The sequence below is a fragment of the Amborella trichopoda genome, chromosome 6 (assembly GCF_054954075.1).
Source record: "Amborella trichopoda isolate Santa Cruz 75 chromosome 6, AtrichopodaSantaCruz75HAP2 v2.0, whole genome shotgun sequence".
NCBI lineage: Eukaryota > Viridiplantae > Streptophyta > Magnoliopsida > Amborellales > Amborellaceae > Amborella > Amborella trichopoda.
In genome coordinates, this window is record NC_142341.1 from 10,417,593 (window position 1) to 10,523,418 (window position 105,826).

A 105,826-nucleotide genomic window follows, 5' to 3' on the forward strand; every position below is an offset into this window, starting at 1 on the left:
TGAATTTTTTTATATATATATATTTTTTGTTAGTGCGAGTTTGATAGAAGAATGGACGTCCAAAATTTGGTGTCAAAACAATTTATATAAAAAAAACTTAAAATAAAATAATGTAGGGACGTGACATTGTGATTGGGGCAATCTTAGCCCTCCATTAAAAAATGGACAGTTGGATAAGGGGGAGGATAGAACTTCTATGTTGTAGGGGGAATATAGAAAGTTTTTCCTTATCTTTTGGGATAAGGAGGTCCCAATTATTTATAACTATTTGATTTCAAATCTGACACCTTTGGTGTGTCACAAAATTCAAAAAAATTTCTTCTGAACTTTGTGTTTAGTCAATGTAATAAATGCAACTGCCCAATTTCACATCTAATCAAGATTAGTTGTGACATCCACGTACCAAACATAAATTGTCTCATTATACACTTTTCCTTTCTAGGACTACTGTAGATTATTTGATTTTAATTATTCAAAAATTATAAGATCTGTACTATTTTTGAAATTCCAAATTCATTGATTTGAGATAAAAAAGTAGTTGCAAACATGTTAGGTTGAATTTTAAGTGTCATAGGAAATAAAAACACACTTTTCTAGAGCACTTTGATTGTTCCCTCCTTTGTTCACCAACAATGCTCATTCTAAAACTAGACTTCCTGAATTTGAGAGTTGTTCATCTTTAATGGACATGTACACGTATTCTTCTAGCCTAATTGGGAGAATTCTTATTTTTCCCTTTTGAAATAATAATATAGGAAATCATCATTCAAAATTATGAAGTTGCGTTAAATGGAGGACTCCGATGTCATGATTATCCAACATGAGGGTACTTTGCTCCCAAAGATATATAGGAACATATCCCAAGCCTCTTGAACTATGAAGAGCACAGTAATTGAGAATATATTTTGAAAGGGGAGAAGTTTATATAGAGCCTAGGCTCTAAACAATCAAATTAGAGCCTATCTCAAACATTTCATTAGAAGAGGTTGTTTTGATGCCCAAATATTATCAAATTGATCATCTTGACATCAAGATGAATGGACATGAGAAAAAAAATGGATTTCAAGTTTTGGAAATAGTGCATATTCTAACATATATTTTTACCATCAATTTTTTCAAGATTTTCAAGTTTTCATAGATCTGCCCGATGTACACTATTTTTTAATCTTGAAATTTTTTATAATTAAAGATGAAAATGTATTTCAAAGCTATTACAAAAATGTCTAGTATTGAAACCATATTTCTCAACATTATTTGAAAGGGGGCTCTAATTTGATTGTTTAGAGCCTCAACTCTCCGCACCGTTTGAAAAATTACCCATTTTAGGACATTTGTTTTGGGGAAGTTTATTGTCTGTTTCTAGTTTTTTTTATGGATAACTGCACCCTAGTTTTTTTATGGATTTGGGGTATGAAACACTTCCTAAACCACTGTACATGCTTTTCCACTTTGGATCCATGCATTTGTTGCTATAAATATAGTGCAAATCTGAAGATATGTAAAGAGTTAAAGTGAAGTATTAGGTTGGCGCCTAACGATTCCGTTCCAAAAAAAGAATTAAAATGAAGTATTAAGAAAAATTTCAAAAGGAGGTAGAGGAAGGTGAAATAGTAGAAGATGGAAGGGGAATTGTGTCTTCCTTTCTAACATTGTCTATTAATCATTCTGAGATTAATGTCTATTAGCTAAGTCTAAATTCTGTGTTGTTGGTTCCTTTTCACCCCCTTCATATAATTCTTTTGATTTAGCAGACTGTGCTAAACATGGTTGGGGATTAGCATACGTATCAGAGGTGAAAGTGCTCAACTGGAACCAAGTGGTGTTCATTCTTCGTTCGAATGAGGATGTGGTAAAAGCCTTTTGTCGTCGTAGGTTCTACAAAGTTACGAGCATGCTCTTATCTTTGGACTCTTTGAGACCTTCTTTGCATGAAACCTTCATTCAAAGAGAAGCCTTATGGACTAGGCTTTGAGGCATTCTGCTCCATGCCTGGAAGCCTACTGTCATTCAGAAATTGCTTACCTTTGTGGTGATTACTGTGATATTGATTGGGATTCTTTCCTTGGCAAGGATTATAAGTTTGAGCGAGTGAAGATTTGGAGGCTTCAAAATCTTTCTTTACAAAAAAAAATTCATCTTCAGGTAAATAAGGCCTCTTTTAATGTTGATATTATTACCGAATGACCTAAGGTGATAGTCTCTGATGTGGGGAAAAAAGATAAAGGCAAAGGTATTCAGGCAGATCTGGAAGGATGGCAGCATGTTTCTAAGTGGCTTAGCCATGTCCTGGTTACCCCTCCGGTGAAAGCTGGTGTTGTAAATTCCAGCAAGTCTTGTCGGAAACGGAAGAAGTGCAAGTTAAGGGGTAACGCCTGTCATATGCATGGTTTTCAAATTTTGAAAATTTAAAAAGATTGGATTCCAATTGGTAGGTTTCCTAATCCAGTGTCTGATAATTCGATTGAGATTTGACTAATTCTATTTCCACAAGGAAGATTTCAGGGGATTTTCGTAACTTCCCTTTTTTCCAAAAAAGTCCAATGTTTCGTGCATAGTGGGTGCACATCTTTTGGATAATCCTGTGCGTCCACTAAGATTAGTGGAAAAGGCAAAGTCCGAGGTTTTGTGCATCAGGGGCGTACGTGCCGTGGATTTATTTGCGGGATCACCTAGACCTTTCTATAAAAGATAACTCGACGGAACCTTCCGGATCTCCTAAAGAAATGGTCAATTCCAGACAAAGTTCAAGTACTTATTTGGCTAGCCGCTCAAGACAAGATCTTAATTATTGATAATCTAGTTAGGAGAAGGACGATTTTACCGAATGTTTGTTAAATGTGTAAAGAGGATGCAAAAATTGGAGATCACCTTTTCCTCCAATGTAGGTTTGCTTTTGGAATTTGGACTTGGTTTATCTCCCTGTTGGGTGTTAGGCTACTCTTATCGCATTCAGTATTGGCATTTATCACTCATCTATCTATAAATGATCTTCCCAAAATTGGTAAAATAATTTAGAGGATCACAAGATGAGTGATTATGTAGGAGATTTGGAAGGAACGTAATCGTAGAACTTTTGAAAGAGAAAGCTTAACCTTTGAAGGTATTCTAACCAAGATTAAGCATATGATTTGGTATTGGCTGGCTGCTACAAATGAGGGATGGGGCATTTCTGAAGTAGATGTTATGATCAATCTACAATCGTTGATGTTTCTTAATAGGCCTAGTTTGCGCCCTAGATATGTGTGGACACCTCCTGCTAGTGGGGTGTTGAAGTTGAACTTCGACGGCAGCTCGATGGGTAGTCAAGGTGTTGCTGGTGTAGGAGTTCTGCGAGATGAAATGGTTGGACCATCTTCTCGTTTGCTGGACCTATTGGATATGCTACCTCAAATCATGCTGAGCTGGCTGCTATTCTCCATGGACTGCGGATTTTTCGCACTAAAAATCTAGCCTGTTGTTTTGTGTTTGAGGGAGATTCCCTAAATGCTATCCAATGATGTAGCTTGAAGCAAAGAGTCCCATTGAAACTGAAATTTGTCTAGCTTCATATTATAGATCTTGCTAATAGCATGTATGTTTTTTTCCAGCATGTGTATAGGGAAGTCAATTCCTTGGTAGACTCTTTGGCTAAAGGGGGTGTTTTTTTGCCCTCTCTTTTATTTCTAATGATGTAATCGGGTAACCCCTTTATTTAATAAAAGTTGTTAACATTTGTCAAAAAAAAAAACTAATTCAAAATAGCCTATTTCAACGTCTAAATATACGGTTTTTATGATTCATGGTCATCGTAGTCGAGTTTATCTGTCTATAAAATCCCACATCCAAAATCTATCCCTAAAAGAGATTTAGGTGCATTTGAATTGGATCAAAATGATGGATGTTGGAATGTGGGTGAATTTGAATGGGTGCTGATGCACCCAAACGCAACACTTTATTTGTACTCTTTCGATTAACATTTAAAATCAAACATCACTAATATAAAAATATACATAAGTGCCCAAAAATTGTTGAGTGCAGTTATAAAATATACTCTATAGTGTGGGCACCCTAACATAACCAAAAAATACAAAATACAAAAAATTTATAATATAAATATACGAAGCAATCACCAAGTATGAGTGCTTCAAGAACTAAACTCAAATATGCTAAAATTTATGTATTAGGAGGTAGATTTCGCTATGTTCTACTGTTCAATATTTTGATGTCGATTGTTGTGATATTCTACTCTCGAGATTGTATAAAGAAGGGTGAATTATTGAGATTTAATTTAACCCTCTTAAAAATAAGATTTTTATATTCATATTCCCTAGATATCGTTTTTTTGTCCTCCAAATTTGTGTATTCATATATATATTTTTTAATCTTTTTGTTTCATTTTTAATAAAATAACCCTACTTTGGACGTTGACAACGACTTTGGATTTAACTTCAAACCTCAAATATATGAAGTCAATATTTTACTTCCGATCTTCAATATCCGAAATCAATTTTTTATTTACCACATTGGATCTTCAAGGTCCGAAGTGGCAAATAAATTCTTGATTTTCAATCTTTCGTGATAGAAAGCCACCTTGAGGATCCAAAGTAAAAAATTTCTATAACGCTATACACAGTTCAAATTAAGGGCATTTTGGAAAAAAATTAAGAAAAGTAGATATAAATGTAAAATACAAAATTTACCCAAGACACATGTAATAATAGATAATTGGGGGGTACGAGAATAAATATATGTAAGACAAAAGGGTACAGTTGGCATACAGATGCATCGGTAGGTATAGAGATAAGGTGCACTTTCAAATTTGTCATGGTATATTATTTTGATGTAAAATCTTCTTAGGATTATCTCAAAATCTATTTTTATATTTAATTATAAAATTTTAAATATAAAAAATGGTTAAAATCAAGTAGATCTATAAACATATGAAAATCTTGAAAATGGATGGTGTAGATAATATGTTATAAAATGCTGAGACTTGAAATCTTTTTATTTTTCATAATCATACGTCTCGATATCGAGATGATCAATCAAAAGGTTTTTCAACATTAAACCTACCTTGTCCAATGGATTTTTGTGGGACATCTTTAGTTCTACATTATAAAGTAGCATCCTTATATAAACTTTTCCCAAAACAAAAACATAAGGCATAAGTCATCCGACCCTAGTGGATTTGAAATGAATGGTTGATAGTCGGCCACGCTCATTAGGCCAACTAGAAAAGGAAGCAAGAGTAGAGAGAGAGAAGGAGAGTAGAGAGGCAGAGGCTGTATCATTTAAGAGAGAGAGAGAGGGTGTATCATGTAAGAGAGAGAGAGAGAGGGGGTGTATGAGAGAGAGGGTGTATCATTTAAGAGGGAGAGAGAGACAGGGGGTGTACGAGAGAGACAGGGGTTGTATGAGAGAGACAGGGTGTATCATTTAAGAGAGAGAGTAGAGAGAGAGAGGGTGTGTCATTTAAGGGAGGGTGCATATTGTGGTGTCGGTGCATCGTCCTTGTGTTCGATCCAAGAAGCGAGGAAGCCGTAAAAAAAGCTGCAAATAATAATTGCATCGACCTTTTAAGTAAAAAGTGAGCGGTAGGTTTTAATGCCTCCTTTCATGCTATGGCCCTCCGGATTTATTATGAATTTGGAAGGTTTTAATGGGACGTACTAGGAATGGTTCTTTTTTTTTGGGGCAAAATAGATAATGAGTTTGATTACTATGGGCGATTCAGCTCGGATTCAGTCAAGAAACTCGGGCTAGATCGTTGGGTGTCTAATTTGGAGATGTTAAAAAGAATTTAAAAAAATATAAAAAATATTAGTAATATGTTTTTTTTTTTTTAATGTTTTCTAACTTTTATTGGAAGGTATTTTGGGCATGCATGCATGTTTTACATTTTTCCTTCGTTTTGGATTTTTTTTAAGATACCCCCTTCACAAATTGATTTTTCAAATTCATTTTTTCACTACCTTTTAATCTCATTTAGGTGTGTTTTGTTTGATTTTAAATTTAAAGATTATTTTCTCTTTTTTTGGATTTTTTAATATTTTTTATTTTTAACACTTTTTGGCCTTGGTTGGAACTTAACTCGGCTCAACTTGGACCGTGTTACTTGGACTCGGGTCAAGTACTCGGCTCAGTCTGAGCCAAGCATCCGGCCTGAGTTGCTCTTTCCAACACTGCTGAAATACATTAGGAAAAAAATTCGATCAGCTCAAGGGCAGGAAAAAATATCATGAAAAAAACTCCAAGGTAAAATTTTAAGAAATAGCGTTCCTAAGAGAGATAAACATGCCGCAAGTACAAAAGTCTATTTTAAGGAAGAAGAAATGGTGTTTAGATTGAGGCCCCAGAGCTGGAAGGATTTGTTCTAACCCAAATTCTGTAAATTTCAGGTTCATCACTAAGTGAACAATCTTTTTCCAAAAAATTCGGCTTTGGAGTGGACTAAATCTTGTGTAACATGGAGATGATAATACTAAGGCTGATATGTTAGTTAAAGGAGGAGTGCATCAATCGTCGTTGGTGATCTCATCTTTCTTGTATTTTCCTTTGAGACAATGAAATTCGTCGTTAACTTAAAACAAAATATTTTATTTATTTTTTCCAAAAACTTTATCACATTTTCCAAATATTTGTTTTTCATTAGTTTGGAAGGCTATAGTAACAATTCGCAAAGCCTTAATGGAAATAGTTGAGTACCCCAAGATGAGTTATGAGGAGCCACAATACTCTCTCTCAATTGCCTTTTTTTTCATGTGCATATGTTTTCTATTCTTATAAATATTAACAGGTAGAAATAGAATTCAAAACATCATGTTGTGATATTTGTTTATCTTTACCGATCAAAGCTTTGAGCCGGTTTCTGCACATGTAATTAATAAGGCCAATACCACCTTAAAAGATGTACAAGATTTAGCTTATGCAGCCGGTCTATTTCCATTATAAAATCCCCGCAATATAAAAGTGGGGCTTTTTAATTTAGGGTTAAAATACCTTCTCTTTTTCTTTTGTATACAAAATGACATAAGAAATAGGGCACATATTCTGTCACTTAAAAAATCACCAAAAACGGAGGCACCAGGCATTCTGGGGCTCAGAGCCCGTGCCTAGCCAAACCATTTAGATATAAACCGACTGTTATTCACTCTCTAACCTAAGGCCTCATAGTTATCACAAATCCAAGGTGTGAGTCGAGGGAAAAAATGGGGCAAAAATTAATTATAAATGAAACAAAAGAAGTTCTAAAATTTGAGGTAAGAATGTTCGATTTCTCAAGGTAATATTTACCCATTACTGATAAGAGTCCATGTGTATCTTGTTGGGAACGGAAACTCGCTCAATTATCCCTTGTTGCGGTGAACTCCTCACTACAACAAATCCAATAACACGAAACCAACTCACCTATTACCAGCAAATCAATTCCAATAAATCAATACACCCAAATAACCAGAACCTGGTACAGTAAATTTTGGGAAAATACAAGGACTTCAAGCTAAGCAAAAATAGGAAACCTAAAATCACATCAACGTACTACAAATTACAATTCAAGCACCATCAATATAAATATGCATGGTTCACCCAAAATCAAGCTATATCTATGGGCAACTAGCAAGGAAGATTTCACTATCAATGAAAAAATTACAAATGTTATAGGTATGTAGAGATTAAAATTTTTTCTCTATTATTACCTTATAATAATAGAGAAAAATTGAAAATGAATTTTTCATACTACAAAAAAACCATCAATCGATTTTTTTCTTTATTACACTGCAAAGAAATGTCATTGAAATCTGACCTAATACAATGGTATACACAAAGTTAGGGTTTGTGCAAAACCCCCAATCTCTATCTTCTCTAAAACTTTATTTTTTTTCTCCCAAGAGCTTACCTTACAAAACACTTGCATGCTTCTCTGTAAATTGGTTATAAGGGCTCCATCAAAAGGTGCTTTTCACAATGATTATAAATGCCCTTGTGATGAGAAAAATACCACAAGTTAAATGAGAGGTGATTTTGCATCACCATCCTAACACATTTAAGTTTCAAACAAATTTGTTATCGGGATATAAGGGAGAAGAAGGTTTTGAGAACTATCTCACCAATACAAATGCACAAATAATACGTGATGTAGAACACTAAACTTGCCTCCTTTTAGATAAAAGTAAGTTATCCTTTGGAAAAATAAAAAAACTTCAAGCATATACAAACTAGAGGAAACAAGTCCCTATATAAACAAACTCCATTTTTAACTACTCCACATGAATGTTCAAATACACATTGAGTAAAGAAATGCGTCTTTTAAAATCTCAACCGTCGTAATGGTACATCTGCTGCAATTGACATACAACAAGATACATTTCTACCTCGGCACATGATCAATTGGAAGGCTTTTTGACGTCAAAACTACCCATTCTAATAGATTTTTGGAGGCGTGCCTTACTTCTACAGTGTACAGTGGAGACCTTATATAAAGGTGCGTTTTTTAATAAGTAGTTGAAATAAATATTTCCACCCAACTTACCTCCCACGAGCTATAAAATCAATATTTCCAACCTCTCTCTGTACGAAACATTTGCAACCATTCTCCAGAAACCACACTACCTTACAAATATGGGGCCTTTCCTCGAAATGTCATTTACATTAAGCGAGTTCATGCACTTATATGTGCAAACACCTAGGAAAATAAACGAGGAACGTCGCAACTGGGGTTCTGTACTTTTATACTCATCGTACTCAACTCGATGCAAGACTGAGCATGCAATCCGACCAATACAGAAAATCACACAAAAAATGGACACCATTAAAAATGAGCAAGGAAAAGGTGCCTAACTTTGACCCAGTGTTTGAAAAATTGAACCGGCCTCGAAAACCAGTCATCAGGTCTGGGTAACCAGTAAACGGGCCTGTTCAACTAGCCTAACAGCGCAGGTCCAGCTTGTCAAAAAAGAGTCAAAAAAATAAAAAAAAATCCAAAAAGTATAAAAGGTATATTTAAAGAATAAATAAACAAAACACATCCTAATGAGGTTGAAAAGTATTAAAAAATGAATTCTAAAGAATCGATTTGTACCCAATTGTATTTTTGAATTTTTTTAAAAATGATGAAAAAATATAAAAAATAAGTATTTATAGTCAAAATGCTTTCCAATAGACCAAAATGAAATACAATACAAACAAATTTCTCATTTTTTGGAATTTTAATATTTTTATTGAATATTTTTAAAATACCCAGCCAGACACTATAACCGAATAGGCAATTTTGGTTTGACTGGCCAGTTCGGAGTTGGACCGGCCAAGTTTGCAAAGACCTTGAGATCCAATCGCTCCCATTTGACTGGTCGAGGAAGGTAAAGCGTTGAACTTTGACTCACTGATTTTTGGTTTTTGGCCTAGCAACAGGTTATGACCATCCAATTGGCGGTTGGATAGTGATGGAAAGATGACTGCCCGGTACAGCAAACATTTTATGCTAAGGTCTCACTTTCTCTCCGTTTCCGAGTCGTTGAAGACTTTATAATTAAGACCCAGTTAGCATGCGGCCAAGCCTCCAAATGTACAAATGCGAGCTTTGCAATAAATATATTTTTTAAATATAATTTGAACTTTTAATTTTTAGAATATATAATTTTTAATATAAAAATTATGAATATAAAAAAATAAATAATTTTAGAGAATTAAATATAATAACTATACTAAAAAAACGTCTAGACCGTTTGCATCTATTTTTAAAATAAACGTTTTATCCCTGTGGACCGTGTATTGTACAAATGCAGTCCAACCCACAAAACAACTGTTCTTGTAATTAAGGGTACTTATCGAAAAATATTTACTAGGCCAGCCGTGGGCCTAGCCTGACCCTTATCCCAACAAGGCTAGGCTGGGCCAAGCCAAAGAAAATGAGAAAAAACTAAGAAAAAAAACAAGAAAAAGGGAGAGGAAGTCCGGGCCACACTACCCCTAAGCTGGCCCTAGGGGGACAGTTTGTGGCCCAAGCCCTACTTTTTTAAAGTCGGTTGTGCCAGGCCAGCCAATTGCTCGCTTTAATTTTAAAGGCCCATAGACCATGAAAGCATGAGGAAGAGATTATATTTACCAAACCAATCTAATAGCTCCTTAAAATACCAAAAAAAGTTGATTTAATAAATGAGTGCACCTTTTTACAAAAAGTTGCTTTTACATTAGCTTGATTATTAAAAAAAGATACTATGTACTTATCACTAACAAGAGGGCTTTTATCATTTCATAAAGAAAAACGATGTAGGTATCTTTACTATTTAAATTCTTGAATGCTTATTTTAATGTGCCCTTCGTCAATGATTAAGCTACCTATTGAAATTATTTTTTTACCCAATAAAAAGCAGCCTATCAAGTGAGCTGATTAAACCTTTGCATTTTCTTGAATTAATATATAAATGAGTGGGGAAAAGTACAGAAAATATGGAATTACAATGAATCATTTTAAAAAGTTTACCTAAAAACAAGAATAATTTTTTAAATAAAATGAAAACCTTATTTGGGCGTAAGAATAATTTTTTAAAATGAAAACCTTATTTGGGTGTAAGACTCACAACATCAACTAAGAGTTTGTTAAAATAAAAAGCATAAAGCTTAGTTAATGAATCAGATGGATGGTTACTTCAGAACTTACAGATCACATCATAAAATGGAGAAAAAATGTATAAATGGAATACCTTTAGGCTCCCTCAAGATGACAAACTTCTAATAAAACACCTTCTCTAAGCAAAGGTTGACTGGTTAAGAATTCCCACAAGAAAATAAGACATATATTAAATTTAATTTACAATTGATCTAATCAAACATATTAAAAGTCTCAACTCTTCTGGTAATTCTCACCCAAATCCACAACATGAAACTCTTAACTGAGGGTCACTACTAGCATACCTGAATAAATGGCTTTCCCGGTCAGCAACTCTTCATTCAGCCGCTTGACTCTGTTAAAATAAATACAAGCAAAAGTTACAACAAAATATTAGAGAGAGAGAGAGAGAGAGAGAGAGAGAAAGATTGTAATCTGGACCCTTTGTTGTAGGATCTTTTGACTTTCAGTGAAGTATTGGTTTGGATGGTTAATGCCAGCATCACACGAGCAGGAATGGATTGCCTCAAATGTCAATGTGCATGCTAGCTGCAAAATCTCTCAGCAAAATCAGTTAAGACAGGAGAAACCCAAAACCCGAATTTGGGTTTTACCTAAAAATTTTCCATTGCCTAATCAAAAAGAACGAGATGAAAATGTATGCACCTGATAATGACGGTGCCGGACCTTGTCCATTACATCATCAGCTGTACGAGAACTGACTCCCATTTTGGAAAGAGCAGCTCTTAAATTCTCCTCACTTTCATTACAAAACAAACAAGGACACACACAATATCATCATAGACAGCAGTGATTGTTTGCTAAAGGAAACTACGGGAAGGAAACAAATCATGAAGTCAGAATGTCAGTGCATAATACATGAACTCTTAATGCAGATGCATTGGGAAGGCAAAAACCAATGGATTATGGCCTTCTATAGTTCAATGAAGGCATTCCCATCAGATGAAATAAATGGTGAAGTGAGCAAGACGTGACATGTCATGTCCTGTTCTGGAAGAGTCCCACTCTTAAACACCGCCATTCCTTTATTGGATGAACACAGGGGGGTATGGTTTTTTGTGATCAATTGGATTAATAATACACTACTTATGAGCACAGTTCCTGGCATAAGTACTAGTAATAGCCAACATCAGTTTCCAGGGAAACATCAAAATTTTCCTAAAGAATGCAAATCATTAAAATTACTGATCTGAGGCTCTTCAAATGGGAAGTTAGAGTCAGGAATAGCTATGTTGAATCACCAAGAATACCCCTGACCTCCCATGATACTCTTATTCACCAACATTTGGTATATCCAAAACATGGCTCTCCACATAGACATGGAAACTACAGATGAAAAGAGGTGAGTCCTTTGAGAATAGTACAATAACATGGGCAACATAGAGGAAACTAACAGATCAAAAGCCTGCCGAAAAGTAAAGGGAAGGGTGCTAGGTCTAAAGGCGATTAGTGGAAAAAGCCAGAGGGAGGTTGCTCTAAGCAGCTTTGGTTGGAAAAGATTATCATGTTGAAAACATTGTTCAGTAGAACTATGGCCACATGCATTGTAATACTTACTATCCACTACATTCATTTTCTTAGTGGGCATCAGATATTTTTGCTACTTGTGCAGGGGGAAAAAAGAACCTGGAATTGCTTCACAATTATTAAGACAAATTTGATGTGAACATTTTCTTACTAGGGTAAGTAGAATATGCCAAATATTCCACAAAATAAAGACGATAAAACCTTTGCAATTGCAAGTAGAAGAAATGTAATGTTTCATCATTATGAAGATATAACAAGAAATCTCACAATGGTAGAAATCTCAACTGTTTAATCAGAACTAGGGAAATTCAGTATCCTTCATGAAATACAGCCCATAAATTACATTTCATTCTTCATGTTTCAACATACATTATGGCCATTTTGTACTCTATGCATGTTTTTGAGTGTGTGAAGAGAACAAGAGAGTGAGAGAGAGAGAGAAAAGCATAGTATGGCATTCCCATATTCTGTATATTGCTACAGGACTAATCAATAACTATGATTTGATAACAAGAATTGAATGCAAACCCTATTCCACATCTATGAGCATATCATGCACATAAGCAAGGTAATATCTGTTGTCACACTTTTGTGTGTCTGCATGATAGAAATTATATCAGACCTGAAATGGCGATAAGGGCAACCATGATGGTCTCCAACACCAGGAGTGGATGTAATGATCCTTTGACAAGAGTAAGGCGTGTAATCCTGTATGCACCAAAAAGTATAATTGTTCAATAGCTGTAGCTTTTTTAGACCATTCAAACAAGTTTCAGTAGATGATTATCTTTCGTCATGGTCGGAGGAGAAATTACCAAACGTCTAGCAATCCCTCACACTTGGCACCAATGAGTTTGTACTTATATTATTCATATTTTTCTACGTAATGGAAAGATGAAAGATATGGGTCGAAATATCTCTTGAGACAACGAGTATTTTATTGAAAAATCAAGCTATTACTAAACAACAGATAATTGGTAAAGGATAAGATAGATTTAGAAGCACCCCTATTCAAACAAGTTTCAGTGGATGATTACCGTTCTCTTCCCTTCCTTGCCATAATTATGGCGTATGTTGTATGAATATTCCTTGTCGAATTTTTCAGTACCAACCTATGGAAGACACAGGCAAAAGGCATTGTACATCAGATAAGTTCAATGAAAAGATCTTTTTATTGGTCGAGTGCTCTACCAAGCTTTTCTAGCAAAAAGCTATTGAAGTTACTATTTGAGTTACCTTTACGTGAATTCCTAATCCCTAAAACATGTAGAGCTGGAAAATGTCTCATTTTATCCACCATATCTCACCCTAAATCTATAGAGTCAATTTAGAGTAAATTATCATTTGGCGTGCCAATGGAAGAATACACTATACACATTTCAGTTATAGTATTTATAGATACAAACTCGAACAAATTTTGTCCTCTTCATATTTTAAAAAAAATTGATTAAGTATACATATAAATTTCACAAAATTTTGTCTCACCCATTACTTTTAAATGTTAGCCACACATGCTTAATCCAATATAAGTTTTCTAAGAAAAACCTCAAGTACAACAACATGCTGACCTTCTTCGAGAATTCTACTCTCCAAAATGCAAGAGCATCATCTAGCTTTAAGCCAACTCCCTGCAACATGAAAACATGGCTCAAAGTGAAATGCTATTAATATCATTTACAACATGATAAACTTTTACTGCAAGAATGAAGCTTCGATTTAGTAAATTCGAACAATAATACCTTATTGCATACAATATCCAAAATTATCACCAAGTCAAATGAAATAATATTCATAATGTCATTTGCCAAATGTTAGACAACAATTTTCAAGGTTCTATAGCTCGCCAGCCATAACGTATCGTAGCTTGTCAAGAAAGAAAGGTCACATCAAGCCTTGCAATTGCACATAAAACAGCAGGTAGGACTTGATACCGTAAGATGCTGAATATAGCCACACCCAACTTCCTCATGGCAGATCAGATTATAATACATAATACTTGATTAATTCAGGGATGACTAAATAGATTTACTCGTTCTGCATGTGCACCACAGCATATAAAGCTGTCTCTATCACATGGTAAGGTGGAGAAAACCAATAGCCTATGTGGGTATATCTCATATCTTGATGAAGTTATGGTTAAGCAAACATAACAGCTGCCACCTGAGTCGACACCTAAATTCAGCTTATGCCATTCCCTCATTGTTCGAAGATCAAAGAAATGTGAAATTCTGAATCACAACATGATAAATGTAAACAGCAACAAAAACCATTTATAAAATTTTATTAAAAACACCCTTATACCCGAGCATGGCATCGGAGGTGAGTTAGAGATGTTCCACCTAGCAATGAATATTTTCTCGGAAGATTTCCCAATTTCTTGGGGTAATGAAAAACAACAGTCACTAATTTCAGGGCATAAGCAGAGTTATGTCTCATATAACCAGTAGGGTAATTTAGTTTTAGTGGTTTTGGATGATTTGGGCATGCACCAATTTACAGTCCCATAAGTCACTAGAGCAGACACATGAAAGCATTTCATTCCATTGTCATTGCCTTAAGTTTGAAGAGGGCCCGCGAAGGAGTGTGTTGCACATGCCGCAGTAAGGGTCATATTCATTTTCCTCATGATTTAATTTGAATAACCCAAAAGGCAACCAAGTAATCTTGTAAGCTTTTCTTTTACAACTTTCCCTCAAGGGCAGTTCAGTCAGTTGCCTATATATTGCATTACCCATTTTGGATAGGCTAATACCCAAACTATCACCAAACCAATCAGCATACATATTCATAAATAACATATCCAGGAATGCTGCATGAAGATTACAACTTTTAATGATTGAGTTTATAAAAGGGAGGTCCAAGCATGTTCAAGGACTCAATCCTCAGGAAAGTTCATTTTTTCACAAAAATTATGTATGTCATTGCCTATAGCACAGCACCTTAAGCTATCTTGAACTCAAGCACACATGGCATTCAAGTAATGCAAATTGCATGACATGCATATTATCATATTATCTGCAGTTTAATTTAAGTTTCCTCCCAAAACTAAAATATTCATCAACAACCCAGCTTTTCAAAGTCTATTCTGAATGCCCAGAAAAGAGTTCACGTTTTTATATCCACAGAATATGGCTTGAATCAAGAGAAACTTAACCCTTTTTTAATCTTTAGAAAAAGTTGCATCATTCTGGACCCCAATAAATGGCAGATATTGAAGAATGGAAATGCCTTATGAAAAAGATCGGCAGAAGATGAACATAAATGCTAATAATACCAAACAGAACACAAAAACTTAAGTACCTTAAGAAAGAGACCCAATTGCATCCTTCCCCCATGTTTCAAGTGGTGCTCCTCTCTTAGCTTCTCATAGAAAAGACACATTACAAGATATATCAGGAGAGAAACAGGATCTGAAGGAGCTATCTTGGGGGTGGTTATGAAGCTTGAATCTCATAAAAGATACTAGATATTTCTTTCATTAGATGTAGCATCTGAATACTTATTAAAACTATTACCTTATCAAACAAGTGGCGCATACATAGAGGAAATGAACTATTAGCCACTCGATCAATGTCCTTAATGGATATCTCTGCATACTCTTTCGGCTATAGCAAAAGTTTCAAAATTCTCATAAATCATTGATGTTTCGGACATGAGAACAACATTTTATAATGTGCATCAAACTGAATCTAAGATACCTGAGAGTAGTCAGGACCCAGATAACTTGAGCTTAATGCTTCCACAATCTACATAAAGAGTGCAATGATAGTCAATACGAGAAGTTTGATACCAAATTCTATCTACATATGGTCCAAATGTATAAAAAACAAAGAGGCTTTAGTTGCTTACTGGAGTCAAACGATCTTTTTCTTGCTCTTGAATCATTGAGGTCCATTTTCTGACAGAGAACTAAAGTTAGATACAAACCCTGACATAATTGTACTCAGAAAATGGCAAAGAATAAATAATATTTATTGCCAACATAACATCAAGTGAAATCCGTGTAATGAGAAAATGCATACAGAGAAGAATACGTGGCTCAAATTCATCGAGCTTAAAGACAAATAGATGAATTTTTTTTTTATGTAAGAGTTCCATAATTCATGCTCCTCCATTAACAGCACATTTGACAATTACAGTCTCCAACCAGTTTTTGGCACAAATTATCATAGATCCAAACTTTTTTATTTCAGTTGAAGAATCACATTCTGAGCCTTTAACCATATCACCAATCAGAATAATCATTTCACTTCAAGAACAACATATCTGAAAAGTATGCAGTCCAATAATGGTAGTTAATTTCCATTTTATTTAGTTGTACACCCAGAATCCAAGAATGAAATGATTCATCTAGACAAGGAAGTTACAAGGAAACAAAAGACCATCTTATACTAGGAAAATGAAACCATCAAGATCCAGAAAGATGTCTTTGTCCATAAAAAAGGAAGTTCTATAATAGACCAACTGAAAATTAATGCCAAAAGTTAAGGAAAGTGTCCAAAATGACTCTTAAGACTTCTCATTTCCCATTGTTTGAGTTTGAATTCATTCAGATCCCAAGGCAACAAGCAAAAGTGTTCTTTTCCTGATTTAATATGCATTGTCAACAGGGACAAATCACATCTAGGGTAGAATTATGCTGCTTCCTTTTCTTACTCACCATAACTTTTCATTTAAAATGGATAGAATTGATGCTGTTTGAGCTTCATTATCATACTGGTGACTCAATAACAAATTGGATGACACAAATTCAGTTCAGTTAATCATCGTCTTCACGTGCAAAACTTTGTCGTTGAAACTGATATATCACGTGTCCACTTTGTAAATAAAATGTTTCGGTGGTCATTTCCAAGAGGAAAGCTTTTTGCAGTTGTACCTCTTTTCAAAGTCATATCATTACGCTAACGAATCAAATTATAGATTTGACGAACAAGAAGGTCACCTTTCCAAATGAAAATCCAAGGGACATAGTTTACAACTCAGTCTCTCATAACATAAAGCCCAAAAGAAAAGAATAAGATGGAGAAGGTAAGGTCTCATGTACTAGTATGAAAACCTGTTTGTCAATACAAGTGCCTTGGAGAGATGGCTACGGAACTGTGTGACAACAAGGGATGCAACCTGAAGCAACCAAACCACCTTCACTTTGTAATGCATGCTCAAAATTCAAATTATAAGAAAGAAATTTACAAACTAAAGGAGGTGAAACAGTTTACCTGATTCATAGCAACATACGCATCTCCTTTAAGCATATAAACTCTACGGCCAGCCACAAGTTCTGGTACTTCTTCAAAAGGAACCTTCACAAAGATGCAAAAGGCCACAAATTACTTATGTTGGACAACCTTGGGACCAGTTAAGCCAAAGGAACATGCAGCCAAACACATAAGAATGCTGCAATGAGACAAAAAATTCAACTTACCTTGAAGATGGTGCTGTCCACTGCAAAAGAAAAGAAAGATTGAGTTTATTTTTGGGAATAAAACAACTCATATACATTTAAGTCACATGAAAAGTACAACTGTACATAAATAAGCATAAAAGTGACATTAAAACTCAAGTATCTATCGATTACGTTGGCAATAATATATGGTACAGAGTCTCCTTATCTATATCATTTCAGATCAAGCAAAAACAACCCAGAGGTCACATTCACTTGTGTAATTAACCATAGAAGACAATGCATGATTCAGGACAATGGTGAGTGTTGCTTCATATGAGCCCAAGTATCAAGGCGATGTTACATTATTCACAATTTGCGCAAAAAAGTACAAGCAACTACTACCTTAACCCACAAAAAAATATCGCATACATAATAATGATTGTACAAGGTGAAAGAGATGAAACACTCCATACAACAATACGATGTAACAACTTACAAAATTTTCCACATACAATGTAAACATCTTCCAAACTACCAATATACAATAAAAACAATGACTTAACTGCCTAAAGCCAGAAATAGATGCTCACAATACAGCATCTTGCACCTATTATATAAATGGATGAAAGATAGAAGCACTGGAGTCCACATTGACTACAACTACAAGCTTAGTCTGTAGTCTGCACTCCAAGTTAAGCTCAAGCATGTTACATTTTGGTAATGGATAATTCCAACATGACAAATGTATGTGACCTTAAAATGAACGTCTTTCTCGTTCAAAAAAGAAAAAGAAAATATGCCATGATGCATTGTAGTTTACAAATGGTCAATTGCTCAACCATCCTTGTCCGAATGGACTCCTGAGGAGGCATGAAATTTAATGTTTGTAACTAGATGCATCATCGTGTGCAACCAAATAAAGAAATCCAGACAAAACAAAAAAGATTCCAATAAGTTTCAAACTTCAATGTTTTTGGTCTAAAACATGCAAGATATCCATGGAAGCATATGTTGACAATAGTAAGCATAGCAAACTGCATTACTTTATGGAAGTGGATTCAATCAGCTTTTAGCATCTGAACGGCTCATACCAGTGGGTAAAGGCTGGTTGATGGAGCGTGCAACTTGGCCTAATTTTTCCTTCACAGCCTGACAAAAAACAAAAGAGAGGACCAAAATTGAAGAGGAAAATGCAAATGGATATTATCCAAAACAAAACCATCACAGAATAGATTATAAGGACATAAGAAAATTGGGCTTGGGCCGTTACAATGAAGATTAGCCCAATTTGACATGACATAAGTGCAGAATTTTCCTACTATTCTCTATTAATTATCGCCTCCTTAATTGCAGGCTATACCTGAGGCTTTGGAAAGTATCAAATGGAGTTTAAGAGATGAAAACAGTTCACTGCATCCAAGATGATTTTCCACTGCCTTGGACGAAAAACACTTGATGCTAAACAAACAAGGTGAAAGTTTTCTGGAGTTATCAATGTAACCAACTGTTCTAAGAAGCAACCAAAAATTTCCAAGAATTATTCTTTTTCTTTCCTAGCATTGCCTATAGCAGCCAAAAAAATACCTTTCAATGTAACACCAAATCCAGGGAAAAAACTTTCCCCACTTAGTCGCATATAAAAACTCTTACATGGGGTATAGATCATTCACAGCAGGTAAGGCCTTTTTTTCTTCAGGAGAATTGTATAGAAATTTAAAACTGATGAAATGGAAAAGCCACAACAACAGAAACGGAAAATACTTAAGAAAAGGACATGGAATTCAAGGTCTTAGTTTGGCAGTAAGGAGGCAAAAGGCCAACAGCATGACATCCAAAGATTGAATCCTCACTAGCCTATCGAAATGGGGCATGCTCGAAACAATAGTGATTTATTACGCAGACTGTTGTTAGCCATCAAACAAATTTGTAGTTTCCAGTGATCAACAAGGATAGTGATGTGAGTTGTTATAGCAAATTAGAAATGCAATCAAGTTGAGGGATTATGTCAACAGTATGCATGAACAGGAATCACAAATAAGCTCTAGCCATAAACATCAAAAGCATGCATCCTTGGGACAATACCCAGAAAAAAGCAAGACAAATTAAGACATGTACCCAAAACAAGAAAGACAAGTTGTGGAATGTAAGTTGCCATAAAGGACTTCAAAAACAGAACTCCAAGACTGTCAAAAAATCTGTGGATATTGATTCAGGTAAAATACAAAATTCCAAAACTTCAAATTGAAAGCGCTTGAACTTTCGCCTGAAAGTTTGATAGACACATTGTAGTATTTTGTACTGGGTTCATCTGAGTTTAGTAACTCACTATTCCAAAGCACAAAGTTATTCATAGGGGCACTCTAAATGATGGCACAAATAAGTAACAACTTTTGGAAAGCCCAAAAATCAACAAAAGTTTGGTCAAATTCAATATGTCCCAAGTTGGATGTTGCTAAATGCCACACCCCACTAAACACGAAGTGAGATAAAACCCAACAATTGCATCAATATGTTTCAAAATGGCTTTTGATTTGATAGAGAATATATGAAGCCACAGAATAAAAGACTAGCAGAAAATACGGGGCCAAACTAGATAAACAATTTTCAAATCACAATCCACAAGTAAATCATGAATGCAAATCAATTGCACATAAAGTTCAAGTGACCAAGTGGAGCACCTGTAGACAGAGAATGCATTTGGGTTGCAGTCAATCTAAGAAAGCGGATCCAATAGGTCTTGTTTTTTTTCTAATCAATATACAATCCAATAGTATAAGCTACCTTTCAGACCGAGTCCTCCATACCTCAAATTCTGAATTGCTGAGAGCTTTAAAAGGCAGCTTGAATTCACTCATAAGCATCCTCTATAAAACAGCAGAAGCATCCATTCAGAATTTATGCACATCAAGACCAAAACAATTTCAATTGTTGTTCAATTGAACTACTCCAACCTGAACTTCTAAGGATTCAAGTCGAAAGCGATGCCGAAACAGGGTCGTCTCCATGGAAAGAAACCATTTGCGAAGATCTTCCCTGTAACAACAAAGCAATCGAATAATTGTAAAGCCAATAAATTGTGAAGAAAGACTATTGAGATACCAAAAAACTAGATCCTTAGAAAAAAGCATTATAAAGAAATGAGTCCCATCTTACGTTCTGCAGTAGACCAGGCGTAACACAAAGTGAGAGATTATATCCTTGTTCATGACGTCAGACGGGTTTGGATGCTGCATGTGCTCCTTCCAAAGCTCAGTGACCTAAACCAGAGTTACATTAAATCAATTCTCCCAGACACATACACATGCGCATGCACACATACACACACACAACAGAGAGAGAGAGAGAGAGCAAAAAAACACAGGCAAGATATTCCAAACCCAAAACATACCAAGGCCCCAATCTCGTCCGGTTTCTTGCCCCGAGACAACCCATCAGACATTGCTTTCAATACTGCAAAAGCCCTTGAACCTCAATCACAATCCAAACCCTAAAACAACTAAGCATCACGCTTTCTACAGCTGACAAAGGAACCACAAAATGCAGTCTATGACGCATATAAAGCCTTTATCGGAAACTGAAAACCAAAAGGACCAAATGAATCCTAAAATCCACCAAAATATGAACAATTGTAAAAAGAAAACGGCCAACACGAAGCAAAAGTGGGGAAAAATTGTTCTCCGTGAATTCAATCAAGCCTCTCTCATAACTCTAAACCTGAAACGAACAAAATGAAAACCAATAATCTACAGCTAGAATCACCAAAATGCATCAAAAGGGCGCCAAATCAACCATAACTCGCCACAAAGATCCTTTTAGAGGGAGAGAAGTAGAGAGAGAAAAAGAGAGATTGAACAAATAGATCGCAGGAAAAAAAATAAAATGATAATCGAAAATCATTAATTCATGGATAGAAACCCTAGAAGGTTGATCAAGTGGGAGGATGGGTACCTCTAAGGCGATCTATGGCGTAGAGTTCAAAGTCATCGAGACTGACCTCGAGCTCAGGAGCAGAGCGGTAGAGAGGGAGAGAGGGAGAAGGCTCCGATGCGGTCGTCTTCCTCTTCTGAGCACTCACGGTCTCCATTGCCACACACACGAATTCAGATTTCACGCTCGCAGCCTTTGAATCTTCTCATGGACTTCACACTGCATTGCCGTGATTTGGAGAAGGCGGGAAACTCCTTTTCCCTCGAAAGTCGAAACCCTTTTGCCAAAGGACCCGGTTTCTAGGCGGCCAAGCCAGCATATGTAGAAATGCGGGCCGATTAATTGGTCTACTTTTTAGATGGATTTTTTAACTTAATTTTTAGGGACATGTAATCTCTAAGTTAACTTCTATTGTTTTTTGATGGAGCATATACTTGCATTCATCTTTAAGATGGGTGCTTTATACTTTTTGGACCGCATATGTAGTAATGCGGTCCTCCCCTTGAGACAATTTTTTTTTACGAAAACTTTTAAGTTTTAACAGGGTTGCAATATTATTATAAGGGTGTGGTTTCTAAAAGGTTGCAAACTTAAACAATCCAATTAAGGTGCACCTCCAAATTTTATCTTCACATGAAATTTTGGTGTAAAACTTTTTTAGGATTATCCGAAAGAAAAAGCTTATATAAGGATACAACCTTATAATGCAGAACTACATACACCTCAAAAATCCATCGGAAAAGATAGTTTTAATGTTAAAAAACCCTTTGATTGATCATCTCGAAAAGATAGTTTTAATGTTAAAAAACCCTTTGATTGATCATCTCGACTTCGAGATGTATGACTAGGAAAAATAAAAGGATTTTAAGTCTCAAAAATAGTGTATTTTACAACATATTATCTACACCATCCATTTTCAAGATTTTTATATGTTTATAGATCTACTTAATTTTAACCAATTTTTAAATTTAAAATTTTATAATTAGATATAAAAATAGATTTTGAGATAATCCTAAGAACATTTTACATCAAAATTATATACCGCGATAAAATTTGAAGGTGCACCTTCCCTCTACAGCTACGGATGCATCCGTATGCCAACTGCACCCTTCTCTGAAAATCTATTTTCATATCTAATTATAAACTTTTAAACACCAAAAATTGTTAAAATCAAGTAGATCTATAAACATATGAAAATCTTAAAAATGGACGGTCTAGATAATGTGTTGCAAGATGCACTATTTTTGGGACTCAAAATCTTTTTTTCTTATATATATATATACACACACACATCTCGATGTCGAGATAATCAATTAGAAGGTTTTACAACATTGCAAAAAAGCTTTTTCGATGGATTTTTGAGGTGTATCCTTAATTCTACATTTTAAGGTTACAACCTTATATAAACTTTTTTCTTATCGTAATTAATATGCGATGAAGGATAAGAGCCTTCACCCATATACAATCGCCAGTGATAAAAGCCTTACTAAGAAAAAGAAATTTTTCTTATTATTTTGCCTCCACCTTTATTTATAGGGAAGTTTACGTAAATATCCTGCACACCTTTTTGAATTGAAAAGGTTTATATAAGTGCGAGGCTCTAAACAATCAAATTAGGGCACACCTCATAATTTTATTAAAAGATATTATTTTAAAGCTAAAAAATCCTTAAATTGATCATCTCAACCTCAAGATGTATGGACATGACAAAAAAATGGATGTAAATATTGGAAATAGTGAATCTCGTAATGCATTTTTGGATTGTCAATTTTCAAGATTTTCAAATGTTCATAGATTTGCTCAATCGACACTATTTTTTAAACTTTAAATTTTATAGTTAAATATGAAAATAAATTTTCAAGCTATCACAAAGATTTCCAATATTAAAACCACATTTCTCGACATTATTTGAAGGTGCGCTTTATTTTGATTGTTTAGAGACTTAGTCCTATACGAACCGCATCCATTAAAATAACAAGTTTTTTATTTTATTTTTTACCCTAAAATATTCAAGTTGTTTTTTAAGCGCTCTCTTTTTTGGCCCAATCAGAGAATCTGGAAGTTTGTTTGGCGCTTAACAAGGATCTTGTATATATTTTTTTGGAATTGTATATAATGAGACCATTTACATTTGATACGAGGTAGTCACAATTCCTTACAACCATTTGATGTGAAATTTGATAGTTTGGATGTGTCACAAAGTTTGAGAAAATTTCTTTTTGAAGTTTGACCTTGGTCAATGGAATAATTACAACCACCCAATTTGACATCCAATAGTCAAGATTAATGTGACCACCTTGTATAAAAGGTAAATGGTCTCATTCTATATTTTCTCTTTTTTGAATTAAAAAAGTAGTGTCAACACCTTCATGCACTTAAGTATTCACAAATCTAAAAGTCATGAGGGGTTTAGAAGGGTCCAAACCTTGTAGTAATAGGGGAAAAAAAAAACTACAGGAATAATAACTGAGCTAAGATGGTGATGGTAATGGAAGTAAGATGGTGATGGTGGCGATACGTAGTGAGGTTTGTGTAGGGTTTTTTCCCTTTGCTATTTTTTATAGGGACGCATTGGTGAAACTTGACACTAAGTCAGAGTTTTTTGTTACTAAGTCTTTTCTCCTCCCATCAAGGATCTTTTTCGGGCTGGCTGATTGGGGGAGACGATGATGAAATTTGGATTGTTTGCGATATAAAGCGATTTGGGGTTGTAAGGTGGTATTCAAATTGAGGTCTCAAGTTGATGTTTCCAGTGCATTGCAAAATCGCTTTTGCAGGTTTAGAGGCTCTTTGTTGTCTTTAGACTATTGGAAACCTTCAGACCACGGTTCTTTTGCTTGCAAGAACCCAGTTTGGATCTGTTTATGGGGTATTACATTGCATGCTTAGAAACTCACAATCATCAAAAAGTTAGCCTCTTGTTGTGGGGTTTACTGTGATGTCGATTAGAATTCTTTGCTAGGTTTGGGCTGTAGATACGTCCGTGTCAAAATTTGACAAAACTTGGCTTCTTCATTACCAAATTATGTTCAATCTTCAAGTTGATAAGGACTTCTTTACTATCAATGTTTCTTTGGATAGTGATGGCAATGAAGGGGTTATTATGGTTAACGATGTTGCATCAAAGGAGAAGGTTAAGAATGATTGGAATGTTGTGTCTCATCGTAAAATGCCAAAGCTCACACTGGAAACGATCCCGGAGACTGCAGAGTTGGTTGCTTAGCATTTATCGAGACAGAGAAAAAGATAAAAACGGCCAATACAAAAATCTCGGAGAAATGGTTATTCATGTCAAATTCGCTTCTGTATTGGAATCGGCTAAAAAATGGGTCCCTATTGGAAGGTTCCCGAAGTGGATAAAGGGTTTTTCGTCACATGCTCTACCCCAGTTGGATAGGCATTACCACGACTTTTCGGTGTTTCATGTTGACTCCTCTAATGCTAGTCTACATGAGGTTAGTAATCTCGTAAGTCCTTTGTCTCAGCCAGGCGGCACTTCTACTGACCTTGAAGAATCGAATATTGCAGCTATGGATTTTGATTTGGGTATGGACTTCAAGGTCCCAATTGGGGTCTTTTTCAATGAGATGAAGCATATCAAGGCTAGAATGACTGTGGAATCAGGGGCGGTGATTGCTTTGAACAATGAGGGGAGGACAGAGGCCCATGGCATCATCAAGAGTATTGCGAAGCCGAAAGTGCCTCTAGGTAAGGAACCATAATTTATTGATCTCTCGGAGGTCTCCTTTGCTTATGCTACTTCAGACTCATTAGAGTATTCAGATTCTGCTAATTACAACGAAGCCTTGATACTGGAGGAACTTTACTTTGGTGCAGGTCTTGATGGGCCAAGTTCCACCTCTAAACCTCCTTGTTTATGAACATTCTATCTTGGAACGTTAGGAGTCTGGGTGAAGCGTAAGAGGGATGTGTCTTATTTTTTGTTTCTAAATTTAAGCCCTGGATTTTGAATCTTCAAGAGACAAAACTCCCTAGTCCTAGTGTTTTTGGGGCTAGAGAGATTTTGGCTCAGGGGCTGTCTCTTTTTGTGGCATTGATGTTGTTGGAGCATCTGGTGGTTTGTGGGTTTTGTGAGACCCTCTTGTTCTTCATCATTTTAAGATTGTTCTTCGAGATAAATTGTTACTTCTTGGCATTCATAATTCTATCTCAGGGTTTTCTTGGGGTATTATGAATGTATATGGTCTTAAGGAAGATTTTATCAATGATAAGGATAGTGTGATTCAACAATTTCAATTTCCTGTGTATAGGGGGAGACTTTAATCTGATTAGGTCGTCAGATAAATGTTCGGCAGGTTATCCTACTAACTTGTCTATGAGGCTGTTCAATAGATTCATAGAAAATCATTCTTCTTTGATCTACTGATTGTTGGGACCAAATTTACTTAATCGAATAATAGTACTAGTCTTTCAATGTCTAAATTGGATAGATTTTTGGTATCTACAAATTGAGTAGATGATTTCCCTCTTATATTTGTTAGAGTTCTTCCACGTTTTTTTTCTGATCATGTCCCCATTTTTTCATATACTAGCATGGATAGAGGTGGGCCGAATCTTTTTAGGCTTGATATTGAAGAGAACACGATGGTAGATGCCATTAAACCTACCTGGTAGAATACAATTTTTATTGGTTCCTTGGATTTTCAATTACACAAAAAACTGATCAACATTAACCATAAACTCATCACCTGGAAGAAAGATAATAAGTACAATGTTCAGTCTAAAATTGATGAGGTCTTATGTGAAATTAAAACCTTGGACCAGCATGGGCAATCTACAGGTGTTTTGACTGAGGAGTTGAACGGTGAAAGGAACTCGAGGTTGAAATCTCTTCATGGTCTTCTTAAAGTTGAGGAGTTATATTGGAAGCAAGGGTCAAGGATTAAGTGGTTAAAAGAGGGAGATTTGAACACCAAGTTCTTTCATTCCATTACAAGTGCGAGGAGGAGGCAAAACGATATTTCTAATTTGTCTATCCCTAGTGTTGAGGCAGAGGATAATGTTGTTATGGAATGGGCTATTATTGACTATTTTAATAAGACTTTCACGACAGGTGAAATTCACTCGTATTTTGTAAAAAGTAACCTTTAAAGTTCTGTCAGGAGAGATGAATTATAACTTGGAGTGTAACATTTCTATGGAAAAACTAAAAGGGGTTGTTTTTGCTTGTTTTACTTGGTGGTAAGGCTCCAAACCCAAATGGCTTTCTTCTATCTTTCTTCCATAGATTTTATAACCTGATCAAGTCTGAATTATTGGAGATTATTAGAGCTTTTGTGACCAGGAGGGAGTAACGTTTTCAAAGGGGTTAATACCACTTATATTGTTCTTATCCTTAAAAAATTAGTTATTACATAGCTTTCATATATTAGGCGTATAAGTCTTCTAATCAGAGTCTTTATCAGATTGTGGTTAAGGACTTGGCTAAAAGATTGAAGTATGTGTTACTTTTTCTCATCTCTACCACGCAACCTGTTTTCATTTAGAATCCTTAAATCACTATTTATTCTAGAGTAAGAAGTCAAGCTCCTGTAGTCATTATTAAATTGTATTTGGAGAAAGCATATGAAAGAGTTGAATGGGGGGTGCTTATGAAAATCATTAAAGATATGGGTTTTGGGGCTAAATGGAGAAGTTGGATTTTTGGATATTTATCCTCTGCCCATTTCTCAGTGCTTGTTAAGGGAAGTCCTATTGGTTTTTTTAAGGCTTACAGGGGTCTTTGCCAAGGGGACCCCATGTCACCATTCATTTTTTCCATCAGTGCATAATGCTTTAGTATAATGATTTGTAATGTGGAAGGTTCTGGGTATTTCTATGTTTTTAAGGTGGCTGAGATGAGTCCAAGAGTTTCTCATTTGTAATATGCAGATGATACGACTATTTTTGTGAAGCATATGAGACGCAAGTGATAAGCATTGCACGTTTTTTAGACTACTGTGAGGTGGTTTTAGGTTCAAAGGTTAACTTCCATAAGACCTCTTTGATAGGAATTAACTGCCATTCAGTGGTGATTTTATCTTTAGCAAATTGTTTGGGTTGCTCGATGGGCTCTTTCCCCTTTACTTATTTGAGAATGCCACTTTATTATTCTCGGCATTCTATTGTAGTTTGGATTAAGGTGCTAGAGAGAGTCTAAGTGAAGTTGGATCTGTGGAAGCCAAAATACTTGTCTACTGGTGGGATGGTTAATTTGCTAAGTTCTTGTTTAGCTAATTTACGAATATATTTGATGTCTCTTATTCAGATGCCAATATCAGTCATTAAGGAAGTTGAAAGAATGATGCGTAATATTTTGTGGGGGTCTTTTGAGGAAGAAATGAAGTATCATCTTCTAAGTTGGGATCGTGTTTGTACCGTTAAGAGTGAAGGTGGTCTTGATATCAAAAAGATTAAATATATGAATGTAGTATTTCTTTGTAAATGGTGGTGGAGAAGTTTGCAATTTACAGATCAGCTTTGGTATCAGGTTTTGTCTTCGAAATATGGTTTGGATAGGCAGGGTATGTGGATAGGAGGGGGTAGAAATACATACTTGTCTTCTCTATGGAAGTCCATTTACAAGCACAGGCCCATGATTGCGAGCTATTTTTGTTGAAATGTGGGATGTAGTGATAATATTTCGTTCTAGCATCATAAGTGGATAGGTGACGCCCCTTTTAAGCTTACTTATCTGGAACTTTTTGCTAAGGTCTCATAACCTAATGCTAAGATTTTTGATATGGTTGAAGTGAGATGTAATCGTGCTGCTTGGAGTATTAATTTTCCATATGATAGGTTGAGTAAATATGTTTATCTTTAATGGAATGATTTGAAGGATATTTTGGACTCGACTTATAATTTATAGGGGGCATTGGATGAAAAGATTTGGGAAGTTGAATGCGACGGGGTTTTCTCAATCAAGTTTTGTTATTGGCTTTTTTTCCATGATTGTTGGAAATGGTCTTTACATGTTGTTGCCAAAGTGTGGAAATGACCTATTTCCCATAAGTGCAGGTTTTTTTGTGGTTAGCTATCCAAAATAAAATTCTGATGGTGGACAATTTGATTAAGAGGGATAAAATCTTACCTAACATTTCTTTGATGTATAAAGTGGATGAGGAATCTGTTTATCCACTGACACGTTGCTTATAGAATTTGGTATTGGTTTTTTGGGCTTCTTGGGGTTCACCCTTCACTTCCCCGATCCGTGTTGGGCTTAGTGTCTCATTTAGCCTTTAATCATTTACCTTCTGTGGGGTTTTGGATTGGCAAATAGTGAGAGGGACTACTCTTTGGGAACTTTGGAAAGAAAAAAAATAGGCAGACGTTCGAAGGTAAGAGTCTCTCATTTGACATATTGCTTAGTAATGTCAAACTGTTTATTTGGTCTTGGTTCTTGGTTACTAAGGAGGATTGAGGGGATTTCATAACCTGATGTTCTGTTGAACTTGCCAAACTTGTTTTTGTTGGGTAGCTTTAAGATGAGATCAATGAGTATTTGGGTAACACTCTTGGGTAGAGTTAAGATGAGACCCATGAGTATTTGGGTAGTATCAGAGTTTGGGAGTTTTAAGTTAAATTTTGAGGGGAGCTCTCTGGGTATCCAGGTTCGGCTGGTGTTGGGGGAGTGGTGCGTGATTGTTTCAGCTGGTGTTGGGGGAGTGGTCCGTGACTGTTTTGAAGATGTTATCTTCTCATATACTGGCCCTATTGGTGTAGCCACCGCTAACCAAGCAGAGTTATTGACACTATTGCAAGGAATAAAAATTTTTATCTCTAGAAATCTGGGGGGTAATTGCATTATTGAAGGAGACTGTTGGAATGTTATTAAATGGTGCAAGAAGGAACAAGGTATTCCTTGGAAGCTGAGGTCCTCTTGGTTGCATATTATGGACCTGGTGGCTCCAATTTCTGTCTCGTTTTTTCATGTCTATCATGACGTGAATTCCTTAGCCGACTCTCTTGCTACAGAAGGGGCTTCCTTATATGCTCTTGATATGTCCTTTTATGTAATTTTCGTTGAGCAAATTCTTTAAATAAAGTAAGGAACATTTGTCAAAAAAAAAAAAAAACACTGTCATGCACTTCGAGGCCAAACATTTTTTGTTTGACTCGTTTTTTGGTCCTATTTTTTTTTTTCTGAAGTCAACTCAGCACTTACCAACTTATCGCTAAATAAAAATAAAAAATAAAAAATAACGTAGAAATTGATTTTTTTTTTTCCTTTTTTTTTTTTTGCAAAAAATCATTTACTGTTGAACCGATTTATATTTTGCAGATTTGGCTGGAAAAAAAAAATACACAAGGGCCACTTTGTGTGCTTCTTTATTATCGTGCAACCTAAGGTTAGTGTATTCATTTAATTTTATTATATTCGATTTTATCCTTAAGCTTAAAATTTGGAAATGGGCAATTGGCCGACAGCTGCATCTCATTTCCATGCATTGATGTTTTATTCATTACGTCACATTTGGTTGGTGCATAAATATTTTTCCAGAAAAAATATTTATATATGTAAATATTTTGCAGGAAAATTTTTTGTAAACTTTATTTTTATGTTTAAAAAAAACTTTTACAAACTTTATTTTCACCATGTTTGTTAACACATTTAAGCATGTGGCCCCCAATCCCGTTCCCAAATCCCCACCTCCAAAATACTTTGTAAACTATACTGGCTATACTTCTGAGAGTAAAAACATAGTTCCTTTTTAAGGATGAAAATCCCTCCCCATAACGCGTTTCTCTCACCTGCTCTTGATATCGATCTAGCAGTGCGATAATTGGCATCATCTTGAACTATGTGCCAATTCGACAAATATATACTCGACTGGCTTCATTTAAAACAATCTGCTGGTCTGACACAAATAATGTGGATTCAATCTTCTTGAGCATGTGTGGATGACTATGTTACATAGAAACGAATATTTGTGACACGAATGTAACTGAAATGCTAATCCAAAAAAATGTCACCTAAATATGCCACTTATGTATAGTATATATAGTTTTTAACCTTTTTTTTTTTTAACTCTCTCACACAAACACACACACACACACACATATATATAGGAAAGTATAGAATGAAATAATTTACCTTTGGTAGAAGGTGGTCACATTAATATTGAACATTGGATGCAAAATTGAGTGGATACAATTTATTCAATTGATCAAGCTATCAAATTTTACATCGGATGGTTGTAAGTAATTGTGACTACCTTGTATCAAAGGCATATATATATATATATATATATATATATATATATATATATATATATATGGGAATAGTGCTTGAATTTTATTTATTTTTCTACAAATTCAAATCATTTGAAATTTAGGTGTGTATTCTTCTCATCAAGACGCACTTAATAAAAATATTAAAAAAAATTGTTCGTGAAAAAGCAAATGACCAAAATACTCCCCGAAGTATTTCGGGGGTATTTCGATCAATTTGTTTCATGTAAAATATTTTTTTGATATTTCTCGAATATTCAACTATATTTTATAAACACACGCCTAAACTTTCAAGTTATTTGGATTTGTAGAAAAAAAACTAAAATTCAAACACTACCGAACATCCGTGATCGTCAGATCGACCCAGATGTCCGATAGAGTTTGAGTTTTATTTCATTTTATATAAATCCAAATCATTTTAAATTTTAGGTGTGTGTTCATCAAAAACAGGTAAATCTTCGAAAAATATCAAAAAAATATTTTATATGAAATAAATTGACCAAAATACCTCTAAACATTTTGGGGGTATTTTGATCATTTGCTTTGCGACTAATTTTTTTTATATTTTTATTAAGTTATCCTTGATGCGAAGAACACACGACTAAAATTTCAAGTGATTTGAGTTTTTTAAAAAATAAATAAAATTTAAGTACTACCGTACATCTGTGAACGTCAGATCCGTCCAGATTCAATATGGGCTGTTGAGCTCATATGTTCATATGAGCTAGTGGGCTAACCCCAGCTTTTTCCTATATATATATATATATATATATATATATATATATATATATATATATGAAATATGCTAGGGATGAGCCCACTAACTCACAAAATAATATAAGCCCAATAGTCCATATTGAATCTGGACAGATATGACGATCGAGAATGTTTGAATTTTAATTTTTTGTCCACAAATCCAAATCACTAGAAATTCTAAGTGAATGCTCTTCTCATCAAGCCGCACCTAATAAAAATATTAAAAAAATAATCCGTAAAATTAAAAATGACCAAAATACCCCAACAAATTTTCAAAGGGTATTTTGATCATATTTTTCCATGTAAAATATTTTTTTTAATATTTTTCAAATATTTACTTATTTTTATGAACACACGTCTAAAATTTCAAGTAATTTAAATTTGCAGAAAAAAAAAATTAAAATTCAAACACTATCGAACATCCGTGATCATTAGATATCTGGGCCAATGAGCCCATTTTTTCTTGTGAGTCCATCGGCTCACATAAGCATTTTCCTATATATATATATATATATATGACAAAGAATTCTGTAAACCCATAGGCATGAAACAGTGTAAGCCCAACGGCCTAGATTGAATCTAGACCAATCCAATGATCATAATTGTATTTCGTAATTGAATTTTAATATTTTTTTACAAATCAAAATTATTTGAAATTTAGAGTGTCTATTCTTTAAAAACATTAAAATCTAATAAAAATATCAAAAAATAATTCGCATAAACTAAGACAAAAATATGCCTAAAAAGTTTCGAAGATATTTTGATCAATTTATTTATATGAATTATTTGTTTAATATTTTTATTTGGTGCACCTTGATGAGAAAAAGGTTATACTTCAATTTCATGCTATTTGAATTTATATAAAAAATATTTAAAATTATATTACCATTATACAGTCTTGACCATCGAATCGGTCCAGATTCAATATGGGCCATTGAGCTTATACAATTCCATGAGCTAGTGTGCTCACCCTAACATATATATATAGGAAAAATCTTACCAACGCCTATAGGTAAAAATGAACAGTGATTTCGCTTATGCTCATCACCGTTTAAAATTCATCACACGGTCACGATTATCTGGTAGTGTTTCAATTTTTATTTGTTTTCTATAAATTGGAATGATATGAAATTTGAAATGTATGTTCATCTTAGTGAAACACACCTAATAAAAATATGAAAAAAATATTTAAGAAAAATATAAATTGATCAAAATACCCCCGTAATTTTTCATAGATATTTTCGTCAATTTATATTTTACAATTTTTATTATTATTATTAGATTCTCTTATTTTTTATGAACATGCATCAAATTTCCGATCGTTCCGATTTGTAGAAAAAAAATAAAAAATAAAACACTACTAAACAACTGTGAACGTACGATGAACTTTGGACGGTGATGAGCATAGACGAAATCGCTGTTTATTTTCACCTATAGGCGTTGCATCGTGTTTTCCTATATATATATATATATATATATATATATATATATATATATATATATATATATATATATATATATATATGCTTTAATGGGTAAAGAAACAACTATACTTAAATATACCAATGAACCAAATCCACCTCAAAGGCCACATGCTTATTGCCAAATAAAATTGGAAGCACAATATGTTACAATGAATATCCGGGTGGATGTTCATCTTGCACCAATAAGCTACAATTTTCCCATACAAGAGAAGCAATGAGATGCCAAAACAACACTATACAATGAAACTATACATGATAAGATGACAGTGAAAAAAGAAAAAGAAAAAAAGCTGTACTCCTTGGTATGCTTTGCTCAAATGTATACACAAAATGCCTCGTGTTTTCTAGGGTTCGGGCTCATGATCCTGCTTTCCGTTGGGTGACAAAGTGGATCCTGCAGAAAGCCTGCCAAGAGAGGGTTGTGGAGGTGGGGCTGTGAGAGCATTAGTGAGCCTCGAAGAAGAGCTCTCGATGAGGCCGGCAACTCCAGCAGCAGAAGACTGAGCATTCGTTGGAAGGAAGAGGTCATGCTTCTGGTCCTTGTAAGCGCTCCACACCTGCAAGATTGTGATTATAAAAGCTAAGGTCTCGAAACCAAGCCCTCTCTCTCTCTCTCTATCACATTTCAATTATCCCCCCTTTAGGCACCACACAAGTATCTCATATCTTTAGAGTACAATATAACCCATGGGGCTATGGAAAGCCAGAGTCCATTACAGTTATATGAAATGACAGATGCTGATGAAGAGTGGGACCCACCATTGAGGTCATTCCTTGTAATGGTGGGACCCCAACCTCTCTCCATCATTGCCCACCAATCACTGGATGGTGATGATTCCATTGAACTATAGCCACAGGGAGTTCAAAATTCAACTAGCCCATTAGATTATATTACACTTTCCCATGATGATAATGATCCATTGGACTACTGAAAACCATAGTGTGTGCTCTGGGCAACTGGATACTCATGGTGGGTCCATCGAAGTGATGGACGCTGATGCAGAGAGCAGAACCCATCAGAACAAAATATGACCACAGTAGTGGGTCCCACTTGCCAGTATCGTAATGCATCATCACATCAATGGATGGAGAAGGACAAAGGAACTATGGTCTCCATAGTTCAAAGGATCATAGTATACTTTCCCAATCCTCATATGGAACTGCTGAGATTATCTCACAACTGTTATCCATGTCACTGAAATCAAAGACTATAATTAATCATTATGTAAATCTCCACCTGTCTGTACTGAATGCAACTAGAGGTATGCTGTTATCCATTGTCTCAGTCATCAAAAGAAAACCAGAGGCAAAATATATATATATAAGGAACCGTCTGTCAGTTAACCATTCTAGAAACACCATTTGCGAGCTATCACAAAAATGTTAACACTCAACAATCAAACAAACCCAGACACCAACTCCAGAATCTTAATTAGCGCAGAGAAAATAAATATTGCTAACTGTGTTTGATATTGTAAGTGACACTTACATCAGAAGCATTTAGTATCTCACGAACTTTTGTACAGTGGGCTCCCTCTGTTGCAAATGCATGAAGTACCTGGACCATCATTCTTGCACATTATGCAACAATCACAAACATATCAAGGACAAACGAACTAACTTAAGACCACCAAAGGATTTTCCTCAGAGTTCCATGTATAATCTAGAAATCCTTTTAACATTGCAAACTTTTCCTTACATGGCAAACAAAGTCTGAACAAGTGAAGTCATTTATGGAATGAAAGAATTTCTTTTATCAAACAAGAAATTGACAAACATAAATTAAGAGTCCAATGATCAGTGATGTATGCAATGTAAACACAATCAACCAATTTTTGCTTCCTTTAAGCACCATCCGATCCCAACACATCTGGTTACCCAAGAAACTATGAAGTCTATAACTAGACAAGTATTCCTGATATATAACGGTGTTTACCTCTTGCCTAATTTATCTGAAACCTGTCTATCGAATTTTAAGAGCCTCTATCAGTGATGATCCCTGCTATTTCAACTGGACAGTATTACTGATCATAACAGATTTGAAGCACTCTAGTTGAGTCCCCTAGCAGCAGTAAACATCCATACAAACAGGTGAACATAAATAATCTCTAAAACGAACAAAGAAAAGGTTCATGAACCAAATCTTAAATTTGTCTATTTCCTCTGAAACACTTGATGAGGTTCTCAACACACAACATAGCCTGAATTGCAGAAACTCTAGAGATGTTAACATCCATGGTGCTGAATGATCAATTAAATACTGAATCCATATTGGCGTATAAAATAGTGTCAGAAGGATTTTAGTTTTCTATTTACTTCATAATGCTAATACATCTTCTGTTTCATCCAGAATGTGACCTGGAGACTGATGAGCTGAAAGGGAACTAATTGACTAATTATTCATGTGCAAGTATTTGTTAAACCCATATCAAATGCCATAGATCATGTTGTTAGATAAGCTATTCCAAGGTCTCCCAAGTGGATTCCATATTTCACTTCAAAGGAAATCATAGCTAGCAACAAACTCTACTGGAGACAGTTGATGGGCCAATTTAGTTCAGAGCCCCACGGTACCGCAATGAGGAAGAACGCAAAGAAGCATTGGAAGACCACCTGATTGAATTTCAAAGCCATAAAATTAAGTATATTTTGGTCCAAAAATATATTAATTTTCTCTATGTACTTAATTTGAGCCAGTTAGGCCATCGCATTAGTGACTATCCATGTACTTAATTTGAGCTAGTTAGGCCATCACATTGGTGACTATCTTTAGGGCCTCCTAGTATTTGTGGGTAGTTAGGACAATGCTATCCTTTTCTTTTTGTTGATTTATCTATGGTAGATCCATGTAAACATATTTATGCATTTCCATACATGAATAATTAGTGCTAGTCCACACACCAGTCTATATTAGGGGTTATAGGGATTGATTGCCGTACATGCAAACTAATGGGGTGCATTCATCCATTGCGGAGCTATGGCCGTCAAATTATCATGCCTAACATTATGGGCAATGTGGTGACACGCAATGCGTTGTGCAAATCGAGCCAAGACACCACAGGTGCATCCCTCACCATATGCCTCAGATAGACTTGATCATGTGACAATGGGCAACTCCTACATATGGGAAACTGCACAAAGTACTTCTCACTTAAAACATTCAGATTAGTGAATCAAAAGTCGGCTTGGGGGGCTGAACCGGCCACGAGCCGCATCCTAGCTGACTCAGAGAACCGGCCAACTCATACAGGTTCGGCTGACTCAGCCATCTCAAGTTTTTCAAAAAAAAAAAAAAGAAAAAAATTAAAAAAATATAGAATTAAAATTTAGTTGGTTTGTGGAAAGAAAAATGATGAATATGTCAAATATTTTGATGGAATTGTCGAATAGGTATTGATACAGAGATTCTAGTTCCTGTCTATGTGACATACAACAACTAGTTCACAGTAAAAAATGCAGTAAGTGCCTATAGTCACATCCATAATATCCAAAAATATTAATTTCATATTTAAATGGGTAAACACATACAATATAAAATCAAAAAGAAAAATGTGATAACCCAGTCATCCGGACCACCATCCAACTACTGCCGCACTGCAGATTGAGGAATGAATCTAGAGGTTCAAGGTAAATTGTTAATTAACAAAAAACAAACACAAAAATTATGTATTATCTAAAAATACCGAAAACGCAAGTTTTTTTTTTTTTTCCTGAAAAATACAAAACCTAGCAAACAAAAATTGATTCCGTTTCAAAATAAGGAAAAAACCAAACAAAAATCATATGAGTCATTCAATGTGCTATTAGATAATATTTGCAAGAAACCCAACAAAATTAAACATAATATTTATAAAAAAAATTATTTCAGAAATCCACGGCATATCTTCAGAAAAAAAGATAACCGAACAAGAAAAATTGATTTCATTAGAAATCCAGGATAAAAATCAACAAAAAATTAATAAATCCTTAAACAATCTAGTGTAGAAACCCTAACATAATTGAAGATTATTTAGTTATTTACAATAAAACAAAACTAAGTTATTTAGAATGTAATAAACAAATTTGAGGGATTATTCAAGAAAAATAGAGAACCAAACAAAAAAAATTATTTTTACCAGCAATTAAAGGAAAATGAACAAAACAAATTAACAAAATTCATCCTAACACAATCTAGAACAGAGCCCCCCAAAGAGTTCAATATAACATTTTTACAAATTTATGATTTTTCAAAAATTTGAGCTTTTTAAAAAAAATATCAAACCGATCAAAACAAAAGTCATCTAATCCCTAACAAAAAAAATTAAACTGAAAAATTAGGTAAACTTCACCTTAAAAAAAACAAGGAAAAAGTTTATCTAAGGCTGCAACCAAAAAAAAGGTTGCAACCTCACACCAAAGAAGTAAGTGCACCCCAAAAATCTATTACAAAAGAGTGTACTGAAGTTGGAAAACCTTCCAATTGATCGTCTCAACCTCAAGAGAAAAGAATATAAAGAAAAACATGTAACAAGTTATCTTAATCATCTATTTTCAAGATTTCAAGTATATATGGATCTACTCCATCTGTGCCATTTTAGAATTTCCAATTTTCATATGGCATAATAGGATTCGTGTAGCTGACCCCATATAGTTGGGATAAGGCTCGGATAATGGCGAAGATGGTGAATTAGGATGGAACATGAAGTCTCATAAGGTTTCCGCCACGGAAACTACATCTTCTGGAAAAATTTAGAGGTGCACCTTACTTGTTTAGAATAAGGAGGACACTTGAAAGAAACCTCACGCTAAAAAAATTAGCATACTATGTATAAAAAAATTTCTTCTAATTTTTGAGGAAAAACCTAAACTGAGACATAGCATATTAAAGTGATACATAAAAACTAAAATAAATTACAAAGACTCTTCAAAAATTGGCTATACCTACCTAACACAATATAAAATAAAAGCAAAAAACGATTAGCATAATATTTACAAAGAATTTCAGATTTGCTCAATTTTTTTTTTCAAAAAGACCCTAAACCAAGAAAAAAAAAGTATTATTCAAAAATTATCTAAACCTACCTAACACAACCTAAAACAAAAAATATATATTTAACTATATATTTACAAAAAATTTGGATATTCTTGAAAAATTTCAGGAAAACCTAAACTGAGACAAAAAATAAATATTAAAAAAATAAAGTACCTCGTTTAGATCAATCCTAACCCTTGCTAGATCAAAATCCCCAAAGCAATCTTTGATTGAAACTCCAAAATTGTGTCATACCTCAACTCTAAGCATTGATGACAAAAAATGTAAAAGTTTTTGAGCCTTGATCTCTTCAAATATTCGATGTAATCAATAAATTCACATAGGACTTTGATAAATGGTTAAATCACAAAAAATCTAAAACAAGTTTCAAGTTTATTTGGTTGCGCTATAAAGGAAAACTTGATGAATTTGCAGATCAGCATTTTAGGGTTCAAAAAACAGCAAGGGAAAAATAAACGTTCAAACAACAAAGCTTTATTTTTCGTCATTTTCTACATTAAACTTATAAAAGGTGAAGGAAAAAAAAAATAAAGGTTTTTTTTTTTTTTTTTGGCTTTTTTTTTTGGGGAGGGTGGGGGGAAAGGGGGTTGTGGGAGCGGTGGTGCTCAGTGTTCGGGCCGACTAGCCTAGGTCCAAGTGAGCCCGGGCTGCGGTACCCAGCCGTTCTAGGCCAACTTGGCGATTCCCGATTCGGCTAGGCATGTTTTTAAACCGTGATTTAGATCATCTGGTACTTACCACCAGTCTCAGTATTTTCCAAATGAGACTAATTAAGTGAAAAACAGTCCTAGAGATGGTCTATGCAGCAAATGCAAGTTAAAAGAGAGAGAATTGCAATCGTAGTTATGTCAACATACTCAATAATGCTCCACTGATATGGCATATCACATCGCAGTTGCAAAACCTTAGAAGCAAAGAGAAGTGAGTTTCCTGAAGCCACTATTCTACCAGTGAATAGTCATTCTTTCACATTGAATAATATTCAAGGCCTAAAATGTATTGAACCAAACAATTTAGAAAAAAACTTATTACCTCAATTGCAAGTACTCGTCCAACAGAAGCTTCTGATTCATTCCACTTCATTTGAGCACAAAGTCCATTTTTACCACCCGCCCTCCAATCAAGGAGACCAAGAAGTACATCAACAAGGCCAACCCTGCATCACCCATTAATTGCAGATACATCATACTGTAACTAGCAATAGCCTGGTGCTCAAGACTGTCACAAACAAGAAGAGTTCAAAAGTTTATCGCTTTTCAAGCGACAAAAGTAGCAGCAACAATGAGTATCTTCAAAAATATCCTATAACATCTCTTTTAGATATTCATCATATATACCTTAAGATATCTAGAAAATCTATCTTCTGATTCATTCTTGATAACAAGAGAATAGTGGAAAATTGAGGAAAAACTAAAACTAGGATGGATGACCTCCAGGAAGACCATGAGTAGCACCCCCTTCCAAATATTAAAGGGAGAGAGAGCGAAAGAGAGAGAGAGAGAGAGAGAGAGAGAGAGAGAGAGAGGGGGGGGGGGGGATATAACTATGAATCCACCCAAATACATGGACTATTGTGAGACTAGAATGCCTATGGGAGACCAGATGTAAAGCTGTTGTGATATGGAGGTACTTTATGTTACTCTCAAAGATGCTTCAGAATTGACAACTAGATCAGAGAAAAATCTTTTCTCCAAAAGTACCACCTAAGTGTGACCGGACACACCTTTTGTCCACCACTAGAGACCACAGCAGCACCTCCTAATGGAGAGTCCAAGAATTTTTTGTATCCCTACTCATTAATTTTCTGGCTTTTTTGGCCAGTCTTCTTTGAATTCATGATTATAAAACTCAACATGACACCTGATCAAGAGATGTTTAAGATTCACCTTGGGGAATTCATTACCAGTCTAAACTAAAGGGTAGAGTTCCTAATCACTACAGCTGTAAAGGTAACCCAAAAGAAAGCATCACACCAATGCACCACATAGGTACATATAAAGAAAACAATGTTGAGTAAAGCAAAAATATTTAACCAATATTGCTGAATGTTGTGCAACACCCTAGGAGATAATTATTGCACAGGATATTATCGTAGTACTTTCAAATATTTAGATTTTAGAAGAACTGCATGATCAGATCTTCACAAACTCATGTCATCTTGATATAGGGATAGAAATACATTTGGAAGGTTTGTTTCTTATAGTGTCATCATGGAAACATTACTTTAATCCTTGCGCGACAAGTGCATCCCTCGCTCGGTTGCCCGCCACAACAACACGTTTCAAAGTCTCCAGTGCCAGTATACTTCCACCTTGCCATCCAATTGCTTTCATAAGCAAGGGAACAACCTGGATACAGGGTCAACAGGTGAACCACTAAACTGATACAAAATTTCTGAAGAAATTAAAAGATTTAGTATAGAGATGTGGTAGAGACAAAAACAAAAAACAAAAATGATACTATGCAATGCATACACAAAACCCGAGAAAAATTCCAGAGAATTAAATCAGTTACGAAACTGAAAACTGCATATCTTTAAAGAACTCCCAGTTCAGATTGCGTAAAATAGGGCAGCAACACAATGCTGCAATTAATTACATGATCAATTATAAAACAGTCTCCAAGTAGAGAATATGATACCTGAGGCGTTCCCACACTCGTTGCTGCCATAGCTTCAGCGCAAGTTGTACTAGCTGCTAGTTGATGCAATACACGCAAACAACTTAGACGAACACGTTCCTGTGGTGTTTGTGCACTCATTTGTGCATGCCCATTCTCATCTTCAAGAAATTCATCAGAACGAACATGGTTTGATTTATGTACTTCACCAGTTGCCATCGTTTCTCGCCTCCCTTCATAGGCTATTGCAGCAACAAGTTTGGGAACATACCCAAGATAACCAACATGGTCTGCTAGAGCAGGGTGTACTCGTAACAAGGAAACCAATGCAGCAGATAAAAGCAGAGGTAGCTCAGGATCAATAGGTTGAGTGTCATAGTGAGTAGCAGCGATGGATGACACATATTGATCCAACAAGCCTTCCAAAAATCTCTTGGGATTTCTCAGAGGAAACTTGGGATCTTTCAGGAACAACCTTACATAAATCCCTCCAACCTAAACCATCAAGAAAACAATTAATTTAATCTATAGAACTTCCCATTTAGATGACATGTAACTCTGATGAAGTGAATTTTTTTTTTCCTTTTTTTATAATCGTCTTACCTGTGGCTCATCTCTCATTTCTTGTTGGGCAGATGCTTGCTCAGGAACATCCCAGTCAACAACACGCCCTTTCATCTGCTCACGGTAAAGATCTGCTGCCATGGTAGAAATCTGTGCAGCCAGAGAAGCAGCCATAGCTGGTGTCCACACAAGCTCTGGTGTTTCTGTGGTCTGTTCGAGAGCCATAACCACATTTTCACCAGGTCCATCACGTATTGCAGAGACCAAACCATCGGGGAAAAACCTAGCCAGGGTAATAGCCACTCTGGGACCATGCATTGGCTGCCCAACAAGTTTTCCCAACAAGGATGCAGAAGCTGCTCTTTGTTGCAATGGGATTTCTTCTGCAAAGAAGGCCATCAATATAGATCTGCATTATACCAGGTTTTTTGATAGCTACTATGCTATATATCTAAACAACCGAAAGAAGACCATTCACATGTGAAAATGACCAAATCCAGCCAAATGAAACACTCATTAAACGTGGACGAAGGGTTCACTTTCTCTCATGTCCAAATAAGCTAATTAAATTAATGACTTAATTCCAATTTCCTTCATCAAGCTTTATTCTTGTACAGTCACATCTGCAATGCAATTAATTTGAAGTACAATGGCATAGGTAAGGATGATGCTTAGATATTAATACACTGGCATAAGAAAGGAAATTTGATTGAGCCAACAGCCTGAATCAATTAATTTCACAAAAGTTGAGAAACTCCATAGAGACACAGAGCTTCAGCACTTCAGCATTGATTTAAAAAAGCATTGATTTGTAACATTCTTCTAATATGACTAAGGCTTGTAGGTTCATTATGATGTATCAGATAGCATCAATTGAAAATTTCATCATAGGCCCAAACAAAAAATGAGGATCCACCATTGGTTTTTAGAACGGTTTTCCTAGAAAAGGATAACAAATAAAGGTTAGAGCAGTCATTTGACTAATTGTTGCTGAGCAGATTAAGGTTCTTATATCCAATTTATGACAGACCTGGAGTATGACTTCCCATGTTTAAGTTGTAACTTCTCCTTTTGACACCAAATAAGTATATATTAAGCTGCAATCAGACATTACTGAAATGAGCCCCTCCTCTTTCCTCTCTCCCACCTCCATCCCGCCTTCTTCTTCGGCCTCCTCTAGTGCTCCTGGATCCTCTCTCCCCTTTCATTTTGACGCTCCTAGCCTCATCTCTATACCCTCTGTAGCCTCTTCCAACCTTGCCAAACAGTTCAAGTCGTCCCTGGAGGGGAGTCTTCCACCCCCAGAGAAACGACTCCAAAGGAATAGAAAGCTAGGCCAAAGAAGGATGGAAAGAACCAGGTTTGAAGTGCAGACAACTTTCTAATGGGTCCTTCTTGTTCTCCTTCCCTTCAGTTGTAGGGGGCTGTTTCCGCTCTCAGAAGCTCCTCTAAGGCCTTTTTCAAGGAAACCTCCCTTCAGCTTTCCTTTTGGTCTGAACACTTGGGGGCCTATCGCTGCCAAAAGGTCTTGCTTACAGCTTCTGTCATCCCTCTTCATTCCTGGTGCCTTGAAGCTATCGAAAATGCCTGCGGCTCCTTCGTGGCAGTTCACTAGAAATCGATGGAGAGCCTCCTGCTCAAGTCTCTTCTACTCATTATTGACGTCTTGGATCCTTAGGTCATTCCTCCTTTCCTTTTCTTAGAAGTCACTGGGGCCTTTTTTCAAATTTTTCTCTCCTGGTCCACGGTTTCACCCCCCTCACGTCGCTTCGTCTCACCGGCAGACCAAACTCAGCATGGCCCTGTCGTACTAAACTCGTTGGCTTCGTGTTTTGACCCGCAGGAGGCTTGGACTGTAGTTTCCAAGAAACAACAGCACTGTAACCAGGCTCGCCATAACCGCTTCCATCGACAACCTCCTTCTCCAGCGACCCAGGCTCCATTTCCCCATCACCCCGTACCCGCTCACCACCTGGCCTTCTCCCTCCTTTGCCACCTCCACTGCCGCAACCCAATCTTCAAGTGTGCCATGTCCTAGGTCCGTTTATCTCGAAAGTCATTCCTAACGTCACAGTTGACCATTCTCGGGTGACATCTGTCGTGCTAGTGACGCCTCGAGCCGGGCCACTTCTAACCCTATGCTGCCACGAAATTTGCTTTCTTCCGACAGTACCCTGGCGCAGCCGCCATCCGTTGCTTCCCTTGTTGTTCGTGTGTAAGACACCTAGGCCACATCGCTTCTACCCACCTCAGAAACCTCCTTTTTCCCTCGGTCTCATTCTGGCTTGAACACCTGTATCAAGCCACCACCTTCTACTTCCACCTACCCCCTCCCTTTCTCTCCCCCCGAGATCTCCCGTTCCATTGACAACACTCTACTTCGTCCAACCCTTTCCTCACGTATCCTCTTCGGCTCCTTGCTGCCCTCGTTGCTCGTCCCTGTCTCCAGCTGCAACCTCTAAGCCGTCATGTCGTCTTCCATCCCTTCAACCTCTGCCACTAGCCCACAAAATGTACCCTCTCCATCATTGCCCCGTCCTTTTGAGTCGTTTCCATCTCTTAACCCACTGCCGCTTACTAGGGTTTCTTCTTTGCCACCCCCTCCCCCTCTCTCACCCCTTGCACGTTTTCTTTCCCCTTTTCTTTCAGGTCCTAGAACTGCTCCTCCCTCCTCCCCTCTCCTCATTGGCTTCGGAACCTCTTTAGGAGAACCAGCAGAGGAAGCCTACGAGCCTCCTTCGTTGAACCCAGTTGTCGAGATGGAGACTACCCCGATTGACATGGATCCCCGTTGGTTTTCCCCTCCTACACCACCTCCACCCGTGTTTGTCGACTTCCTGACCGACCCTTACAGTGGAGAGATCCCATCATTATCTCGGACCCCATTGGTCTCCCACCCCTTATTCTCGTTCACTTTCCCAATCCCTTTCCCCAACCTCCACTTCTTGCACCCACCCCCTACTGTGAACCTTCTTCACTGCTCTTCTACCCCCCATTGTCGCAACCCCCCCATCTTCCGCTTTGGCAAGGGATTTCCCCTTTTCTTACTCCATCCCTTCTGGACCAACTCTCCTTCCAACCCCTCCCTCGCATGCAGCATTAACTACGACGGACTGTTCTCTTCTAACCCATCCATTGCCCCCCTCCTAGCCCAGGTGCCCTCTAACGGTTTCCTAGTGAGACGTTCTCTTCGGAACTCTCCTCACCTCTCTCTTCTTCATGTTGATACTCATTGGAATATTCGCGAGCTCAGTCTACCCCATAAGAAGCACGCAGTCAAGGATCTTTGCTTTAGACATCGGCCCACTACCTTGGCGCTGACAGAGACCAAATTACCCAATCCCTCTTTGATTCATATCAGACAAGTGCGGGGTCGCCAGCCCTGTCAATGCGTCGCTCTCCCCCCTGAAGGGGCATCGGGGGGAATTTGGGTAATTTGGGACCTCGCTGCCCACTCCCTGACTTCCTCCCACTCAGCCAAATTTTTAGTAACCGTCCTTCTATCTAGGATACCCGATGGACTGTTGTGGAAGTTCTCACAGTTTATGGACCCAATCTCGACTCAAATAGACCGCTGCTATGGGACGAACTTAATTTAGTTGCTCTTCTCCCTCACCCTATTTGGTGCATAGGTGGGGACTTCAATGTCATTAGGTGGTCCTATGAGCGAAATTCTTCTACCAGAATTACCCTGGCAATGACAACTTTCTCAAACTTCATTGCCCTCAACAACCTTCTCAACCTACCCACACAAGGTGCTCAATTTACCTGGTCCAACCATGGCACCACTCTGTCCCTCTCCAAACTAAATTGATTCTTGGTTTCCATAGATTGGGACTCCACGTTTCCTAGAACCCATTCACTGACCTTACCTAAGCCCACCTCTGATTACTGCCCTATCCTTTTAAACTCAAATCTTGCTGAGAAAGTAGTCAAACCTTTCAGGTTTGAATTGGCCTGGATGGAAGAATCCTGTGTTCTACTCCAATGTCCGGTCTAGTGGCAGTCCCTAGCTAACTTGGTAGTCGGCTGGGCTAGTTTCAAAATTCAAAGGAAGCTCCAATTACTGAAAGCCCAGTTAAAATCCTAGAGCATGACGCTTCCGAGGTCTCTTGCTCCCCATAAAACCTCTGCTTTGCAGGCCAACTCAAAGTTCTATGCCAATTAGGCCCTTGACCCTGTTGAAAAATCAAGGCCTTTCTCGAACCTAGAATTCCAACAGAGAGGCCAACTCAAAGTTCTATACCAATCCAACTTGAAGAAAGAAGAGATCTACTGGTACCAGAGGTCCAGAATTAAGTGGTTGAAGGTCGAGGAATTCAATACCGGTTTTTTTCATAGGACTGCCAACTGCAGGCGTAGCGACAACACTATCTCCCATCTGCAGGTGGGGGGAAAACTCCTTGATCAACCCCTATAAATAGAGCAAGCCATCCTTGACTATTTCCAAAACCTCTTTTCCACTCCTCAAGGCCCCAGACCCATCATGGGGGACCTTTCCTTCCTGGTTCTGCCACTGAGGAAGCTCGTTGGTTAGAAAGACCTTTTACAGAGCCTGAAATTTTAGCTGCCATTTCACATCTCGACTCGGACAGAGCCCTCAGGCTTGACAGCTTTCCCATTGTCCCCTTCAAATTTTTTTGGGAATCCTTTCGGGAGGATTTTCTAGCTCTCTTTGAAGAATTCTTTTCAAGAGGGGTGATCCACCGAGCTATGAATGCAACTTTCATAACCCTCATACTCAAGGTTGAAGGTGGAACACAACTTAAATACTTCCGAACTAACAGCTTAGTAAACTACACCTACAAAATCATAGCCAAAGTCTTGGCCTCCCAACTCAAAGAGATCTCCCTTTTATCATTTCATCTTCCCAAAGTGCTTTCATTAAATATCGCTATATCTTGGATGGGGCCCTTATGGCTAACGAATGCATCCACTCCTGGCACTTGTCCAATGAACCAAGAATTGTTGTTAAGCTCGAGTTGGAGAAGGCATATGATCATGTAGATTGGGACATTCTTGAGGAAGTTTAGACTAGAATGGGTTTCGGGAGAAGGTGGAGAACTTGGATGAGGGCCTGTTACTCACAACCCCATTTCTCCATCCTCATTAATGGAACTCCTAAAGGTTTCTTCCCCTCTACCAGGGGTCTAAGACAAGGGGACCCCCTTTCCCCATTTCTTTTTGCCATTTCGGCAAAGGTCTTCAGCCAATCCATTTTGCGGATGTATACGGCAGTGCGTATGCACGGATTTTCAGTGAGACACCAAGGCCCAACAGTCACCCACGTTCAACATGCAGACGATACCTTGGTATTATGTAATGTAGTACCTGATGAGATCCACAACCTCTTCCTGTTTCTCAAATGCTTTGAATTCATCACAAGCTTCAAAGTTAACTTCAACAAATCCAAAATGATGGGGATCAAAGTAGACTCATCTAACCTCAGGAGTTTTGCTGAAAGTTGGGGTTATGGGGCTGAAGATATTTCCTCCAAACACCTTGGGTTACCCCTTTACATAGGGAAACCCAAAATTAGGTTGTGGTCACACATTGTCGACAAGGTGGATCGCAGATTAGCTGCTTGGAAATGCCATTTTTTATCTCCGGGAGGCAGGCTTACTCTCATGAAAGCAACTCTCACAAACATCCCAATGTACCAAATGTCCATATTCCACATGCCCGTTGCTGTTAGTTCTAGGATCAAACAGTTAATGAAAAGGTTCTTCTAATCAGGAGAAGCCTCTGACAAGAAGTTCCACCTCATAGCATGGGGCAAACTTTGCCTCCCTAAGCAAATGGGAGGCCTGGGGATCAAAAACTTGAGAATGCAAAATATCCATATTCCACATGCCCGTTACTGTCAGTTCTAGGATCGAACAGTTAATGAAAAGGTTCTTCTAATTAGGAGAAGCCTCTCACAACAAGTTCCACCTCATAGCATGAGGCAAACTTTGCCTCCCTAAGCAAATGGGAGGCCTGGGGGTCAAAAACTTGAGAACGCAAAACCTGGCTCTTCTAGGTAAATGGTGCTGGAGTATGGCGCCATTAAGGGACCAATTGTGGATTAACATCCTTAAGCATAAATATCTGACTTCCCAACTCACCTTGGTTACCGGAATGCAGGCCTAATTATAGGTCCTCTGGTATATGGAGGTCGATTTGAACGGCACATCAGGTTTCATCCGAGAGCAGGCAACAGTATTCTCTTTTGGAAAGCAAATTCAAGGTGAAGGGGCACAAAATGACATATTGCTGAGACCAAAAATAAGTTCAAAGTAGCAATTACAAACTAAAATCTTGAAAGGGTTTTGAGACCAGCTAATTTCCAAGACATGATTACACAAGATTCGAGGTTCTCAGATCCATATTGCCACCCCATGATAATGGCCAACTATGTCACATTTATAACTTCTGTTATATATTCTCATATTTTATTTCAATTTAACTAGATTGAAATTTCACAACGGTTTGCAGTAAGAAGTAACATATGAAATGATAATGGTACTCAATCCATAGAAGCTGTCTAGTAGAAATAGAAACTATCATTTGGCCTCCGTACTCCCAACTACAAGACACAAAAATGACTACAAAGTATGAAACATAAGAAAATAAAATCAAGAATGACATTCTGTCAAATATCATTTCTACAGGATTTTTCACATACACCAGCAAAACTAAGTAATGTGAAGAAGATTATTTACCTTGTAAAGGTAAGAGAACCTCAAGAATGTATACGACTCCACCATGCTTGGCAGCAGCCCATGCCAGCTCAGGGGTGCCAGCCAAGGAGTAGAGAACATGAAGAGAACCTTCTCTGCAATTTGGAGCACAGTGAAGCAATTGTAATAAAAGAATAAGGCTCGTCCTATCTGCAACCATAGCCTCCACACAAGGGGCATATTTAGTTAAGAGTGAAAGCACACTAAAGCAGAGCTGAGGGATCTTGCTGTCTGAAACAAATGTTAGAGAAAGACACTCAAAGAGAGGCACTAGCTGTTCTTTGGCAGCAAAGACAGCAGCAAGACTTGGGTTGCTTGTCAGCAAATTCTGCAATAATAAAATAACTGGTTATGTATAAAACAATAGTGATAGTTTGCTATCCTAGGGAAGATGTATGACTTACCTGAAGAGAAGTCAGCCCCATTGAAAGGTTCTTCAGGATTCCATTATCTTCTAGAGGCATTCCTTCTTTATTGGAGACTTCAGAGTTTTCTTGGTCTTGCTGTTCACTATTTTGATGTTCATCAGCCTTGCTTTGAGGTTCAGATGATTCCATAACTGAGCTATTATGAGAAGAGTGGTCATGGACATTAGGTTCAATGATGTTTCTTTTACTCGATACCAACTTTGATATAAAATCAAGAAGAGCAACACAGAAATACTCTGGGCTGCTTATCTCAAAATCAGGTTGATCATTGTATACCCTCAAAAATACATTGCCAACATGGAGTTCTTTACAGAGTGCTTCATATGAAAAATCAAGGGAATCCTGCATGTCATATGAACCATCAGGGCATTGTTTTCCACGCTGCTGATCCACGAACTTCAATAACTCTGCCCGGGTAGATGAGTTCCAGATAATCTACAGTCACAGGATTGAAGAGAGAATTTCAATACATCTGACTCAAAAATAAAGATCAATGAAAAAAATGCAGTGATAATACTGAAACTTGCAAAGAAAAGCAGGAGACATGACTGACACGTAGCAGGAGCAACTCCAAAGATTAAATAAACATTTGTCTCTGCTACTTAATTATAAACAACACTTTTGAGGTTAACTCCAAAGATTACAGTTTTGCATAAAATTTGACTCCTGGAATTGAAGATAAACTCTGATGATCCACAGAAAAACCAAACATCCAAGTCAAATTTAAGAAGCCCTGATATCTGAGATAGAACGCATAGGACAAAAATATTACAAATCAAGCAGTTCTTAATAATAGAATGCGAAAAGATAAAAATTATCCACCTCTCAATTTCTCATGCTGATGGTAATTACCCATGATTGGTGTTCAAAAACTTGGTCGAGTTGGACTTCAGAAAAAACTACAATTTCTGAAGTCATCTCTTAAATCTTGGAGCCTTTCACTTCAAGGTAACATCTCAAATGCCAAAAAACACACAATTGGATATCTTATAGGACTTTGATAGGAAAGAAGAATCCAGACCCCTCTCGCCTGCAGAGGCAGACCTCAGACAATCAACCAAAATGGTGTACCTTTCAACACTAAAAAAGGAAGAGATTTACTGGTATCAAAGGTCCAGGGTAACTTGGCTTAAATCAGGGGGCCTAAATACCAAATTCTTCCATAGAATCGCGAATAGCCGAAGCTGAATGAATTTGATCCAGAACATCACAGTTGGAGAATCTGTGCTTGATTCTGCTCCAGAAATTGAAGAGGCTATCATTCTATACTTCAGGAACCTCTACTCAGCTCAAAACATACCTAGACCCACTATGGCAAATCTTAATTTCAAAACCCTTCCACCCCATAGAGCAGATTGGCTAGAATGACCTTTTTCTGAGGAAGAAATTGAGAAGGCAGTGAATGACTTGGCATCCTCTAAGGTGCCTGGTCTAGACGGTTTCCCCATGGCATTCTTCAAAACATTTTGGTCCACCTTCAAGGAGGACTTCAATCTGTTTTTTGCGGAATTCTATAACCGTGGAAAACTTAATAAAGCCTTGAATGCCACCTTCATAGTGATGGTGCGAAAGCTAGAAGGAGCACAGGACATCAAAGACTTCCGTTCTATTAGTCTCCTAAATTCCTCATACAAGATTCTCTCCAAAGTTCTGGCTTCCAGGCTTAAAAATGTCCTCAATTTGATCATATCCCAATCCCAGTCAGCTTTCATTAAAAACAGACAAATATTGGACGGCGTCCTAGGAGCTCATGAATGTATTCACTCTCGAATTAGACAAAAAAAGCCACGTCTAATTTTCAAAATTGACTGGGAGAAGGCGTATGACCACATTGACTGGTCAATTCTAGAACAAACTCTCTCCAGAATGGGATTTGGCGAAAGATGGAGAATGTGGATGAGAGGATGCTACTCTAGCCCTTATTTCTCAGTCTTAGTTAATGGATCTCCTAAAGGCTTCTTACCTTTGTCTAGGGGACTAAGACAAGGAGACCCCCTTTCCCCCTTCCTCTTCACTATAGTGGGAGAGGCCCTCAGCCAATCAATATCGAGGATGTTCCAGGCTGGGTTACTATCTGGATTCAAAACAAGTAGAACGGGGCCAAGTGTGTCACACTTACAATATGCAGATGACACCCTTGTATTCCTTGATGCAAAATAAGACTGAAGTTCAAAACCTGAAAATCCTCCTTGCTTGCTTTGAGCTGGCCACTGGATTTAAGGTCAACATGACGAATTCCAAAATGATGGGAGTTGGCCTTAAGTCTCATCAACCAGAACCTGATAATGGATTGGGAGTGTGCAGTGGAGGAAATCCCAACCTTTTACCTAGGGCTCTCCTTAGGCCTTGGAATACGTCATTGATAAAATAGATAGAAGGCTAGCAGGATGGAAAGGGTGATACGTCTATGGCAGGCAGATGTACCCTTATCAAAGCATCCTTGGCCAATACCCCGATTTACTTCATGTCGCTCTTTCAAATTCCGGCTTCAGTAGCTAAAAGGATAGAACAGCTGAAGAGGAATTTTCTATAGTCGGGTTCAGCAGAAACAAAGAAAATCCATCTAGTATCTTGGAAGAAGATTTGCTCACACAAGAAGAAGGGAGGTCTGGGGATAAGAGTTATTATGAAACATAATTGGGCACTTCTGGGGAAATGGTGGTGGAGGCTAGCAAATCATGAGAATCAACTTTCGACATAGGTGATTAGAAGCAAATATAAAATCTCCTCACAAATGTGGCTGCTAGAGACTGACTCCTACTCCACAGGATCAGGCATCTGGAAGACCCTAATTTCTATCCTTCCTCAGTTCATAACCAATACCTGCTTTCATGCAAGAGGAGGGAACAGAGTGAGATTTTGGGAGGATTTGTGGATAGGCTCTGCACCACGAAAAGAAAGATTCCCCCTACTCTTTGCCATCTCCAACCACAAAGACTCAATGATAGATGTTGAACTGACTTTATCCGGCCACAATAGGACGTGGAACCCATCTTTTAGAAGGTCTTTGGCAGAGGAAGAACTCCTTCAATTTGCAACTTTAAGTTCTGAATTGCATGGAGTCTTCTTACCACAGTCAGGGATGGATTCCATCATTGGGTCCCCATCAAGCTCAAGAAGGTTCACTGTTGCTTCTTTCTATAGAGTATTGGTAGAGGGGACAGACTTCGCCAGCCCATCAATAGAGCATGGGCCTCTATAGCCCCACCAAGGACTAAACTCTTCCAGTGGTTAGCGTTTCAAGGGAAGCCACTAACCTTAGACAACTTTCAGAAAAGAGGATTCCAACTTCCTAACAGATGTATTATGTGCCTTAATGAAGAGGAAACAGTAACACATCTGTTATTACATTGTGACTTCGCATATTCTATTTGGAGTCTAACTATTCAGTTATTTAGACTCTCGTGGGCTCTTCCACATTCAGTCCAGGCTTTGTTATCACAGTCCTTTGAGGACAGCTTTAGGAAGTCAGGGCAAGTCCTATGGAAAGCTTCGGTAGCAGCTACCCTCTGGCACATATGGGGGGAAAGAAATTTCAGGATCTTTCGAGGTATTATGAATACTCCCAGGTCTACATTCTGAAAAATAACGTCCTCAGTTAGTTTCTAGGCCTCCCACCACAAATTATTCGTGAGTACTTCCGCCTCTTCCTTTTTGCGAGATTGGGCAAATCTAATTAATCTTAGTCATCGTCAATGCCAAAGTACCCCTCGATGGACCCCTCCTCCAGAGGGTCAGGTAAAGCTCAATTTCGACGGTAGCTCCTTTGGTAACCCCGACCCGGCAGGAGTAGGGGGGGTGTATAGGAATTTCGAAGGACAAGTCCTTCCCACATATTCTGAACACATAGGTATTCAAGACTCGCAAACAGCAAAAGCCAAAGCCCTGCTAATTGGAATCAAGAACTTTAACCATTCTTGGGGAAGAATACTACAAATAGAAGGAGATGCCAAAAACATTATCAAGTGGAGTTCTGGGTTAGGTCATCCACCTTGGTATCTGATCAATATTTTTTATGAGATTCATCACTTATGCAGGGACCTGGAAGTCACTTGGATGCACACCCAAAGGATCGCAGATGCATCGCTAAAGAAGCTGCCCGGTAACACACCTAACTGCATACAGTTGGTCTGAGTGGTTTTCTTTCGCCCCTCGTAACAATTATTGTAGAAGGCCAAATCTATAAGCCCCTACCATGCTTTCTTCTTTTCTGCTTGGGCATATCTATAAGCTTTTTCAGCTTTTCAGTGTGTTTGTATCTGCATTGTCTGGTCCTCCTCTCAAGGACTATATGACACAACTGAGGTCCATGAGTGGTGGACCCAACTTTGACGGTGCAACTTCTTTTAAATTTTAATGTTAAGTCAACTTCCATCGAAAAAAAAAAAAACTTGGCCGAGTTGACTCGAACTTGGCAGAGTAACTCGGCCTCGGCACCTTGTCTGAGTATTGTACAAATTCGCTCAAGTACTATGGACCTCGAGCAGACTCGCACGACTTCCACATTACTGAGGCGAGTCGCTAGACTAGTCACCCAAATATTGTTCAATGGTAAGTCTATGATGTAGTTCGGGTCTTTATTTTTTATGCGTTTCTAAAAGACTAAATTTGGCTTTGAGGTTTATTTTTTATTTGAAAGTGGCTTTGGAGTTATTTAGTTTTTTATTTATTTATCTTAAGGTATTGGTCCCTTTCTAATTTGTAGAAATTGAAGGGTAGAGTTTGAAGTTTAATTTTAAAAGATGCAGGGTACGGATATAGTAGAGAATACGGTTTGTTAAGGAGTAAGTGAGGTGGTAGGGTTTTCTTTTTTAAATATATAAGTGTAGGATTAAAAATGATAGAGAAGAAGAAGATTGATTTGTGGGTCTTATGACAAGATCTTTTGGCGTGGACTCCTCAGCAAACCCTAAGAGAAGGTATATTCTTTCAAGCCTCATTTTTAATTTTTATTTTTCGAGTTTGTCTATTTTCGCTCTCCCTCCTCTCTAAATTAATATGTAGCAGCAGCGTTTTAAAATGCGGCCGCATCACCGCATATGCGGCTGCATCCGCATCAGAAACAAGCGCATATGCGCTTTTGACAGATGCGGCCGCATCGTAGCCGCATCCCGCATAGGACGCATCGCACTGCATCCCACTGCAACAGTGTCCACCGAAATTTTTTTATGTTGGCAAAATGGTCTTTTTGACCATCCAAATGTTAAGGAAACTGTTTGGGGGGATATTAAGGGCCCTAAACGAAGATTTTCAGCCACTTTTGTGGCTTTTTTTGTATCAAGTCGAGGTAAAAAAAAATTTACGCGGAATTTTTTTTTTCATCGAAATCTTTGATTTGACGGTTGTTTGATACTTGGATGTTCATTGGATGCCTTTGATTGTTGATTTGGAAATGTTAGGGTGAATTTGTGATAAGAAATCGGGGGTTTTAGAGGTCGTGAAGAAATCGAGCAGTGCTTCACAGAGTCGGTAAATTTTTTTTCCTTCTTGTACAATATTACTATTATACATATTTTTGGGGCAATGTCTTCTTCCCAATCTTCTAGTAATAAGGATCCGGCTTGGAAATATGCTAAACTAAAAAATCCCAAAGATAGAAATTGTGTGATATGAAATACTTATATGGGTGGATGGATACATAATCTCTGACAGCTAATAGTTTTGAAGTTAATCATTAAACTAAAATACCTACTATCACATATATCACCTTCATATTTTTTTCTATGCATTAACTTATTTTTTTAGATTTTTTAGAATTTTTTTACATTTATTGACCGCATCATCACGATGCACCCGCATCGAGCCGCATCGCCGAATTGGCCCCCCACTGCATTAGGGCCGCATCCCGCATTTTAAAACACTGTGTAGCAGAGCTTCAAAAGATCCATCCATCACAATGGTATCAAAACCCCATCTTCCAATCGAGAATAACATGGAGGTTGTGAATCATAGCATAAATAAAGCCATGTAAGATATTAAGTCGAGATCCGCGAAATTCTAGAAGAGATTGGTGAAATAAATCAACAATTGCAACCATCAAAAACTATTGATCACGGCACTAAATCTCAACTGAACGCCACAACCAACTCAAACATAATGAGCACATTTTGAGGCAAGAAAAACGAGTTGTAGAGCGTCCATTTGCTCTTGGTATCAAGGTCAATCTCCTTGATTTTCATGGTAAGCTGCATATAAAGGTTTATTGATTGGTTGGTTTGGTTGAAAATATTTTTGATTGTTGTAAATTGCCGAAGGAGCATAAACTTAAACTTGTTGCAACCAAACTCCATGGGCATATTGCTGGTTGGTGCGAAAAAGTTCAACAATCTCGACTTCACAACGGGAGGGTAAAAATTTCTTCTTAGAAAATGTTGAAAATGAGGGTGGAGGTCATAGATACATTCTTACAATTAGAATATCGCAAGTGAAAGAAGCTTTGAAAATAAGAAAGATAGGAAAGGCTTTAGGACTAGATAGTATCTCGATAGACGTTTGGAAATGCATGGGGAGATTAGCATTGATTGACTGAACAAGTTGTTCAACAATGTGTTAAGATCAAAGAAATGGCCAAACAAATGCAGGAAAAGTATTGTGGTACCCATTTATAAGAACAAAAGAAACATGTAAAATTGTACGAACTACCGAGGGATCAAATTTATGAACCACACTATGAAGCTTTGGGAGAGATTGATAGAGCAACGACTAAGGCATGAAACGAGTGCATCTGAAAGCCAATTCGGTTTTATGCCAGGGAAGTCAACAACCAAGGCTATTTTCCTACTTAGGCAACTGATTAAGAATACCTCCACATGGTCCTCCACATGGTCCTTATTGATATAGAGAAAGCTTATGATAGAGTACCTCAAGATTTGATTTGGTGGGTGTTAGAAAAGAAAGGAGTATACAAACACTACATTAACTTGGTGAGAGATATGTACGATGGAGTGCAAGCTAGTGTACGAACAATTAGTGGAGAGACGAGTGAGTTTTCAGTGACAATAAATCTACATCAAGGGTCAGCATTGAGCCCATACCTCTTTGTCTTAGTCTTGATCAATGAGACCTAAAATGACGTCAACACAAAGAACTTTGGAGGGATGCTCTAGAATCTAAAGGCTTTAAAATTAGCCGAATTAAAACACAGTATATATAATACAAGTTTAGTAATAATATGAGTAGAGACGATGAAGTAGATAAGATTGATGACCAGGAAATACAAAAAAGAACGCAAGTTTGATATCTTGGGTCGATAATCCAAGAAAATAGAAAGACTGAGGAAGATGTCGCACATAGAATTACATCTGCGTGGGCGAAGCGAAGATGTGCAACCGGAATTCTATGTGATCACCATATACCAATGAAACTAAAAGGTAAGTTCTATAGGACAGTTATGAAACTAGCTTTGCTCTATGACGCGAAATGTTGAGCGGTCAAAAACCAATATAATGAATATACTCATAGAATGAGTGCAGTGAAGATAAGGATGTTGAGAAGGACGAGTGGCAAGCCAAGACGCGATAGAATTTGAAATGCATACATTCGATAAAATTTAGGTGTGGCACCAATAGGTAATAATATGAGAGATAGTAGACTTAGGTGGGCTAGCCATGTGTGGTGCAAACCCAATACAACAAATGTTAGGAAATGTATGTTAGTTCAAGTGGAAGGCTCAAAAAAGACAAGGGATAAGCCCAAAAGGATATGGATGGAAGTAGTGAGAAAAGATATGAGGATCTATGGCCTTCCTGAGCATATGGCCTTTAATAGAGAGGAATAGCAGACCAGGATTCGTGTAGCTGATCCCAATTAGTTGAGAAAAAGCTTTAACGATGATGATAACGAAAAAGAAGTTGAAATTTTCTTTTCTTTATGTGCATCATGACCAAATTTTCTTTCCTGACATCCAAAGTCTCCAATAGAATGATACGAGGATAAAAGACTATATAAGAGAATTTTATAAAACAACCTCCAAGAGACTAAAGGACAAGAGGTTCCTCATTATATTAACGGGTTCTAAGGCTCCAACCAGCCTTTAGGGACAAAGTCTTTCACCCGGGCCATGGCCCTTAAGTGAGGCTTTTCAAATTGCTCAAAATTGCAGTGGAGCACTTACAAGCAATTTTCTACCCATAAGGAGGTTGCGCAACACCCAAAATTCAATGAAGAAAATAAGGAACAAGATCAAGTGGGTTCCTCCCAAGGTTGTTTGTTATCTGCGTAAAGGCCTAGTGCTTATGAAAGCCCAAAGTGGAGAACAAAAATACATTTAGCTAAATAAACTGATGAAATCCATAAAGAAGATGAGCATCCAAAGGTAAAGTCATATGGTGACAAAGGAGATAATATTTGTTTTAGCTTTTGAGTGTACAATCTCGAGGTTGAGCTCCTCACAGCACAAAATAATGTTTTTTTATTTTATTATTTGTTTAGAATGCTAAATTTGAGCTTGGGTTGTTTGGTCTTTTATTTATTTATCTTTATGGTAATAGCGACATTTTTAGTTGTAGACAATTGAAGAGTAGAGTTAGAAATTGAATTTTTAACAGATGATTCTATATTAAACTAGATTTAGCATTTTCTTTTATACATATACAAGTGTTGGATCAGAAATAATTGAGAAAAGAAATTTTGATTTTTGGGTCTCGTGAAAATAACGTTCGTGGTGGACCCCGTTCTTGAGACGGCATATAATCTCCCACCATTTAACTTAATTTTTTTTTTACTTTGTCCATTTTCCCTCCTCCTTAACAAATGTTATTTGGGTGTTTTTTTAGGGTGGGGTGAAGGGGTGTGATTTTCTTCAATTTAAAGCCTTAGGTTTCCCATTCGAGAAAATATTTCATGCTTACGATGATTTTAGCCAGATAGAACTATTAGAAACAATAGATTTGATTTTAAAAAAATTGGGATATGAGAGATTCTTTCCATAAAAAAACAGCCAATTTAGAAAATTTGCATTTTTTTTTTCTTGCAATCAGTGGTCAATATTCGATGAAATTCAGTCCCTACGCCTATTTTTTTGTGTTCTTAATCCAACCACAGGCTTGACTTTCCCAAAAATGACACAAAAGAAATGATTAGGACATTCAAAATTCGGATATAATGTTCATGGTGAGGGATACACGAGGGAGCACTAACTAGTGTGAAGACAGCTAGTGGAGAGATAAGTGAGCTTCCAGTGACAGTAGGCTTACATCAGGGGGTCAACGTTGAACCCATATCTCTTTGTTTTGGTTATGGACGAATTATGTAAGAATCTACAAGATGAGGTACCATGGTGATGTTGTCTGCAGATGACATAATTTGGATAGATGAGACTAGAGGGGGCGTTAACACAAAGTTAGAACTTGGAGGGATGCTTAAGAGTCTAAAGGTTCTAAAATTAGTTGGACTAAGATAGAATATATGAAATGCAATTTTAGTAATAATAGGAGAAGAAACGATGAAGTAGTTATATGGCTAAGAATACTTAAAAGCAATCATTTTCCTTATCTTTGGTCGATGATCCAAGAGAATAGGGAGATTGAGGAAGATGTCGTGCATTCAATTAAAGTAGGGTGGGCAAAGTGGAGATATGCATCCGGCGTTCCATACAATCGCCTCATACAAATGAAACTGAAGGAGAAGTTTTATAGGACGGTTGTAAGACCAACAATGCTTATGGGACAGAATGTTGGATGGTCATGAAATAACATATCCATAGGATAAGTAAACCTGAGATGAGGATGTTGAGATGGATGAGTGGCAAGACAAGAGGGGTAGGAATTCAGAATGAATATATGAGGGAACTTAGGGGTGGCTCCAATAGGCAATGAGGAAAAGTTGACTTAGGCGGGCTGCCATATGCAGCGTAGACCTAATACATCACTAGTTAGGAGGGGCAATTGGTTCAAGTGGAAGGTTTTAAAAGGCAAGAAGGCCTAGAAGGACATGGATAGAAGTAATGAGAAAAGATATGGTGACTTATAGGGTATAACCCTTGACAAAGCAAAATGACGGAACATGATTCGTATAGCCGACCCCAAAAAGTTGGGATAAGGATCAGATGATAATGATGATGAAATTTTTAGTAATATTTCATATAATTTTATGTTTTTTATAATTTTAATGTGCTATTTCTACTTTTTATTGCTTTCATATTTTCGAATCAAATCAATCATCAAAATTTTCTTATTTCACATTTTATATATATTTGATAATTTAGTATATTGTTTGGATTTTAAGATTTTTCAAATTTTTTGTGAATTTTTTTTTTACCGTTTTTTGGCCTCGGATTGGGTCCCCAGCATGAAAAGTACTTGAACAATGGCCATGATTACCAGCAATAAGCAAATACTCCATTCAATAATAAAACTAAATTGCCAATGAACTAAATAATATTAGGAGGCAAATGTAGAAGCATTATTCTGGTTTGGTGCTACTTTTTGCCTTTTGATTATTTTCTAGCTAACGACCACGTATTGAAGATTTTCATTTTTTGTTTTAATGGTCGAGGTTTCCATCAGTGGTTGAAAACTGGCAACCTGACTTGGAATCACGCAAATTGGATAAGACCCAGGGGGTCCCTAGTCCCGAATGGTCCCAAACCAAGGAATTGCCCAAGTTGTCAAGAAATGGCAGTTTCCAATGTAGTGAATCCACCTATCTTGTGTGGTTCACCAAACGGACTCAGACAATTCCTAAGTTAGGTTCTTATCATGGTTCTACAATCTCATTTTTCTCAATTTTTTATAGGACTTTCAAGCTATAGAGTTCTAATCACGTGTGTATGTAAACAATGCTAAAAGGTGATATATACGCTTTTTCAATTTTTAGAAGGCACTCCCCGAGTGCTCTCATATACATATGTCAGACAGTCCCTTGAACAACATTCCTAGGTGCTCCCAAGGTAGTGAGCTTCAGCAATGAGTGGATCCTAGTCTCAGCTCTCGCTTCAGCTCCTGCTCTCACTCCCACTCCGACTCCCAACAATTATGACAAGGATCCAAACTCTAGACTACAGTGCTTGACTCTAGAAATAGGGCATATTTTGCGTCTCCAAATCATTAATTCACTAAAGCAATTCACTGAATAGAGCAGAGGAAAAGGTATATTTGGAGAGCCATCTCTGCCCCAAGAATAAAAAATCATTCTCAAGTACAAAGCAATAGACCTTATTAGCATATGATCTTTCCTGATCAAAACAACTATATTACCAATCTCTCAAGGGACCAAAAACAAAGATCAATTACTGATGAAGTATCGTTTCAGAAGAACAAGACACATAAATGAGCATTCCATCTTAAATAAAGACGCTCTTTCAGTGCCTAATAGATTTATCTGACAGTATATCACTAACTCTAATATTCTTCTTTAAAAAACCAATTATATGGTAAAGAAAGGCACAACAATTACCTCTGGAGTCTCTAAATTTGTATTCAGGCTGGCTAAAAGCTCCTTAGGCAATTGAAGTTTAAGCATCTCAGCAAGCTTAGGAGTCAACAGGGATCGCAGTGCAGCCACTGCAATCTCATTATGGGGGGTAGTAATATCATCTGTAGAGAGACCACTAAGCCTTGAAAGGGCCTGAGCTGCACGGACTGCATGCATATTTTTAGCAGTCTGCACACTAGTACCAACACCATGTGCTTCAGTGACATCAGCATCCTCTGCAGTGGAGTCATACTGAAGAAGTAGAGGTAACAGGTACCTGATAAATAAATGACTGACTCAATATCTCCCATAATAGAACAGAAAACTTCGTTGAACTGTGACAATGCCAATGTGTCACTCTATGATGTGCATAACTCCCGAAGAAGAATTCAAGAATCACTTAGATAGTCATCTAAGATGAGAACTGTGACTACACCAAGAACATAAAGCAGTGTATATAAACTAAACCAGAGGGAGAAGTTTCTAAAATACATACCACAAAATGCCCGCTCCTAGTAACGCATCCTGCAGATCAGATGATACAGAAAGATGACCAGCAGTTTGCAAAGCAGCATCAACAGCTGCTGGAATGAGCTCTAGTTCAGTACAATGAACAATATCCTCAACTAATCCACCAAAATTAAGAATCTCAGTTCTGGCATCTTCAAATTGACAGAGGACAGAGAATGTGCGCATCACATTTGTCACAATCACTGCAGATGGTTCAGTTGCAGGAGTAGTTGGCTGAACTACACCCATACAACGTGAAAGAAGAGTGGCTAGAAGTGGAATGCCGCTATCCCTAACAAGTTCCTCGCCATTTAATGAGGAAAACGCACACCTGGAATGAGATAATGAAACAATAAGTTGACGAAAGAGACATACTTACAAGAATCTTCTAAACAATAAAACATAACTAATGGACAAGTTAAAATTTGAAAAAGACAAGAGTAAATGTGGCACATACGTCAACCAAATGAGCTCGGATGCTGCGACAAGGAGAGGAGCTCTATCGGAGGATAGGAAATTGTTGTCATCCTTATCCACTGTTACTGCATTCAAGAGCATTGGATATCCAGCATACTTAAATGGCTCCAAGACATGACTATAGCGCCTGTACAGTATACACTGCCCCTTAAGTAAAAGCAACAATCTCCAAGGTTGTGGACCCTGCAGGCCTTGCATCGTAGCCTGCATTTGTATTACCAAAGCAAAAGCTATAATGAATATCAAACATGCTATATAACTGAATCACTCATCAGATAGCTCCAGAACACTGGGCAAACTCATGGAGTACCTTTATAAAAGTTTATACACAACTAAAACCCTTAGAAAGTGTGATGTTATCTTTACAGTTTTTTATTCTCAAATATATATATTATATATAAATCTGAAGTATCCATAGTTGAAACCATAAATATGAAAACTCAAACTCATACACCATAAAGTTTCAAGAAAACTCACATCCCCATCAGATAGATATGTTCTTTTAGAGATCAAAGCACCGAAATCTGCTCAAAATGATGAATAACAAAACCCTAATTTTTAAGCACATGTTCTATTGCACTCAAATTTACTCTTTAAAGCCTCTAAAATTAATTAGGATTGAGACATTTAAAATGCACATCACTGCATTAAAGTCACCCATTGGGAAGCACTAATAATTTATTTGCTCTTCTGATTGTTATGCTTGGGATGCAAAGCTGCAGCATAGGGTATAAGGCTAAGAGCTTCAAACCACATGGCAACCACATAGAATCCAGAAAAAGGTCGATTATTCAGGGCAGAACCTATTCTATGAACATTCACACAATGCATTTCTCCAAGGAAACACTCCTAAATGACAATACGTAAATACCAGAAATAAATGGAGGTGTCAAGAACCTCCTAAACAATTAGCAGTCACATTAGAGTAGAGAAAAAAAATTATTAAAACAAGACTACAGCCAATATTAGTGTGTCAGTGTCCCAAATAACAAATTTTAGTCCAATCAATACAAATGCTGGACTGCATTTCAATAGTCATCTTTCAAACACTACATGTCAAAGTAAACAACCAAGCTGTTGTGGAGTAGCATTCAAAATTGAAGTCCGAAAGTGTTTTTACTAGCAACATCCAATTGTGAAGTGTTGGATCCATAAATCAAATTTTACTTTCCCTAATGAATAAATACCTGCAAACGTTCGTAAGCCTTCTGCACTGCAACAAACTTCTCTCTTCCTTCTGGATTTTTGTCGGGGTGGTATCTCATAGCAAGCTTCCTATACTGTCGTTTCAGCTTTTCTTCATCAATTTTTTCAATTTTCTTGGAGATATTATTGCTCTCATCATCTGATTCGGAATGTTGTCTGCTGCCAGAATCATCTCCAGATGGGTCATCTTCCAGGGATATTTCTAATATCTTACAAGCTTCCTCTTCAGATAGATCCATAGGTCGTCTAGTTAACTCTTCACGCCACATAACCAATAATGATTGTAGGAACTCTACATGCTCCACAATTGACCAATTTGGAAATCGTATTTCATCACATAAGTTGCGGAGATAATAGCGGTGGCACCACATTTCATCTCGCAGCTCTGGATATGTTACTGGTGGCATAGGTGCATAATCATACACTGAATGACAATGCTGTGATAACTTTTGTGGAAAATCCCCAAGATGCTGCATGACCTGCACAACAAAAAGGAAAGAAAATGAAACCAGAAATTAACAAGAACTAGAAATACAGAAATACAAGCAACAATGTTAGGGATCCATCACCTATTTCAGTATCAAAAAAAAAAAAAACAATGAGCTAGCTTGTAAACACTACCAACATTCATATATATAACAGAGACTATCAAGCTTATGTTGATAAAGACTATATCTAGATCTGTCAGCCTTGTATTAATACCTGACGAATGAGATGCTCTGCTCGCATCTTATGTGTCCAGATGATCTCAGGGGTATCAGAATCAGACACCATAGCAGCAGCAAAAGCAGCCGGTCCACTGCGATCAAGAACATATAGAAGCGATTCTGGAAGAAGGCCTCCAAGTACACTGCGTTTTGCCAAAGGTAGCGATGATGACAAAGCTGCCTCTTCCCCTCCATGAAATGCTTGATGCACATGCGTCACCGAGAAAAGTTGCGCAATTGAAAGAAGATTGGACCCAGGATATGCTAGAGCAAAGTAAAATGCACCAGTGCTGTAAAGCCTAATCATTGCCTTAGGGTTGCGAGTAACAACAGCCTTCAGCAAAGCAGCGGCACCTTCAACGATACTTGGCTCACCAGTTAGCATAGCCTGCACTATGGGAATATGAATCAATATTTAGACATCAAGAACTTATTTATTTTTTCCTTCTGTATTATAATGAAAGTACTTTCAGGGCAACATCAACATTAGTTTCAGATATGTGTATTTGTATCACTGACATCTGTATCCAAAAGGGTATCGCATAAAAACATTCAACAATGAAATTAAAAAGCCATTTTTACAAGTAGGTAAATAAGGTCAATGTCACAATGTCAATCACCAGGTCCTAGACACAGAAGCATTTCAATTCCCTAAACCAATCCTCCCCCCATGAATCTTGAACAATTCCCAATGAAGATTCTCTTTTTTTTTTTTGAGGAACAAATCCCCAAAGGAGATCTTTACCAACTCAAACACCGAAGTGTGTCCAGAAATTCAGGTTCAGATCAGCAGACAATGACGACAGTTTTCTAGTTTACAGTAACTCTCACAGTACTCAAATGACTCAAAATCAAATCACTTAATGAGAGAGTTTTCATTTCAGTAGATTGTTTCTAACGAGAAAGTTGAGCATTTAAAAGAAAATAATGGCAGGTGTGAGGGGTTCAGTAGAAGAAGAGCCAGCTCATCATGAAGTATCACACCATCAATTTTCTAGCTAGACAGCTCTACTTGACTAATTACACTGATTAAATTTCTCCAACAGCTGAATTAGTGAGAGTGGCATACCAAAAGTTTTTTTTCAAATAAAAAACTCTTTTGGAGTTCTAGCAGGGAACACCAAAAGACGGTGTTTCCCCACATCAAACCAACTTTTGAGGTGGAAGGGAAACTCAAAGAAGCTCCAAATCATGAGCCTCCAAATGAGATTTGATTTGAAGCTCCAAAAAAAGCTCCAAATGCCTAAGATCAACTGTCCGTTCAAATGTGCAGCCCAGATCACATTTGGGCAGTCGCAATAAATTTAGAGTATTTTTGGAGCTCCAAAACATTTTCTCTTTTTCATTTTTTATTTATTTTGAGGAGATTGTTGTTAGAGAGGAGGAGACTAATTTGGAACTTTTCTTGGTCAAGGACCCATCTTAAAGTGGTTTTTGAGGGGGAGGGAACTGCAATTTTTGGTTTCTCGTCAATATAATGCAGGTTCAATATTCAAATATATTAATAATTATTTAAGTTTCTGATTCTAAATCAAAGAATTGAGTGTTTAAACAAGAGGGAAATATCCTAACCATATAACTAAGGATAACACAGCCCCATCTCAGAAAAATCCCAATTAGTTCTGCTTCACTTGAGTTTTATGAAAGGATGTGTTTCACATAATATTTAGGGTGTCCAAATAAAAGTTGGGTAATGGTTACTTGCTCCCATAACAAAATTTAATTTTTGAAGCATTTTTACTTACATCTCAACCCATATTACATAAAAATATATTGGCATTGGAAAGGATAACTGTGGAGCTACCTAAGAAAAGGAAAGGATTCCTTAGCAACTTCAGGAATAATGATAACCATATAAACTATGTATCTAAGCAACATTATCTTGGAACAAGAGAGATGCCATTTGAGAAAAAAATTATCATCGAGCAAAATACTCAAGAATGTCAACCATACCCATAATTTTTTTGTTGTGATGCTGTTAACTGTACCATACCCATAATATTAAAGGTAGCTAATCACTTTAATGTTGTGAATAAGAAAAAACATATTAGTTCATTAATTTTATGAAGTTTCCTATTGCGCAATCATTTTAACTAATTCAACAAAGGCTGATTCCACTCAGCAAACACTACAGATTGAGGCCCAACTCCTCTAGCACAAGCTTGAAAAACAAGATTGAACATCCTCTAAACTAAAGAAAGATTGAGCTCTCCCCCCCCCCCTTTAAAGGTTAAAAGTTTAATACCAACCTTCGTGTCTAAGGTCTAAGATTCAATGTTTAGGTTAGAAAATAGCCAGAGCAGATATTGCCATGGCCATTCAGTCACACAATACATTGCAAAGTTAAATTCATGTCAGGTGTGAGATCCTCCTGGCTGTATACTACTTTAGCTCAATGGTCAAAAACTCACCAAGAATGACTCAGGCGAGTCACTCACTCAGCATCCTGCCAGGTCCGGAACAGGGTACCTAAGGGCCCCTGTACAATACTCCTAATATGGTACAAACTCGCCCTAGTACTTTGAAACTTAAGCTCACTCACCGGAGTTTCATTGCACTTTGGCAAGTCAGTACAGTACCCACTGCTGAGTACTGTGCCAACCCACAAAATAAAAAAGGAAGAGATGAGAAGAGAGAGAGGAAGGGGCGGGGGGGGGGGGGGGGGGGGGAGGCGTGGGGTGGGGTGGGGTGGGGTGGGTGGGGATGGTAATGGGTGGAGGGATCTTTCCCACCTTTTTTTTCTTTATTTTCAATCGGAGCCGTGAACCCTAGTAGCTAGAGCCCAAATTCATCCCTCAGATAGATTTTACCCCAATCTGTATATTGGAAGCCTCATATCGATTTGGATAGTAAAAATTCGACCAAGCATGTGTCCAATTTTGAAAAATTGTGATCTCCTCACAATCAATGTTCAATCTTCGATGAAATTCAATCCCTAATCCTATTTTTGTGTTCTTATCCAATCATAGACTTGTTTTCACATAGAAAAAAGGACTTTAGAGCTTTGAAAAATAGATTTACTATTCATCCAAGATTTTCACGAGCTCCGTCTCCTAGATCCGAACACAAACCCAAAACCCAAAACCCAAAACCCAAAACTGGTATGGGGGTTTTGATTGGGGTTGTTTTAGGAAGTTTTGACAAGGATTTGATTCATCAATTCACATCAATCAAACATGAAGATCGGTGGGAAGGAATCGGGCTTGGGTCAAGACAATAGAGACTGGGTTTCATAGCCTAACATCTAAAGTTCCATTCCTATGTAACCTTGTCAAAAAAAAAAAAAAAAGAAAAGAAGAGCGGTGGATTTGTCTAGAAAATTTGATTTTCCTATTTAAATTCATAAATATGATCTATTTTTTTACTAAATAAAACATATTTGATTATAAATCATTTTCTACATTCTTTTGTCTTTTATGGATTTTTTTTGTATTTTTCTGAGATTCCCCATTTTTCAGATTTTCTATTTTTTCAAGCCAAGAACATGAGTTTATTCCTACTCAATTTTTTATATAGAGTTTTATTTAGTACAATTTTTTTGGATTTTTTTTATTTTCTTTTTCTTTTTTTGGGAATTTTTACATTTTTTGCTGATTTCTTTCATGTTATTGGCCCTGTTTTTTATAGCTCTGATATGACTTGGACTAGTCAGAGTCGACTCGTCCAAGTAGCTTAGGTCAGGCAGGTGCTGACTACCTTGATCGAGCCATGTTTTAGAACACTGTTTTAGCTTATTCCTCAACTAGACGTATGTTATCATAAATAAATATTGATCAAACAGAGGCCAACCTGGAATTGAGATTGAAATACATATTAAAATGGAGGAGCTGATCTCATTCAATCAGATTAAACAGACAAGTTAGCATCCTATCGAATAATTTAAACATACAAGTTAATACCTCATCGATCAAATGTAGAGGCATGTGGCTACAGATAAGAAAAAAGGACGAACCAATACTCTTAAACCCTAGATTTAGGACGTTTGTTCGAGTGGTCATCCCAAAATCAAACAAACTTTATCTGAAGCATCACAAACTTAATTTCACCAGTAACTACTATGAATAAGTCTACCATGCAGTACCAGAATAAGAAGTAAAGGACAAAGAATTCATAAGAACCCAGAAGTACCTGTGCAATATGTGGAAGACACCTAGGACTTGACAATATCCTTTTCACTCTCGGAGTGGGAGTTACAATCTCTCCAGCATCATCTAGATCAGAACGAGCAGATACCATGCTATGCATGATGGACAACGCAGCTTCACCAACCTTAAATCAGATGTCAAAACTCATGCAAGTCCATGTTATGGAAAAAAGTAAAGAGTTTTAAAGTAGCCATCAACAAAGATTATAATCGAGTTAACTATGATCACTCGATCCATTGGTATAAGATATGGGCAGATTGCAATAAGAAGACGAAAGCTCAATGACACATGGAAGCATATACATCCAGAAGCATGGTAAATCCCACCTCATAATGGGACTTGGAGAGGTACCTGCATTGGAGTGAGAACAGGGACACGAAGTGCTAGGGCCCAACGCAGCTCGCGAATGTCAATTAATCTCTTCCAGTCATTCATCCCAGAAGCCCAGCACTTGGTGGTCCAATCGATAGCTTGCTTTGACCAAAACCTTCTGATGGCATCCTTCTCCAGAGGTCCAACTTGGACACCATCTTTGTCAATAAACATCCATTCCTTTAGTGGTTCCATGAAAGCAGTAGCAGCTATCAAATTAGATTGCAGGGGAATCGCAGTTCGTTCTGAAGCCTCATGAGCAACTGTCAGAAGATCTACAGCCAGCACACATCCCCCAACCAAGACACAAGCCTCTTCATTTGAAAGATCTTTCATTAAGACCTGCAAAGCAAACAAATTAACCTGCCTTAGGGACCCAGACAAAATAAGTAAAATGGAGCTCTTTATATCGTCCGATTAATTGCATGTGCATGGTAGACACTTCTAAATCAGGGGGCTCCCTCATCATAGCACTTAACCAGCAACCCCATCACATTATACAGACACAAGAAGCAATGTCATTCAGCATCCTGCGATAAGAAAATATCCTAAGTAGTATCCTAGCTTTTAATGTGTTTATTCTATTGAGCAGGAAGATATATCCTGAGCATACTAAAAATTTAAGGTTTACCCAGTGGTATCATTGCAGTAAAGTGCAACAAGGATATTCATAATCTTCCACTACAGATGTCCCTCTTTTGGTAACAGAGAATTCCAGACACAGGAAGACGGACTTAAAAAGAAACTTTCAAGACCATCAAAGAAATAAAATATTTTAAGTTTCAAGAATGTGAAAGGTGCAGCAGATAAGGTTTTAGGTTGCTTTCATTTGTAACCAAAAAAATATGAAAACGTTTATGATTATTTCATCTATAACCAGAAAAATCTGAAATTATTTCAGGATATTTTATTCACAATAAGAAAATCTGCACATATGAACATCACTGATTCGGCATAGTTGAACGCATTTATCACAGCTTATTGCACAATTTATTATGAAACAAAATCATGTTAGTATATTGAGAGTATCGACAGATAATTCCCATAAGTAAAAAACATAGTATGGTTAGACTTCTGGCAGAACTTGCTAAAAGCATGGAGGTGCTTCTAAAGTCAACTAACATCCTGATGCACTTTCTTTACTAAATTCAAAACTAAAATATCTATAGAAAGGAAGCAAAAGCATTTCTCCTGTTCAATAATACAAGCAGAAGTAATACAATATGGAAATGCTCATTTAAATAATACGATTACCTTCAAAAGAAGAAGTAATCGGTGCCTTAAAGTTCGGTCATTTGTCCTATCCAACAAAACTGTGATGTGGGCAGTACCATCAAAAGAACCGATAGTTTTATAATGCTGCTCATAGACAATTGCCATTGCCCTTGCACAAAGCTCTCTGACAGAAGACCCTCCACCTCCTCCAAATCCATCTAACCTTCCCATGTCACACCAATCATCAGACGCACCCAATTCATCTGGTACAGTACCATCCACAGTGAGACCAATATCAGCATCGCACAAAAATCGGTGATATAATGCTCTGAAGAATGCAACTGGGTCACGTAGAGGGAAATCCTGTGCCTGGCAGCTGCTCTCAAGCAAAAGTCGAAGATAATATTGACCAACACATACTTCTTTGGATAAACTAGGGTAGCAAACTGAAAATTCTATATGGTTCCATGAAATCAGAGATACATTATCTTGCCCGGCCATTGGCTCAGTCATTACACCAGGAACAATATCTTCAGTGCGTTCTTTCTCTTTTTTCAATTTATTAACCTCAGCCTGCAAAGCCCCTATCAGTTCCTGTCTCGTTCGCTCATTCCATATAAGGTCAGCACGATTGTGATCTAGACCAAATTCACGCCAAAACTCAGGCCAGTTGCAGAGTAGCCTGCCAGATCCCACAGGAGTATCTTCCATAACAACCTGGGCAGGGGCAGGTACAGTTGTATTTGCACTCCCAACTGTGTTCACATCAGAATCTGCCGTATCTGTAGCATTTGTATCAACTGCTTGTGATTCAGCAGTTCCAGAACTGGCAGGCAGCATGGTCTGGGAGACATCTCGCTGCTGCATAGTCCCTGTTAAGGATGCTTCATTTGTAGCGTTAACCCCAGGACCTACAGAAGACACAGGTCCAGAACCAGGTCCAAGATTTGAACCTCCACTGAATTTTTGAACATTCTCTACAGTTCTCAAGCCAGAAGAAATGTTTTGTCTTGCCAAATCACCCACTTCAACATCATTTAGAGAAGACAGAGCATGCTCTTGAGAAGTTGGAACTCTCACTGTCCGACCCTTCCTTTGCTGAAGAATGCGTCTCTCTCGTCTTCTTGCAAAAGGTGTATCTTGATTAGGCTGAATTTGCTCATCTTCAGGAACCACATTAGAACGTGTATGCAAATAAGCAACAAGTCCAGGTGGAATCACTCTTGATAGCAAATCAAGGGCAGGTTGATAAGAATCAGCCCATAAAGCAACAAGTTGTTGACTAACTTCACGTCGTTCACCTGGAGAGAGGGAAAATGCATCCAACAAGTGCAATAGCAGGGCACCATCTCGCAATGCAGCATCACGCATTGACTCTGCTGCAATGGCATCCTCCTCGGCAATTGTACGCATTATAACAGCAACTGTTTCTCTCACACTTTCAGCAGGATGTCCAAATAAAGCAAATAAGCGGCGTTTCAAGCCTGCCACTTGACGTAGCAATTCAACAAAAGTAGCAAACTGGGTTGTATCACCATGAGGTTCACAAAGCATAGCCTCAAGGACCTCTACGATAGCCATTGACAATAGAGGCGACACCGACACAGGCTTCAACCTATAGACAAGAATGGTGGCATAATTTGGAAGCCCAAATAACACAGATTTCGTGTGCATTATTGTTGCATGCCTCTCTCCCTTTGAGTCCATTAAAATATTTAAATCCCCAGGACCCCCCCCAATGAGCATGGCAACAAGCCCTGCTGCCTCGGCAGCCACACCGTCTGAGCCATTCCTCAAAAGACCCATTATTCTTGAGACAGCTGCAGGAAAGGACATAACATGGGAAGACGCACTTCTTGAAGCAAGCAATCTTCGCAAACAAGCGATAAATCCCATTACAGTTGCAGCAGCTTTAGGAGAAGGAGGTGGAGGTGGTGGAGCCTCTGGAGGAAGATTCGGGGTAGCTGGAAGCATGGTAATTAAGGCCATCAATGCTACCTCAGGCACTTCTATGCTTGGGGGCACCCCACTGTAAGTTACACAAGCATTAAACTCCCTGATTCTCCGCCATAGTTTTGCTCTTGAACCAGGAATAGAACCACCTTCAGCCACAGCATCTTTAGCAGCAGCAGCTAGATGCTTCAAATGCATGGAGGCACCTTCAATATCAGCAATAGCGCGATGCGGACCAGCTGAGAATTGAGAAGATTGCAAACAGACTCTCCCACAAGGAGGATCAATCCGATGACCAGGCATGGTTAATCTTGGTAATACAGGAATTGGGCATTGACCCTGCATGAAGTTGACGATGATTAGAGATCATCGAAATGCAATTATCATTTCTATTAATTCCTATGTGAAAAGGTCACTTCACAATCCACAGTAGAACAAAATCATACAGGTTAGAGAAATCTAGGAAAGAGAAAATCAAGAATCTATAACAAACAATACAACGGAACAGTTGATAATCAACAGTATAACCATGACAACAATAATTAAACCAAAACAGATATTTGAAAATCCCTTTATTCAAACATACACGCATGTTAGTATGCAGAGACATGATAAATAAATTCAGTATATAGCACCATTAAAAATCACATTCCATGGCCCATATCAATATCTAAAAGAAGGCAAATGTACCTACTTCCGTTTGTAACACATCCAAAATAGTTGCCAGCAAGCTATCACGAGAAGTGCTTGCATAAACCTGTGTCAAATCAACACATCTGAACATTCAGAAGCTTCACTAACAAAATATAGAAATATAGGATAAAGGAACAGAGAATAACATAAAGACTAACATGAATAGGACAGCCATCACTGAATTCAATTGCGAACATCTGCGGCTCCTCTGCAAATCGAACGAGAGAACTCACTGCAGATAAAGGCCGGGAAATAACCACCTGTAGGTTCCATCCATAAGGTTAGCAACAAGATTCATATATATATATATATATATATATATATATATATAGATATAAAAGAAAACACATGGTTGGCCGATATCTAAACAATAGTGTGTCACAACTAGCAATGTGCACATTGCTGTAAACCAAAGCATGGCATGAGAACATGAAAAGTGTGCAAAGCCCATTAATATTTTCAATGCATCATAGGACCTGAAGTTGTAAAGTTTTGTTGCACAATGGCGTTTAAGAAAAGGTACAAATATGATGTACCCACTTAATTTTCGTAACGTTTTTAGTATTATGTAAAATAAAATAAATAATACAGTAAGGTCAACTCATCACATAATTTCGATAATGTTGGTGCTCAATTTTTCTTTCATTCTTATTGTATGCATGGGTGCAGCAAAAGAGTTTCCTTGGATGTCAGTCATCCTAGTGCATTCTTATGCACGGGGCTCTTGAATAATTGTCCATTAGTTATTATAGAAGTGGAAAACTGGATCCAGATTAATATTTTTCATTTTGTTGCCTTGAGTTTTTCTCTTCTTTTTTCCTGTTAAGAGGTACGAGTTAGTTCAAGTAGAAGGACTTAAAAAGGCAAGGGGTAGGCCTAAAAGGACATGGTTGGAAGTAGTTCGGAAAGAAATGGGAACTTATAGCCTCACTAAAGATATGGCCTTTAATAGAGCAGAATGGCGAGCCAAGATTCGTGCAGCTGACCCAATTAATTGGGAAAAAACTATAATGACAATGATGATCTCATTAATAACATGTATGCAATATAAACTTCTGCAAAGGAACATGAAGAGAACAAATTACGTTTAAAAGCATTTACAACCAAATACTGCATTTTTCAAATAAACATTCCATCAAAGCAAGTGTTGGAATAAAGAACTAGGGCCCACTGCAGGCTAGGCACCAAATGACCGCAAACCTAGAAAACAAAGAGTCATCAAAAAGATTTATAGGAATCATGCCACTAACCTCGTAGGTCTCTGGGTGCCTTTCAACAAGGGAAGCCTTCGTAAGAATAAGCTTCCTAGATACTGCATCTCCATGTGGGCCGAGTCCACCTTTAGGTCCAATTCCCAAACTTAATCCCAGAACATTAGCTGTTCCACGGGCAGCAGTTCGTAATCTTGTCACTGACCATCCTCCAGACCAATTTTCCTCAGCTCCAACAGCATCTTTTGCTGCCCATTTCAATCAAATAGCAGAATATTATATAGGAACAAAACATTCCTCAGTTAACCATACAAAAAAGAAGGAACCACATTTATAAATCACAAATCAAATAAACATACAATAAACACCATCAGATTGTGCAAAAATAATAAAAATCTACAATTCACTGATGACAAAATTGGTTCTTACTGCCATCTGCTACTTCCAAACATATGTATGACCTCAGCAAAAAGAAAATGATGCTTTTACTGTGACACGGGAATCCATCCATCCAAATAAGCATCTATATTCCATATAATGGAAAGAATAAAGAGTGCAAGATTATTTCCATACAAGCTTGGGTTTACAAGGAAAAGAATGATTTTTGACCTAAATTTTACAGATTTGAATACAACACTGGATAAATATACTCATACAGACACAAACAAGCCACAAGTATAGCTCATAAAGCGGAGGTCATTTTCAAGGTTTGTATGAATGTTTTTTAAGTAAGAAGATGGGATGAATGTTTCTTCTCATTCAAGTCAAAACTAAAACACATTATTATCTTATCCCGAAACTGTATTAGTTACAACCCTTCTTATTCTGCAGCAAATATCCTCTAAGGAAGGGAACTCCAATACAAGCATATGGAAGGAGGGGAAAGTTATGAGCGACTTAATGGAAACAACCAAACTCACCCAGGTCCAATATTTGACCCACAAACTGAATCCTAGAAGAGACCCCTAAACCAGAAAACCCTCACAATGCAAGGAAGTTGTTGCCAAAGGTCATCTCAATTGGATAGTATGAAATTTACACATCCAAGTGAAAACTTGTCTATTATCAACCCCATACCAACATTGTTAAAGGAGAACATTTCCAACCCAAGCACCCATTTAAGTGCACAGTGACCTCAGAATGTCCAGCACAAGACCCCCATGCTGAGCACCAATCTAAGTCTCTAATTAGAGCTCATGTGCCAGATCTTGGTGGAGACGCTTCATGCAAAAGGACAAGTTACTCTATGTTAATTTGCCATCATACAACTTTCAAAGTTACCCTACTTAAGATCATCATTCAGAGAACACAGATATGGATTTCGTGTGACCAACACATAGCTATACTTATTAAGTTCACAAAACAAGTGTTTCCCAACCCATTGGGCCCTAATCTTCAGCAAGTGAGAAATATTCAGCCTGCAAAAATGAGCAAATCACACATGCAAGACAAGTACAAATTCAGGGTGTTTTTTCTTGCATGTGACCATTAAAATTTTGCATGGCTGTTTTGCCAGCATCTAATGACAAACCACCAGAAAGCTATCAGTTATGTATTGCACTGATTAAGATAAGCTGCATCTAAAGTAAGTTGGTTGGTCAATTATATGTCAAAATAAGAAAATACCAAAAAAGCCAAACAAGTCAAACCTGAAAATTAGCTTACAATACAGTAAAGACAAAAAGATAAAAAACAGGCCCAACCACCTGACATTAATTCACCTACCTCGTCGTTTCAAGAACTCCACAGTAGTCAAGGATTGTGAGCTGTCCACAGCTAATGACAATCCAACCATGGATTTTGCAGTTTTTGTCTGTACAAACAATTCATCACACAATCACAAATTTCATGTATCAATGAAGATATAGAAAATTGGAACAACCGATGGACCTATCTGCAAACTACTTAGATAAGCAACAATGTAGATTTTCATATTACAACACTGTACAAGCAATCAAGACAAGAGCATACAACAGAATGGCCTTCCAAAAGCAAGAAGTAGCATGGGATGCCATGAACTTAAAGTCAGTCATACCAGGCTAGCTATAATAGCAGTATTTGTGCTCCCCGAACCAGCTTGAAAAGCTTTAGACTTTCTTCCATATAAGGGGCAAAGAACAAAACCTCTTGCTTCGGTACTTTTCCTTCCATATCCATCAGATAACAGTATTACAGCAGGGGAGTCCATATCTCTAAAGTCCAAGCACCAACGCAAATCTCCACTTCGTCCATCCAGAAGCTCAACTCCAACAACCGTAACTTTCAATTTCTGCACAATCACCACAGTGATACAAGGCTCAGTCCAGAATCATTTCAAAAAAAAAAAAAATCACACCAAAGATTTTGTAAGCCATCTTAGACCACAACCAAGATTTAGTGTGCAAGGATCACCAAATTGATTACCCTAAATGTCTGTTCCCTGTGTGTGCATAGCATCATTAAATACAATATCTATCCGGGAGAAGGAAAAAATATAATCTGGCAGAAAAGCTTGATCTAGTTTCCCATTGAATAATCACTATTACTAACTAATGTTCGGCATCCATTTCATAGGAGAAAAGGATGCAGCAAGAAAGAAATAACTGAAAATTACCCTTCACAGGTAGGATCGACATGCTCCAATCTATTAAACATCTTGTTTTTGGCAGCAATCGTAATATATTACTACAGCTTTCTGCGCACCAGCCCAACCTAACGAACTATCATACTTCTGCTAATTATGCAATTTTCCTCTATAAATAAAACCAATACTGATTAAATTTTGTACAAAAGACAACACAGGAATTTTAATGACCACCAAAAAAGAAAAGGAAACATTTATTTTTTGAGCACGTATAGCATGCTTATTCACCCAAAAAAAAAAAAGCATGTATAGCATGCTCCTGTGGGAGCAGACCATACACTTCCTCCCACATGCCAAAGAGCTACTTAGGAGCATTTTTCCCATTGAAATATTGGGATCTACCTAAGAACTTTTTCTTTTTAAAATGAATTTTAGGTTCTTAAAAACTTAGATCCGACAAGTCAAAAATTGGATGGGCTCTGTCCAATCTTATCGCATCATTTTTTTTTCTAGACACGTATATAATGCATTTGAAATTTTAGCCTTTTTAAGATTAAAGGTTTGTCACCAGGTTGAGGACGTTACATCCCAAAAATTTGGAGTCCTAAAAACATCATCATCATCATCAAAGCCTTTTCCCAACTAATTGAGGTCAGCTACACGAATCATGTTCCGCCATTCTGCTCTATTAAGGGCAACACCCTTAGTGAGGCCACAAGTTCCCATATCTTTTCTCACTACTACCAACCATGTCCTTTTGGGCCTACCCCTTTCCTTTTTACCTGGGCTTGGAACGGGTTAAGGGAAAGCTTAAGGTCCTCACCCTTCTTAGACCATTTGGGGTCCGAAAAACACTTCCCACTAAAACATTGTTATTTTTTTTTTTGAATATTTCCCACTAAATCATTGTTAACTATATATTGAAACAATGTATTGCTTCTTCACTTGTGTGTCTTCCTTGCATGGGGTCCTAAAACCAATCCCTAGATTGGGGTACAACTATGGGAGTAAATGGAAGAAATGCTCCCTCAGGAACCAAGAATTTTAGATTTTTGTTTTGCCCTTTTTGTAGTGAAAAGTTAACATATATGACCAAATAAAGTGCATTAGATCAGGTTGCACCAGGTGCAAAATTCAAAGGACAAAAGGAAGCTTTTTTAAAATTGATTTCATACCCCATACAAGGAAGACACACAAATCAAGAATCCATAGAAGGTCACAATGTTTTATTAATATAAACTGCCATATTATTTTCTTTATTAAGAGGAGAGAACCCTTTTACTCAATCTGAATAATGACAAGGCATAGTATGAACGAACACCAGTGCAGGAGCAGTTTAGGAAGAAGATTACAGGTACAAAGCCCACCCTGGGGCAATTGCATAACTGACCAAAAACCACACACACATGCCATGTTTCATCAAGCATCTCAACCCACGCCATGTGTATTCTCAAAGTCATGTCTCGCAGCACTTTTAGTGCTCCATATGTCTCAAGCATGGTTCCATGACTAGAGCACCTTTGTATTTTCTGCCAAAATGCCAATTCACATCAAGGGCCATTGAGGGTCATATATAGTCAAAGCAAGGAAATCTATGTGGGTTTATCATTAGGTCCTCTATATGCTCAGGGGAGCGTATAGCAACTTCCTCATAATAGGTCCCGATGCATTATTTTGATTACACATACAAAGATACCATCAGTGGCTAGATAGAAACACCCTATAAAGATTTGCAAGGAGGTTTCATTGCATCTTCCTCCCATATGGTCATTGTGCAAACCCTATGCTTTACAAGGACACTTGAAACTCCAAAACGAAGCAGATTTAAGGATGATTCTGAAACAGAAGTTGGATCGTTCCAACCGATGCCCCATCCACCCATCTCATGGCCCCATGGTTGTAGGAGTGGCAACGGGTCGGGTTGGGTAGAGTCCAGAACAGGACCCGGACTCGAAAAAGTATTATGGGACCCAGACAAGGACTTGATTGGACCACACCCAAAATTAAATAAAAATATATATACATTTAAATATTATGTTAATATAGACATGTATTATTTAAATATTCTAACTAAAATATATAGTTGTATTTATTTAAATATTATTAAAATATTACATATTAAGTATTATTTAAATAATATCACTATTCGGGTCGGGTCCACATGGACCCCGGACCCAAACCCGACCCGATAGGTATAATTTTTATCCCATACCCAAACCCAGGTCAGGTCCGTTCATCAGGTCCCTAGTCGGGTCCGGGTCCATTGCCACCCCAACATGGGTGTGAGTCTTAGTTCTGAAGGTCGTTTGGGACTGAAAGATAAGTGATATGCCAAATACTCTAACGCGGATCCAACAGTAGCACCCTAATTGGATTTGCAAACCAGAGGTATAGTTCAATATCAAAGTAGAAGACCCCATACATCACTTAAGCGGTCGGGGGGGTAGGCCGGCACCCAGAACCTGGGCAGCCCAGTAGAAAAAATTTGTTTTTTGGGTTTTGTCTCTCTAAAATAACCTCTAATGGGTTTTAAGTTTCAGATGAACCTAAAACCCACAATTTTGGCCCTTAAGTATTAAAAAAATGGCCAAAAAATACCCTCAAGGAACTACATTTCCGCCCTTGGGTGCGGTGCAGGTCCTGAGCAGCCACCTAGGCAGGTTCAAGCCTAAGCGGCCGCCCAGGTGCTGGGCGGTCCGCTTTTTGAAACACTAATTCTATAGCGCTGTCTCACTCTCCAAGTTTCCTCAATGGGAGTTGAAACAACATATAGCTACCATGGAGCGAGTCCACTATTTTCAGCACCACTTATCTACCAAGATTTGGAGTGATAAGAGGCAATCACAAACAACTCCATCATTTGTGGGTGAAAGTATCCCACCATGCAGGTTCCTCTCAATTGGTAGACATGACAAAAAGAGATATATCTGGAAATAGAAATGTCAGAAATCTCTTAAAAATCGCAAACAAAATGCCAAGAAGGCGTTGTTTCTTTGTTCGCCCATCAAATGAGTTTAAGACAATCAACTATCAATGGGCAATCAACTATCAATGACACTTATCCCCATTCAGAGGAAAGCTTAAGATTTGTTTGCAATAGCATTTTTCATGTGAACTATGTATGTATAACCACAGATGAATTCCATAGCCTTCACATCCACTCAATTCAACCATTTTTTAATGCCATCTTCACCTTTCAATAGTTCTTATTCTTTGGATTTAAAGATAATATATTCCTTCGACGTTTCTAGAAAAACAGACCACCTTGACACAAGGAATAAGCACCTTAACACAAGCAATTTTGGAGAAACCCTAAGGCTTTCACCCACCTAGGGCTCAAGCCTTAGGCTTCTTTTACAAGACAAAGTCTTTCTTATATTAAAGAGAAATACATGAATGACTCTCCTGCCCATCCATGCCCTTATTTATATTAAAAAAATTATTATTTTGGACAATATTTGTCCATACAATTAACTTTTGACCAAAATGTCTTAACTTAAGTATAAATTTCATAATGACAATTTTATCCCTACGAATAGTACCCATAAACAGTACCCGTGAATAGTTCTCATGAAATAAATAAAAAAAACCAGAAAAATCTAGAATCCTAAAAAAACTAAAAACCCTAAAAATAAACCCAAAAAACAAACTATAATATACATCCTTTAAAGTTTGAATAAAAATAAAGAATAAGAACAAATTTTGCCTCCATCATTCTCCCCTAGTTGGAGAAAACTCGCCATCAAGTTTTGAAGTGTGCTAAGATGAAATTACATTAACCCGGCAACATTCCTCAACTAAAATATTGTAAACATGATCTTGGGACTTACGGGGTTACAACATTGATCCAAACACAAAAATTATGCATTGGAACTGAGAAACCCTTGAGGAAAGGGTCACTGTAAGTCGATAGAATATTTTTAATCACATAAACTTGTTGAAATTGCATCACTTGAGCCATGTAACCCTGCTGAATTTGCTTAAGCTCAACTCTAAAACACATCACAAGTGCATCTTTGAGATCAGTGATTAAACCAACAACTTCACCCTCTTCCAAAATATCTTCACCATCAATGTGATCCTTATCATAGATCGGATCTCCTAAGAAATATTGTAGTTCCTCTGAGTATATATCGAAGATTGGTGGTGAATCCCAATCTATAATTTGCTGACTTTCCATACAATCTGTGTCCAAATAAAAAATCTCATCCTCCAAATTGAAAACCCTAGAGTGATATTCCCCACATCTAGGCCTTCTATCGCCATCCTCATCACTCGACCCCATACGTGGAACACAAAAGTGAAAAGGCTTGTAATCGAGATCCTCTTGAGCTGAAAGATCACCGTCTTGCCCACTATTGAGGCTCGGAAACTGCTGCACCAACTGCTGAACTTGCCTTTCAAGTTCCTTAATTTTGTCATCTATTGGATCACGGAGTGGATCTGCAAAAATCCCCCTTCTACAGCCCATTCTCGCTGCCATAGGTTCGTCAAAATCACAAACCCTAGACAAATAATCAACAAAAATTGCTGAAATCTAGAAGATCTAGGTTGTTTTAGCAAAATTTTGGCCAAAATCAGCAAACCCCACTATAACTTCCCTTTTTGCTGTTGACTTAGGGCACCAAAAAAAGTGGTGCTACAGTAACTCCGTATGTGCTATTGTAACTTACATACTGCTACAGTAACTTCCGTACTTGCTACAGAGACTTCTACGTATATCGTTGGCTCTAATACCACTTGATGCAAGGAAATTTGCGGGAACAATAAAATCAACAACAAGCAACTTGACACAAGCAACTTGGAAAAACCCTAAGACTTTCTCCCACCTAAGGCTCAAGCCTTAGACTTCCTTTACAAGACAATCTTTATTTTCTTAAAGAGAAATACATGAATGACTCTCCAGCCCATCCATGCTTTTATTTATATTGAAATATTATTGTTTTGGACAATATTTGTTCATACAATTAACTTTTGACCAAAAGGTCCTAACTTAAGTATAAATTTTGTAATGACAATTTTATCCCTATGAATAGTATCCATGAACAGTACTCATGAATAGTACTTGTGAGTAGTCCTCATGAAATAAATAAAAAAACTATAAAAACCTAGAATCCCTAAAAAAAACTAAAAACCCTAGAAATAAGCCCTAAAAGAAAGCTATAATATAAATCCTTTAAAGTTGAATAAAAATAAAGAATAAGATCAATTTTTCCCTCCATCAGGACACTATGGGCTCCGCTAAGGAAGTTGACCGTAAGTGGTTCCCTTTAAGGTTGTAACCCGGACCAAAGGTGCTGACTACCAGTTACCGAAAGCCGGCCGCAAGGGGCTTCCTTTCCTGGTCAACCGAAGGTGCTGGCTACCAATAAGGAAGCCAATTGAAGATGGCACACACGACACAGCTCTTAGGACTCAATCCACTTATTTCCTTTTTGAATTAGGCCTTTAGCTTAGTATATCATTTAGCTTAATGATAGTAGCATCTCCAAGACCGGCGTTCCCTAAAAGCATGGATTGAGCCCAAAAGCAAGGTGAAGACCTTCACGATCTCCAATATTGCTTTGACTATTCTATGTATTCCCGTGAACGGGATCACCTTTATTATCATAGGTGACTGTCTCTATGTCTCAACGAGACTATTCTACTGCTAATGGTATCGAGGCAGTTCGGCTGCTAACAACAAGTCTTTGATGTTGCGTGTGTAGTCATGTGTGCCGACACAAGGTCAACAGTGGAACCCTGAAAGACTGAACTGGGAGGTGTTTAGGGAGCCACGAGGTTGCCCCATCATAACAATTGACGCAAGGAGAGTTACGGCTCATTGATCCTGATAGCTATTAAAAGGTATACGCATAACATAAGCAGGGAACGAGTGAATGGATAATTCCATTTTGATTAGATGCTCTAACAACATGGGGGCTCTTTCCGTAGAGAATATCTAGGGGCACGAGACTATCTAAGGAACTTGGCAAAATAACCCCGTAACTTCGGGAGAAGGAGTGTCTCCTCACAAAGGGGATCGCAGTGACCAGGCTCGAGCGATTGTTTACCAAAAACATATGTCTCCGCAAAGTCGAAAGACCATGTATGGGGGCTAATGCCTGCCCAATACTAGAAGGTCAAGGAAGTTGGTGACCAGATGACAGAGGAGCCGACAACCGAAGCCCCAATGAACGGCGTCCGTAACTATTACGGTCCTTAGGTAGCGAATTCCTTGTCAGGTAAGATCTGACCCGAAGAGTAACTAAGACTAATTCAGTCGCATTTTCATGTTCCAATTGAACACTTTCCATTTTTTATTTTGTTCAAAGGAGAAGATTAGTCTTTTTACCAAACAGATGCGGATCCAATCACGATCTTACATTCTAATAAGAACAAGAGATCTTTCTCGATTATCTCATTAGCCATTTCCATCATATCAAATATTACGATTTCATCGCCACTCAGGTCTACGACAACTTTTAAGTGAGACTATGTTTGACAAGGAAAGATTTCAGTATTTGAATTTTTTAAGATCTGGGTAAAGACACCACCAATTGTTCATAGTTTTGAAGTACTTATTATCCTGATATGTATTTTCTTGTGTTTGTTTGACCGTTAGCCTGTAATTATGAATTATTTACAATATCTCAAAAATTGAATTTATATGCTCATATGTTTTTATGAGGAGTTTCATTGAACAACTTTCACTTTTGAACCATGACCACACGAGTACCCAATAGTCCCCAACAATCACTACATTCCAATTAATTTAGAAATATGGTTTGCTATAGTCATTTTATTAAGCACTTTACAAGCACATCATAAGTTTTAAGAGGGTGAGCATGTCTAGCATCTCTTCCTTCTCTTTTACAAGCAACACAACCGAATGGAATTCAAGTAGGTAAGATTTGGAAGAGAGAGAAAGAGAGAGAGAATGGATAATGGAATGAAACCTTTTTTTTTGGGGGCCGAGGGTGGGAGGCACGAGAGAGAGACATGCCAGAATAGATTAGTTGTCTGCTCATTGCAAGAACCCTTCTTGCCCTTCTCAGAATCTTTGCTACTACTGAAGTAAGTTCCTTCTTCAAAGAAGCCCTTAGCCCCTAGCAACTTGCCCTGAAGGCTTCTGACCCCCTACCCATCCACTAATGCCATTTCGGCCTCCTCCCTATTTTTTGATGAGCAAATTGGGCTTTGAGACTTGGGTTGCCAATGAGAAGTGGTTTGTTCTACAGCCATCTACTTTCTAGAACTAAAACCTCCTGTTCCATCTGATTACTGCCTCTTTTGGCACCAGTTGCCTCCAATCTTTATCTATCCTAGTTTAAATATTATTTTATCACCACTTTTAGCAGTAGCTGCTGGCCAATCTTTATCAATCCCAGATTAATTATGGCCTCCACCGCTTTGCACCTTCATGGAGGATCTCTTTCCTTTATCCACTGTCATAATGAGGCCTTCTCCAAGTCAAAGTGAGCTTTTTGGTTCATTTGAACCATTGCTTATCATAATGCTTCCACGGCCATTTTGGAAAACGGTTTCTTGTTTTGGAGCCTAATTTTGGTGTAAACTTTTTCCCCCTTGAAGATCATTCTGAAGAATTAGATGGGGGCAAGGGTTGGGAGCTAAAGAGAGAAGAGGGTTGGCTAACACTAAATCCCATCAAATATTACACGAAAAAGTACAATGCCACATGATACAACGTTCCGTATATTAGAAAATTCAAGTCATAGTTGAAACTTTTATAAATTCATATATTAGATAGCTATTTCAACTTTAAAAAATACGATTTGACCCTATAAAACAAGGTTCATAAACTTCTCTAATTAAAATTACATTGGATTCTATATTAACCTAAAATATCAGGATATTAGGGTGCTATCAAACAGGCCGTGATCAATATGATGTTAGTTTTTAAGCAAGACAATGATGCCTATGGACTAAAAGTAATTTGGGTTAAATGGTCACAAGACAAAAAGAAAGATTGTGTGGAGAGGCCAATGTTTTCAAATTCGACTGCCTTGACAGCCCTCGGGGGCCACCGAACCAAAGGGACCTAGGTGAGCGTCCTATTCGGTCTTGTAAAAGGGCGACTGCGCAGGCACCCTAAGGTCCGCCTCGGTGCCTTGCCAACCAAGCGGGCCCCTCAATGCCCTTGCCTGAGGGCAAAAAAGTTCATTTTTCCCCCTATAAAGCGGGGAAAAGGGTTTTGGGATGTATTCAACCCCCCAAAACCTTCTTAGAGAGAAAAACTCAAACAAATATAGACTTGTGAGATTTTTCGAGATTGGAAAATATTTGGTAACTAATTTTGAAATTGAGAAGTACAGAAAACTGACAGTTTTCGAGACTTGAGGTGGTGTCAAAAGAGGTGATTGGCAACAAAAGCTCATGGAATTTTGCCAAGTTCATTTGGGTTTTTGAAAGGTTTAGTCGATTTCAATTTTAAGTTTATGTTTGGCAATATTTGTGGATATTGGGTTTTGATTTGTTTGATTTCAATTTTCGCTCTTTTTTTGTGCCTTTAATGAAGTCTTTGCTTTGGTTTTTTGTTCCCTATTCCGGATTGAGTTAAGTTTTAATTTTAGGGATTGTATACAATGACACCATTTACCTTCAGTACAAGAAGGTCACAATTACTTATAACCATCCAATGTGAAATTTGATAGCTTGGGTGTCACAAACTTCGAGAAAATTTCATTTGAACTTTGAGCTTGGTCAATGGAATAAATGTAGCCGCTCGAAACTCCCCTTTTTTTTATGAGGTTTCTGTGGCAATAACCTTATCTAGTTCATCATTTGCTCTCCCCGAATGGTTGATCGTCAGCCCTATCAGGCAGCCAATCAACCATTTGAGTCTCCAATAAAGTATATCTTTAACCTCACATGTAGAGGTACACTTCCAAGTTCCAAAAGGCAAAGCAAGAGCTCTGCCATATATCTCTATATGGGATTGCTTATGTTACCTCTGCGAGGAGACGACATGGAGTTTAGTCAGTTCAGTGGTCAATATTAATTGTGACCACCTTGTGCCAAAGGTAAATAGTCTCATTGTATATTTATCCTTAAATTTATTGACATTTGATTATGACTGCCATTAGGTTTTGTATTTTTTCATTTTTACTGCCTTTTTTTAATTATTTGATGATATCTTCTTAATATTTGGTATGGTTGTAGTGTCCTTTTTCAATATTTGGGTAATTAGATTTTAATTTTGTTATTTTTCTAGTTTTGATTTTTGTAGACGACTACATATTTATTCTACCAAGGTTCGGGTACTTTATTCAGTAAACATAAAGAATCAATACTTGAGCTTGATTTGTTACATCCTAGACTAAATACTTTAGTTTTGTAAATTAGTAATTAGTAACTATCTTAATACTTGAATGTTGTAAATTGCTAAAACTTTTGTAGCTTGGGTTACTTTATTCAATACTTGGTTTGCGTATCCTGACAACATTTTCTAAAATTGCATTGCTTTATCAATACTTGACTTTTGACTTGTTGCGTTCTAGACTTAAAGGATATGTTTTCAAGATTAGGTTTTGGTAGTTTTGTTCATTTTTCAGGTTTACTGAGTAGGTGGTAATGTCTTCTCTAGGTTCAAATAGACAAGTCAATTTGGGATGTAAATATGGGTCATGTCATGTCCCAATCCCAATGAACAAAATAGGATGGAATGCAATTTTTGTCCCAAGAGCTACAATTCCGGCATTTAATAGAATAAAGAAAACATTTGGCCAGCATTAGAGGGGATGTAGCCCCATGCACACAAGGACCTGCTGAAGCTAGGATAAACATGTTGGACAATTTACAAGCAGGCCACAAGACGAAAGAACAGATCAAGTTCAAGAGAAAATATGATGATATAGTAGCATCGGTGGATACTTTTGGAAAGAAGGAGAAAAGATGATCATGCTGAGGAAGGAGGCTCAAGGAAAGGAGCCTAAAGATTCTTCCCTCCCCCCCCCCCCCCCCCCCTCCCCCCCTTTCTCCCTTTCCTTCCTCCTCTTTCCTTCTCTTTTCTTTGAGATCGTGGCTTGCAAAAAGGGCAAACTACTATACGATGGATGATAAGGATCACGTTTCTAAATTTGTAGCCCATTGGTTTTATCAAGCAAGTGTTTCTTTCAATGCAGCTGCTTGAAGAGCTTCCAAGCTATGATGAAAATAGCGGGGCACTTACAGCCAGGGTTCAAATTCCCTACACCTTATGAGTTCAAGTAGCCTATGCTAAAAAAAGAGGTCAACAGGGATGCATGGGGAAGTTTGGGGTCACCAGAATGACTTACCCTCTGACACTTGGACCTATAAGAGAGGGAGAACTAGCAATATGAACTTTATGGTGAATTGGCCAATAGGGACATGTTTTTGTGGTCAATCGATGCATCTGATAAGATTCATGATGCAGAGTTCATTATCAAGTTCATCAAAAAAAATAAAGAGTTCATTGTCAAGTTAGTAGATTAGTGTGGAAGTGAGAGAGGAATATATGATTCAAGTTCTTACTGATATGGCTAAAGCCAATATGGTGGCTGCTTATTTAATGGTGTTAAAAAGGTATATCACTTTCTGACACCCAACGCGCAGCGCATTGCATTGATCTCATGCTTAAGGGAATAAGCAAGATGAATGCGGTAGAAACAACACCGAAGAAAGCAAGAGCCCTCACAGTTTTAGTACACAGCTTATACATGAGGAGGTTCATAAAAAAGGACCTGGTGAGGCCCAGGGTTCCAAGGTCTGCTACTTGTCATTTGCTATTGTATTCTATTTTGGCCCTACAAGTGAAGCATAGGAGCATGTTTATATCTGAAGAATGGAGCAGGAGCAAGAGCGAGTGGGCCAAGCATCCCAAGGGGAAGAGAGTGGCAAACATTGATTTGTAGTCTCAGTTATGGGATGGGGTTGCTTATACCCTCAAAGCTTTCGAACAATCGGTGAAGGTACCATGCTTGGTGGATAGTGAGAACGAACTACCAATGGGCCATATTTACCATACAATAGAGGTGGCCAAGGAAGGCAGTAAAGAAGCCCTTGGACACAATGAAAACTATGGTCCGATTTTGAAGATTGTGAAAGACAAATGGAATACCCAGATCCAAAAGCGCTTGCATGTAGTGGGTATTATCAACCCTGCTTATTGCTATATGGATCTGTAGATTATATATTGATCTGTAGATTAAGTCTAAGATTTAGATCATGGATGCACTCAACTTGTGCAATGTAAGACTCGATCCTGAACCAGAAGTCCAAGACCAAGAGACAATCGAGCTATATAAGTATAGATTCTCATTAAAGTCACTTGTCATGAACCTAGAGGCAAGGCAGAGGATGAAAACTTACCAAGGTTAGTACAAACCTTACTTTTTTATTGTGAATTTGTTGTTTGAGTACTTATTATAACTTCACTTCAAAATATGCTTATATACTCTTAACTTATTTTCATGTAATGTAGCTTCATGGTGGAGCTCACATGGGGGTAGATCGAGGCACTTGCAGAAGATGGCCCAATGCATTTTAAAATTGACTTGTAGCTCTTTTGGCTGTTCATGCAATTTTAACACATTCGGTGTGGTAATTTCTAAACAATTACACTGTTCATTTGTTCTAGTATTGCAGTACTCCAAGTCCTATCGCTCCTCCTATGCCCAAATAGGGTAGCCCTAAGCCCTTAACTTGTTGCATACATTTTCCAGCTTCTAATCATGCATTTGTGCATTATCCAACAGGTACATACAGAGAACAGAAACATGCTTGAGCAGCAGAAGCTGAACAATCTTGTTTATGTTCAATAAAATCAGGGAAGGAGTGCCATCAAGAGGCACAATCTAACTGACCCAACTTCTGTGCAACACATGGATGAGTTTGGTAAGTGATTGGTAGATGTTGGAGATGAAGAAGTATTTGCTGGAAAGAGCTTGACAAGGAGCCAAGTACCTGAGGCTGTTGGAACCGCATTGAGCCCTAGACAAGCCACCAAAACTCAATCCAAGAGGACGAGGGTGAGGAGAGTAAGGGAAGAAGATAAGGAGGAGGCCGCCCCAATCACTGAGTTGGGAACTTCTGTTCTTTATATGATGATGGATGTGGATTGTGGAGTATGGGCAAGTATGGGCTGACCATGGAATATTGGCATGTTATTGAGAGAATGTTTATGTAACCACTTATTGATCCAAACAATATTACCAATGAATTTTCAGCAAGTTTCAATCTTCTAAAGTTTTAGACTTTTACTAATTTGATTTCAAGTTTCAAACTCATGTATGTGTGTAATTATTTAAAAATATTTTTTTTTCCCCCAAATACTTGATGCTTAAGTTCAATTAAGGGTTTGGGTTGGATAACTAGGCACCCAAGGGGCGACCTCTGGCAGCCTAGGCAGCCAAATCTGCTTCTAAAGCATTGGGGAGATCGACATAAACAAAAACCAGAGGGCAAGAGGGAAGCAATCCTTTCATAAGGAAAAAAATATAGTACACAACAGTTTCATATTTCAAGTAACTTGTTCATTTATTGACTTCAATATAAAAATTCATATCAACAAGCAACTACAATTCAATGTTAAGTTGCATCTATTTTATTGAACATGGAACATTGAGAATCTTTACCATGTATAGAAGATTTTCATGAGCACAAGCAAGCTTCAAAAGAAAATAATTTACATTATAACGGCCATCTACCGTTAAAGTTATAATAATGTTACATAGGTATACTGGTATAGTCATTCCAAGTCCACACATGTTGGAGATAGTTGTTCTTAAATTTCAAAACAGGTTTAACGAGTGGGAATGATTGTGACCTCCATGTACAAAAGATAAATGGTCTTTTTGTAGACAATCCCATTATAATAACTGGTATGAAAGTTAAAAAATCTTCTTCTTTTTTTCTCTAATTTGTGTTGAACATGGAACATTGAGAAACTTTACCATGTATAGAAGATTTTCATGACCTCATATAAAGCAAGATGAACCAAGCAAGCAAGCTTCAACAGAAAATCATTTACATTATAATGGCCATGTGCCGTTTAAGTTGATAATATTGGTACATACTAGTCGTTTTTAAATGCGTCAGAGAAGGAAATTTGGTAATTGTGTACTAGTGGTGATAATGACCCATCGTAACAATTATAATAACTGGTATTAAGTTAAAAATATTTTTTTAACCAGGCGACAAATTAGTACTTAAAACAATAAAAAACCATCTAATTTATCCAGAGAAAGCCAAATAAGCTTAATTATCAACACATTGCTAATGAAAGATGTGAATAACTTACAAAAGGTACCCACTCAGAAGTCCTCCGTTGCAGGTGATGAACAGAAAATTCAGCTAATGCAGGATTCCTATGGTTTTGACTGACATTCCTGGTCAGCCCTGTCCTATGTAATTCAGTCAAAATACTTGCTCTAAACCTGCACCAAGTTTAGATGGGGAAAAAAATGGATTGTGTCAGAATTTGTGGGGCAATTGGTGAAGTTCCGTACAAGTGCAGAGCCCATTAGGCTAATAGTGAGAAAACTCAATCATTTACGTTTTATCTTCCCATTCCTATAATAAGTAAATAAAATCTTTTCCATCATTCATAAAGGCAATAGATGATCATAAGGACAATAGATGCAATAGAATTAGACAACAATGCACATCAACCCAATTACACCAATGAACCAACCATGACAAATATATACAGAACTTCATCACATTAAAACCACATTGATTCAACAATTTCCATTGTTTTGATCAGCACCGATACCCAATTATCAATAGAAAATAACCAAATAACTCAAACAAATAACAAACTAAGTCAAACACACCATACAAAATCACATAAAGTCACTAATTCCCCTTCTTTGATAAGAAGCAACAACCATTTATTAACAAATATGCCCAATAACTCAAACACACATAAAACAGAACAGAAACTCACCAATTCCCATTTTTGGTTAAGCACCAACACCCAATTATCAAATTAAAAAAACTTCAAAAATTCACTTGAACTCCCTAAAATAAAAAAAGCACATAATCAATCAATTCCCCTTTTTCTTATTCACCTATTCCCTTTTCAGATGTACCAATACCCAAAATTCACCATGAACATAAATCGCCAACTTACTCAAACACCACACCCAAAACTCTCACCTCGAAGAGAGCTTGATCGCCTTGTACTTCCCCCGGCCATCTGTCCGAACACTAATAGAGAACTCTTGTGAGTTATCATCACGTCCAAAGACTGGTGCTGCCCCCTCAAAATCACTCGACACATCATAAGAATTCGTCACAACAAGCGTTGAAGGATCAAGCGTTATGATTGCAGTGTTTGAAATACACAGTATGCGCTTATATCGACCCCTCCATGAATGCTTCACCACCATATACCTAGCAAGATACTCGAGCTCTTCAGATGCAGGTGCAGGGCCTGAAGAGGCCTCACTAGAAGAAGGTTGATCAGTTGAAGAAGTGGCATGGCGACTAACAAAGTCCATTTGAGGGAGAAATTGGAGGTAATGGGTTTTCTGAGCATTAGGTCTAAAAAGGAACCAAAAACCAGAGCCCGGCTTTGCCGAGGGGCCACGATGAGACTGATTCGCCCCCAGGGCTGCCGGTTTTTGCAAATTCCTCCAGATTTGTTCCTGAAGCCCTGGTTCTCGAGATAAAACAATGTTGGACAATGGAGGATACAAGATGAAGCCCTAGAATTTGCTCAGAAACCTTAGAGAGTGGTGCTGTGGATTGATGCTGGTAAATAATGAAGAGGCCTTGGGAGGAAGCGATCAGAAAGGCTAGAGAGTGGTAACATGGATTGATACTGGTCAAAATAACGCAAAGGATTTGGGAGGAAACGCTAGCAATTGATCAGAAATCGTTTTGGAGATGGATAATGGAGAAAAGTGAGAGAAAAGCCAGTGACACAAAACCCCAGAGAGCGCTTCACTGGTTATGAATGGAGAGAATTATGGAGAAAACCCCGAAATAAATCAGAAAGCTTAGAGAGCGACCCTGCAGATCCGTACTGATTTAAATTTGGTGGGAATTGAAGAGAGAACCAACAAATTCCTCAAAAAGCCCCGGAAAGTGCTCCTGAAAATCTATACTGGTTAAAATTTTGAGAAAATTGAGTAACAACCGAAGGAATCAATCAGGAACACTAGTGATCAACTCCGAAAAAGAGTACCAGCAAAACAAAATGAAAAACTTAGCAAAAAACAAAGCAATGAATTCATCATAAACCATAGAAATGAATGATCAGAAACTTATACGGAGACCCTAAAAATGGATCAGCCACGAGATGAAGATGGTGTTGAGAGGGAGAGAATTTTAGTATTTTGGTAATAAGGAGTTTTTGGAGAGTCAGAGGCCATGGCCAGAAAGCCACCCTGCTCTGAGTGCTTTACCACTTCGGCGCTAAATGACTAAAATACCCCTAATTATTTGTCTAAATGTTTGGGATGGTAGGAAAATTGTTTCATGCGGCGGTGACCGCATTTCTACATTTGCGGTATACAAAACAATTGAAATTAAGGGTCCAAATGTTTTTTAATCGAATTATTATTTCTAATTTTCAAAATTAACTAGTTTTTCATATTCATGATCTCCATGTTAAAAGAGTACATATCTTTAAAAATTAGGTCAAAAAATCCATCTTAAACATAGATTTTTAAAAGGTGACTCGTTTCTACTGAGACTCACAAAAACTATGTCCAAGATTGTATTTTATGAGATCATTTATTCTTTATACAAGGAGGTCACAATTATTATTAAACATTGGATAAAATATTGAGCATACTAAAGAGTGTCACAACATTTGAGAAATTTTGTTTTGAATAATGTGTTTAGTTAATAACACATTCTCAACCACCCGATTCCACATCTAAGAATCAATATCAATAGTAGTTGACCTCCTAAAAGTAAATGGCCTCATTGTATGAACTTCCTATTTGTTTCTAAGGTGGCTAACGGATTCCTTAAGTTATGGATTTTTAGGCATAAGATGAAGTGATTATATAAGGCTTAGGCTTTATGAAAACAAAATAAAGCCGCACCTCAAATCCTCATCTAGAAAGTACTTTCGACAACGGAAATCTCTATGATGGTTCAAAAATCAATTTACAGCACCGATAATAAAATTAGAATTCAAAAAATAGTACAAATCTTGTGGGTCTGTGAACACTTATTTTTAAAGCAAAATAGATGGTCAAAATAATTTGTTACAATATACACTATTTTTAGAGCTTGAAATCTTAAAACAATTTCACAACCATAATGTTTAAGTTGAGATGATCAATGTAAGGGTTTTCCAATGCTTGACTTGCAAGTTTCGATGAGTTATCAGGTGAAGATTTACTTGTTTTGATATGGTTGCAGCCCTATCAAACCATTTTCATATACAGCCCTAGATCATGTTTATAGGTGAAAATGAACATTATTTTTACTTAGGGGCTTGCCACTATCTTTTCTTTTTTTACCGTGGGGATTTGGCACTATCACCGACCTATTATGTTCGTGGCGATATCACAATGGACATAATAGGTATGTGGCGATCAATTTTTTATGTTAAACTGCAACGAACATAATAGGTTTATTGCAAGGTCAAAAACACTATTCCTTTTTGCCTATAGGCATTAGAAAGTATTTTCTTTTGTGTGTGTGTGTGGGGGCAGATAAGTTATGATTCACAATCCTTCAAAATGAATTGGGAAGGGCTGTGAATTTACAATTCATAACCCTATAATTTACCAACTATGTAGTTTTTTTTAAAAAAATGTTACTTTTTATAATAGGTGCTTCATTTGCAGCATAGAAGTTTTATCCTCCCCTTTGTTCAACTGTCCATTCTGAATGGAGCGCTGAAATCGCCCCAATCACAATGTCACGTCTCTATACTATTTTATTTTTAATATTTTTTCTATAAATTATTTTGACACCAAATTTTGGACATCCATTCCTCTATTAAACTCGCACTAGTGAAAAATATAAAAAATATATTTGCAATAAAATAAAATGACCCTTGAAAGGTTCAAAGGTATTTTGATCATTATATTTTATAGAAAAATTATTTTTAATATTTTTAATAGGTGCGCCCCAATGAGAAGATGACACATTGCAAATTTCATATTCATACAATTTGTATAAAAAAAACTAAAAAAAAAAATCAATGAGTGGCTCTCTTGATCAAAATTGGACGGCTGGATGGTAGGGGGAGGATAGAGCTTTTATGTTGTAAGGGAAACATAGAAACATTTCCCTTTATATTATGTTATTAATCAAGTAAAGGTATTTGTATAAATATCATTAAAAGATAAAAATACTATTTTATTACATAAAAATAAAATTTTACAAATAAAATTTCATGACTCTAATTTTCAAAGCAATATTACATTTTTATAAAAATTTCAAATTTATCATTACTTAATTATTAAGTTATCTATTAAAATAAATTTTTAAACTAAAAGTAATCATTTTTTTATAAATACACTCATCACGACCCATTCTAATATGGGTGCACATGTATAAGGCCAAGGCTCTAAATAATCAAAGTAAAGCACACCTTCAAATAGTGTCGAAAATTATGGGTTTAATACTGAAAATCTTTGTGGTAGCCTTAAAATATATTTTCATCTATAATTATAAAATTTAAAGCCTAAAAATAGTGTAAATCAAGCAATCTATGAAATCTTGAAAATTGACGGTCAAAAAATGTATTACAAGATGCACTATTTTTAAAACTTGAAATCAAATTTTTTTCTCATGTCCATGCATCTTGAAGTTGAGATGATCAATTTGACGATATTTGTGCATCAAAACAACTTCTTGTAGTGAAATTTTTGAGGTGCGCCCTAATTTGATTGTTTAGAGCATCGCACTTATATAATTTTTTTTCGCTCTAATATTAACCTTTTGTATTTTAAGAAGTTGTTATATATATATATATATATATAGACAATGATCTCATGCAACGGTTATATAGTAGTAAAATGCAACTATATTCATATTATATATAATCTACAATTCACAACCCTTCAAATTACAAAGGTTAATGTTATAATGAGTTATGACGAGTGGATTTACAAACTATGTATTTTCTTTTTTTAAAACATTACTTTTTGCATATATTGCTCATCAAGTAAGGGAGTTAGCGTAAATATCACTTAAAAACAAGAAATATTTTTCTCATCTTTATAAAAGGTAAAATTGAAAGTTTTACTAAAGTATAAAAGTATTATATATATAAAGATCCAGAACACTAACTTTCAAAATATTATTGTATCTTTTAAAACATTTCAAATTTATTATTACTTAATGATAAAGTTACATAGTAAAATAATTTTTTAAACAAAAAATAATGATTTTTTTGATAAATACACTCATCACAACTCATTATAACATTTACCTTTGTCTTTTAAAAGGTTATTAACATGATCAAAGTGAAACGGGGAATTCTGTGGGGATGCTTTGCATATGTGCTCCATGCACCTGATGAGAATAAGGGTCGTCACCACCCAATTGGACGACGATAGAGGGACAACAAATTAATTTAATGACAAAATCTCAATGACCCGTGTGGTTAGTCCTATATCAATGACCTTGTGGATCTAACATACTTGTACCTTTTCCAACATACAAGTAATGTTGCCACTGACTGCTTGACCACTGAAAGTTCCAACTCCAAAAGCTAGCTAAAAGTTATAGTTTAATGCAGTACTTCTTTGTTTGATTAGGAAATATATATTAGGAAGTTCTAAATTCTCTTTTTGCCTAAAGTTTTTGTCTTTGTTTAACTTTTTTTCTCACTCATCCCCTCTTTAATTAGTCATTTTTTCTCTCACTCATTTATCCCTATAACTAGGCCCTTTCTCTCTCTAAGTTCCCTCTAATCATGCCTTCCTATCTTTAGCTTCTCTCCAATTGTGCCCTTTCTCTCTCTAACCCCTCTCTCTCTCTTTAAATGAGCTATTTTTCTCTCTCATCCGCTCTGACCATACCCTTTCTACCCCACTCTAACCATGCTATCTCTCCAGTTATATCATTTCTCTCTCTGAATTCTGTCTCTCTAATTGTGCCTCCTCTCTCTAGCGATAACTCATTTTACTATCTAATCATACCCTCTATATATAACGCCCCTCTCTATCTAACTTATCCCGCCCTGATAATGCACCTTGCTCTCTAATTGGGTCATTTATTTCTCTTTCTCTAAGTTATCCATCTCTAATTTGTTGTTTCTCTTTCTAAATTTGCCCTTTCTCTCTCTAACTCATCTCTCTTTAAGCAATCGCTTTTAAGTATGACCTTTGTCGCTCTAATTCTTGTCTCTCTTTAAATATGTCTTTCATCTCTCTAACTCATTTCTCACTCTAGCTATGTCCTTTCTCTCCGACCATATACTCTCTCTCTACCTATTTATACAAATGTCTGTGAGAGAGAGACCATGAAGCTTAATTTATGTGAAGCTTTGTTAGATCATTATGAAGTCTGACATTTATAAATAAGAACTTTCAAACGGGTTATCAAACAAATGATCCAAAACTTCTAGATATTAACAGTTCCAGCTTCTGGGGACATAGAACTTCTAGCTTTCAGGAAATACACGCTCGTGCACATGAAAAGGCGTGTTAATACAGGCAAGTGCACGCAGAATAAGCACAAAGAAAGATGAATGTGAAGCACTAGCATGATTCGTGTAAGTGCGATATGCCTCGGCCGATATGGGCCTAAACAAAGCGCAATTCCGGAAGAGGCCATGGCTCAAGAGAGTTATGGCATTGAAAATAAGCAACAAAGTAGAAAATAACAAATAACAAACAAAAACTCTTTTTTTATTTTTGAAAAGAAAACATCAAAAAGCACATAACCACAAATCAACAAGAACTAGGGCAACTTCCACCGTTAGGAATTTTTCATGAGAGAAGGGTGGTTTAGAGCAAAGAGGAGAGGAGATTTGGAAATGATTTTGAAAAGAACAACACCTAGACTAATCTATGTAAAACAATGCAAGAGAAACAAATTAAGAGGAACCGAAGACAAACTTACTTAGACGTTGGACCCGCACGCCTGGCACCCAGAGTCAATGGCTTGGCTCAAAGTTGAGGTCGATGCGCCAACTTTTTCCGTTCCTTGGAGTTGGCTGGACTGGATTAGAACAATATTGAGGTTGACTTCGTTGCTTGCATGGGCCTAGGGCTCAGTTTGGGTTTCCTAAGGTAGGCCTCTAAGGGTGATCATGGTTTGGAGATTGTTCCAGGTATGAGAATAGGAGTGTGCCTAGGTTCAGTTTACTTGATTCCTAAAGGCATGTTTGGTTGGTGCGTAAATATTTTTTAAAAAAATATATTTACATATATAAACACTTTGCAGGAAAAACTTTTGCAAACTTTCTTTTCACCATACTTGTTAACATGATTAAAAAGCATTGTGTAATGAATTACATATGTTCCCTAACTTGTTTGCTATTTAAATATATTTTATAAATATATTAAATATATTCATGTAATATTTAAAGGGTGCTATTTTTATAGAGCCGATGCTCTAAACAATCAAAGTAAAGCGCACTTTCAAATAGTGTCGAGAAATGTAATTTCAATACTGAAAATCTTTGTGACAGCCTTAAAATATATTTTCATTTTAATTATAAAAGTTAAGGTTTCAAAAATAATGTAGATCGAGCAGATCTATGAAAACTTGAAAATCTTGAAAATTGGCGATATAAAAATGCGTTACAACATGAACTATTTCCAAAACTTCAAATCCATTTTTTTCACATGTTCATGTATCTTCTAGTGAAACGTTTGAGGTGGGCTTCAATTTGATTATTTAGAACTTCGGCTCTGAATAAACTTTTTCCATATTTAAATATTATAAAAATATTTTAAATTAAATTTTATTTAAATATTATTTTAAATTAATAATTTAAATATTATTAAACTATTATATATTAAATTTCATATAATATTTTATATAATATGATAAATAATACAAATATATATTAATAGTATCAATATAAATATATAATATATGTAATATAATATATTTAATACTATATATTAAATTTTATTTAAATATAAAATATTATATAATATATAGTGTATTTATATTTAATATAACATATAGTGTATTGTAAACATCTATACATAAATAAACTAGATTACATTATATAAATATATTGTATTACATAAATATATATATATATATATATATATATATATATATATATATATATATATATATATATATATATATAAGATGAGGTTAGCCCACTAGCTCATATGAACATATGAGCCCAACGGCTCAGATTGAATCTGGGTCAATCTGAAGATAACGGATGTCCTGTAGTATTTGAAATTTTTTTTCTACAAATCCAAATCACTTGAAATTTTAGGCGTATGTTCATAAAAAATAGGTGAATCTTCGAAAAATATCAAAAAAGCTGAGGTTAGCCCACTAGCTCATATGAACGGGTATGAGCCCAACGGCCCAGATTGAATCTCGACCGATCTGACGATCACGGATGTCCAGTAGTGTTTGAATTTATTTTTTCTACAAATCCAAATCACTTGAAATTTTAGGCGTGTGTTCATCAAAAATAGGTGAATCTTTAAAAAATATCAAAAAAAATATTTTACATGAAATAAATTGACCAAAATACCTCCAAAAAGTTTTGGGGGGTATTTTGGTTTTTTTTCATGAATATAATTTTTCTTTTTTTTTATTAAGTGAGCCTTGATGAGAAGAATACACACCTAAACTTTCAAGTAATTTGGATTTATAGAAAAATAAATAAAATTCAAGCACTACCAGACATCCGTGATCGTCAGATCGGCCCAGATTCAATCTAGGCCGCTGGGCTCATATGTTCATATGAGCTAGTGGGCTAACCCTAACTTTTTCCTATATATATAATATTATAGTATATGATATTTATATATCTATATAAAATATAGTATAAATAGATAAATATTATATATTATATTCTAAGAGAGATGAAACATTAGTCCTCAATCCATGGAATAGCTTTGTGATCGCAAGATTTCAATATGTTTATGGTTATCTGAGATTATGGGAGAGGGGTTTCTGCTTTTTTCGCTTTTTTTTTGGTGAGTTGGGGGGGGAGGGGGGCGGGGGGGCGGGGGGCGGGGGGGGAGGGGGGAGAGAAATGGCATTTATGAGAGAGAGGTAAATAAGGATTCCTATTGCCCTACTTTTCCTCTTATAATGGGATACCAAAGGTTACATCACAGAGGATAACATATATGAGAAATTAACCAGGTCTTTCAAGAGGGACATTGGCATTATCTCACGAAATGAAGGGAGTGACAAAATCAAGGGGACGGGCCCGCTAACCTGTAGCTTGCGCCACAAATGCCGCCTGCTTAACAAGGCAATCAATAGTCAAATTCACCTCCTGAAATATATGCAATATCTGCCACTTGTGACATGCAAAGGAGTAGAGTATTGCCCTATAATTGGACAAGAGGATGCGAAGACTCCATGGGGGAGAGTTGTGGTAGGTGAGTGAGTCAACTAGCAACTTGGAGTCACTCTCAATGATAGGAGAGCGACAATCCATCTCACACACCAAGAAGATGCCTCGATCCAAGGCATGGAACTCAGCGGCATGATTGGAGCTGGTGCCAAGAGGGACAGCAAAGTCCACTACGAAGCCACCAGTGTCATTTCAAATGATCCCCCCACATCCCGCGGTGCCTGGGTTACAAAAGGAGGAGCCATCGATGTTAAGTTTAAACTACCCTGTGGGTAGGAGAGACCATGTAATCGGGATTGGGGTGGAGGGGGGGGCAATATGCCACTTAAGCTTGAGCTTTGTAGAAATATGAAGCTCAGATGGGTGGAAAGGCCAACCCTTCCCTTCTGCTAACTTGCTTACAAAGTAAATGTTGCGTCCCGGGAGAGGCTCCTTAGAGGTCCTTCTCCCCTTATGAATACGTGTATTACACTCGACCCACAAGTACCAGACAGTGCTGGAGAAGGTGGAAATCCAAATGCTTTTCATGCCATTGGATTTGAACTAGAACTTTAGGCATTTCGCCATCATCATGATTACAGATTGCTCAAGTGGTATGCATTTGCCAAATCTCCAAAGAGTATGCATCTCCAAAACAGCTGCAAAAACACACATTGCATAATGATATGGTCAGATGACCCTTTCTCTTGGAGGCAGAAGGGGCAGTCAGAGACCAAAGAGAGGCCCCTAGACTGAAGGAAGCTCGTGGTGGACAATCGAGAGTGTAAAGTGAGCCAAGTAAACCATTTTGCTCTAGCATGGAATGGGGTTTTCCAGACAGCCCTAAAAGCCAGTTGTATGGGCCCATTTTGTTCGATGTGGTCCCAAGCGTTACTCGCAAAGAACTTGTCATTGGTTGAGCGAATCTATACCAATTGATCCGGAGAGTAAATAGGGAGCATATATGAATAAATCTCCTCCCATGCACAAATAAGTGGAGTAGAGGTAGGTATCGGAAGAGTCCATTTTTGTGGTGTACCCTCAATGTATTATGAGACCTTGGATTTTGCCACGTTCCCAAAGATCTCGTGAGCATCCACACCATATACCCATAAGGAGGACTCTAAAAGCCATGGGTCAGCCCAGAAGTCCACCAGCTTGCCATCACCAAGTATCCATCTTACATGGCCTTGCAATCTAATCAACCTTTTAGTATAGCCATCCAGGCACGTGAGCAGCTCTTAGGGTCCAGACCGATGAGTGGCGAAAGTACCTATGTTTGAAGAACTGAGAGAAGAGAGAGAAGGGATTGGAGATGATTCTCCTATCTTCATCATGTCAGTCATATTAAAGTCATGAAGTCTACGAATCCCAAGGCCCCCTTCATCTGTTTTCTGACATATGGTATCCCAGTTCACCAAGTGCAAACCCCTATTCTCTGAAGTCCCTGCCCACAAAAAGTTGTGTTGAATTCTTTCAATCATAGTGCAAGTACGGTTGGGGAGACATAAGGAGAGCAACTAGTAAATGGAAGAAGCATTGAGTACTGATCTTAAGAGTTGTAGTCGTTCTGCAAAGGATAAAGATAATGCTTGCCATGAGCCAATCTGAGCAATGGTCTTCTTAATAAGATTATTATAGTATAGATGCTTTAAGGGGCCATGTTCTAGATATCTGACCGGAAGGTCCCCTAAACCAAACTGAAGTTTTTAAAGCACTTGTGCTCTCAGACTGCTACTACCCCAAAGAACATGACTTTGCTCTTATGGTGATTGAGTTCTTGACCTGTCATCCCATGAAAAACATCAATGATGTGCCTAATGGTCCTTTCCACTGAGGCCGAACCTCATTGAAGATGAGGGCATCGTCTACATAAAGGAGATGAGTGCCCCTATAGTTGCACCCCGATGGGAAAGGAGGGGGAAGTGATTTGTCGGCAGTGGTTGTATCAACCATTCTATTGAGATGGTCCATGACAAGGAGGAAGATGTATGAGGATAGAGGGTCACCTTGTCGAAGGCCTCTTTTACTCTTGAAATAGCCCCCAGGGGATCCATTATGCAAGATGGAGAGGGGTAGTGATGCAATGCTGAACCCAGGCTATAAAAATGTCTGGAAAACCCATCGTGTGTAGTCTGTTAGATATGAACACCCATGAGACCCTATCATAGGCGTTGTTGAGGTCCAACTGAAGACACATCTTCGGTCTGGCTGAATTCTTGTGGCACAAGGAGATCAGTTCGTTGGCCATGAGGACATTATCGGTGATTAGCCTCCCTTTGATAATGCAGCCTAGCAAGGATGGATTAGTCCATCAAGTACTCTCCTGAGCCCTGTTTGCCACTATCTCACTAATGATTTTGTACAAGACATTACAAAAGCCAATTGGTTTGAAATCCTTCATAGTAGTGGGGCAGGAAACTTTGGGAATTAGGCATATGAAGGTAGAATTAACGGCCTTGAGAAACTTTCATTTACCAAAGAAGTTCATAAGAGCACTTACGAGATCACTCTTAATAACATCCCAGCAGAACTTATAAAACTCCACCCCAAAGCCATCTAGTCCTGGTGCACTTTCTCATTTCATATCACGTACGCACTTTCGAATTTCCTCCAAGGAAATGTCATTTCTTTATGCATCACATTCTTCCTTTGTAAGGCACTTGTCTGAAACGAAATATGCAGCCGTGGGACCCACTAGAGTGGCTTCTTGTGTCTTAGGTACTAAACTCTCCTCAAAATATGCAATGATGTGGCTTTCAATAGCTTTAGGGTCTAAAATTTGGTTACCGGTGGAGTCTTTGAGGAAGAGGATTTTATCATGCCGCCTTTTGACTATGGTGGACATATGAAAAAATTTGGTATTGGAGTGCCCCTCTTTAAGTCAAATTTCCCTTGATTTCTGTCTTCACATACTCTCCTCATGAGTTAGATAATGTTTCAACTGGGACGTAAGCTGAGCTTCTTCCATGGTAAGGGAAACGTTGTAAGGATATTTATTTAACATATCATGGTGTCAACTAGGCCAAATGTCCTTTTGTTCCATCTACTTGTATCCCCACGCAGTCTTTTGAGTTTGGCTGCAAATCTCTACATAGGGGTGCCCCCAAGCTTTACCTACCAAGATTGTTTATTGAGGTCCATAAAGTCCAAGGCATCTTGTCATATGGTGAAGTATCGGAAAGGTTTAGGGCCAGGTGATAGTGTGGGGACAAGGGAGACAAGTCATGGGGAGTGGTCTGAGGTGCCTTTTGGTAAGAGTTCAACCTTGACCTCTAGCATTGCCAACATCCACTCTGTATTAGCCAAAGCTTTGTTAAGTCGCTCTCAAATGCACTAAGACCCTGAAATACTATTCAACCATGAGAACCACCCTCTCGAGGAACCCAAATCAACAAGGGCACAATCTACTAACATTTTTGCAAAACTCTCAAAGTTTGAACAAATTTTATTTCTACCACCAAGCTTCTCTGATTGGTCCAAAATAGAATTGAAATCCTCAAACACGAGCCATGACCTAATGATACTGAGCTTGATGTTCCATAGGTGGCCCCACAAAACCTCTCTCTCTGCCATAGAATTCCTACCATACACTCATGTTATGATGAACGACAGTCCAGTGAGACAACTCTGCAATAATAGCCGCTTGGTCATGGACATTAATGATATTAATAATATAGATATTCGGGTTCCATAATAGCATAATTCGTGATTTTCCATCTATCTTATTGATCACAAAGGAATTATAAAAACCAAGCCTCTTATACCATCTTCTTGCTAATGAAACTTGCATTTTTGTTTCCAAAAGAAAGCATATTCCAACATCATAGTTTTTAATAAGATTTCGAATATCTAATGTTCGACCAGTTGTATTGATTCCTCTAATATTCCATGAAATTGAAGAAAAAATTAAGAGGAAGAAGCCGTACCTGGGGGGTGACCACCCCCCTCATGTTGCACAGCAGTGGATTTTCTCTTTGAGGTTCTTTGTGCCTTCAATGTCTTGTGCTTTTGCTTGTCCATATTAGCTCTCATATTTGATGTGATCTTAAGAGAATAACTTGCACCTTTAGCGCCGTGTATACCATGGGCCTCCACAAGTGTACCAACAACATTTGGGTTCGGTTGCTTGACATCGACTTCTAATATAGTAGTTGTCATATGGGTGGTGACAACTGAGTCCTTAGCCATAACCTTTCTCAAATGATGGGGAATGGACACTGGTTCACCTGAAAACTCATGATCATCACCAGTCGACCGACACGAAGAGTCCGTCGGCACTTCTGAAATAATGTGGGTTTGCAGTTACGCACCATCATCAGCAAGTTTGAGAACCTCATCTTTCTTACCCCGACCACATTTTCTTATTTGTTGGCCTTCTACCAATAACAAGATGTTCGTCATTCACACTTCATGCCCAACTGACCCCTATGAGGTCGTTTGCTCATCCTCATAAACGTGCAAGAGACCAACAACTTCCTTCTTGTCTAGGGTCAAAGACACGTCACCATCAAGCATGCGTGCCTTTGCTATTTGCTCTCTATTGTCTTCAAGCATGGAACTTGCATGCTATTTGCTCTCTATTGTCTTCAAGCATGGAACTTGCATGCTTCTTATTACTTTCCAATAGTGGCGAAAGCAAGCTCATACCAAGAGCGGCTTTAACCTCGTTCACACCTTCATGGGTCACGTTTATAAGTGTTCCAATTCAACTGTAGGTGCGGCTATCCCCATTGTTGTTAGCATGTACGTCTTCTCTCTCCTTAGAGAGATATCAAGAAGTGTTTCCATCTTCCATATAATAGAAAAAATTAGGGTTGGTTTGGCCGTTGGATGTGGAGATTGGTGGTGTAGGCATCTCTTCTTCAACATTTCTTACCCTCGTTGATGGCTGGCCTCTATTACCATCGTGTGATCCTAAAGCATTAAGTTAGATATCATCAATAGTTGGTTATAAAAAATGGGTGGTTTCAGATAAACTATTTTGTTTTTCAAATCCATGAAAGAAGAATAACAATGCATAACATGGGCAATGTGGATAGATTTGGTATAAACTACATGTATGACGGTATATTTTCCTTGTGAAACAAAAATTAATAATGTTCAAATGTCAAAGTGTTAAGTATTTCTAAATCATTAGTGCTTTTAAATTGGAATACCAATTGGGCCAATAAAAATTTTTATAAAGATGATTTTTCTATAAGATTTTGTATTAGTTTTATTGTTAAAAAAAAGGAAAAAAAAGAGGTGCTTACTATATTTAAGAAGAAACACACCTTGCTTATCGATCCAATGCACAACCTTCTATCAGATTTTCAAATAAAAAAAATGTAAATTTTTATTGCTATTTCGATTTTCTTTTAAGGATGCGGTTTATGTATGGTCTATGCCTTATGAAAAATGTAAAACCTCACCTCATAACCCCACAAGAAAATGCAATTCTAACATCACGATCCTTATGATGGCCAGAAAATCTATTTCCACCCATAATTTTGAAATTTGGAGTTCAAAAAATAGTACTTATTTGGTGGATTCGTGAACACTTGAAAATGAATGGTCCAAATAATGTGTACAAGATAACTATATTATTTATGACTTGAAGTTTTTTTTTTTTTCAAATCCACAATTGTTGAAGTTAAGATGATAAATTTAAGAGTTTTTTAAGAAAAACAATGTAATTTCTTGTGGCATTTTTATATGTGGTTTTACTGTTTTCATAAGGGTCAGGCCCCATGCTAAAATTTTTGTTCTTTTAAATAAAAAAACGTGCATATGCCTATAATTTTTTTAACACCCCAAAATAATCCTTGGATCAACCTGAGGACATGTTGATATGATACAGATTATAATGTGCTAAATGATTTTATGTTCCCTCTATAGTTGCTTCTACATTTACTCCTAACCCTCCCATTCATTACGTTAAATCATAGATAAGGCCCCATTTCTAAAATAAAAATTAGTTTGTTTGCTTGCTTTTGATTAGAAGTTGGGGTGTCGGTCTAAGGACCTGGACCCCATTTACTTTCTCTACTTGTAATTAAAAATTAAAGTTAGGGTCTGTTTTAGGTTTAGGAGAGAGTTTAGGGGGTTTTCATTTTAGGCTTCTCAAGCCTCCATTGGAGTAGGTAGCAGAAGGTGATTGAGTTTGTAAGTTTTGTAAAGCTCCTAAACATGTGGTTATAGTGGAGTTACCAAAGCCTAATCGCTTTATTGTATGAAATTGGCATTTTATGAGAATATATGATCCAAACTTAGGCCCTTTGCCTAAGCTCTTAACCATAAATTAGCTAAAGTTTCATTAAATGTGACTACTTTATTCGATTCTTATTCATTTCTTTTATGTCATGAGCTGTAATTAGCAGCAAAGAGAGTTTGAGGGCATTAGACTTCAATTAAAGAAAATCTATAAGAAAGAAATCAAGAGGCTTGAAGGGAAAGAAAAGGCTTAGCAAACTATAAAATAGAGAAAGGGTGTCAAATTAAATTAAAGAGAGATAAAAAGGGAAAGACGTGCAAGTATAAGGGTTTGCCCTTAGTTTCAAATAGAAAACTGTTGCTTTTAACCCTCATTGTCCACTAGAGTCCTATCCACCATTCAATTTAATGAATAGTGGATAAGCTTGAAGGAGTAATTATACAATGTACTCTCATGAGATAATGCTATAAATAAACAAATTTCTGGTACTTGAATTTTGAGCCAAATTATAAAAAAAATCAATTGGTATGGTTTTGGTAAATAACCATCCATAATCAAGTTCACATTGATGGATGAGATTAACTCTTCGAGCATCATACCAAGAATTGAATTCATCCTGTAGGAAGGTAGTACGTAAAATGACTGGTGGATTCATGAGATCTTAAAGCAGTTAGGATTCAAAGAAACATTGACTTACCAATGTGGATTAAACTTGGTTCTGTGTCTCAATGTTAAACTAGCAAACATCGAGCAATCTAAGGCAAGTAGAAAGTAGGCAAAAGCTTGAGTGATGTATAACAACGCACGGATGAGAGTTCCATCGAATTTAAAGTGCAAGGATATGAATAAATAAATAAATAAATAAATAAATAAATATATATATATATATATATATATATATATACTTTTTTTTTTTTTTCATTCATGCTTTATATTCTTTTGCGATTAAAAAATAAAAGAAAAAAAGAATGAAGAAACAAACCAAAATCTAACTTCTCTCATATATTGAGTTGATTTCTCATATATTGAGTTGATATCTTTGCCATGGACACTCACTCTTGGGCCCAAGCTCTATAGGAAATCAAATAGCATAGGAATAACTAAAAACTACTCTTTTGCTCTTGGAGTTCCTTGTTTATTTTGTAGCTTTCTTTTATGAAAAGTAACTATTGTATGAAATAAACGAGTTATTATACTTCCTTCTTTAGAACCCTTACGTGGACTGGGATTGGAATCAATAAGTGGGGAACTTGAAAAATGCCAAAATATGTTCTCCATTTTATGGAAATTTCAAGTATATCTAGTGGTGGTTAACTTTTAGTGAATAAGAATTTCACACAAACATACTGGTTATTGTGTACTTCTCGAGTCCCATGACCATAAAAGGGGATATTTCTTTTCATAAAGAATTCGACCCAGGTTCCCTTACAACTATACCTTGTTACAACTTCACCCCATTTGAAGACCCCACCATGGTATGTGTCACGTGGCCTATTCTTTCAATTAGCATTGTGGGGCCTTAACACCTAGCCTACGTTCAGCCTATCTAACACACACCAAGTAAACGAACTCACAAACACAAGCAACTCGCACCAACACAAGAATAATGGGTTCAAGGGTTATAGCCCACTTTATTAAGCTATACAATTACAATGTATACCGTCATATATCCCCTCACAGGGTCTAGGCTAGGGGTTTATATAGCCGCTTACTACAACCATTTACGAATTTAAAATTTGTACATGTGGTGGCCAGCCACAGCGTCAGGCTTGGTCGTGGGCACCGAGCAAGCAGCAAGGCTGCCCACGTCCTAAGCAATTACATATGATGTCGCCGCCCTCTAGTCATGTCCTGAGGTGAGACCTCTTGATGGGCTAGCACATCCTTGCACCATAACCGTCACCTTTAATCATGTGGCCTACATCCTCGTTGCTATGCCCACATCATGCATCTCTTGGCTCGTTTGAATTTGAATTTCGAACATGACGCATGCCCAACCCAGGTGCCTTAATCCCACTATCAGCCCACAATCAAGTTGTGCTAAGTTGTAGTGTGCAGGCTCATGCACCTACCCACCATGTTGCGCACTTGCCTTATCCACCACTATCCGCCAGTTGATCCAAGGGTTACACCATTCTCTCGATAAGAAATGTATGTCCAAAGAACTGTGAATCAAAGAATGTAAACTCCTTATGTCAAGGCTGCATAATTGTACACTATGCATGCATGGGGCTTACTGGTGCACCAGGCTGGTGTATTGGGAGATGCTTAAGGTTAGCAGGAGGGTCAAGTAAGGCCTCATGCAAGTTGGGTGGTGCATCAATGGGAGGTTTGTGAGCCTCATCCTTGACTAACACACACGTGACCAGTAGGGGTTGAGACAGTATGCACCAATAAGACTATCGAAACCTTTGTGGCACCAGTGAGATACACAATGAATGGATGATCAATGTTC

At 37.3% G+C, this 105,826-nt stretch overlaps 2 protein-coding genes across 42 annotated transcripts; both read right to left on the reverse strand.

The window, feature by feature from the left end:
- Nucleotides 1-6,955: 6,955 nt before the first annotated feature.
- Nucleotides 6,956-21,872, reverse strand: EMB2813 (DNA primase, large subunit family). 37 transcript variants are annotated; one of them, XR_002281652.2, is made up of 22 exons: nt 21,462-21,872; nt 20,902-20,963; nt 20,667-20,770; nt 20,465-20,546; nt 20,318-20,377; nt 18,605-18,662; nt 17,553-17,572; nt 17,347-17,430; nt 17,187-17,251; nt 15,980-16,028; nt 15,829-15,876; nt 15,646-15,735; nt 15,431-15,490; nt 13,699-13,758; nt 13,168-13,242; nt 12,753-12,838; nt 11,249-11,342; nt 11,024-11,131; nt 10,888-10,937; nt 10,677-10,736; nt 7,874-7,956; nt 6,956-7,352 (listed from the first exon to the last, which is right to left on the reverse strand). XR_002281652.2 is itself a non-coding variant. In XM_020669898.2 (20 exons), exons 1-19 carry the CDS (start codon nt 21,595-21,597, stop codon nt 10,920-10,922), a joined length of 1,359 nt encoding a protein of 452 aa, XP_020525557.1. In that variant the 5' UTR covers nt 21,598-21,872; the 3' UTR covers nt 6,956-7,352; nt 10,888-10,919. The 37 variants fall into 37 exon arrangements, 20 of the variants coding, with proteins under 20 accessions (XP_020525557.1, XP_006848317.1, XP_088725819.1 ...); XR_016057718.1 differs by having other exon boundaries at nt 6,956-7,386; XR_016057722.1 differs by having other exon boundaries at nt 21,508-21,592.
- Nucleotides 21,873-32,993: 11,121 nt separating this feature from the next.
- GRV2 (DNAJ heat shock N-terminal domain-containing protein) lies at nt 32,994-90,123 on the reverse strand. 5 transcript variants are annotated; one of them, XM_006848256.4, is made up of 23 exons: nt 88,862-90,123; nt 88,002-88,137; nt 74,213-74,446; nt 73,903-73,990; nt 72,217-72,425; nt 71,125-71,226; nt 70,968-71,030; nt 68,360-70,612; nt 67,085-67,447; nt 66,717-66,857; nt 62,584-62,976; nt 61,863-62,360; nt 60,656-60,879; nt 60,185-60,529; nt 59,671-59,965; nt 48,253-48,711; nt 47,831-48,176; nt 41,166-41,509; nt 40,584-41,057; nt 40,167-40,291; nt 38,976-39,099; nt 34,401-34,469; nt 32,994-33,468 (listed from the first exon to the last, which is right to left on the reverse strand). In XM_006848256.4, the coding sequence occupies exons 1-23, from the start codon at nt 89,203-89,205 to the stop codon at nt 33,256-33,258; spliced, it is 7,842 nt and encodes a 2,613-aa protein (XP_006848319.3). In that variant the 5' UTR covers nt 89,206-90,123; the 3' UTR covers nt 32,994-33,255. The 5 variants fall into 5 exon arrangements, 2 of the variants coding, with proteins under 2 accessions (XP_006848319.3, XP_088725834.1); XM_088869708.1 differs by lacking the exons at nt 32,994-33,468; nt 34,401-34,469; nt 38,976-39,099 and having other exon boundaries at nt 40,163-40,291; XR_016057732.1 differs by lacking the exons at nt 32,994-33,468; nt 34,401-34,469; nt 38,976-39,099; ... (6 more) ...; nt 60,185-60,529; nt 60,656-60,879 and having other exon boundaries at nt 61,918-62,360; nt 66,717-66,847.
- Nucleotides 90,124-105,826: the final 15,703 nt, after the last annotated feature.

Bases quoted from the DNA above. Each gene is read 5' to 3' on its own strand.
- EMB2813 (XM_020669898.2), bottom strand. From the start codon at position 21,597: ATGGAGACCGTGAGTGCTCAGAAGAGGAAGACGACCGCATCGGAGCCT. The intron at 20,771-20,901 runs GTATGTTTTGGG...ACTCTGGTTTAG, and splicing joins CGGACGAGATTGGGGCCTTG to GTCACTGAGCTTTGGAAGGA. The intron at 17,252-17,346 runs GTAAACTGTTTC...TGGTTGCTTCAG, and splicing joins CGTATGTTGCTATGAATCAG to GTTGCATCCCTTGTTGTCAC.
- GRV2 (XM_006848256.4), bottom strand. From the start codon at position 89,205: ATGGACTTTGTTAGTCGCCATGCCACTTCTTCAACTGATCAACCTTCT. The intron at 74,447-88,001 runs GTAAGTTATTCA...GTGATTGTGCAG, and splicing joins CTTCTGAGTGGGTACCTTTT to AAATTGAAAGTTACGGTTGT. The intron at 71,227-72,216 runs GTTAGTGGCATG...TGGAACCTACAG, and splicing joins GGCACCCAGAGACCTACGAG to GTGGTTATTTCCCGGCCTTT.